The sequence below is a fragment of the Eublepharis macularius genome, chromosome 8 (genome assembly GCF_028583425.1).
Source record: "Eublepharis macularius isolate TG4126 chromosome 8, MPM_Emac_v1.0, whole genome shotgun sequence".
NCBI classification, from domain to species: domain Eukaryota; kingdom Metazoa; phylum Chordata; class Lepidosauria; order Squamata; family Eublepharidae; genus Eublepharis; species Eublepharis macularius.
Genome location: NC_072797.1, coordinates 121,067,386 through 121,211,564, shown reverse-complemented (window position 1 = coordinate 121,211,564; position 144,179 = coordinate 121,067,386). Strand labels below are relative to the sequence as shown.

Below are 144,179 nucleotides of genomic sequence, written 5' to 3'. Positions count from 1 at the left end.
TGCTTTTCATCTGTGTTTTAACACTTAAATTGGTAGGTATTCTAGAGCGCAAATATATATTTATATAGAACAATTTTATACTGCCTTTCCAGAGTCATTGAGGCGCCTTAAAAATAAAAACAATCCATAAAATCATCACAAATTACTAATATAAAAAGAAAACCCACAAAAATAGACCAGGGGTATAAAAACAGTATTAAAGTATCTCTAGAACAAATGTTAAACTGGAAGCAGATTATGAAACAGCTGAAAAGAGAAAAACCCAAATGGAAAGCTTGGTTTAAAAGAAACATTTTGGCCTGGCTCATAAACGGCACCATGTGAACCTCAAGGGGGGGCATTCTGAACATGAGGTGCCCCCACAAAAAATGGTTTGTCTCTAGTCACCACCTCCCTCACCTTGGAAGGCAGGGTGCAGAGTACAGGGCTTGAGAGATGGATCTTGAACTGGTGGACTGGTCAGTATGGGACTGGTCCCCCCAAATATATATTTTTAGCATGAATAAAACTTTACCACATGTATGTAAATAAATTCTATGTAACCATTTTTATTGCTCATGTCCTACAAGGAGCACAAAGTGGTATATATGCCCTCCCCCCCCAATGGTTCTTAACAACAGTCCTGTGAAGCAGGTTAGGCTGAGAAAAGAGCAAGAGCCCAAGGCTATCCATCAAAGATTCATGGCTGTGTAGGCGTTTGAATTGGAGTCTCTCAAGTCCTAGTTTGGCATTCTAATCCTTACACCACAATGGTTCTTCAGAGCAGGGGTGGAAAATCTAGGCACAAATTAGGTTAGCCCTTTCTTTTAGCTCTCATTGATAAGGTATGTATGGAGATGTAGACTAGTAAAAAACCTGCAGACCACAAGTTAGTGAGCATTGGGTTATAAGTACTGAATTGACTTGTGAAATCACAGAATCACAGGGTTAGAAGGTACCTCTAGGGTTATCTAGTCCAACCCCTTGCACAATGAAAGAAACTCACAACTACCCCCCCCCCCGACTGTCCCAGCGCCCCCTGCTCCAAATGCTTGTGACCCTCAGTAACTTATACTTACTGTGTTCATTTCCAGATGCAGCCCTATGGTATTGTGGAAAAAAAGCCAAGGTTATTCCCAGTAAGTTGATTTTTTTAATTCCATGTAACAACTTCATTTTTATACCTTTGTAAGGAAATAAGTTGAGAAGACTGTATAGGGACTCGGGGAGGCACCTGCTATATAGTTATATTTTCAATTTATGGTCAATATGGTCCTTTTCCAAACAGCTATGTAGATACCCTGAAAAGATAGGCACCTTGCTTCATGACAGCCATTTTCTGGTTTTGAATGAATGTTCCTTGAGTCTCAGTCCTCTTGAGCAGGGGAACTTGATTCTTATGTTAACATGATAGAAAGAGTGGACTTGGTTGTTATACAGTAGGAAGCAACATATATAGAAAAGTATCTGCAAACAGCCTGAACTCATAAGAGCTTGGAATCTAAGCAGAGTTGGCTGCCATTAGTACTCGGAGGAGAACACCAAGGAAAATTAGGGTTGCTACATGCAATGGCAAACCACCTCTGCTGATCTCTTGCCTGGAACACCCGTGGATGGGCTTGGTGTGAGTCAGTTGTGACTGAGTGGTACTTTGCCCTGACCTGGATTGGCTCAGGCTAGCCTGAGCTTGCCAGCTCTTTGAAGCTATGCAGGGTCAGCCTGGTTAGTAATTGGATAGGAGACCACCAAGGAAATCCAGGGTTGTAGTGCAGAAGCATTCAATAGCAACCCCTTGTTCATCTCTTGCCTTGAAAACCCTATGGGGCCACCATAATTTGGCTGCAACTTGATGGCACTTTCCACCACCACCGTCTTCAAAACATACTGCATAAGTGTATAGCAGTAGTTCTACAACTGGAACAGTACTTTTCCTTGTAAAAAGCATGAGTGTGTTTAATTAGTGGTTTAAATTAATTCCATTGCGATGTCAGTATGTTTTCTTTAACTTCTTAGGGCGACACAATTCTGGAAACGGGCGAGGTCATTCCCCCATTGGAAATCCCAAGCAATCATCATTAAGAGGCTCAGAGGCTTTGAAAACTCTAAACATATTTTTCTTCCTATAAAATATCTTGCATAGTTGTGGATATATCTAAGTAAATAATAAACATAAGATCGGTGTTGCTTGTTTTCTTTTTTAGACTTAACATTAGTTAACAGAATGCATGGTTTCCACAATAATGATGTGTGTTACTAAGCAACAGGTACTGATAGTGTAGTCTTGAAAGTCAATGAGTTTGAGCAGCTAATGGGCTTCACTCTAAGAAGGGGATGTGAGATATAGCAGTACTAGGACTCTTCCAATGCTGATTTTAGGTATATGCCCATTAATGTAATCCAAGACTTCTCATTTCTGATTTGGCCACCCTGTCAGAACAAATAATTTGATAGTGTAAAAAAAAACAGGTTATAAGCCTCAGCAAATTTACTTGGTATATGTGAAATATAAAGCTATCTACTCTAACAGATTGAGATATGTTATAAGCAGTTGGATTGAGTCAAAATGGAAGAGATGAAAGCAGTACATTTTTGTTTACATAGTGTATAACACATTCAATTCTTTAAAATGAGTATGACAGTAACTAAGTAAAATTAACTACATATATTTACTTGATGCTGTCTTTCCAGAATATGTGAATAGGCAAGTGTTGCTATCTAGCCTTTTCATAAGATTTTGATAGGTGTATACTTGTACTGCAGGTGAAATAAGATACTCAGTAAGAAGAATACTTCAAAACCACGTTAGATAGCTTGATTTAAATGGGAACATTAAACATGAAATTTTGGCTGGAAAGCATGGCATAAACCCCAGAAATAGATATATAGTAGTTGCTCATTTCATTGTTGCCCAGTTTCAGTCTTCTAGAAAGATTTTTTGATCTAGTTACTAATATGCAATCCCAAATCCTACATTTTGCTAGAAAGCCAAACGTTCCTGTTTTTGTGCCGGTAAATGTTATGAGCATAAATTTCCAGCAGCTTGAAAAGTTGCTCTTCAATTGAATGTATACAATATTTAAAACAGAAAAAAACGCTCAAGGCAGCTTACAAATAGTAATTTTTATAGTAAGATTACAAAATGGTATGTCATTTTTATACATGAAATCAGTGGATGATCTGTTCAAGTCAAAAGTGTTCAGTTTTGCCATTTAAACCACCAACACAGATGCACAAAGTTTGGTGGAGGTTGTTCTTGGTGATTCTTTGAGGTTGCATTGTGCCTGATTCCTCTGGCCTGTACCAGCATAATCCTCAGTGGAGTGTACAGGACTTGAAAACTATCTTCATGGAGTCTGCTGGTGTACAGTTTAAAGTGTTCCATTTCAGTTGACAGGAGCGAGAATATCGCATCTTTATACAAGATCTCTCTCCTACTTCTGAAATTTCAGCAGTTTCTTGAACAGTTGAACATAGATTTTCTTTACAGTGTGTTAGTATCCATGACGGTAAGAGTACTTTTAAAGTGTCTGAACTTCTGCAGTCTCTCCCTGCTTCAGTCTTTCTCAAATATTATGGGTCTGCATGGGGTAGTCCTCCTCCAGCTGCCACTGGGCAGCCAGTCGTGTTGCATAAATGACATATCCCCATGAAAGCAATACAGCGGTGAGAAGAATCTGTAACAGGAAGAACAGTATTAACAGCCATCTTACAAACACTTAGTAGTGTGATTTCATGCCTGGTGATATGGTTTCTCCTAAGCCAGGTGTCCCGAGGCACATTTGGAATTCTGACACTGTGGAGGGCACAGCGGGAAAATGGCTGATGCAGGAGATGGAGCCAGCCACGAAATGGCTGCTACAGCTCACCTTCAATTACACAGTGAACATCCTTGTGCTGTGGAAGCAGTTTCTGGCAAACAAATGTTTTTAAAAAATCACAGCCAATCAATACCCCAATGGCCAATCAAAAGCCATGCTTTGCAAAAGCCTCACCTGGCCCCACCCACTTTCTAAAAACACATAGGGGGCACCAGGGAAAGTGCCCATGAGTACAATTGTGCCCATGGGCGTTATGTTGAAGACCCCTGTCCTAAGCAGTCATAGAAACACAATTTTACAAAGATGCTGAAAATAGGTACATTACCCAAGAGTCACTATGAAACATCATAAAGACAGGCAGCCCAGTCCTAACTATTTGGAAGCAAGTCTCAATCTACCGTGCACCTGGAATGTTTGAAATTGCTTCTGTGTACAGTTTTGTCTCGGGGCAAGATCTACAGTAGGCTTAGGAACCAGCTGTCTTTCCCCCCTCTTCATTCTGATCCAGGTAAGGCTACTTTATACTATACTGAATCAAACCATGGATCTATCAAGGTCAGTATGGTCTACTCTGGCTGGCAGTGGCTCTCCAGGGCCTTGTGTAGAGCTCTTTCATTGTACCCCTGACCCTGACTCTTTGAAATGGAGATGCCAAGGATTAAACTTGATAACTTCATGCTAAGAATATGCACTATCACGGAGCCCCTCTCTGCTAATGAAAATCATTGCTGTTTTGGACTACTTAATAACTCTGCTTCTATACTGCTCTTTAAGGCAGATTTGTTGTTTTCCCCACAATACAGCCGGGAAGCTGTGGCTGAGAAGAGTGGCTTACCAACGCCACCTACTAAGATTATGGCAACAATGGGATTCAAATCAGCACTCTGCTGATTTGCAACCCAACTACTTAACCGTTATGCTACAGGAATCATCTAAGAGCCCCTCTAGTTCAGCAGCTTGTTTTCTACAGTAGTCAGCCAAATGTTTCAGGGACGCACAGAGTAAGAGTATGAAGGCAACAACAACCTGCTGACAATACTACCCAAAGCCGTACTACACGCTGGTTACCAAATTGATCAGAACCTGCACTGGTTAAAGGTAAATGAGCATGGGATGGTGATACAAACAGGCCTGGAGTGCAAAAATTCTGGGGAAGCAATTCTGGCTCAGATGGATGTGAAAGGGTGGTTGGGATGATTTTGGGAGAACACATTTTTGTTCGCTTATTAGCCATGATAACCAAATAAGACTTCTGAGCTCAGAGGCAGAATTGCTTGATGCCAGTGAATAGTCAGCTGGTGCCAGCCATCATCGGAGGCTCTGCTTTAGGCTTCCCTATGGCGCCTGCCTCACTGCTACTGCAGCTGGACTAGATGGACCACTGGCCTGATCCAGCAAGGCTACTCTTACGGTTTAGGGTCAAATGAGCAAAAATAGCAAAATAATATAAACTTCACCGTTTCTTAGGACAGAAAGGCAGAATGCCTGTTGAACAGCAAATGCTGGGACCAATTAACAAATGACAGCTATCACCTCTATTCTACTTGTTGCTGGGTGCTAGTGAGCTCACGCTTTGAGCCAGCCAGCCAATGATTCAGTCCCGGCGTCTTTCGACGCTCTCTGTCCCCCCTTGCAAGGGGAAAGTGCGAAAAGACGGAAGCCCCCCGCGCCGTACCAGAAAATAGATCCATTCGAGCACTCGCCTGCTCGCTTGCGCCATTCTGCCTCCCGCGGAGCCTAGTAACAAGCAGCGGCCCGCCCCTAGGAATCTTGGGAAGTGACGTCATCCGCCACACAGGAAGCGTAACTATAAGGGTCTGTAGAGGCATCGGCCATTTTTGTTTTGGGAATAAAACATCAAATCCCAACTAGACTCGTTGAGAGCAGGCTTTCGGTGGCATGCTTTGTTTAAAACAGTCAGCGCCTATCCGTATTCTCTCAGAAGTCGGTCCCACTCTACCCGAGGAGAGGGACTCCCGAAAAGATGGCAGAGTTGGCCCAAAGAGAAGTCAAAGCCGCCGTTCCCCGTCCTGCGTTACTTTGGATGGTTCTAATAAAAAGGCTCCTCTGGATCAATAAAAAGAGTGACGGTGTGCTTGTTGGTGTACCCTACTGTGTCAAGCCCAGTGAGTGCACCGGGGTTCTTCCTAGCAAATGCCCGTCAGACTGGGCTGCGGGGATAAAGCCCGATACACACAGACCCGTATCTTCTAAGAGGTATACACGTTCGCTTATACGGTACTCACAGGGAACACACTGGAGTTTACCTGGCGCACACGGTCACAGGACAGGCTTACGACTTTCAATTGTACCTCAACACACGTACACACTTGCAATAGATGCTTTTTTGTAATATTTATTTTGGTTGTTGTGGGTTTTCCGGGCTGTATTGCCGTGGTCTTGCCACTGTAGTTCCTGACGTTTCGCCAGCAGCTGTGGCTGGCATCTTCAGAGGTGTCGCACCAAAAGACAGAGATCTCTCAGTGTCACAGTGTGACACAGTGTCTTTTGGTGCTACACCTCTGAAGATGCCAGCCACAGCTGCTGGGGAAACGTCAGGAACTACAATGCCAAGACCAGGGCAATACAGCCCAGAAAACCCACAACAACCATCGTTCTCCAGCCGTGAAAGCCTTCGACAATACAATATTTATTTTGCTGTTATTCTAACAAAAAAAGAAGTTATGAAGGCAAAAATAACAGAAATGGAGCAGTTTTGAATGTATGATTTATAACATAGGAAACAAAATGCTGTTCACCATAAAAGCCTGGTACTGCCCATCACCTTTTGTGGCATTTTTCGAGGCTTTCTATTCTATATGAGATTATACATACATACGGGATTTATAGTTTCCCTTTTTCGTTGATAACTTCATGAATAAAAGTCTGCCCAGTGAGGGGCCACAAGTGGCTTGTAGCTTAAGAAAGCTTCTCCCGGGATAACCTTTTGTTCGTTTTTAGGCTGCTACAAACCTCTCAGCTACTTTTTATAAACTGGGGTATGTGTGTGTGGGGGGGGGGGTCCGTTTTGACACCCTAAGAGGCGGGGAAAGTGACGTCACTGGAGGAGATCCGGCTTTGGTCGGAAGCGACTCGATCGTGTCCACCTCCCCTCTTTTTCCCTCCTGCTAACCCGGAACGCCTCCCTTCCCTATGGGTTGCGTATCCGGCTCCGCCGGGGGTAGGGCAGCAACAGCCCCAGCCGCCGTCGGCGCCGCCGTTATTGTTCGGTCGGCCGGTCGCCGCCAATGGGTGAGCCGCGGGAGCTCCGCAGCCGAGCCGTGGGCTCCAACGGCCGCCGGCGCCAACGATCCAAACCGGTGAGCGGTTGCCGTTTGTGCCGGAGGGAGGCGGGGAGGGGAGCGGGCGTTAGAACGTTGGGTCATCCGGGCTCTTTGCCGCGGTGGCGACCGTTGTTCTGCCTCCTCGAGGCCAGCTTTTGGCGGGGAAAGCCGGCGGAGCTCCTCGCTCCGTGTGCGCATGTGTGTGACTGACGAGTCCCTCGGGCTCCGCTGCTCCAGGCCTCGGTCGGGCTCCCCTGCCCCCTTCAGGGGGGATTCGCTCGGTGAGAGGCCGCCGGCCCTTCTGCCCCAGGCTCCGAGGTGGGCAAGCGGGGCCTCGGACAGACCCTGCGGGGGACTGTGTTGTTCTCAAAAAGCCAGCGTAAAAGAGCTAGCTGGGCAAGGGGTGGGAGACAGAATGGCCCTCTGCGCCGGCTTAGAGGCAGGATTGAGAGTCGCTGGATCACACCAAGGGTCCATTATCTCTGTTAGGCATAATGGCAGAAATGGATACTGGCAGGGGTCTACAACGGGCCAGGGGACTGGAGAGACTGGAATCAAAGCCTCTCTCACCTTTGCCTGCTCAAAGCTGTTAGGATTAAGAAAGGAGGAGGAACCATGTCTCCCTGTGCTTCTCGGACGAAAGAGGAGATCAAACTGGGTTTTCCCCCCTTTAGGGGAGGAGTTTTTAGCATTTCTCCCTCCTCAGCGATTGACTAGAGGTTTTGTTTCTAAAATTTTTGTTCGATGGGAAAGCTTTGCATACATCTAGCCCTCTTGGGTTTTTTAAAAAAATAGTAACTTCTCCCATACTTGGACAGTTTTTTGAAAGTACAGAAACCCCTTGAGGGGCCCCTTTTTAATGCCATCTGTTGAATATGGGACCACCAAGTTTACTACTGGAGAGAACGGTACTTAGTGTTTTACATAGTGCTTTAGACGATCACATAGAGTATGTTGTTATCCTGTAATAACAGTCCTGTAAGGTAAGGCTTGAAAGTGACAGATTATGACTTGTGTGAGGTGACAGATTATGACTTGCTTATTTCAGTATCTTCTCAGCTGAGTTATTCAAAATATCCTTGCAAATCATAATTTTTTTCTTTCTGGGCTTCCCCAGGGTTTCGCCGGCTCTTGTTTCAAATGTTCCATTCTAGAATGTTTGATCTAACAGTATCAAATTGTGTATGGATTATCACTCTTTTACTGCCGACGTGAAGTATATTTCTGAGGTTTGGGTGGAAGGGCTTTCAGATTACGTCTTGGAATTTTTCTAACCAGTTCAAGATAAAAATTTTCTTGAAACTAATGATTAATTATCCCACTATAATGCAAAAGAGTTTATGGTAAAATCCTCATCCACTGGTTTGGAAATGTCTTTTAGACATGTATCTGATTTAACCATTAAACACACTCCTTTCCTATAAAGCTGATCTAGAAGCAGGTCAGAGATCTAAAGTCTCCCTTACACATCAGTTGTCAAGGAGATCATGAGCCTCAGCAAGAAATGATCTGAGTTTCAGAGTATAATGATTAACTACTTATATCATAATTATTATACTCTTTAAATTCTTAAACTGCTACTTCAGGGGATCACATGTCCAGTACATGAAAAGTTCATATTGTGTTAAGGGCATTGGTGTGGTGAATCTTTCATCATTTACATCGTCTGAAGCACTTCCAATAGGTGTCTATGTCTACAGAGCATTTAGCTGTAATGATTTTGCTAGATTATTGTGATTTCCCAGCATTGATGGGAAGTTTTTAATCTTGCAAGTTCTGCTTGAGGAGGAAATACATATGGCACCATTCAATGACTCCTGACATTTGCAGTTCAGACGAAGTGTGCCTGAAAATTCCCTAGTGTATAATGCATATTCACTGGATACCAAAGTACACTCATAGACTGCTGCTGAAATTCAAAGCAATCCCAGTTGCTCAGAAGTAATTCCACTGAGTTCAAGAGATCTTACTTCTAAATAGGCATGTATAAGATACATCGCTTGCATCTCAGTCCAAAGGATGTTTGGTCAAAATTTTTGTTCATGTGCTGAGTAAATACACTAAGAATTGCAGCCTTAACAATTCAGATATGCATATTTTCCTGAATGGGGTTGGATGCTGCAGGATGGAGTTTGTGACTTAGGCTACTAAGAAGTAAACATACCAGCTCTGCTCAGTTGGTTGATACTTATGAAATTCTGTTTCCAGTTCTAAGGAAAATAATAGTAACATTAATAATGATGTTCAATTTCCATACCGCTGTTTAAGACAACCTAATGCCACATGCAGAGTAGTTTAAAAGTGTGTTATGATCCTCATGACAATCACCCTGAGAGGTGGGTGGGGCTGAAATAGCTCCGAGAAGCTGTGACTGGCCCGAGGTCACCCAGCTGTCTTCAAGCAGAGGAGTGGGGAATCAAACCTGGCTCTCCAGATTAGAGTCCTGCTGCTTAACCACTGCACCAAACTGACTACACCAAATTGACTCTAAAGCTAAAATAGTACTAGTTTTGATCAGCAGCAGTTCAAATCAGGTGTACATTGACGATCACTTCTTTTTCCTTTTGCAGAATATGGCACCAGCAACAGATGACTTTGGATCAGATGGCTTTTCGCCAAAATCCAGTACAAATAAGCTGCATCAGGCAATGTCAACGGATGAATCACCAGACTCTAAATGTCCAATATGCTTGGACAAATTTGAAAATGTGGCCTATTTGAATCGTTGTTACCATAGATTCTGCTTCCGATGTGTGCAGGAGTGGTCCAAAAACAAAGCAGAATGTCCGCTCTGCAAACAGCCTTTTCACTCTATCATCCATAGTATGCGGTCTGATGATGACTTCAAGGAGTATATCGTACGACCTTCAGAGAATGGATCTTTTGGTAATCCAGATGGGAGGCGATTCCGTTACCGGACTACATTAACAAGGGAACGACGTACATCAGTTTTTCCTCGAAGAAATGCCGCATCACGAAGGACAACATCTCCTCCAGACAACGGGATATTGTTTGAAAGCTTGTCAAGTCAACCACCAAGGCACAGAAATGTGGAAATGTACCAGATGATTAGACGTCTTTCATCACTGCGACAGGCTAACTCAGAGGGTAGATCTATGCGACAGATTCAAGAGCAGGAGATTATTAACTTTCGAAGGGCATTGTATCGCTCTGGTATACGTGTTAGAAGCATTGAAGATGGAGGTCGTTACAGAGACATATCTGCTGAATTTTTTCGCAGGAATCCTGCCTGCCTTCACAGGCTAGTTCCATGGTTAAAGCGTGAGTTGACAGTCCTGTTTGGTGCTCATGGTTCCCTAGTCAACATTGTCCAACATATCATCATGAGCAATGTGACTAGGTATGATTTGGAGAGCCAGGCATTTGCTGATGACTTAAAACCTTTCTTACTGCATCGCACAGAACACTTTTTACATGAGTTCATTAGCTTCGCTAGATGCCCTTTTAACATAGATGCCTATGATCAGCATGCCAACTATGATTGTCCTGCTCCATCTTATGAAGAAGGAAGCCGCTCTGATTCCTCCATAATTACAATCTCTCCAGATGAAGCAGAATCCCAGGAACCGGAACGTAATGCCTTTACAACTGGAATCGGTCAGGCACCTTGGGATGATGAAACACCAGGCCCCTCGTATTCCAGTGCAACAGAGCAAGTTTGTCCTGCTGTGTCAGCCTCCTTGGACACTTCAGAAAGCTCCGATGATGAGCCCCCAGGCAACGCAACTGAGTCACAAATGGAGTTACCTGCTAGTGTGGAGACAAATGATGACAGTGAAGCCTCCTCTGATAACTGTGTTATTGTTGGCTATGTGAAGCCGCTAGCAGAAAGAACACCTGAACTTGTTGAGTTATCTTCAGACTCTGAGGGATCAGTTGATGATAGTAAAAGTGAAGATGTGAGCAAAGTGCTGCCTATCCAGTATCAAAGTTTCAGTGATACTGATGTCAGTGGGTATGCAACACCCTCCTCTCTTGGATCCAGGGATGGGAGATCCAGTTATAAGGGCAATATGTCCCTCTCGAGTAAGATAAAATCCAAAAGGAGAGAAACGGAGAAAGGTAAAACAAGGGAGTCTACTGCAAGGAATTGGCTACGAAGCTCTGTTGCAAAACGAGGTGGAGGTAGTGACGATGATGATGATTACAGATTACCTAAAAGAAGGAGGTCTGAATCTTATTCACAACATTCTCACAACAAAGAACACCTTGGCCTGAAAAGTAAGAAAAAGCATCACAGCATGGAAAAACGGAGAAGGAGACGGGATTACAGCCGGCACAAGCACAAGAGAGACAAGAAGAAATCACGAGATGAGAGTCTGTCTCGAAAAAGCCAGACTCTTTCTCTAAGTAGTGACAGCATTGTATCACGGGATTTAAGCCGATCCAGATCCCGGAGCAATGAGTATAGCAGGAGACGATCAAAAAGCAAAGACAGTGATTATTACCTAAGAGACAATTACCAAAGCAGGTACAAATGGGAATATACTTTTTATAGTACCAACATAGCCCGAGATGGTTATGAATACAGAAAGCGGACTGAGGCCAGAGCTCACTATTCAAGGCAATCTTCTAGCCCGGACTACAGAGTGCAGGCTTTCTCTGAACGGACAGATAGTCGAAATCCTAGAGGCCATAATGAAAGCAGATATTACTACTATGAAAGGCGCAGAACAAGAAGTCGATCTAACAGCAGATCTAGGACTCCTCCTATAGGACCAGAGAGAATGCGATCCGAAAAGCCCAGTGGAAAAAGGAAGTATAAAACGCGCCACTTAGAGAGTGCCCACAGAGGCAGTGAAGAAGCCTCTTCTACCAAGGAAGGAAATGCTCTTCAGAAACATTTGCCAAAATATAGGAGCAGTTACAAAAGAAAAGAGAGTTTTTTGGACATTCAACAGGAGCCTGAAAGTCAACCCCCCAAAAGGAGGAAAAAGTCAAGAAGCCCAAGTGTAGAAATCATTTATGAAGGGAAAGCCACTGATGCTAGGCATCATAAGAAGAAAAGGAAAAGGGGGAAGAAATCACACAAAAGCCATACGGGCTGCTCTGCATTTTCTTCTCCTGTTATTATTACAATTGACAGTGACAGTGATAAAGGGCTTGAAACCCAGGGGAATACTGAGTGTGACAGTAGCTTTTCCTGGAGCCCTTCAGTGCCACAAAATGAGAGAGACGCAGAGTCTCCTTCCTCCCTCTTTGAAAGCAGAGACTGTAACGATAGAGATGATGAAATGGAAAGTATGGGTAGGGACAATAATGTTCCCACCACTGCAGGAGATGCGCAAGATGAAATTCTAGATGGAGTTCCACAGCTCCAGGGTACACCCAATGGACATATTTCTCCTGTGTCAGATGATCAGTCATTGGACACAGAAAATCAACATAGCAATGTAGAAACTGAGTTATCCAACCAGTTGTCAGCGGTTAGAACATCTTTAATACTAAAACTGTCAAAGAAACTGATGGAAAATTCACACCGTCAGGACTCACCAAACCAGAAAGTGTAACTTTTTACTCAGTTGTTTTTAAACAAAGGGCCGGGGAATCTTACAATTAGATTTTTCCTAAATGCAAAAAACCATTGTGGTTTCTTTGCTAAAGTTTATGAAATTACTTCTGTGTGAAGTATCTCTGAACTTTGAGGTTTTGCACTTAAATCCATGAATGTCGCTAGTATCTGCCACCCTCTCCAGTTTTCAAACTATGTTAAACATTTCCTGTGTCAAAAAATACTGTATTGTTCCTCTGTAATATAGGTCCCCTGACATGTCACTGTTTTTAAAACTGTACAGTTAGAAAATAATTTTGATGGTTGCATTTTTTATTCATGTAAAGGGAAAAATTCAGGTTTCATTTTGCCATAATTTTGATTTATATAGCTTATTTTGCTCTAGGCCTATAAGGATCCATGATTGCTGTAAATATTTTGGTTCAGACTGCCCATTAAAAACATAGATTTCACAATTGTTCCAATAAAGATTTTCCTGAAATGTGCTTTAGATAAGAGTAATACTGCTTTTCCTGTACAACAGGAAACATCGTTGCACAGGTTGCTATTGAAAAAAGAAATTGTACTGATTAAGAACAACAAACGCTGAATCAGTGGATAATTCATGTTATAATTAACCCTCAGTAATGAGAGGTTAACAAATAGTAGAAATTTCTAGATGTGTGAATGGATTTATAGACTATCAGCGCTGAGAATTAGGAGGGGCAGCGTGTAATAGAACATGATAGCTGGAACTTATATGGGATCCCAAACAATTTCATTGGCGGCATGTCATGAGGTTATGCAGATGTAGTGCACCGATTCTTTGATAGTTGATTTAGCCTTTCAAACACTATTATGGGACTACCTGTACACAACACATTGTATCAGCATAAGAAAAAAAGGAGTCTTACAGCATCTGTACGCTGAATCTGCGAATTTATAAGAAGTCACAACATTTCTTTTTTGCAGCAGCAGCAGCAGACTAAAACAGATCCCCTACTGGAATTTGTATCAGTGTGATACACAAAGGAGTCCTCCTATTCAGAGTATCTCCTGTAAAATATCTCTACCCTGAATGAATCCTAACCTGCCCTTTAGCAGTTTGTACCCTTATGAGTGTGCTTATCTTTGTAACCGCTGTATCATGCTTTACTTTTTGCAAGCCAGCCTTATACGTGTTGACGTGGTTATATTGAATACAGTGGGGCTTGCTTCTTGTTACGTATACTTGGAGCTATGGATTTAATGTCATTTTATGACCCAATCAAGTGCCTTCAGTGCAGAATGAATCCGGGTTGGTAACCATTACCTATTTGGTAGTTTATTGTTGAGTGAAATCCAGATGCATTAGCAGCGCTATGATGCTTTCAAGACTAAAGCTTGAGCCGATGGTTAGAGTATGGATCAATTCAGACACTGCACAAAACCATGATTTAATTTGATTATGTTTAGTACGATTGTCTGAATACTGGGTTGTTTACTAACTATGGTTGGTTAGGGACATCAGACCAGGATCTCATGTTGGTTTATTAACAGCAGTCTTTACTCTGGTTTTTACACAATGTATGAAAGCAGGTTTCTTGGCTAACATGGAAGTTTCATGTGATAAGTTCACTTTCCAGAGCTAGAGAAAGAAGGCAATGAAGCCAGCGCTTCTAAGGCAAGCCATGGTTTGAGTGATTGCCTGTCACAAGCTAACCGCGAGTTAAAATAAACCATTGCTTGATGTGATATCTGAGCCTAAGTACTGTGTTCATATTATCCCAGCTTACTTGATTTGCATTGCTTGAGTCTTCAGTTCTCCCTGAATAGCAGGTTTTATCTTGTGCTGTATGCTAGCCTTTATGTGTGAGCGTATGTGGCTCCCACTATTTGATTTGCTTCATGCAGGAGACAAAGGATGCACAGCTACACTGAGAATCGGTTATTTGTCCAGACAGGTTGGTTTTTTTCCCTGTTGGGAAATAAAAATACTGTACATACACAAAACATTTTTAAAAAATTATTACAGATAGGAGAGAGAAATAAAGGAGTAGTCTTGAACTAACAGATTTTGGTTTTGGTCAGGTTCGATTCCTGTTTTGTTCAAACAATTCTTCTAAGGTGGGTTTTGTCTGAATTACTTCATAAAATGTTTCTTCTATGGACATTGGTGCACCCTCTTAAAATGTGTAACAGCTAGAAAAGGTACAGAAAGGGGTGACCAACTTGATCAGTGTGTTGGAACACCTGCCTTATGAGAAAATACTTAGTTTGGGGGCCTTCAGTTTAGAAAAAAATTCAGGAGTACAGGGACCTTTTTCTAATTCATAATAGTGCAACTCACAGGCACCCAGTGAAGTCCATGGGCAACAGATTCAAGCCAGACAGTGTATAATTAATGTGTGGAACTCACTGCTGCAGAATATAACAAGGCTAGCTTAGGCAGCTTTAAAAGGCCTTGGACAGTTTTTTGGAGGCCTGATCCATCAATGGCAATGGTGGTTTAATGTACCATCCATGTTGATAGTGTGGCAAGTGCTTGGGAGCACCAACAAGAGAGGCTGCTCTGGTCTCTTTGGGACTTCTGGAGGAAGCATGTGGTTGACCACTGTGGGAAACAGCTGCAGGGCTACATGGGACCAGTCCTGCAGAGTGGTCTTGCATAGACCTTGATCCAGCTATCAGTATCACTCCTATTGAATATTATTTACAATAAGGAAGGCAGTAAGTAACTCTTCTGGATAAGTACATTGCAACAATGAAACAAGACAGTCAAGACTGATAAGCATTTAATTGTTTTTAGTGAAGCAGTCCTGGCTTGAGTTTAGCTGGACTGAGGCCATGATAGGAAGAAACTTCCCCAAATGTAAAGTAGAAAACTTGCTTAACTTTCAGTGCTGAGTCACAACTTGAAGACAACTTTGAGGGTCAACCCCTATGGCTCTGTTCTGCTAAGCAGAAACACATACCCTTGGAGGAAAGTACCTCTGCTAATGGATTTGTAGGGTACACCCTATAAAAGTGCTGTATTGTTATTCTGGAATGATAAAATGTGGATAAGAGTGCGTTGTACTACGAAATTACAGTAAAGAATTCAGAGATGAGTTAGGTGTTCTTGAACGGGCAATGCCTTGTTCTAGATGACTCTGGTCAGGCCTGATTCAGATATAGGCATGCTCTTAAGAAGCTCTTGAGTGTTTAGTTAGCTTTCTTTTATCAAACCATTTACCACCTGGCAAGAGGCACACCACAGATAACGTCTTAGGTTCGTTTCTGGGTATTGCACACAAGTAATACAATTAGGGAGTCTCTGCTTCTATTTTATGCCTTTATTATTACAAAATAATTTAGTATTCTTGGTATCAACTCAAATCAGAGAAAAACCATACCATCCATTGTAACTATATAGATCATTAAAGGAGAGTTAATTACATGAGTCCGAAAAGTATCTTATCCAAACATACGAAAGGTCACAGGCAAGGAGCCTCCAAAGAAAAAGCTCACCATTAGTTTAGCTTGTCATATTTATAAGGTTTCAGAACTTTAAGAATAACTGCCTCAGAGGATCCAATTCTTATCAGTTGAGGTGAGGAAAGCCCAGTCTCACAGGATGCAGATGGCCCTGAAGAAGCAGGAACACCCCAGCTGTGACTATGGTGCTATAGACAACACCTGAAAAGGTTAAACAATCAGCTTTCATCGTCTAAGGAAATTTTAAAAAGACTGCCACACCTCTGTATGTCTCTTCTGCAAGGCAGAATTTTAATGACATTTAAAATGGCGATATGCTCTTATTTACTTGAAATCTGAAAGGGACAGACCTTTGGTGAGAGGAGTATAATTCCTTCCCACTTGCTTGGGAGGCACACACACACACACACAAAGGTTAGTGATGGGACTGTGTTTCCTAACTGAAACCAAAGTAAAATTCACCCACATGCAATCATCTCTGGACACAAAGTATAAAAGAATCTGGGATAAAAGAACAAAACAACTTGATCTTGAATTTTAAATTTCTGTGCGTGCATGCCCCGCCCCGCCCCCCCAAATTGGGCACACTCTTTTTGACTGTGAGATAGCTATAGACAGGCTTCCTTTGGACTATGTTGATGCATTATTGTTGTTACTATCTATGCAGAAGCATTCTCTGTGTGTGTGAGAGAGAGAGGGGGAAAAAGGGGGGGGCTCTATCCAGTCAGCGTTGAGTTTTCCTCAGGGCATGTTGCTGTTTCTCAAGAGGATGCTATTATTATAGTGTTGCATCAGGATATATAATTCCACCCCTCTTGGATAGCTGACAACTACAGTAAGTTTCAGTTTCCAATTTTCAAGCAGAGGCATGACGATTTCCCTGCTGAAAGGAAAATTCAAAAAGCACCCATGCTTCAGACACCGTACATAAGGAAAACTTCCTGCTTATGTTTTAGATAGAAGAGCCTTCAGTATAAATCTCACGCCTGTTTTGAGCTTGCTAGGGCTTCAGATCACAAGACCCATCTGCAGTAAGGGGGGGGGGCATGCTGGCCTGCCTTCCAGGGTCCTCTAACAAGCATAAACCACTTTAAGCATTGCATCAGTGCTAATTGATACTACAATTTCAGGATCCCCAGCCTTGCTTAGTCCGAGAGTACTTTGGGAATGATGAGGGCAGGCAGTGGGTGCCAATCACAAACTTGTGGAAATATATTAAAATGTTGGGAGGCGACAACAGGTACAACATCAAGTGTTGTGTACGTGCTAGAATGTCAAACTTAGATCTGGGAGATCTTAGACCTTCCTCTTTGGGGAAAGAGTGAGATTTTTTTAAAAACCTAGATGAATCACTGATCTTCAGAATTTCAAAATATAGAACGGATTCTAAGAATAATTTTTACTTGTTTTTTTTAACTGAAGGAAGATTTGGTCTTCTCAAGCAGTGGCCTATCAAGTGCATTGTGCTCTAAGCTGGTATTGAAATCCAGGGAAGTTTCAGAAGCGGTTTGTGATCTGCAGAGGCCTGCTTAAAGAAAGTCGTCCTGGTTCTGCATAATATTGTTGGATCTTACTCTGTATCTCTCAAAACTAGATGCTGTAAGAAAAAACCTGAAGTTTCTATTTCAGATTTCTGTAAATCCTACTCCTATTATATTGCTTATTAGGTATCTCATCCTATTGATGGCATCGACTTACACTGTGTAAGAAAGGCGGACTATAAATATAGTAAATATGTAAATGAATGTTTTTCGTAACTCTTAAAATTCCAGCTGAGCAATCAACATAGTTCTTGTGCATTACTAACCCTGCAATGTGCTGCTAAAGAGGAATGTGTGTTCTAAGGAATGCTAAAGGCGATGTTTCTTTGAGGGAGAGTGCATGCCTGTTCAATGTCTGATGTTGCCCTTAATTATCGTTATTGTTAGATATTTATACCACAAGAAGAAAAGCATAAGCACTGTGATAGCCTAACTAAGAAGAAAAGTCTGTAACCTAATAAAATAAGAATAAAGATGAAAGTTTATGGAGTAATCAATGCAATTGACACACAAATCAATTACAAAGTAATGCCACACAGGCTGTCACCAATCAATTCAAACCATGCAGAACAGCAAACATAGGCTACAAGTTATAAATCTTATTCAAAGTAGTCCATATGATTCCAATAAAGTGCTGAGTGTAAGAATACATACACGTTCAACTATATTAGAATAATGGAAGTGACCAGTGCTTGTTCATTAAAGTGACAGTGCCTCATATGAAATTGCAATAATTGAAATTATAGAATCATAAATACCGCAATAGAAAAGAGTCCAGTAGCACCTTTAAGACTAACTGACATTACTGTAGCATAGGCTTTCGAGAATCACAGGTCTCTTCGTCAGATGCAAAGTAAAGTTGGTTAGTCTTAAAGGTGCTACTGGACTCTTTTCTATTTTGCCACTACAGACTAACATGGCTAACTCCTCTAGATCTATAAATATCACACAAGTTCATAATTATGCGAACATTAAATTAATGTCTGGAGGATCCAAAGGGAATATTAATCCAGATTATACTGCTTTGCAACTGCTACGGGTGTGCTAGCATTCCATGTCCCGTTTCTGATAAACTTCTTCCTGCAGTTACAAAAAACATAAGGTACAACATAACACCAATAATCTCCCAAGTATATTGCAAACCGCTCTGTTCTGTACGGTTTGAATTGATTGGTGACAGCCTCTGTGGCCTTACTTTGTAATTGATTTGTGTGTTAATTGCATTGATAACTCCACAAACTTTCATCTTTATTCTTAGTTTATTAGGTTGCAGACTTTTCTTCTTAGTTAAGATATCAGGGTGCTTGTGATTCTCTTTTTGTGTTCTATTATCGTGATACTCTCAGGGCCAAGCTACACATGACGAATGACACTTGAACGGCAAGTGGATTGAGTGGAGGGCAAGTGAACAGGGAGAAATACACTTGCCGTTCAAGTGTCATTCGTCATGTGTAGCTTGGCCCTCAGTCTGTCACATATTTATACCCAGGTATTCTTCTCAATGGAGAAAAATGGCTTTACAATACTGTTCTCCAGGGCGTTTTTTTGGGGGGGGGAAAGGGGGGGGTGGAACTCAGTGGTGGAACTCAGGACTGTACAATGATTACACTTTTGGTCAGCTGGAACAAGGGGGGAGTTTTTAAAGTTTAAAGTGAAAATGGTCACATGGCCGGTGGCCGCGCCCCCTGATCTCCAGACAGGGGAGTTTAGATTGCCCTCTGCGCCGCTGCACGGAGAGCAATCTAAACTCCCCTCTGTTTGGAGATCAGGAGGCAGGGCCACCGGCCATGTGACCATTTTCAAGAGGTGCCGGAACTCCATTCCACCGCGTTCCTACTGAAAAAAAGCCCTGCTGTTCTGTTGTCACAACAACCTTATGAGGTAGGTTAGGCTATGAGTGAGACAGAGTGAGTGATTGGTCCCATCACCTAGCAAGTCTCCATGGCAGAGTTTGGATTTGAATCTGGGCCTCCCAGGTCCTATTATGACACTCTCACCACTGCAACATGCTTGCTGTAAGTTGAAAGGGTTTTAGGTTAAGACATCCATGAGGACTTGAAGTGCTAAAAATACTGAGATAGCAGGGCCAGTGGTCTGCTGGTCTAAGGCAGCTTTATTGGTTCACATGCTATAATTTCTGCGGGATGAGGCCCAAACATTCATAGCCAGTGGACAGAGTTCTGCATTAACTGGGCATGTAAGCCTCTAGGACATAACCAAGAAATCTCTGCAGCATGCAAGGGTTCTTTGGAAGACCCTGGGAATAGTATCTTCCCAAACAACTGTCTCTAGCTTAGCAGTCTCTAGTTATCAGAGAGAGTCCCAGTTGTTGAGAGTAAGAGTGAGTTTTTTTAGCCTCAACCAAGGTTGAAGTCACTGAAATGGTGGCAAACTTCCTTTCCCGTGTATACAAGAGGAGAAGTGTGTTTAGAATGTTTAACAATTAACAGTTTCCTTTTAAAAAAAAACACAGGGAAGATAGCATTTGCATAGCAAACATACACATTGTCCCACTTACAACAGCCTTTTAAGGTAAACCATTATTACTCCCATACAACGGAACTGAGATTCAAACTGGGGACCCAGCTGCCTCATTACACCAGCTAATAGAATGGTTTGGTATAAAGTCTACTGGGGTAAGGCACCTCTTCATCTCTCCCTCTTCTGGCCAGCTAACATACTCTATTCAACATCAAAGACGCTCTCAGTGCCAAAGGGACCAACACTGCTTCTAACAATTAACAGGCTCTGCCTGTTTTCAACACTGTTACGGTTATGCCAATAAAGGTTCTGTCTTGTGAGAGTCCCAGTTTTCTGGTACCTAATAAATCACTGTCCCAAGTTTGCCTTTTGGGACAAACTTTGGAGGTGCTTTTTAAACCATCTTGTCATTGTGTATTGCCAGTAGACGACATAATGGAATAAATAAATAAAATCAACTTCCATAACTACTTAGAGAGACTGTAGGTATTTGATAATGTACATTGGAAGTGTTTGATAATAAGCACAACTGGACCCATTATGAAAGTAAACCCTTGATATGAGGTAACCTGTGTGTGTGTGGTGGGGGCGGGAAGAGCCTTAAACAGGATAAACTAGAGGAAGGGAAACTCCGGCAGCCAATCTTTTACAAGCACACAAGACTGTCTGTATTTTTAAAAAAATTCCTGAAAGGATTATGCAGCTAAGACCTATAATTGTACTCAGCTTCGGGAAATGAAAGTGGACTTAAGATTCAGTTTCTGCTTGAAGTGATACCTGGGGGATTTCTATCCACAAAGGGTCATGGAGGTTCCCATGAAGTCCGAACATTCAGCCGGTTACATAAGAGAAGAATTTTGCTGAACTAAGTAATAGGCAGGGAAGATACAGAAAGCCGTCTGAGGTGGTGTAGTGCTTTCCCACAGTACTACGGCCTGATTTAACACACGGCTGGTATTTGTGATCCAGGGTGGTGTCGCGGTTAGACTAGTGCTGGACTAGGATCTGGGAGACTCAGGTCTGAAGCTCTCTGGGTGATCTTTGACCAGTCACAAACTCTGGGCTTAACCCATCTTTTTGTGAGGATAAAAGCGGGGGGGGGGGGGGAGGACATTGTAAGTTGCTTTACGTCCCCATTGGCGGGGGTACCAATGAAACAAATAGATAATATGGCAGATCTTCCACTAAGACAGACGACGGACCAAATTTGGATGTAGGGATTGCAGGATAAAGCTAACTTGCAATCTCCTGCAGTGTTATTCTTGTCCAAATCTGCAGGACGGGACTATTAGCCACCCCTCACCTCACACAATCCACATGTGCTTTACACTGGGTACCAGAGGGAGCCGGTCGGGTGGCTTTAGAATGCCACCTTTTGCCTTATCTTTGTGCTATGTTTCCCCCTTACTGGCAAGGCTGTGTTCATAGAATAGAAGCATTTAACATCTCCTGCAGAAGGGATCCGTTCCAAATGGATTCTGAAATGAATTTACATGGTAAAGACTGGAATGCCCAATGGGCGATCTTACTTTCAATAGTTGTAAAATTTGTTTCAGCGACCTGCTAGTTAATTTTTAGTGAGTTACCATGAAAATAGATCCAGAGGAGTGAAAATAGAGTAGATAGAAAATAGATGGGCTGGCCAAGAGTGGAGAAAAGCGCGGAGAAGAAACAGGGTTTTAAAAGAAATATTTCCATTTATATACCACCCTTCAGGACAACTTAACACACACTCAGAGTGGTTTACAAAGTGTGTTATTATTATCCTTAAGCGCCCTGTAAGGTGGGTGGGGCTGAGAGCTCTGAAAGAGCTGTGACTCACCCACTTCAAGGAGAGGAGTGGTGAATCAAACCTGGCTCTCCAGATTACAACCCTGCCGCTCTTAACCACACCAAACTGGTGTAGAAAATGGAGGAAACTACTTTTCTCCTTCAGCAGGGACTCAAAGGGCTTTCACACAGTTCCCACCTCCTCCACTTAATCCACACAACAGCCTTCCAGAGAAGTTAGCTGCGGTAGTCTGTACTTGCAAAATAGCAAAGAGTCCAGTAGCACCTTTAAGACTAACCAACTTTATTGTAGCCCAAACTTTTGAGAACCATAGCTTTTGGAAAGCTTACGCTGCAATAAAGGTTAAAGGTGCTACTTGACTCTTTCCTATTTAACAACAACTTTGTAAGGATCGGTTAGGCTGAGAGTCTGATGGCCCAACATCACCTTGCAGGCACCCCAGGCTCTAGCCCAACACCTCTGCCACTCCACCACCTAGGGTTGCCAGCCTCCAGGTAGTGGCTGGAGATCTCCTGGGATTACAGCTGGTCTCCAGGCTAAAGAGATCAATTCATCTGGAGAAAATGGCTACTCTGGGGGGGTGGACTCTATGGAATTATGGCATGCCAAGGTCCTTTCCCTCCCCAAATACCAGTTTGGTGTAGTGGTTAAGAGCACAGGACTCTAATCTGGAGAACCAGGTTTGATTTTCCACTTGAAGCCAGGTGGGTGACCTTGGGCTAGTCACAGTTCTCCAGTGCTTTCTCAGCCCCACCCACCTCACAGGGAGTTTTGTTGTGGGGATAATAATGACCCTCTTTGTAAACCGCTCTGAGTGGGCATTAAGTTGTCCTGAAGGGCGGCATATAAATCAAACGTTGTTGTTACCATCATATGCAATTTTATCCCGGTTTCACCTCCCAGATCTCCAGGAATTTCCCAACTTGGAGCTGGCAACCGTACCCGCCCCCCCCCCCCCCAGCTCTCTCTTTGCAGGCCGCTGCTTCCCGGTTTCGATGTACGCCACAGGCCGCTCTTCAACGGGCGGGATCCACGACTGCGGCAGTTTTTTTCTCCTGCCTGCGGAAACTTTCTGTTTCCATTTCTTCGCTTTCGTTTCCTCCCCGCGGCTTCGCCTCCCCGTCAGCTGACCTTCAGGCACCCGATCCATTGGAGCGCCTCCCGGGCTTTCAAAAAGGGGGTGGCCGGGAGCGGCCGGCTAGTCGGCGGGGGTCTCTCTTCGGCGCTTGTTGCCTCCGAAGCACCTGCGGGCTGCTTTGCAGCGAGAGCGTCTGCAGAGGCGGGGATCTCGTGATCAAGATGACCCAGGAGCAGAGAGAGAATCTCTTTTGCTTCCGCAGTTACATAGAGAAGTCGCTGAACCCGACCTATGTCTTGAGCTACATGAAGGAGTGGCTCTCGGATGGTGAGTGGGGGGCTCGCGTGGTTGCAGCGGGGCGGTGGGGCTGGCCTTGCGTCGCTTCTTGGCAGCCGCAGGGAGTGGTGAGTCTCGGAAGGGGAGAACGTTGGACCGGGAGAAAAGATCCGAGTTCCAATCCTTCAGTTTTTTCGAGGAGGCTTGAGCAAGCCTTGGTTGGCTTACCTTGCAGGAGTGTTTGGAGGGCAACTGCTAGTTACGCAGCTTTGCGCTCCCCGGGGGAGGGGGCAACAAACTAATGTAACGTTCGTGTCCAAGAATAACAGGGTGGGTTTAGCATTGGCTACATCTCGAGAGTTCGGGACTGAGCAGTGGGATCCATGTTGCAGCTCCGTTAATGAAATTATTGGTATGTATTGTTGAATGATCATTCCACTTTGTGCCAGAGCTCAGAATACAAGATCTGAACTGTCCTGTGCAGTAGAGAGTTTCATGGCAGAAGGGGGCTTTGAATCCAAGATTCCATTCCTTACATATGTTAACTATTGCGTCTGTAATAATGATAACTGTGAGTGTGTATATATATATACCTTGCAGCTATCTAACCTTGCAACTATCCCGTGAGGCAGAGAGTTTCATGGCAGAAGGGGCCTTTGCAGACAATTATTATCCCCACAACAATCACCTGTGAGAGAGCTGTGAGAGAGCTGTGACTAGCCCAGGGTCACCCAGCTGGCTTCAAGTGGAGGAGTGGGGAATCAAACCTGGTTCTCCAGATTAGAGTCCCATCGCTCTTAAGCACTACACCAAACCGGCTCTGAGACTAAGTGTTATTCATAATGGAATGACTGAAAAGTTGTGCACAGTCATGGTTTTAGCTTGAATTTACATTCAGAAGCATCACTTTTACAGCTGGCCTGATAGAAAATAAACTTGCTTGCATCTCCTTTTTCAATGATGGAACACTACTCACACTTTCAGCCTAACCTACTAAGCAGAGTTGTTGTGAGGAAAAACGGGACAAGTGGAGAACAATGTAAGCTGCGTTGAGTCCCCGCTGGGGAGAAAGGCAGGGTATAAATGAAGTACATAAATAAAAACATCACTTTTTACAAACAAAAGGAACAAACATGAAAGGAAGCTGAACAACAAAGCAGTAGATATACTTGGTCCTTGTGAGCCTGATTTATGACAGGATTTGCACAACCACTGAGAAAGTTGTTGGAAGTATTATGCGTCTCTTCAGTCCACCCTACAAACCATCCTGAGAGGAATTTCTCCTGCTTAGCAATACTGAAAGGCGGTCTGTACTTTGTGACAGGTGATTAAAGCCACCCCTCTCGTAACATTCTTTGTGCCTGCTATGCTCGTGAGAGGTTGGATCCAAAAAGAGGTATATACCTTCCTCTGATGCTGAGCTCATCTGATAAAGACTCCCAGAGAAGGGATCAGCTGAGATGCAGGGTAGATGGCTCAGGGTGGCAGTAAGGCAGACAGGATTATTTGCTAATCAGAACCATTGCAATTTTGGCTTCTCCCCCTTTAAAATTGCTTTTGGGAGGGGGGGAGTGTGACGGTGGTGGAGCGTGCCCTCAAGTCATAGCTGACTTATGGCAACCCTGCTGAGGTTTTCATGGCAGGAGGCTAACAGAGGTGATGTGCTATTGCCTGCCTCTGCAACGCTGGTCTTCGTTGGAGATCTCTCATCCAATTACTAACCGAGGCTGACCCTGCTTAGCTTCTGAGATCTTACGAGATCAGGCTCACCTGGGCTATTTGGATCAGGGTGGGGGGAATGTAACCCCATGCAAAACATGCTGATTCTTCAGTCCCCGATGGGTTATTTTATTGACCAATAGCACTCATCTGCAGTGAGCATCAGTTTGTTACCCCTCATCCAAACACAGGACTGCTAACCTCCAGGTAGTAAGCAACTAAACAAGAGGGACCTACTCAAAAGAAAAGCTGAAAGAGTGGATGACACAGGAGTAGGAAATAAGGCTCAATCACCAGAAATTTACAAAAACGATTTACAAAAGCAGTATACTGGAGTACAAGACTCTGAAGACCAATCAAGGAATCATGTACATCATAAACAGCACTGAGTTAATTCTGAGGTGCTGTTTGATTATGATGTACATGATTCTTTGATTGGTCTTCAGAGTCTTGTACTTATACTGCTTTTGTAAATTGCTTTTGTAAATTTCTGGTGATTGAGCCTTATTTCCTACTCGTATGTCAACCTCCAGGTAGTGGCTGGAGGTTCCTCAGAATTACAAGTGATCTGTAGGCAACAGAGATCAGTTCCCCTGGGGAAAATGACTGTGGCATTATACCCTGCTGAGGCTATTCCCCAAACCTGTCCTCCCCAACCTCAATGCTCAAAATCTCCAGGGATTTCTCAACCTGGAGCTGTTACCACGTCAGCATGAAGCTACTGGGAAAAATCTTTCCCACTAGCTTCATGTTAATGTGGTGACAGACCAAAGATGGAAAATTTTTAGAAGATTTGAGGCTATAGGGGAGAAAATGGCATCTCCCCCCCCCCCACAGGTATTTTGAGAAAAATGGAGGTACATAAAATAGTCTACATGTATTTCACTGCTTTAACAGCATAAAATGCAACACTTACCACTTATGATATAATACAGTATTCTTAAATGTATGACATTTGAAAATATAAATGGCTTAATTTTTTACAAGAACAAATTGTGAAGAGCCAAAGAGATCTTCAAACTACTGCACTCTAAAGAATTTCTCTCTCACTTTGGGGTAGAAAAAAAAAGAAAACACAAAATGGTAGAGTAAAGAAAAAGAAAATGTGTTATCTTATAGAAGCAGTTGTGTGTAGTTCTAATCGAGATAGCAACATATTTGAGTATCGTGCTTTCTGACATAGAAAACGTTGAACTTTTCAATAGTTTATCATCTTACATTATAGTATATTATCGCTTAAACAATATATATATGCCTTTATCTAGAATACACAAGAATTATTAGCTCATGCTATGTATTGTTCTTATTGTACATTGAGTGATGAAAACGTAATCCATGCAACGGTCACCTCCAGGTTAGACTACTGCAACTCACTCTACACTGGGCTGCCCTTGGGCCTGACCCGGAAGTTACAGCTGGTCCAGAACGCAGCAGCACGCGTCCTTAATGGAACGCCAATCCGAGCGCACATTCATCCTGTGCTGTGCCAGCTGCACTGGCTCCCAGTGGAGTTCCGGTTCAAGGTGTTAACCTTGGTGTTTAAAGCCCTTCACGGACTGGGACCTGTATACCTGCGGGACCGCCTCTTCCATTACGTCCCCTGCAGGGCATTGCGCTCTGCAGACAAGCAACTCCTGGTGGTCCCCAGCCCAAAGGACATCCGTCTGACTCAACCAGGGCCAGGGCTTTTTCTGCCCTGGCCTGGCGGAACGCTCTTCCACTGGAGATCTGGGCCCTGTGGGACCTGTTACAGTTCTGCAGGGCTTGTAAAATGGAGATGTTCTGCTGGGCCTTTGGCTGAGTGCCAGCAGGTGTCCCCCTTCTTCCTTCTAAGACCACCACTTTTTCTGGGGCTGCCCTTGGCCATCTACTATGCCCATATACGGACTCCCAAATATTTATTTAAATGGCCTGCACCTGGACTATTTTAATGACTTTTAAAAGGTTTTTTGGTTTTGTGATTAATTCACTGTGTTTTATGAATGTTGTGAGCCGCCCTGAGCCCATTTGTGGGGAGGGCGGGATATAAATCAAATCAAATAAATAATAAATAAATAATAAATTGCCTTAAATGACATTTCACTTAAATAGCAATAGCAATTAGGGGATTTTTTTCCCAATGCTCTCCAAAATATTTAGTTCCTCCTCTGGAAGCACTGAGAAATGTCCTTGGGAATTATTTTCTAATATTTTTCTGGTTTTTTTTTCCTGGACTGTCATTCTCTAGGATAGAGAGGAGCCGTGTGGGACCTGTATTATAAAGGAGATGCATCTCCTGGTACCATCAGTCAGATAGGACTAGACCTTATGCTATCTCGGCCATCCGGTCCAGATGTCTATCATGGCTGATGCTCTCAAAGGCCAAAGAGAGTCCAGGAGAATCAAAAAAGGAACACTTTTCCTGCCCATCTGGGTGACAAAGGCAGTTGTGGTTCCAAAACCAGGCCTGACATCAGATTGAAACGATAGATCTAGTCTATCTAAGTAAAACAAGAATTGCCCAGCTATTGCCGTGCTCCTAATGTGAATATTTGCTTTTGGACAATAGTTTTTAAGCTCCCCTGGATTCAGAGAGAACTTCTTCCAATGGGATTTCACAAGGCTTCACGCGAGCCCCTCCTTTAGCATTTGCTAATTTCGGGACTCATCTGGGCACACTCTACTAGATGGAATAAATCATGTGGTGCAAGAATTGAGCACTGACATAGTAAGCTGGACTCCTGTAAGCATCTTTCTGCCTTTTTTTGGATGTTGTGAGCTGAAATTCCTGTACGCAATTGTGATTTGACAGTTGTGATTTGATTGTTCTATTGCAGTACAAGAAAATAATGAACAGGAAAGAACTGGGATCCTTCTCCATTTATTTTGCTATGCACAGGGCTCATTTTGAGGGGGAATGCGCAGGAACGCAGTTTCGGTAGTTCTCCGAAAAGGTCACGTCAGGTGGCCCTGCCCACCTGATTTTTGGCCATTTTGGGCCCGTTTTGGCCTGGATCGGTGCTGAAACGGCCCAATTTGGGCCCAAAATGGCCAGGATCAGACCCAAAATAGCCAGGATTAGTCCTGAAACAGCCAGGATCGGGCCTCTGATGGGTGCTAGATCACTCTCCTGCTCAGCAGCAGCCCAATCCTGACCATTTTGGGCACAATTTCGGCCCTGAATGGCCAGGATCGGGTCCAAAACAGCCAGGATAGGTGATGTCAGGGGGTGGGGCATATGGATATCAGTTATGCTCATGACACTTCTGGCAAGTGTCAAGGGGCATGGCATATGCAAATGAGTTGTGCTAATGAGTTACACTAATGAGTTCCTGCAGCTCTTTTTCTACGAAATGGCCCCTGGCAATGCACCATTTGAAACTTAAATTCTTAAGCGTGTGGGATGACTTGAGCGCATGTGGTGGCGATCTCGTGACGAGGAGACAAGAACATCGTATAGGTTGTTTATGAGATCCTATGAGGTGGCAGTGAAGGCTGTGAAGAAGGAATAATATGCAGCTTCCATTGCATCAGCTAGCTCACACCCGGCTAAATTGTTTAATGTGGTCCGTTCATTGGTCGCCCCATCAGGCCGAGACCATCAACATTTGGATTTGGAGTTAAGCTGTGAGGACTTGGCGAGTTTTTTTGCTGACAAGATCTTGTCTCTCCGCCACGACTTACCAGCCACAGTTGATACAGTATGTGAACTAGAGGCCCCTTGGCCGTCCGCGGGGCAGACATTTGATCGTTTCAGCCCACTTTTCGGGGAGGAGGTGGACAGGGGTCTGCAGGTGGTGCGACCTACCACATGCCCCTTGGACCCGTGTCCATCATGGCTGGTAAAAGCTAGTGTCGACAGACTACGGGATTCCTTGGAGGCGATTGTTAACTTATCCTTAAGCTCTGGAGTTTTTCCTAGGGTGTTAAAGGAAGCTGTGGTACGGCCTCTCCTGACGAAATCATCTTTGGATTCTGCTGATCTGCTCAGCTACCGCCCAGTCTCGAATTTGCCATTTCTGGGTAAGGTGGTTGAGCGGGCGACAGAAAGACAACTGCAGAATTTCCTGAAGGAGACCTCGGCCCTAGACCTCTTCCAGTCCAGTTTCCGCCCAGGACATGGGGTGGAGACGCTGTTGGTCGCCCCCACAGATGATCTCTGCAGGCAGCTGGATCGGGGCGGATCGGCACTGCTGATTTTATTGGATCTGTCAGCAGCATTCGATACGGTTGACCATGACCTTCTGACCCACCGCCTCGCTGATGTGGGGATTCGGGGGACAGCACTGCAGTGGCTAGTCTCCTTTCTCCATGATCGGGGACAGAGGGTGGCGCTAGGGGAGAGGTTATCGTCTTGTAGGCCACTAGAATGCGGTGTGCCACAAGGAGCGATACTCTCCCCGTTATTGTTCAATATTTATATGTGCCCCCTCACCCAGCTGGTGCGGAGTTTCGGGCTTGGGTGTCACCAATATGCAGATGACACCCAACTTCATCTGTTGATGGACGGCCGACCCGGATCGGCCCTGGATGTCCTGGAGTGTGTTTTTGAAGCTGTGGCTGGATGGTTGAGACAAAGTCGGCTGAAACTGAACCCTACGAAGACGGAGATCATGTACTTGAGTCGTGGAAATGTGGATTCAGGACCCCGGCTTCCTGTGCTCGATGGGGCAGTGCTTACACTGGCTCTGAGAGTTAGGAGCCTGGGGGTGATTCTTGATTCCTCCTTGACAATGGAGGATCAGGTCTTGATGTTTGCCAGGTCCTCTTTACTATCTTCGTCAGGCCAGGCAGCTTGCCCCCTATCTGTCATCTCGCAACTTGACTACAGTGGTACAAGCAATGGTCACCTCTAGACTGGACTACTGTAATGCATTCTACGCTGGGCTTCCCTTGAGCCTGATCTGGCGGTTACAACTGGTGCAGAATGCAGCGGCGCGAGTTATTACCAGAACACCAGTATGGGAACATATAACACCGGTACTGCTCCAGCTGCATTGGCTACCAGTGGAGTACCGAATCAGGTTCAAGGTTTTAGTACTAACCTATAAAGCCCTAAGTGGACTGGGACCGTCGTACCTGCGGGACCGCCTCTCCCCATATGAGCCCCAGAGGACTCTTCGCTCAAGCGACAAACATCTGTTAAAGATCTCTGGCCCTAGGGAGGCCCGCCTAGCATCGACCAGGGCCAGGGCGTTTTCGGCCCTGGCCCCAACCTGGTGGAACGCTCTGTCTTGCGAGACCAGGGCCCGGCAGGACTTGTTATCATTTCACCGGGCCTGCAAGACGGAGCTGTTCCACCAGGCATATGGGTGATGTTGGGCGGTGCCCCTCCTCCCTAGTAGGGGGGTGAGATTCTGTGCCCTCCCGCCCAAAGTCATCTCATACCTTTATATGATCGCTGTAATCTGCTCTATAGACGGTGATAGGTGAATGTATAACGTGCTGCTATGTTTTTATTTTTGATAGCTGTATTTACATCATGCTAATATATGTTTTAAATGAATGATATGTATTATTTATATTTTTAATGGCTACTGCTAGTGAATTGTGTAGTGTGTTTTAAATTGTTGTGATCCGCCCTGAGCCCACTTGGTTGGGGAGGGTGGGCTATAAATTTAAGTTAATTAATTAATTAATTAATTAAATTAATGTTATACACTTGGAGCACAGGCTCCTTATTACCTTCAGGTTATCGGACATGGACACCTTTGTAAATTGGACAAGGTGCTGAAAACCCCTCCCCTTTTATTTTGGCCACTGATAGATTGTAAATGAATATCGTAAATATATATGGGCGGGCAAGCTAATAATAATAGATATGATCCAAAATTTCTGTCTAGCTAAATTGGAGCCATCTTCCTCCCTTCAACACAAAAAGCCTTCCATTGGTGAAACACACCTCTTTCATCATGGCAAGTCTCCATATGCCCCTGGACGGCTCCTTGCGTCAAAGAAAGGTTCCAGAGTCCGACGTGGCAGAATCCAGTCTTTAGATCCAATCTAAGGCCTGTAGGTTTTCTGGCTTATATTGAGTCACACGATTGCTCTATTAAGCCTAATGTTGTAATATCTGTGGAGTTGCTGGCAGTCAAAGGTCTTTCCCATCACCTGCCACTGGATCCTTGGAGGTACCGTGGATTGTTCCTGGGACACTGAGCATCCAAAGCAGATGTTCTGCCACTGAGCTGTGGCTTAAATTTGTGGAAATATGTAGACTAACTGGGCCTATTTTAGCACATTATGGCCATTTCCACACACGTTGAATAATGCACTTTCAATGCACTTTCACAATCCTTTGGAAGTGGATTTTTTGCTCCACACATGGGCCGTTTCCACATGCTGTTAAAGAGACGGTCTACTTACTGAAGGCTGGCATTTTTTTCACAGATTCCAGATGCCTCCGATTTCAAATCGGAAGCAGGCAGTTTGTCTTGCGTCTGATCAGCGTCCTTGACCCGGCACAGGAAAGAGTGGGAAATCCCAGTCTCAGAAAAGACGCTGATCAGACGCAAGACAAACTGCCTGCTTCTGCTTTGAAATTGGAGGCATCTGGAATCTGTGAAAAAAAATGCCAGCCTTCAGTAAGTAGACCGTCTCTTTAACAGCATGTGGAAACAGCCATGGAAAAGCAGTTCCAAATGTTCACTAAACAGTATTGAAAGTGGATTATCCAACGTGTGTGGAAGCAGCCTATGTGTTCTCTTGGGTATTCTATTTCAATATCAGAAAATACTACCTAGCGCCACAATAAGCTGAAATGCATCTCCATAAATATGTACCCTCAGCTCAATCTTTCCTTCAATAACAACTCAATCGTGATTTGAGGTGGAAAATCCGGAGCCCAATTCTTTCTCCTCCCTTTCCTCTAGAATTGTGGCAAGTCTTAATCGGCTGTGGCTCAAGAGCCTTCACAATATAAAGCTTCTGTGATTCCCAGTCTCGCTTTGCTTAGAAAATAATGTTTACTTCAATAATGATAGAAGTTTTGTCTGGTTTCAATCTAGAGGATGTGGAGAAAATTCAGAAGGAGGGAGATAAAGAAGGCCCGACAGCGGCTGCTACACTTTTTCTCCAAAGCATTCTGGACCTCAAAGAAGACGGATGGTTCCGTGGCTTTTTGGACGCTTTGCACTCAGCAGGTTTGGTTGTGCAGGAAAACTTAAATCGTGAGATGCACGTTTTAAAGTATTCCGCTCATCATGGCATGGAGGAAAAATAAAAATGCTCTGGAACATATTAAGTTGGTAGTATCCGGTCACTATAACACCATAACAGCAACGACACTGAATGTGTTAAGCTATTTTCAGAGGGTTAGTTTTGGTATACCAACTATGTGTGATGGGAGCACACACTGCTTGCAGTTCTCCTGATACATGCAGTTGCTATTTTGTGTGAAGGAGGCAATGCATGTATTTTTCATTCATGAATAGCTTAAGTATGACTTAAGTGACTCTCGTGTTGAGTTTGTGTGTACTGAAGCTGGAGGATGCACACATTGTCCTAGTAACACAAAATGATTATTGTGCATATTAGGAGGATAGTGGTTAGCACATGTTCCTGTTATCTGTGGTTGGTGCACCAAAACTAACCATCTGAAAAGGGAAACCTGCCACTTTTTAAATTAGAAGTGCTTCTGCAAGTGGGCAGACTCCCCTTTCATAAAATGTGCTTTCTTCTACTAAGGCCCTGACTTGGATAGCCCAGGTGAGTCTGATCTCATCAGATCTCAGAAGCTAAGTAGGGTCACCCCTGGTTGGGATGGGAGACCTCCAACAAAGACCAGGCAATGGCAAACCACCAACGAAGACCAAGGTTGCAGAAGCAGACAATGGCAAATCACCTCTTGTTAGTCTTGCCATGAAAACCCTGCCAGGGATTGCCATAAGTCAGCAATGACTTGAGAGCACTCTCCATCGCCACTTCTACTAGGAGTAATAGGTCTATGTGGAATACTGTTGTTTATGGTTTGCTATGTTTTGAAGGAAAGCTATCACTTTTACATTTTCTTCATGTCAGTGCTTGAGGAACATTGACATTTTTACAGATGTGTAAAGTTTGTGATGAAGGCCATAATTCTAACATGCTTTTGAACAGGCTTCTTATTCTTTTCTGTGCCTAAGCACTTGGAAACTATGAACCAAATGACATATACTTTGTTGCTAGAAAGTTTCAGTTATTGAAGGTTAAGGTAACAGATGCATTTTGTTAATACACGCAATAGTTTCCTGTGCTTTTCTCAGAGTTTCGTGCTGTGCTGTCCTGTGCCGAGTTAGCATGGCAGCCATCTTTAACATGACCGTTTTGTCAATGTTCCCCTAACTATATTTTTCTAGTCTCTCTGAGATGTTCAATAGATTACTTGAGCAAATTCAGTAGGAATGGTTTTGGGTTTTTTTGCAATTAATTTGACATGAAACCCTGTTTTTACAGTCCCTTTGTAAATTCATAGTACAATTATCACAAGAGTAAAGCTGCCACATAACCCAGGCCGTTTTCACACTGCTTACCAACCACGGAACATTGGGCCAAGCTTCCAGAACGACAGTGTCTTCCTGGTGGGATTTCGCACGTTCTTGTGCGAAACCGCACCGGAAGATGCTGTCGTTTCGGGAGCTTGCTGTGATGTTCTGTGGCCAGTAAGCAGTGTGAAAACGGCCCCAGTATCATTTTTCAGTGCTTTCACTGCAAGTGAAAAAATCCAAAAACTAGCACACCAGGGACAAAATGTCTAGCCATGCCAGTTTTCCTCCTGTTTATCTTTATACTTGAAGAGAGTCAGTTAAGCAAGTCCCCATCTCATTCTGAATTGTCACAGTCCACAGTCCGTTAGAATTCGACCACTTCATTTGCTGAGTATATAAATCTGGCCTCATAGAGCATCCCACTTTCCCCCCTCTCCACTAAGGGGTTAATGTGTAAATAGACCCTTGGAGCAAGATTTTTGCGACCTATTTAACTAGGAAGGTTAGTGATAGAACATTAAATCTGTTTACATGTCTAGATGATCTTTCTGTGTCAGACTAGTGATCTTCAGCCTTTTGAGACCTGGGAGATACTGAGCTTCAAACCTGCGGCATCGGAGTCACGTGATAAGGAGTGAAGATGGCCTCACTGGTGTTGAGGACAGGACCAAGGGCAACAGACCAAGAGAGCCCTGGGGAGGAAAGACAGGCAAGGGTCCATGGAGGAATCCTTTCCACCGTGTCTTGATATCTCTCTGCTCCTCTAAGTGTATGAAGCCAAAGCAATGGTAGTGTTACTTCCTAGCAGCAAAAGAAATAGTGGCTCTATAGGTGCTTGCAACTCAGCAGGTGGGGCTGTGGTGTACTTGAATGTCTGAGGGCCAAGCTACAAGTGACGAATGACACAGGCTGGACACTTGTCAGCTTCCCTCAAGTTTTGATGGGAAATGTAGGCGTCCTGGTCTTGCAGCTTGGCTCTCCGACTGCTGTCCAATGGACTTTTCAACTGTCACTTGTCCAACTTTCCGCCAAGCTGCTTACATTTCCCATCAAAACTTGAGGGAAGCTGACAAGTGTCCAACCTGTGTCAGGCGTCACTTGTAGTTTGGCCCTCAGGGTCAAGCCATACGGGTTGAACACCACTGTCTCAGGCCTTTATAGATCAAATGCAATCAAATAGTTTACATCAAGCATGTCGTTGCAATTGGAACCTAAAGTTAACGTGGGGGACTAAACATTTGTTTCTAAATATATACATGCTGTCTCAGATCAGGCTCTGCGAAGGGCATTGGAAAACTTTGCATAAAATTTTATGAACAGTTTTCTTGTTCATTTCCCCCCTCCCCCTGCAGGAAAAGTTGAAAATCAAGATACAAATTATGGCTGAAAATCAAGATAAGATTTTAATGGATAAATGCATGCTCTCTGTATCTAGATGCCCATTTTTTTTTTAAATCTGTGTCTCTGGCAACAGCAGGTGATAAATGTTTCTGCACAACAGGCTACTGTTAAGGGCCCAGAGCAAGCGACACTTTCTCCCCTGATCGCTTGGCATCTCCAATGAAGCCCTTATTTCCAAGCCAAATTTATTATAGTACATGTCTGTTGTGAGGGGAGGAATAGATCCAGCTTGTTGACTAACTTCTGGGGAACAGAGTGCTTCCAAACATACAGAAATTGGCTGTCCATGATATAGGCAAACTGCACTGCTGAAAGCAACGTACCCCACCCTGCTCCCAATCCTTGAGCAAAATAGAACTGATCCCTAAGAATCACGGAGTTGGAAGGGGCCATACGGACCTTCTAGTCCAACCCCCAGCCCAATGCAGGATGAGCCTAAAGCATCCCTGACAAGTTTTCATCCAGCCTGTTGAAAACTGCCGTGAACGGGAGCTCATCACCTCCCTAGACAACTGATTCCACCTTTGAACTACTCCGACCATGAAAAAGTTTTTCCTAATATCCAGCTGGTACATTTAAGCCCGTTGCTTCGGGTCCTACCCTCTGCTGCCAACTGGAACAGCTCCTTGCCCTCCTCCAAATGACAGCCTTTCAAATATTTAAAGAGAGCAATCATGTCCCCCCTCAGTCTCCTCCAAACTAAACATTCCCAAGGCCCTCAGCCTTTCCTCATAGGGCTCAGTCTCCAGACCCCTGATCATTCTTGTTGCTCTCTTCTGCACCCTCTCAATTTCGTCCACATCCTTTTTGAAATGAGGCCTCCAGAACTGCAGACAGTACTCCAGGTGCGGCCTGATCAAGGCAGTATAGAGAGGGACTATGACCTCCTGCGATTTCGATGCAATGGCCCTTTTGATACAACCCAAGACTTGAGTTTGCCTTTTTTTGCCACCACATCACACTGACTGCTCATATTTAGTTTACAGTCCACTCTTACCCCAAGACCTCATTTGCATACACTACTACCCAGAAGTGTATCCCCCATCCTGTATTTTCGCATATCTGTAGAAGTTTTTCTTACTGTAGCAAGCCCCCCTGGCCAGACCCAGCTCGTACTGAGCTTTGGCTTCTCTGGTGGCTGATCTGTAGTACCTAGTTACCCTCATATATTCCTCTTCAGAGGTCTGTCCTTCTTTCCATTTCCTGAACATTTCCCTTTTCTGCCTTAGCTTATTCTGGAGCGCTCTGTTCATCAACATTGGTTTCTTGAAACCCTTACCATGTTTCCGTCTTGCTGGAATAGTGAGGGCTTGAGCTTGCTTCACTCGCTCTTTTCCCTTCCAGCACACTCCCCCACGGAATGACTCATCAAGCCTCTGAGTTCATTGAAGTCGGCCCTATGCAAATCTAACCTACGAGTCTGGCTACGAACTTCGTTGGCTTCCCACAGCAACTGGAATTCAAGGAGGACATGGCCATTTCCCCCTAAGGTCCCCACCACCTTCACCCCATCTACCAGTTCTTCCCTGTTGGTTAATATTAAGTCTAGAATGGCCGATCCTCTTGTAGCTTCCTCCACCATTTGAAAAAGGAAGTTGTCGGCCAGGCAGGTCAGGAAGTTGCGTGATTCTTGTCGCTTTGCTGAGCTTGTCTCCCAGCACACATCGGGGAAGTTGAAGTCACCCATAATTATAAGGTTCTGATGTCTGGATACTCTACCAATCTGTTCAAAGAGGGCAGCATCCATTTCCTCGCCCTGGTCAGGCGGTCTGTAGCAGACTCCAACAACAATACCCTTATTTCCACCCATATACTTTCCACTGGGCTGTCTACCACATTCTCCAGAACTTCCTGACAATCAAGCCCTCTCCTCACATTCGATGCCCCTCCGCCTCCTCTTCTACCCTTCTGGTTTTTCTTGAACAACTCACACCCCTCCACTCGCACATTCCAGAAAACCTAGTCTGATTGGGCAGTGGTTGCTAGTGAATTATCAAGCCAACCAGATGTATTCTTGTAGCCGGGGCAGGGATGGTGATGTTTACTTTGTGAATCCAAATATTTTCTTGGTGTGCTTTATTTGTTTCTGACCTGCTACACATTTCTACTGCTTTGCTTTAATAGGCTACAGCGGCCTTTATAAGGCAATTCAGTCTTGGGATTTCCAGTTGATTGAAAACCTGGAAGAGCATAGACAGTTGCTGAAAAGGATCGAACCCTCTTTGCGAGACATTGATCCCGTCCAGCTACTTTCATACTTAAATGACTGCATCCTAGAACAGGAGATGGAAGAAATTCGACAGGTATTATTATTTAAAATGAAAATACTGGCTGTTCATCACATAAAAGTCTATGTTAAGTGTGGAGCCTCTTATTTGTACCTCTTCAAAAAGATTGCGGGGGGAGGGGATGCATCAGGTTATTTCATTTCCCCCTTACAATAAATCCCTTCAAGGTAGGTTAAGCTGAGAGAGTGTAATTTATCCCCAAGTAACATTGCTGAACAGAGATTAGAATTTAAGTTTCTCCAGTTCAAGACAAGTTCTTTAGTCACAACAGCAAAATATCTCTTATCATCAGGGCTTTTTTTGAGCCAGAACGCGGTGGAACAGAGTTCCGGCACCTCTCAAAAATAGTTACATGGCTGGTGGCCCCTGCCCCCTGACCTTGACAGAGGGGAGTTTAGATTGCCTTCTGTGCCGTGGCATGGAGGGCAATCTAAACTCCCCTCTGTCTGGAGATCGGGGTGGGGCCACCGGCCAAATGACCATTTTCATCGAGGGCGATTTTAACTTTAAAAAACTCCTCCCTTGTTCCAGCTGACCCAAAATGATGAAATTTTTTTGGTCCTGGGAGCATGTGCGCACTTTGCGCGTGCGCATGTGGTACGAGAGGCACCACCTCCCGTCAGGAGTTGCCCCCTGTGTTGGCAACCCACTGAGTTCTACCACCTCTTTTCCCAGAAAAAAAGCCCTGCCTATCATACCTACACAACACAGTGCCAGACCAGTGTATCCTCCTCAACCCTGTTCCTCTCCTACCCTCAATGAAGGCAGTGCTGTAGCTAGTGGCTGCTTCTGGGTATCACCCAGCACTTCCTCTTTGTTCTCAATAGGTCACCACTACACATGTGATGGTAGGTGGAGGTTCCTTAGAAGACCCAATGCCTGTAGTTCGTAATGGCTATAGTTTTTGATGCCTTAAAGAGCCCAGTGCCACAATTGCCTGTGAGCTGGATGGTACTTTAAAGGGCTCACTCTCCTTGGTTCCCCTCCCCCCATTGAATTGGCATTGCCATGGCTTCCCCACCGCAGAGGTGGGGCAGCAGTCACAGTCCACCTCTCATCCAACACCGTTATTGTTGAGAGTTGTGCTACATAAAGCAAGTCCCCAGTCCAGCTGGCTGAGCAGGATAGAAACAAAATATGTGTTCTTAACACGCATTGAGGTGCTCCGTAGTCCACTCCCGTAAGAAGAGAGAGAGATAGAGGCGAGTGAATACCAACAGGCTTCTCTGGAAAGGCCACACACTGCTGGAATAAACAACATCCCCAATGTTTCTTAGGGCACTCCAGTGGGAAGCCAGCAAGGGGTGAGTGTGAACAGAAACTGAGCAAAAGGAAATAGCACTTGTGGTGATGGGAATCATGCTGGGTGTTGGGAGAGGGAATGAGAACATAGGTAGCCAAGGTCAGGGCCGTATCCTCTGGGCCCAATCCCTTCCCGTGCTACCAAATGAGCGGTATAGTATATTGTCTTGAGAGTGAAGTATGAGCCAGGAGGTCTCAGGTTCAAGTGTTGCCCATGTCACAAACTAGGGGCCAAACTAGACACAACAGCATCCTCAAGGGCCCAGTACTGATTGGATCCACAGTGTGGAGATAGGATTTCCAGGTGGATCCACAGTGTGGAGATAGCAGCGGGCAAACTGCTTGGGGTTTGACCCTTCGTCTGCTGATCGCACAGCAATTGGCAGGAGGGGGCAAGCTCCGGGAGGTTGCCTGCCATGGGCAGGTACCTCAGGAGTGTGCTTTATGCGCATGATCCCAACAGGCACGGCGATGTCATTTTCAGAAGTGACATCGTTGCACTGCCCACAGGAGCGTTCCCATGCTTTGTTTGGGGCCAATTTGGGCCTCGAACAGGCCAAACCGGCCCTGTGTGGAGCACGGGAGCGCTTGTGCGGCCGGCATGGTGCCATCGCTTCCGGAAGTGACATCACCACGCTGGCTCCAGGGTGCACATGCGCAAAGCGCAGGCACAAAACAGGACTAAATGCAGTGCAGAAGGTAAGTGCCAGGGACTCCACCCTCCCAACGGGAGGTGAGGCATACCTGGCAACCCTACATGGAGATCTTGTTTTCTTCCCCCTATGCCTTTTCATGCCAGAACTGATGCGCATGGGCAGCAATTTTTGCACCTGACAAGGTGAGGGTATAGAGGGGGTGGGGGGAATAAGAGCGCTGTGCTGTAGGCCCAATCAGGATTGGACCTTGTTCATTTTAAAATGGTGGCAGTATGTTCGTGGATGCCACAAGGATGCAGCCACATCTAGTTTGGCCCTTAATGGCATTAGAGAAGCTACTTCTTCTGGGGTGTGACTCAAACGATAGCTTCCCTAACATTGTTTAGTGACCTTGACAATAACAAGAGATTGAGAAATGAATCCCGACTATTATAATAGGTTAGGTTGAGAAGTGGATCCCAGTTCCCAAAATTATGTTTACCAATATCAGCGTGCATGCTTGGTTTTTTGTAAAAATAAAAATTCAGATCAGAACCTATTTGAAGTATGGGCTCTTCCAGTTTCACCATGTTTCCCCTTTTGTGGCTTTAGACAGCAGGAGAACAATATAAAGAATTCTACAATTAATCCAAGCTAAGAAGCAGTAGAGATAACATTGCACTTTTATGTTGATTACTGGAGCATACCAGAGAATTTCAGAAGAACGGTGTGTTTTTTTATAGATTATAGCAATGCTTTCAACTGTGTGGATCATGAAAAGCTGTGGATGGTTTGAAAAGAAATGGGTGTGCCACAACATCTGATTGTGTTGATGATGCACAACTTGTACTCTGGACAAGAAGCTACTGTTAGGACAGAATATAGAGAAGAAGAATGGTTTCCGATGGGCAAAGGTGTCAGACATGGATGTATATTATCTCCCTATCTGTTTAATCTATATGCAGAAATGTATAAGGAAAATTGGTTTAGATTTAGATGAAGATGGAGTGATAATTGGTGGAAGGAACGTTAATTGGTGGAAGATGCAGATGACACCACATTACTGGCAGAAAATAGTGAAGACTTGAAACAACTACTGACGAAAGTTAAAGGAGAAAGTGCCAAAGCAGGATTACAGCTGGTCGATCGTCGAGAAAACATAAGTAATGTCTATTGAGGAATTACACAATTTTAAGGCTGACAATGAAGAAAATGAAATTGTTAAAAGATTTTCTATTCCTTGGATCAATCATCGGTCAAAAGGGAGATAGCAACCAAGAAATCAGAATGAGATTGAAACTTGGAAGGGCAGCCATAGAGGAATTACCATGCAATTCTAAACAGAGTTACTCAAGTCTAAGACCATTGGTTTCCGTTGTCTTAGACTGGAGTAACACTTCTTAGGATTGCACTTTTAGAAAAGATAGTTAAGGAAGTGTCTCTGAAGACCAAGATGCTCCATTAATACTACATAGGGATTTGAAAGTTGGGCACTTAAGAAAACTGACAGGAAGACAATTGATTCATTGGAAATGTAGTGTTGGAGGGAGAGTTTTATGGATACGACAAAGAAGCTGATTCTACATCAAATCGAGCCTAAATTGATCCTAGAAGTTAAAATGATGAAACTGAGGTTATTGTACTTTGGTCACATCAAGACTCTCTGGAAAAGATGACAATGTTAGGAAAAGTTGAAGACAGCAGGAAAAGCAGAAAACCCAACATGGGATGCATTAACTTAATAAAAGAAGCCAAGCAACGGCCTTCCATTTGCAAAACCTGAGCAAGGCTGTTAGTGATTCCGCACACGTTGGATAATGCACTTCCAATCCTCTTTATAGATCATTTGGAACGGATTTTTTTGTGTGCGGAACAAAAAAATCCACCTCAAACAATTGATAAAGTGCATTATCCAACGTGTGCGGAATCTGCCTCTGATAGGACATTTTGGAGATCATTAATTCGTAGAATTCAGAAGTAACTTGATGGCAAATAACACACACCCAATAATAATACGCAGGTTTTCCCGTGGCAGAAAAACCAGATTAAACTAAGTTTTTGTTTTGCACAGCAGAAGTCCAGCGCACACTGCTTGTTTGCTCCAATGTAAGCAAATTTGTTTGGCTACTGTAGTAAAGATTCTAAGTTTGTTATTTAAAGTATTATATGAAAATTTTCTGTTGTACACTAAAAAAAAAAAGCCTCGATTGTTAAAGTTTTGCTTGTTTTTTCCCCCTCTCTAATATTTTTTTCTTTCTGTCTTGCAGGTTAAACTCAACAGTGGCAAAGGAGCAAGTGCATTAAAATTAGCTCAGTGCCTGTATCGGTCAGATAAGGAAAACTGGCCCAAAACCTTTGGGATAGCATTGGAGGAGACGAATTGTGATCTCAAAAATCTCTGGAATTTTAGAGATGGTACTGTGCAAGCAATCATCGAGTCTTTGTTTCATTGTCGGTGCCACTGCTTTAGGAATTTAGAGGATACAAGTGGGGGACCCGCAAAGAGTTTTGAAGGGCATCTCATTTCCCCCCTTGTCACTATTTCAGTTCCCTGAAAAGCCTCTATAGCCTCTCTCTTTTTCCAACTTCCTTCCCTTCTTCCCACCTGCCAGCCAACCTACCTTTATCTGCCCCCTGTCCTTAGCTTTTCCTTCTTTCCCCTAGCACTATCTACCCAGGAAAATGATAGCAGAAAGCCCAGTTGCGTGCAGAAGGACTTGTGGCAGCTCCTCATTTCCCCCTCTATCCCCTTCTCCATCCTACTTCCTCTTTCCTTCCTTCTGGAAACTCCCATATCATCGCCTTTCTCTGCTTTTCTTCTTTCCATCCACTCACTCACTTGATATTTATTTATACCCTGCCTTTCTTCACATGGGGACCCAAAGCAGTTTACATGATTCTCCTCTCTTCCATTTTATCTTCATAACAATCTTGTGAGGTAGATTAGGCTGAGAATATGTAACTGTGCCAAGGTTACTCAGTGAGCTTCCACTACAGAGTGGTGATTTGAACCTGGGTCTCCCTAGTCTACCACTTTAACCACTGCACCACATCGGCTTTTACGAGATGGCTGCTGTTGAACAGTACCCAAGCAGCCAGTCCTGGCTGAGTCATGCGAGTCAGGGAGCAAGTTGCCCAGTGGTTGCTAATGGCCCTGGCCCTGAAGACTCCTCCTTCAAAGGCTAAAATAGCCCCAGAAAGGATCCTGACCCTACCGCAGTCTTTTCCTGACAGAAACCAAGGCTGGAACCAGCAGGCAATACTGTGAGGTGCCGCTCTTAAAGCAACACTTAAAGCTGTTGGTGCTGCTGCTTTTATTTTAGGATTTTTAACCCCATAATGTATTTTTTTTAAAAAAATATTTTGTATTTTTCTACAAATGGGGCATTTTTCTGGTTTGTAGAAAGAGTTGAGTGTTAATGGCTCCAGTCTCTGGATTTAAGTATCTACCACAGATTAAGACATGGTGGAGAATTAGATAGATTGACTGGATTAAAGTCACTCAATGAGCTTCCACAGCAGAGTGGTGATTCAAAGCTGGGTGTTCCAGATCCAAGTCTGACACTCTGACCACTGCACTATACTTTCTAATGGTCAAAACATCCTTGGAAAAGACCCTGCCCTTCTTATCCTAACAGAAACCAAGGGTGGCATACTGACTAACACGAGGTTGCCCAGAACTCATTGGGGCCCAGCTCAGAAGTAATGACCAGGCGACTTGCTACCATATGATTCATATGACTCACCTAGGCCTGGCTGCTTCCTACTGTTCAACAGCACTCCCCCCAGGCAGTGTAGTGTAGTGGTTAGAGTTTCAGAGTAGAATCTGGTAGAACCAGGTTCGAATTGTAACTCTGCTGGGGAAGCTCACTGGGCGACTTTGAACCAGCTGCACACTCTCAGCCTAACCTACCTTTCAGGGTTGTTGTGTGGCTAATAACAGAGGCAAAGAAAATAATGTAAGCTGCTTTGGGGTCCCATTGTGGAGAAAGGCTGCACGTAAAGGAAGTAAATTAAGAAATATAGATGAAGATGGGGAGGCAAATAAAAGGTACGTTTTTTAGTGAGTTTGAAGGAAAGGAGGATGCAGGGAAAGGTGAGCGTATGGAGGGGAAGAGGAAATAATGTGGGGAAGGGGATACAGGGAACAGTGAAGGGTCCACAGCAAGTCCTTGCAGATTCCTCACCATGCAGCTGGGCCTGGCTCAGCTGGCAACAAAAAACTGGATCCTAGGGGAGAGGTTGCCAGGTGGGAGGGGGAAAGGTGAAGACTACAGACTAACATGGCTAACTCCTCTAGATCTATGTTCACTAAATGAAACCAGTGACCAGCACCTGGATAAACGTGGTTTCAATCACATGTTCAGCTGTACATGCTTTGAAAAACAAAAAACTGGACCCTAGGGGAGAGGTTGCCAGGTGGGAGGGGGAAAGGTGAAGACTACAGACTAACACGGCTAACTCCTCTGGATCTATGTTCACTAAATGAAACCAGTGACCGGTACCTGGATAAACGTGGTTTCAATCACATGTTCAGCTGTACATGCTTTGAAAAACAAAAAACTGGACCCTAGGGGAGAGGTTGCCAGGTGGGAGGGGGAAAGGTGAAGACTACAGACTAACATGGCTAACTCCTCTGGATCTATGTTCACTAAATGAAACCAGTGACCAGTACCTGGATAAACGTGGTTTCAATCACATGTTCAGCTGTACATGCTTTGAAAAACAAAAAACTGGACCCTAGGGGAGAGGTTGCCAGGTGGGAGGGGGAAAGGTGAAGACTACAGACTAACATGGCTAACTCCTCTGGATCTATGTTCACTAAATGAAACCAGTGACCAGCACCTGGATAAACGTGGTTTCAATCACATGTTCAGCTGTACATGCTTTGAAAAACAAAAAACTGGACCCTAGGGGAGAGGTTGCCAGGTGGGAGGGGGAAAGGTGAAGACTACAGACTAACACAGCTAACTCCTCTGGATCTATGTTCACTGGTTCCTGAAACCAGTGACCGGTACCTGGATAAACGTGGTTTCAATTACATGTTCAGCTGTACATGCTTTGAAAGTAACACGAGAATTGCTCAATGCACATATGAGCCATCACCGGTACACTGTACATGGGTTGCACATGTGTTCTCTGTAACTTGTGGACAGAGCTAGTCGCAGTCAGATGGCAGCTAGTGGGAACTAAGTGCCAAGTGCTTCAGGGGCCTGATTTGAAATGGGTCCGCAGCACGGGTGGGGAGAGAGGGCTGCATCCTCCCCAATACCATTTCCAAACCCAAAACAGCCCCAGTTTTGAGCAAAATGGCTTGGCCCTAAAGCCCTTAAAAGATCTTGTGTCCTGGATACTCTGTGCGCATGTTTGTATATGCGAGCTGCATTATAGTCTTGGATGCAGAGGAGTTAGCTGTGTTAGTCTGTGGTAGCAAAATGCATCTGACGGGGAGAGCTGTGGTTATCGAAGGCTTATACTACATAGGAATTGGATGGTCTAGCTGTTTTACTGCTGCAAACTAACACGGCAAACTCCCTTGAAGCCTCACCCAAGCCAACTGACCCCCACTCCAAAAGGAGATGTTTACGTTTACTAGCAAAGGAATGTTTTGGTTGCACCCTCCCTCTCCCCCCCCTAACTGCATCTTCTCTCTCCTCCCCTCCTCCCCCTCCTCTTCTATATTTGACCAGTTTCTGTACCATGCATCTGACGAAGAGAACTTGATTCTCGAAAGCTTATGCTACAATAAAATTGGTTAGTCTTAAAGGTGCTACTGGACTCTTTTTGATGATAGTCTTGAAGTACCTTCCGCTAGGGAAGTCCTTTCAGCTGCGTTTATGTGGTTCCTAATGCTTCAGGACATCTTTATGGAAACACAGCTTTCTTTCATCCTGCAGGCTTTCGGTTGGCATTTTTTAAAAGATGGCAGTCATTTTTTTAAAAAAAAAAATAAAGATCAGCATTAAGGAGTTTGGCTATATGTATAAAGTTACGATATTTGTTTCTCTTTTAAAATGTTTGTAGTCCTTACCCAAGAACATGCATAATATTACACTGGTAGTTCTCTCCCCCCCCCCCATTATATAAGACCCTTAGAGCAAATTGTTGTAAAGACAAAATAATGTTTAAATGCACTGTGTTTAGGCTTGTTTGTATAGTTACGCTTGTCTTGAGCGGAACACACAACAGACACCAAAGCAGTCACACAAAGCTATTTCAAGTCTTCTGCAGATGTTGGATTCCCCGCCCGCCCGCCCCCCCCCCAGTCGTAATGTTGAGAGCGAGACGCTTCCCGGGGTGATGGGGGAGGCACGTTCTCTCTGGGACTGCTAGCATTGTTCCACATAATTTTACCTATTTTATCCTGTTTCTATGTGTGTTTCCAAAATTTATACCCCGCCTTTCTACTCTCATTGCAGCGACAAGGGTGGCTAATGACAAATGCATTATAAAAAAGTGTGTGGGGATAAACACACCTGAGGGATGTCCGCTTGGCAGAATTACTGCAACAAATATTTTTGTCCTGTCGTACTAAAAAATAATGGGATGTGTCATTCTGATCATGAGATGTTCTGTTCTGTTCAGATTGCAGGGAAGTCACGGATGTTGAAATGACGGATGACGAGGATGACAGCTGTGCTGTTAATATAAATTTGCAGTATATGGAAGATGCACAACTTGACAATTTGAGCAGAAATCCCTGCTTCCCTTTGTGTTCCCCTTCAGGTAACATCTGAAAATGATGTTAGCATTTTGAGTCTGTATTCTTACTAAATAGCAGTGTATATATGCATTAGTCACTTTCAGATGATGGACTGAGATTTAAGGAAGTTGCAGCATTCTAGCGATGGCTGTCTGGGTTTGGGGGGCATGTGAAAACTAGATGGAGGAATTGACAGTATGTAGTTGAGGGAGACTAGGAAGAGACTGCATGCTGTCCTGGCATTTGTGCAGAACACCAAGCCAAGATGCTAGTACATGGATAGGAGAGATCATCAGGAATAAGATCTGCCTGAATTGTTAGAATGTTAGGGGTTGGAGACCTGGATTCAAGGGGATGGTGGTGGGGGACTTTCCAACCGAGATTTGTGAAGTTGAGGTCTGTGGGTGTTGACTAGAGATGGGCATGAACCAGGAAGATGCCGAACCGCTCAGTTCGTGGTTTGTTGTGTTTTACGAACCATGAACTTGCCCTAGTTCACGAACCAGTTTGTTTGGTTCGTGAAAACGTCACTTCCAGGGCAGAAATCCCCTCCCCCCCCCGTTGCCCAGGAAACTGATTGATTGGTGCCAGACTGTCTGCAGTGACAAAACGAACCAAACGAACCGGCCTAAAGTTCATGGCAGTTCGTCAGAAATAGGCTCTGACAAACTGCAAGTTCGTGAACCATGAATCGGCGTTTCATGACGAGCTTTGGTTCGTATTTCAGTTTGTGCCCACCTCTAGTGTTGACACAAGTGGCAGTGATTTGTAACTCTCATTGTATGAGTAGCAGTGCGCTGCCCACATAGCAAGATTCAGTAAGGGTTGCTTGCAATTTGTGTTTGCTTCACAACCTTAAGTGTGCATGTTTTATGTCAGGGACCTTCTGATCTATGGTGGTCAAAAGCATAGTTGGATAGACTTGCAGTAACTTTCCAATATCCACTAATACCTTTCATTAGGACCAGCTACGTTGACACTAAACAGTGTGCAAGCTTTTGAGTTCTCCAGAATTCTTCCTCAGGCTGGATATTACAAAATTTTAAAAAAAAGAGGTAGAGGAGAAGAGAGATGTTTCAGACCATTAGTTTAAGTTAGCATCTTGTCTCAATATCCCCAGGCAAGTAGATATACATTGGTGCCTTTGGTATCAGGTTTCACCCTAGTTTTACTGAGGGGAGGAGGGATGGTATCTCGCCTCTGGAATTACAAAGGCAAGCAGATGTTCTTGTTCCTTCCAGACTTGTGTGGAAGAGAGAATTTCAGAAAGTGCAACTTGTCACACAGGAGCGAGAAATGGATTTCCTGCAAGCTTCCATGTTAAGGGCAGTGGAAGTGGGTCACGTCTCTCTCTCTCTCTCTTTTTAAAATAGTTTTTATTGAATTCAAATACAGAAGATAAAGATTGTAGTTTGTCATTTACAGAAAATTCTAGATTAAATACTGTACAATAAAAAGTAATAAATTATAACAATTGCTTGTGTCAGAAGGCGAATGAATTTTATGATACACACCAACATGCATAGAAACATAAAAGTAATTTACACATATGTATGTAAATTAAACTGTTTTAAGCCCGGATGGGGTCTATTAATTTCAAGATAATCAAGGAAGGGAAGCCACTTTTCTAAAAAATTGGTGGTTCTTGGGAAGTGCTCCATCTGAAGGATTTTGTCATGTAATTTCTCTGAAATGAAGAGATCCCAGATTTTCATATACCAACTATTGATTGAAGGGTTGGTGTTTGACTTCCACGTCTCTCTTTGAAATTAAAAGTAAACCTATTTCAGGAAGGGGATGTTATGTACACCTCTGTCCTCAATGAGCCATTGGATCGGGACAAATAAAAGTTTTACCTCATACAAGATTATTTTTTCTAGTGAAGAGGAAAGGAGCAATCCATACAAAACGTAACTTTTAAGTGACAAATGCTGCCAAATGGATTTTGCCTTCTTGTGTTTCTAGAACCGTGTCAGCAGTCCACTTATTTTCCAAAGAAGGCAAGAAGCTATCAAACTGAACTCGCCCAGCCCGCTCTCAGTGGCAAACATACCATCATTTGTGCCCCTACTGGTAAGAGCGCATTGGTTGTGAGTTATGATCGTGTTTGGAAGGGTGCTTTCTAAGTTTGATGTGTGGTTTTTACAATGCGGGAAAGATTTTGTTTAGAAGAGCCTAAAGAAGATTTCTTGGGAAAGACACAGGATATTTGTATTTGTTTTAGGACTGTCACTGGAAAAGTTAACATATCTGGAACTTGTATCTCTAGTGTCAGTTTCTGGTGCGGGGCTGTCCCTCAGAGAGCACGTTTTGCAAGGTCAGTGGCATCTCCAGTTAAAAAGGGTTACGTGAGGCGAATTTCTGGGGATTTCTGCCAATGATCCCGGAAAACCTCCAGCTGTCAGTCAGAGTAGTTATTATTTGGTGAGACGGAACCATGGGTAGCTCCATGCGGGTCCACTGTGAAAACTGTTTCTTTTTATAAAAAAAGCTAAGCCTCACCTGTGCTCTGTATCTTGATTTTTTTTTAAAAAAAATATATTGATCCCATCTTTTCATTTACAATGTAGCTTCAATAGAACTCTTTAAAATTAAAAAAAAACCCAAGTCAACATAACCTCATACCCTCTTGAAGAAGGCAGTGCAATGGTTTATAGCGTAGCAGGATGACACAAGTTATGGGAAAGCTTGGATAAATAAAGTAGAATCTTAGAATCGTAGGATTGGAAGGGATCTCCAGGGTCATCTAGTCCAACCCTCCACACAACTCTGGAAATTCACAACAACCTCCCCTCCCCAGTGACCCTTACTCCGTGCCCAGAAGATGGCAAAACACCGTCAGGATGCCCGGCCAAACTGGTCTGGGGAACATTGTTTCCTGACCCCAAAGTGACAATCAGTATGACCCTGGGCGTGTAAAAAGAGGCCACAAGAACTAAGCACCGATGTAACCCTTCCTGCCCTCCCCTCTCACGATCTGCCTAAGTTCACAGAATCAGCATTGCTGGTTTTTATGTAATGCCCCAAAACATATCAAAGGAGTTTGAGCATCCTCAGAGAGGGCATTCTGCAAGTGAGATTGACAGAAATAAACAGTCTTTTACTGTGTTACTATAAAAGAACTCACACTATTGTTATCCTAATATCTGATTCAAGCTGATTTTTCTTCATTGTTTGCAATGGTCATGCATAGTGCGGACATTTTAGCATAAGATTTTCATACTGTGGCAACTTTTATACAATTGGAACTCTGTGTGTGGCGTTTCTTTGCCAAAACTTCAGGGTTTTCCCATTTTGGCTCAGAAAGAACTATCTGGAGACAAAACTCGGGAGAATTTGGCTGAATCCACAAACCCGCGGAACGTCCCAGCGTTGCGCTAAATGTTCGCTAAACACCCAGAAGTGTAGTGTCTTTCTAGCGCGATTCTAGCGAATCGCGCTAGAAAGATACTACACTTCTAGGTGTTTAGCGAACATTTAGCACAACGCCGGGACGCTCCGCGGGTATGTGGATTCAGCCTTTCTTTGGTGCTGACTGTCTCAGCTCCCTCTGAGTTAAATGTGTGGAATGGAGCAATGTCACCCACCTACGCACCCACCTATTTTATCTGCTACACAAGGCCATGAGGCTGTATTTTAGGGAAAGAGATAGAGTTTCCTACTCCTTGATGAGATACTGGTTTTTTTTAAAGCTTATTAGCTGGGTGGAGGTACTGGAAAATGACACTGAAAGGTATTTCACATTTGTTTCCTGTTTCTGCCTTGGAATACTTGTGCTCTATACTGTGGGTTTTTCTGAGTGCTTCCCCTAAATTATTTCAATAGTACAGCAACCCATCAATATTATTATCCTCACATTACAGGTGGAGGATTTTAAGGCCCTTGTGGCCTTAATAGGATCGATACATCCTTTCATGCCCTGCTTGAATGTAGGTTTTTCAAAAATTTAAGGGATTTTTATATTAAGCCCTTAATTAACCAACTGTCCCTTTATACTTCAGAAACCCTGGTTGTTTTGCTTAGTGATAAGGATCCTAAATTTACCTTAGCAATTGCAAAATACGTCTCAGTCCCTTTAGCCTTTGCATCCCAAAAAGATGAGTAATAAGTATTTTCTGCTGCTCAAGATTTATGGATCAGTGAGCTTCTAAGGGAATAAAAGGAAAGGATTACGAGTGGAGGACTGAGGCTAAGACTGGCTTGTCTGAGGTCATCTAATGTGTTAGGGCTGGATTCTTCTTCAAGAATCGGACAAACCCAACACTGCTACAGAATCAGATCTTCGTTGGGTACATCAACATTTTTTCACCTTGTAGGTACAAAACGTGTGAGATAGCTTAAATGCACAGCAGGATTGGGTAGGGAACACTCTTGCTTTTACAAACAATTCCTGCTAGTCCTTTTCTTCTCTCTCCCACCTTGACAGGGTCTGGGAAGACTTTTGTGTCCCTTATGATCTGTGATCATCACCTCCGCAACAGGCCTGCTGGGCAGAAAGGGAAGGTTGTCTTCCTTGCTACCAAAGTCCCAGTGTACGAACAGCAGAAGAAAGTTTTCCAAGAGCATTTTGAAAGAAGCAGGTATAACTGAAGCCCTCTTTTGTTGGGTTGCTGGTTTGTTCCAAAGCCAGAATGTGCTTTTGATACGGATTTTAGGTCGATCTAGACAGTATTTGTGTATTATATATGCTGCAAATACTGTACATAGTTACTAAGCTCATTGGTCCATGGTTGGACACGCTTCTTAGTAAACGTGAATGACAAGAGTGATTAGCTAACCATATTAAATGCTTTAATGGTCTTGTATGTGTGAGAGGGAGAAAGAAAGAAAAGGTTGGATCCAGAGTTAGTTTCTGTTAATAGAAGGCACTTCTGTCTACAAAACAGAGCTTTTCTGTGTCTAGGTGTGGGCAGGACATCTTATCCTGTCACAGTTAATGCCTCCACTTACCATGATTACGCTGCCCTGCATTGGGCCACTCCAGGGGGTCCAACAGGCCATCCCAAAGTGGCAGGGCATGGTTCAATGACAGCTGAAAAATGGCAGCTCAGCTGGCCTATGAGAGTTGGCTGAATGGCAGAGCTGTGTCTATCATGCCCCTGCAGCCCAGCAGGAATACACAGGGGAGGCACAAAGGGTCCAACCCAGCCAAGGGGTGGAGACCCAGTCAGGGAGCTGATTGGCTGGGAGGGGTAGAGGGGTTGGGATCCCGGCTGGGAGGGAGGTGGAGGAAGCCTCCAAGGTCCGAGTGGCCCAAGCAATAGAGGGATGTCTAAGTGGTATCAGTGATTATTAAGGAATATCGCTTGAGTCTAAGAGAACTAGAGCATGTAAACAAACCAGCCAACCTCTGCACAAAAGAATAAATGGACACAAATCTGACATTAAAAATGGCAACATCCAGAAACCAGTAGGAGAACACTTCAATCTACTAGGACACTCCATCAAGGACTTAAAGGTCACCATAGTTCAACAGAAACTTAAAAAAACAAAATTCATCGGGAAGCTGCTGAATTGGAATTCATATGTAAATTTGACTCAGTCAGACTTGGATTGAATAGAGACTATGAATGCTTATCTCATTATCAGAAGTAACTGATTTGCATCTACTACCCCCTCCTCTCACCACCTATATATCTCTGGGCAGTTTCTTCTTACCCTCCATGCATCTGACGAAGAGAACTGTGGTTCTCGAAAGCTTACGCTACAATAAAGTTGATTCGTCTTAAAGGTGCTACTGGACTCTTTACTATTTTGCTACTACAGACTAACACGGCTAACTCCTCCGGATCTAAAAGCATGTAAAGACACAGCAGGTTCAGAGAAGCAGGGAGCCGTCACACCTGCTTCCTCAATATACCATAAATTCTGTTATTCTTTCCTCATGTGTGAACTTATTCCTTATGCCATTGGAGAATCAAATGGTTAAAAACAATGCAGGCAGAACTGTGTATCTTTTGCAGACGTTCCCTTCACTTGCTTCCCCCCCACCCCCAGTTGCAGAACTTTGAATTTCTTCTTGCAGAACTTTAGATCTGCTCTACGCCCAGTATGAGTGGCTAGTGTTATGACCAATGTCTGTCTGTGTTCCTTTCCAGCTATACTGTTGCAGGAATCTGTGGGGAGACAGCTACAAATACTCCTGTAGCCATGGTTATTGAGGGGAATGATATTACAGTCATGACACCCCAGATTCTTCTCAACTGTCTCAATGATGGAACGCTGCCTTCCCTTTCGCTCTTCACACTGATGATTTTTGATGAGTGCCACAACACAACCGGTAACCATCCTTACAATGTGTTGATGTCCAAGTACCTGCAACTTAAATTTGAGAACGCAGAAACGCCACTGCCACAGGTAACGTATCTTCACATCTTAAGGACTACAAACGTTCTGTGTTTTTTTTTTTTTAAAGCAGAGATTCTTAGGCTGAATTGTGTATCCCCACATCATATTTTATGGGTTTGGCTGCAGTCTGACAAAGTCACAGCATACATGCAGTTTTAATTCTATTTGTGTATGTACTGTCCTAAGCAGAGTTGCGCCGTTCTAAGCCCTTTTCAGCCAAGCGGCTTGGAATCATGTAACTTTTCTTAGGATTGCATGATAGCGGTCTTAAACACCTAAAAAACCCTAAAAATGTAGGGAGGGTCTTGGTACATCATGGATAGAGTCTAGTTGCTGCAAATTCTTTGTTTTTGGTTCTGATTTTAAGAGAATTCTAATGCATATGCTTTAAGAGAGACAGCATCCTTCCCCCCCCCCTCCACCCTACTGTTCTTTCCTTACGTTGCTTGTCCTCGGGCAGTGATTTGTCCATTTGCATTGTGTGTTCAGATTGTAGGATTGACAGCCTCTCTTGGAGTGGGCAGTGCCAAAAGTCTTGAGGAGACCATAGAACACATCTGCACAGTTTGTGCCGCGCTCAATGCCCAGGTCATATCAACCGTCAAAGAGAACACCAAAGACTTGGAGGAAATTGTCTATAAGCCACACAAAAGTAAATAGCATGTTGCATTACCGTCTTGGTGGAGGAAGGAGTGTGCTATTGTTTTGGCCGTTATCTTTTCAGCAGGTCCCCTAAGCCCATCCCTTATCTGTCTGCCCTGGATACAGAAGCAGTGTTGGCATGGGTCATCTTGGGCTACGCTCTTACGTTTGGAGTTGAGGTGTACTGCTACTCTTCGTGTAAAGCATGGATAGAGTTGCCCATCCATGTTTTTATTAGAATAAATTCCTTAGCTATCTCTTTCTTATGGTAAGTTCACAAGGGGAATCAGATTATTTCTAGCTGGCTCCACTTGCCATGGCTTAGAGCCATCCTGGACTTCTGAAGATGCATCTTCAAACTCCTCTAACAGGGCAGTCCTCCCCGCCCCCCAAGTTAGTAAAAGACAAGACATAAAAATACATCTAAAAACTAACCAACCAACAAAGCTAACTAAATATCAGAACATACCAAAAAAATTAAAAAAAGAAAGAAAAAGACAAAATAAACTAAAGAGAAAATCAAAAAGAGTCCAGTAGCACCTTTAAGACTAACCAATTTTATTGTAGCATAAGCTTTCGAGAATCAAGTTCTCTTCGTCAGATGCATGGTACAGAAACTGGTCAAATATAGAAGAGGAAGGGGGAGGAGGGGAGGAGAGAGAAGATGCAGTTAGGGGGGGAGAGGGAGGGATGCAACCAAAACATTCCTTTGCTAGTAAATGTAAACATCTCCTTTTGGTGTGGGGGTCAGTTGGCTTGGGTGAGGCTTCAAGGGAGGTTGCCGTGTTAGTTTGCAGCAGTAAAACAGCTAGACCATCCAATTCCTATGTAGTATAAACCTTCGATAACCACAGCTCTCCCCGTCAGATGCATCTGACAAAGAGAACTGTGGTCCCCGAAAGCCTATGCCAGGCGCCACTGGGCTCCCCCAGACCCCGCCTCTGTAAAGGAAATCTGTTACCTGTGATAATGTGATAACCATTCATAGTCCCTATTCAGTCCCAGCTTGACAGAGTCAAATTTGCATATGAATTCCAATTCAGCAGCCTCCCGTTGGATTTTGTTTTTGAAAGGTTTCTGTTGAACTACAGCAACCTTTAAGTCATTGATGGAATGTCCTGGTAGATTGAAGTGTTTTCCCACTGGTTTCTGGATGTTTCCATTTCTAATGTCATATTTGTGTCCATTCATTCTTTTGCATAGAGGTTGGCTGGTTTGTCCAATGTACAGAGCAGAAGACCATTGTTGGCACATGAGGGCATATATCAGATTGGAGGATGAGCAGCTGTAAGTGCCAGAGACAGTGTAGTTGATGCCATTGGGTCCTGTAATTGTATCCCCTGGGTAGATATAGGGGCAGAGCTGGCATCTGGGTCTGTTGCAGGGCCTGGTACCTGTGCTGGTGACTCTGCTGGCCGATTCATGATTGTGAGTGAGAAGTCGTTTAAGGTTGGGGGGCTGTCTGTAGGCAAGGAAAGGTCTTCCACCCAGGGCTAAACTAAAGACAGCTTCTCTTCCTCTGTGTTAAAGATAAAAGCTTTCTTTTTTAAAGTCTATAGTCCTTAATCCATAAATCCACACATCATCAAATCATTATTATCTTATTTCATGTAAAAAGTCTAAAAGGGGTTTGTATTCAGCCACAAATGAAGATGTTTTCTTTCTCTCTGATCAACGGAGTAAGTTTTGCCATCATTGCAAGTTCCAGCATCTTTAGCAACCGTTCTTCCATTTAGGCAATATTGAACTCTTCCAATTTTGTGCATATAATGGACTTGCTGCCGTAATCATGTATAAGAAAAAAGTTCCACAACTTCTTTCCATCTGAATATCAATCATTCCCAACAAGAAAGGCTCAGGTTTCAATTGTATTTTGGTCTTTAAAATCTCCTGAATTAGTTATTATATTTGTGACCAAAAAGTTTTTGCTTTCTTACATGTCCACCACATATGATAAAATGATATTGAGCACATTTCCAGCTTACGTTCACTGAACCATTATACATTCTAATAATAATAACAACAACATTGGTTTTATATACCGCCCTTCAGGACAACTTAATGCCCACTCAGAGCAGTTTACAAAGTATGCTATCATTATCCTCACAACAAAACACCCTGTGAGGTGGGTGGGGCTGGGAGAGCTCCAGAGAGCCGTGACTTGCCCAAGGTCACTCAGCTGGCTTCAAGTGGAGGAGTGGGGGAATCAAACCCGGCTCTCCAGATTAGAGTCCCGCACTCTTAACCACTACACCAAACTCAGGAGTTCATGTACCAGCTCTAATAGGGCAATCTTAAGCAGAGTGGAGCGCTACTTAAAGTGGTATTGTACATCTCCTACCCTCTTCTCAGAAGGTTGTCCCGCTGTCTCTCACTTGTAGATCCACCTGGTAATAATCTCCGTATGTGGACAGATCAAAGCTCCAGCATCTTGTTTTCTACTGTGGCCAACCAGGAAGCCCGCATGCACAACATAAGCACAGCCCCTTCCCAGATGTTGGTATTCAGGGACAGCAATAGAGCTCAACCACAAGACCACGACAAGACGTTTCTGTTTATAGGATCGTACACTCAGCTGCCATGTGACAGTCACAGCAGTAACTTGCCATCTGAAGTCTGCTTATTGTAACTTCAAGACATCTGCTGTCTAGATGTACGAAAGTAGCAAATACTTTTGATTGAATGCAAGCATTTGAGACCCCATGCTAGCATAAGAAAAGTGTCTCCCAATTTTCAAAATCTGCAGTTAAAAAAAATGAAAGGGGAGCCATGAGTGATCGCAGCTGGGCGATCCTTATTTTAGGTCCTCCCACTGTTGGGGAGAAGATGAGGTAATAGTTACTGTTCAGTGAGTTCCAAGCAATGAAATGCTGTTAATGACTGATCCTTGTTTTTTTTTATTATTATTACAGCAATTAGGCTTATTCAGAAACGTCCCCAAAGTCGCTTTGTGGACATTATTTCACACATGATGTCTCAAACGGAAGATCTGGCAAAAAACCTTTATCCTATAGGTAAGATCCTTGGAACAGGTCAGAGCAATTTTGGTGATGTCAACCTTGTGTGATGTAATACCCTTTTTCTTGAGGAAACCATTGTTTTTCAAACCCCTAATCCCAGTGTCATAACTTTTCATTTTTCATTTAAGTCTTCTTTGTGTTCTAGTTTGCTCATCCTTCCTCGACATTTTTTTCTTTTAAATAACTCCTCAGTCCCTGCTTTTGAGGTATTGTAGACAGGGCTTTTTTCTGGAAAAAGAGGTGGTGGAACTCAGTGGGTTGCCAGCACAGGGGGCAACTCTTGGCAGGAGGTTGTTCCCCTGGTAACACATGTGCGCGCACAAAGTGCGCGCACGCTCCCAAGACCAATGATGTCACTTTGGGTCAGCTGGAACAAGGGGAGAGTTTTTAAAAGTTTAAATCGCCCTTGGCGAAAATGGTCACATGGCTGGTTGCCCCGCCCCCTGATCTCCAGACAGGGGAATTTAGAGCAGCGTGGAGAACAATCTAAATTCCCCTCTGTCTGGAGATCAGGGGAGGGGCCACCAGCCATGTGACCATTTTCAAGAGGTTCCAGAATTCCATTCCACTGCGTTCCAGCTGAAAAAAAGCCCTGATTGTAGACCAAATGGAGGAATAGGGTTGAAAATGTCACTAGTTACTCTGCTTTGAATTCTAACTACAACATAAACCACTAGACCGGATACAGGAAGTCGGGGTATTGGACAAGATCTGCCTGTAGAACTGGGTCGTTTGCCCAGCAAAATGTCATTTCTATTGCTCAGCCAGACTACTGAATGTTCGCTCATTTAAATTATGAAGTGGCCAATTTCTGGCACGGAGTTAACAAGTTGGCTTTAATCACGATACGAAATCACCCTTTGTGTGCTGTGTCACTGCCTAGCTCTGCGGACTAGAAAAGAAAATGCCGTAATGCACAGAAAAGGTCTGAAAATGTATTGAGAGGCTCTTTCTCTCATTTCAGTTATATCTTTTCTCAACAGATCTTAGGACACCATGAATGGTTCTTCTCACCTCTTTTATTTTAACAACAACACAGTAAGAGAGTAAATTGACCCTGTCCCCAACCTCCATCCAGTCACTACCTCATAAGCAGGGCTCATTTTGAGGGGGAACGCGCAGGAATGCAGTTCCGGCAGTTCCCCCCAAAGGTCACATGTCAGGTGGCCCTGCCCACCTGACTCTCGGCCATTTTGGGCCTGTTTCGGCCTGGATTGGGGCTGAAACGGCCTGGATCGGGCCTCTGACAGGTGGTGGATCACTCTCCCACTCAGCAGCGGCCCGATCCTGACCATTTTGGGTCCCTTTTTGGCCATTTTCAGCCCCTTTTTGCCATTTTGGGCCCAAAACAGCCAGGATAGGTGATGCCAGGGAGTGTAGCATATACAAATCAGTTATGCTAATGACACACTTCTGGTGATGTCAAGGGGTGTGGCATATACTAATGAGTTACGTTAATAAGTTATGCTAATGAGTTCCTCCAGCTCTTTTTCTATGAAATGATCCCTGCTCATAAGCATAGAGAATGTGTCCACACACTCCCTCCTCCTGATCTGTAATAGAAGAAGCATCCGTGATCATGGGGTGAAAACATGGTTGTGGGTGCTGCTTCCTCTGGGCTTATGAGCTGCGGAACCAGGGGGCGGGGCTAGCATATGCATGTCTGGTCTCCATGCATTCCATCAGTTGTGTAGTAGAGGGCTATCCTAATCACTACACCACGCTGGCTTCCTAGTGGATCTTGCAATGGATCTCCCAAAGACACACTTCCCTGGTTAGCCGTTATTGGTTCAGTTGCTTGGATATTAGGAAGGTTGGCAAAATGGCCTCTTCCTCCTGTGGTCTAATATATTGCTCACACTTGGCTCTTTTTCAGGGTTCACAGAAGTCAGTAGTTCTGAAATGCGCTTCTGAAAGAGAAACTAAATATAAAATGTATATATAATTTTTGATTAGAAAGTGAATTTTGTCCCTAGACATCATTGTTTTGCAGGCCTCCTGTTTACCAGTTTGCATGCCTGCTTATCCCCATTAGATACTTTGTCTGACATTAAGTGCAGAAGTTTTGGCACACAGAAATATGAACAGTGGATAGTTGGTGTACAGAAGAGATGCTCGGTGTTACAGCTGCCAAATAAGGAGGAAGAAAGCAAGATTTGCAGGGCTCTGTTTATTTACACGGAGCATCTCCGGGTGAGTTACTCTTTTCTCCTCAGAAAACAACCTTATTTCCTGCAGTGAACTTCCAGGAATGGTATGTGAAAAATTCATGCTTTTCCTGTATTGGTATTAATACAGGCACTAGTGGAACTCTACTCTTCAGGCTCAAGTAAAAAAAGGCCCCTTCACCTTGTATGGAGTATCAGGCAATGTAGTTATTACCTGGGAAGCCATTTTAAGTTTTTACCTGTGGCGATTGTCTCCACACAGTATGAATGTTTCTGTGCACCAGTTCACCATGTGGATTAGTCAGTTTTCTGTGACACACTAGACCATTTTTAAGACTTAACAGAAAATTGCTCAATCCACATGGAGAAACTAAGCGTGCACATTCCTTGCCACTGAGAGCAACTGAGTCCTGCTTAGCAGCCAGTTTTTGTGCAGCAGTCCAAAGAAAGTGCCTCTAGTTTTTCCCGCCAGGCCTTTGGTAAGCACAACTGAGAAGCTGTTTTCAGCTCCATGCTGGATAAGTGTGGCTTGTTTTGCTTTTCCTCTGTATTTCCTCCATGAACAGTAGTTGGGGTCAGAATGAAGTGTGTTCTTTTTGTTTTTATTATTATTTCTTCATTCAAAAAGCTTTCCAAATTCTCTTTTATATGCAGAAATACAATGACGCTCTCATCATTAATGAAGATGCTCGTACTCAGGATGCGCTGGCTTACCTGAAAGAATTTTTTGAGAATATCAAGGCTGGAGGGTTTGATGAAATTGAAGAGAAGCTAGCTTCAAACTTTGAAGGTACTTCGTAGGAAAATGTCTTTATTCATCTTATTAACCCAGAATGGTTCCCTGAGCCTTTAGTACCTACTTGACAGAAATAACTGAAATAGGTTCCATTCTTTCAACACTGGGGAAACTAAGCTTTCCAGTAAAGATCCTCTGAGGCAAGCGGGGAACAGGGATAGGGTCTTCTCAGTGGTCGAGTCCTGTTGGTGGAATGCCCTCTCTCTGATATCTCCTTCATTGGCTTTCATGTCCCAGGCAGGTAGATTTCTGTTCATCCATGCTTTTTTTTTTTTTGGAAAAACAACTTAATAAATGAAATAAATATGTGCTGGTAATTTCAGCTCCTTCTCTCTCCCTCCCTCCCTCAGATAAATTACAAGAGATGATTGCAATTTCTCAGGATGAGTCCAATGAAAATCCCAAATTGGAAGACATTACTTTCATCTTGGAGGAAGAATACCGCCTCAAACCCCAAACTCGTTCTATTCTCTTTGTTAAGACAAGAGCACTGGTGGCAGTAAGAAGCTCTTTCCTATTTTTCAGTCATGTCCAGGGCTTTTTTTCAGCTGGAACGTGGTGGAACAGAGTTCTGGAACCTCTTGAAAATGGTCACATGGCTGGTGGCCCCGCCCCCTGATTGCCAATCTAAACTCCCCTCTGTCTGGAGATCAGGGGGCGGGGCCACCAGCCATGTGACCATTTTCACTGAAACCAACCCACTGAGTTCCACCACCTCTTCCCAGAAAAAAAGCGCTGGTCGTGTCTATAGTTTCGTGTTTTAATTTAAATTGTGAATTAATAACACTGGTTTCTGGGTCAATAATGCTTTCATAGCCGCTCTCAATAGGTAATTTAAAATGTCCGGACAATGATAAGTAGAGTTCTGGTCACTGAACTGTTCTTTGCCATCTCCCCTCCCTGGTCCATTACCTAAAAGATATTCCTGAGGGCCAAGCTAAAAGTGACGAATGACACTTGCCTGGCAAGTGAACAGACTCACATGTATTCGTCCCTGTTCACTTGTCTTTCGTCACGTGTAGCTTGGCCCTGAGATTCAAGAGAACTTACTGACATGAGTGTGAAATATATCACAGGAGGTTGTTGCAGGAAGTAGAAACTGGCAGGAATTATTTACTCCAGATACAAGAGCACAAGTACCTTTCTGCTCGAGCAAGAAGTGTGTGTGTGTGTGTGTGTGTGTGTGTGTGTTTGTAAGGTTTCATGCAGTGCAGTAACCATTATTGCTATATTTATGTTAGTTTAGTTAGATTTATATATCCAACTGCAAACAACAAATATTGCTACAGAAGAAAGGCCTGTTAAAAACACCAAAACCTAACTAAAACTATCATTAAAAACAAGTAGCACAAATCACATTGATAAACATAGAATGGTAAAGATGGCAACCAATCACTGTGACATATATTTTGGGCTTGCTGTCTACAAAGCACCAGAGTTGGTGCAAGATGAATATTTTGGGGGAGGGTATTTTGCATCTGGGTATCATCATAAGGGACACCCTCTTTCTCACAGTCCTATTACTTACTTCAGAAGGCAGGGCACTCGGACCTCTAAAGAAAACTTTCCCTCACAAAGTAAGATGCTTCTGCTTCCTAGTTTTAACCTAGAGCAAAATGGTTAAGGCATCTTACCTGCATCACTCAGCATTTAGAATGGCTGCCTGTCTGTGCAGTGGACACTATAACTCTGTGTGCTCCGAAGATGCTGGTTTATGATACAAAGCTTTCAGCAGCAAACACCTGATCAGGGTGGAAGAAGTTCTCTTGCAGCACGTCACTTAATCATAAGGCAGGTTCCTGAGGTAAAAAATCCCTTCAGATTTTTGTGGAACATCTGCTAGGATTCTATGGACGGTCTAGTAGCAGAAGCAAAGCTAGGACAGTGGGGGCTCTCCTGATTTCCTAAGGTAGGCCATTCCACAGGGTAGGGGCCACCACAGAGAAAGGGGCTGCAGTGAGGAGAGAACCAGGTGAGTTTGTTTCCTCACCTTCCTCAGTCCACCAGACTGTTTGTAAGAACCAATCCAGTGTCTGTTAAATGGCTTGTTTACTTAAAATGTTTTTAATCTACCTTTCAGTCACCTGGGGTTGGATCCAAACTAAATTTTCCTTCAGAGGGATGGAATTTCCTTGCCTCTCTTCTCCTATTGCAGCCCACTCATCTCTACAAAATGTTGTTCCTGGAGTCCATGAGGTATGAGACGGGGAGCTGTCTGCACAGGCAAGGAAGAACAACTAGAAATTGCCAATTCCGTGAGGGACCAACCCCTGATTTCCATGACAACTTACAAGCAATGAACACAATGACAGACTTATGTGTGGACTGACAGGGAGTGTGACACAAAACTCAGGGCCAATCTAGAAGTGATGAATGACACTTGAACGGCAAGTGTATTCCTCTCTGTTCACTTGCCCTCCACTCAATCCACTTGCTGTTCAAGTGTCATTCGTCACTTGTAGCTTGGCCCTCAGTTGTGCTCATCCAGGCTGGGAGAAAGACAACCCACATGTACTACAGATGCCAAAAGTTCTGGCGTGTTGGGGAAAGAGCAGGCTGAAGTTCTATTATTTTTTATTTTAAGAATTAACTATCTTTTTTTCATCATGGAACTAAAACTCTGTTGTCAAAAAATTCTGAAACTGGATGACTTTTACAGGCCTTAAAGAACTGGATAGAAGAAAGCCCTCATCTTAAACACCTAAAGCCCGACGCCCTGATGGGACGTGGGAAAAGAAATCAGAACACAGGTAGGAGGCCTTTGTTGAAGCTGTAGAGGTTGGGAAGGTTCATTATGATCTTCCGGTATTTTTTAAAGGTGCAAGATAGCATCAATGTCATACTGGGAAGAATCTGGCTATGAATTGGGTGGTTTACGCATAATCTTGAATGCACTGAGAGTCATTTTTAGGATGTATTTCTAGACCCTGTGATTATGAATGTGAAAAGTTTGGATCATATCTGCTGGAAAAGCCTGAATGCTAAAAGTGGTTAGTGTGTTTTGAAGCTGGCTACTGCTGAGTCAGACCGTTGGTCTATCTAGGAGCCAAGCTACAAGTGATGAATGACACTTGCATGGCAAGTGAACAGACTCACGGGTATTCCTCCCTGTTCGCTTGCTCTCCACTTGATCATGTAAGTGGAGCGCAAGTGGAGGGCAAGTGAAAAGGGAGGAATACACGTGAGTCTGTTCACTTGCCGTTCAAGTGTTATTCATCACTTGTAGCTTGGCCCTAAGTCAGTCCAGTTTTCTTTGACTGGCAGCGGCTCTGCGGGGTCCCAAGGGCTGGCAAAATTCTAGTTTTCATTGCGATGCTAGAGTCTCTCTCCTGTTGACCTCATTTTAGGTATGACCCTTCCAAATCAGAAAGGCGTCTTGGATTCCTTCAAAAGTGATGGGGACAGCAAGATGCTCATAGCTACATCAGTAGCTGATGAAGGAATCGATATTGCACAGTGCAACCTTGTCCTCCTGTATGAATACATAGGCAACGTCATCAAAATGATACAAGTCAGAGGTAGGTTGGCTGGCAAGGAGTTTTCATGGTGTCAGTGTAAAAGCATGACTGTAACTCCCAGAAGCTGCGCTGTTCCAACTTAGGTGGTGCTTACGCTATCGCATGTGTTGGGGGAGGTGGGTGTGCGAGTTCGGAAACCAGAGTCTGTAAAAAAGTGTACCCATTCTGACAATAGGCACATGGAACCTGGTCAGAACAATGCTGCTGATGATTTTGTTGTTTTATTATTATGGATTTCCTTATTCATTAATATTTTTGTTTACATCATAATCTTTCATTACTTACTGAATGCTATGTTGTCAAAATATTACGATCTCTTAGGCATAACACAGATCCAGAGGATTGACACAATCCCTAGGCATGACACAAAAGGCAAAAGAGGTGGCAGAGTCTAAACACAAGCTCTTCATAAATGCCCTGGTGGAGACTGTCCTAGGCAGGCCAGTGGAGGGAGCTGTATCTCTCTCTTCCATCGCTTCCGTTCCGGCGCTGGGGATCTTGATGTTCCTGGTGCTGCAGTGGCAGGCGCTCGTAAGAGTTCCTATAGGCAGCGCTCAGCTCTCTCGACTCTGTTATTTTGGAATGTCTTGTCTCTTTTGCCTCAAGTTTAAAGTCGTCGGATGCATTTTAAAAATTGTCTCAAATATGTTAATATTTTGAAACAGCATATAAGTAAGTGTGTGTGTGTGTGTGTGTGTGAGAGAGAAAATATGAACATATTTGTGTATTATGTATATGCAATTGCAAAGGGGTTCTTGACTTCATCTTATTTCTTATGTGATAATTGTCTCTCCCTCTCTCTGTGTGCAGTACTAATACAGGAGCCCGTATTACTGTTAGAATTTCTAATATGCACTATGTAAATTAGAATTTCTAATATGCACTATGGAAATTAAGCTAAATTAGCAAATACATATTATGTGTACTATTTACTTTATAAACAACTGTGAATGAACTGATACATTGGTTAATGTAACATTTACTACATGCTTGGAGACTTGTGAAGATCGGGGGGCGGGGCAGAGCTCCTTAATATCTGTCAGGGATTGGAACAGGGTGATGGCGCCCCCTTCCTTTCCTTTAACTCTCACCATGCATTCCCTTCCACAGCACATTTTAGTCTTCATTAGGTCAGTTTTTATCCCTCTCCCTGGTTAACTTAGAAGTTGTATGTTCCTGCATATGTGGGGAATCCAGGGCTAGAGCCACTGTGGTGCAGTGGCTAGCGTATTGAGACTAGGATCTGGGAAACCTGGGTGCAAATCCTTACTCTTGCCACAAAGTTACTAGGCAGTGCTGAGCCCGCCAGTCACACTCTCCCAGGTACACCGACCTCACAGGGTTTTTGTAAAAATCAAAGGGTGAATTGGGTACACTGGCCTAGGTTCCTTGGCGGAAGGGATAAAACCGTACCAGATAGATTATTGGTAGCAATCTATGCATATTTTATCGATAGGGAAACCCCATTGCAATACTTCATCATCTATGAAAGGGTCCAGCAGTTTACTATTAGATACTAGGATTTATATATAAAATGTTTTCAGGTTTACTAATATCATTGCTACTCTGTGTTGGGGACAGGGACAGAAATAGAGTTCAACAAGGATCACCTGCTATGTTTTGTCAGTGTAGTTGTAGAGTTGGGCTAGAATCTGGGAGCCCAGTTCAAATCCTGTTCTTCTTTTGTTAGTTTGCTGGCTGAGCTTGGACCAGTCTCTCTCAGCCTAACCTAACAGGATTGCTGCCATGAGGATAAAATAGAGGAAGGGAAAACGTTGTTGATACAGTATTACTATTTATTTTATTTATACCCTGCTTTTCTCTCCAGTAGAGACCCAGAGTGGCTTATCCTCATGTCAAGCCTGTGAAGGTTAGGCTATGTGTGTGACTGGCCCAAGGTCACCCAGCGTGCTTCCATGGCAGAGGGGGGAATTGAACCTGCGTCTCCCAGATCCTAGTCCAGTACCGTAACCACTCAAAAACACTGATTCTCCATTTATTGGCTGCCTTGGAGTCCTAAAGGGGAGAAAAGCAAGTTATAAATGTGTAAATAAGTAACGTTCACCATCCGTATCCTGGAATGTCGTGCTTCTATGCATTAAGCGACGTTGTGTTTCTGCTGCTCTAAAAGGGGTTTTCTCATCATTTGAGTGAAAGCCAGAAGTTTTCCTTCTCTTTTTCGATCCTTTTTGTGTGCATTACTGCCTGTAGGTCGTGGAAGGGCAAAAGACAGCAAGTGCATCCTTGTGACCAGCAAAAGCGAACGGGCCGAGACAGAGAAGAACAACATGTTGAAGGAGGAGATGATGAACAAAGCCATTAACAACCTGCAGAAGTGGGATGAAGAGACATTCACACAGAAGGTGAATCCACTTTCAGCTTCTTTTAAAAAAAATTATCCCGTTGACCCATGAAGACAAATTATGCAGCGGAGTGACCACAGGTTTGTGACTCAGAGCCAAGCTACACGTGATGCCTGGCACAGGTTGGACACTTGGGCAAAAAAAAGCCAAAAGTAAGGGGGTATCCATACCTGGAAAATAGACTCAACCCCCTATGTTAAATTATAACATTACCAATCAACCTTCATAGATCTGTATTCAAGTTTCAGCTATGCCAAGTGCCAAAATAAATAGTACATATCATATATTCAACAATCCCTAGACAATATACAATGATCTATAATTCACAAGTTCAAGGACGCATGTCCTGACAGTGCATGAATCATTTATGGAACTGCAATGGCAAACTGCCTGTATAAATGAATGTAACCTGTGCATGAAACAATTTGCTCCTGAAGAAGCACTGTGTGACCGCACAACGTGTGAAACGGAAGCGGCTGATTGTCCGTAGGGCAGGGACGTCTAGTGAGACAGACGCCGGCAGGAGGACTGGACTTCGTCTTGTACAGCACTATTTGCGCTTTATTCCTTAATGTTTACAGCTTGCTGACTACTTGCCTTACTCAGGAGTTGGCTCTAGAACATGATTATAAATGGCAATTTTTGTAAATGAAATTGATGAAATGTATGCATCCTTGAACTTGTGAATTATAGATCATTGTATATTGTTGAATATATGATATGTACTATTTATTTTGGCACTTGGCACAGTTGAAACTTGAATACAGATCTATGAAGGTTGATTGGTAATGTTATAATTTAACATAACAGGTTGGACACTTGTCAGCTTCCCTCAAGTTTTGGTGGGAAATGTAGGCGTCCTGGTCTTGCAGCTTGGCTCTCCGACTGCTGTCCAATGGACTTTTCAACTGTCAGTTGTCCAACATTCCGCCAAGCTGCCTACATCTCCCATTAAAACTTGAGGGAAGCTGACAAGTGTCCAACCTGTGTCAGGCGTCACTTGTAGCTTGGCTCTAAGAAGCAGCAGGCCCAAGTGTGTGAGTCTGCTTGCTCCTTTTTTCCCCTGCCACGTCTGCTAATTCCTGTGTTTGTACATCAGCCAGTCATTTCCTGTGTTTGAAGTTGTTCTGGGCCACAAAGAGCATAATCTAAGTGTCTTGAACAAGCTGATTTTTTTTTCTTTTTCTTTTTTTAAAGATAAAAGACTTGCAAATGAAACAGAAGCTAAAGCAAGATTCTAGGAAAAAAGAATCTCCACCAAGGCTGCTGCCAGGCAGTCGAAGACTGTTGTGTGGGAAATGCAAAAGGTTTGCCTGTGACTCAGAGAGCATCAGGGTGATTGAGGTAAATTTATAATGGAAGAATGTTAATTTATTTATTTTCCTATTTTTACCCCATCTTTTCTCCCCAATGGGCACCCAAAGGGGCTTGCATCATTCTCCTCTCCTCAGTTTAATCCTTACAATCATCCCCATAGGGTGGATTAGGCTGAGGGTATATGACTGGCACAAGGTCACCTGTGAGCTTCCATGGCAGAGTGGGGATTTGAACCTGGGCCTTCCAGATCCTAGTTTAACGCTCTAACCACTACACAACACTGGCTTCTGCTTTTAAAATTTGATAGTCACTCTGTTTATCTAGTTTTAGGGTTGGGGAGGAGGTGCATTTTTGATTTTTTCAAAGTGGAGATTTAGCCAAGGCAGTGATGCAGAAATGTACTTCATTCCACTATCTCTAGTGCAAAAGCAGGCTTTCATAGGTCTGGATCCCTTGTCAGACAGGTAAGAGGATTCTGGATGGAATAATAATAATAAAAATGCTGTCACAGGGTCAACAACAAAAATGGAAATACTGTGATTTTTCTTTTCCCGTGGAAGACTTTGATATTACAGAAACGTCTGGCTGAAATGTAGAACTGCCTGATCTACTTCTTTAATGTTACGCTCTAAATGAAAAAGTGGATCTTTCTCATTATCATGGGCATATTTTACCATTGCACTGTTTCTGTGAATTTCCGATCAGGTGCAGAAAATGCATGCACAGAGTGTGTTAACACTTGGCAATCTGGATGTAGTTCTGATAGGGAACAGTGCTCAAATTCAGTGGCTTAAATGGCTCTAACAGTCGAAACACACGAGATGAAATACCTAGATTCAACTCGTGTTCTCTTGCCTAAAGGTTTGTCGGGAAGTGTAGGCGTCCTTGCAGCTTAAAGTTTAGCATTTACAGAGCAGCAGAGAGGGATGTGTGGGGGTCCTTGCAGCTTAAAGTCTCCCGGTGCAGCCAGGTGTCGCTCTGCAGGGCCAGGCCGGGTGAGGGGAAGGGAAAATGCCGTGATGCACCTTGAGAGTGGGAGGAAAGGTGCCCCACGCCTGCACTTCCCTCCTCGCTGCTCTGTAAATGCTAAACTTTAAGCTGCAAGGACGCCTGCACTGTAAATGCTAAACTTTAAGCTGCATGGATGCCTACACTTCCCGGGAAACCTTTAGGTAAGAGAACACGAGTTGAATCTAGGTATTTTGTCTCGTGTGTTTTGAGTCTTAAGACTGCCAAGGTGGCAAACATTTTGCTAAGTTAATAAAGACCAATGCAAAGACTGATTACCATAATAAAATACTTTTGTCCTGTCTGTTGCACACGGAGCTACTTCTTACAAAATGTATCTCCAGAGGGCACATTCTGGCTTTTCCTATCAGAGATAAAAGTTTTGGTATGATAAATACCATCCATTTGAAGGAAGAGTCAACACATGGCATTTAAGTGGTAAACTAGATTTTCGCACCCCAGAAGAGAACATGGAAGCTGGGAGAAAGGAGTTTGCCTGTGCACTGACATAATTTGATGATTGGCAACAGAATGGCTTGTCTGACTCTCGAGAAGCACTACACTTAGGCCAATGAAAATTTTGTGTATTTTTAATATCTGTGCTAGCTCATCTGCCACGCCAGGCAAAGCATCACTTGATGGTAGAGTGATGCATGTGAATGTATGATCTATGCATAAATATATGAAGACTGTCTCTGAAGTCTTTGTAATTTTGGCATTAAATGCCGCTGTTTCCATTCTAGGGAGCCCACCACACTGTCTTAGATGGGAACTTTAGGAACCGCTTTCTAACACAGCCTCATAACAAGCCAAACCGCTATGGCAACTTTGAGAAACGATGCAAGCTGTACTGCAATGAATGTCACCATGACTGGGGGATTACCGTGAAATACATGAACTTAGAGGACCTGCCCGTCATCAAAGTGGAGAGTTTCTCAATAGAAGACCCTGTCTCTGAGCGGCAGTATTATTTCCGGAAGTGGAAAGACGTTGATTTTCCAATGAAAGCATTTGCCATTGAAGAAATGTCCAGTTGAAATGCAGAACTGACTGATTGGCTGTGTCTGTTTAGACTTTTGATATGAACAGTGAAATAAGTTTTTCCTTCCAATGATTGTACACCCAATAGAAGATTTAATTTAGATTGTATACAAGATTTAATTAGATTAATTAGATTGTACATTCAATACAAGATTAGCCACCCTATGACTCAGTTTCTGAGATTCAGCCCAATACGTTAGGTAACATTACTTGAAACATGGAATCTGTTGTTATTGAGAGAGAGTAGAAGAAAAACTGGTTATTTACTCGTTTCATTGGGCATCACCTTATACTGGGATGAATTAGTTTGAGAGATGTCGACTGGCCCATGTACCTCTGTAACCTACATATCTGTTCTTCTAAGTTCTGACCTGCTCCGCATTAAATGAGCAATAATGTTAAGGGGAGGAAATGGGAAAACTTGTGTACCCTGTTCCAATAGTCAGATACCATTGTAAAGCTGCTCTTGGTGTATACAGCACCGAAAAGGGATGTACAAGGCCTTAATGTAGTTTGCCTTATCACCAGGGCTTTTTTTCACCAGGGGAACAAGGGGGAATGGAGTTCCAGCACCTCTTGAAAATACTCGGCAATAGTGCTTGAAAATAATATGATTTCAAAGAATCCCATGTGTTTCTTCCTCATTTTCCTCTTGAGAGTTCCGCCACCTCTTTTCCCAGAAAAAAAACCCTGCTTATCACGATGTTATCTCACCATACATCTGCTATACCCTCCATGCCCAAGGAAATGTATTTCAAGCTGTCGCTAGCCTATTTTGTTCAGTGGTGTTCAGCATTAACTAGAGACAATGGTAATAAACTTGGTAACTGTTTTTCTCCGTTTCCATTGTAATATGCAGCGTTCATATGGTGGGATCCTACGGACTTTTCCATCAAGAAAAGGATATGCCAGGACGCAGAATGAGGGTGGGTGGGAGCAAAGAAGGGGAGCAGACAAAAATGAAGCAGAAAATCTTGAGGAATGCAAACCCTAATCTCTCAACTCAAATTTCCACACTGGCAGAGCCACGTCAAGTTGATGTGCTTCACGGAGAGGGGGGATAATTTTCCAGTTGTTTCTACATGAAACGTAATTCATAGAACTGCCGTTCCTACCAGAGATGACTACATTTAAGTGTTTAATGCCAATTTAAAGTGTGTAAGAAACACAAATAAGTATTAGTCTTTTTAAAAAGGACAAACTACTATTTTTTGGAAAATAGATTTAATTATAAATGGCCTTTGCATTCCCCCACCCCCCTGATTTTCCCTACACCAAAAGCCAGGAAGAACAAGGAGAGAGCTTTAAAGAGCGTCTATACTATTAATATAGAACAGCTAAGCACTTCTTAATCATTTCAGCAGTAATCTCAAAAAAGGGATTCTAATTGGTTTAATAGAAAGGGACATTAATAGCTGAGTTGTAGTATGAGATTGTTAATCCAGTGTCAGTCAGAAAAGAAACAGCCAGTCCGGTCACTTGAAATAAAGGGTGGAGAGGTGCCTTGTGGGGCTGTTCACTGGGTCAGCCTGTATTACCAAAATATGTCAGTCTACTTCCTCCATACAAAATAGATGGAGGTACAGTAGGCAGGGGTCAGTAATAACAATCAGCCTAGGCTGGCTTGGTGGGCAAGGCACAGAGGATCATAGCCAAACAGTATAAACATCCACTTTGAATAATACAACCCACATAGGCAATTCACATCAGGTTTTAGAGGCTATGTGCTCCATGATTACTGTGCAATTCTTTTGTCACAAAAAAAAAAGGTCGGTTGCATAATAATTGGACACGGATTCCGTTGCAGCTGGGACTAGGATGCCATTTTGCGAATCATATAGTTCAAGATGCCCCCGTTCCGGAAATAAGTGAGCTCCACGTCGGTGTCAAACCTCATGACCGCTTGGAAGGTTTTCCCTGTGTCTAGCTGTTGAAAGGAGATTGACAAAGAAGTTAAACCATTTGCAAATTTCAGTTGTCTCAACAAAAGAGGGGGTATGACATTTGTAACTTGAGCATTGTGTTATTTGAGAAATTTTAATTATTTTTTATTTTAATTCATTTATACCCTGGCTTTCTCCCCAACGGGGCCCCAAAGCAGCTTACATCATTGTCTCCTCCATTTTATCGGCACAACAAAGTCTGGGTTAGGGTGAGAGCTTGTGAACATGCGTCTCCCAGATGCTAGACACTAACCACTACCATCCTAATCCTAAAAGCTACTTCAGGTGAATTTGAAGGACTTTGTATAGTCTACCCATGTGCTGCTTAAACTGATTAAAAATGGCTTGCAAAGGGGGGGCTGCTGTTCACAAACCAGATGTTATAATCTTGGAAATTACAGCAACACTAAAAATGTGGCGCTCTGAATCGCAGCTTTTAGTTTTTGAATGTGATTAGTCCAATGGGTTTGTTTTCAGTTGGGTCTACACCTTAAGCTTGTTCGTGGCAGGGGTCCCCAACCTTTCTGAGCCTGTGGGCAGTTGGGATTCTGACAACAGAGGTGGGGGCAACCACAAAATGGCTGCCACAGGAGGTGGAGCCAACTGCACATCCTGAGGAAGTCCCAAGTGCAAGGGAAAAGAGGGGTAATTGTTTAAAAATAGTGGACAAGAGTAATGAAACAAAAATACCAACAGTGTGTTGGTAGCTGCTGCTGAAACATTATTTTAATCTGCACAACCCATCAGAAGTCACCCCACTCACTTTCTGAAAACACTTGGTGGGTACCATAGCACCCACGAGCACCATGTTGGGGACCCCTGATTCAAGGGCTCTTCAAGTTGCTTGTCACAATGAGGATAATAATGAAAATATGTGAAACAACAGCCATCCTTAATATTTATATATTGCTTGTCTTAGGTGCCTCTGCAGCCCTGGTCTTCGTTGGAGGTCTCCCATCCAAGTAGTAACCAAGGCCAATCCTGCATAGCTTCTTAGATCTGACAAGATCAGGCTCACCTGGGCTATCCAGGTCAGGCCCCAGCAAGTTACTTGTAGTTGAATTAATACTCGGAATAGTTTTGTAACGTATCTATGCAAGAATGGATTCTGCCTCTATTTAAGAGGAGAAATTCAGCTAGCAAACAAAAGTTGTTGATGGGACACACTCAGAAGCACAGCCCTTCCAAAGAATTTCCTTTCTCTCTTATCCACGGAGCTTAAACTGATTGCCTGGAATAACTAGTCGTAGGTACTATAAAGGGCAGGTTGGTGGGAACTGCCATGGAAACCTTTTATTCAGTGCTTACCACCCACACAGCAGACTAAATGAAATTCTACTAAGAAAAAGCCTCCATGTAAACAGGAGAGACGAAAGTGATAATCACTTCTTACGTGAAAGCTGCCATTTGAGTGGCAGAACTACAGGACGTTGCTCTTTCCCTGCATCTCTATGTAGAAAACTGGGTGGCCTTAAGTTTCCAGCCCAAACGGTTTATTCATTGTAAACAACAAAGGCTTTAAATTTTTGAAAATCGGTCCCCTTGGAGAATGCAATGCTGATACCAATCTATGGGGTACCTTTCTAGATTGCCTGCACAGCTATTCCAGAATATCTGCTTACTTTGATTTCGACATTCATTCTGGGCACTAGCTCTTCAGGAATGATGACTGTGTAACGTTCCCGACCCGTCAGCCCTAGACTTTCGGCATCCTGGCCTGGCAAATACTGCAGCGGAATCACTCCCATTCCTACCAGATTACTGCGATGAATACGCTCATAGCTCTCTGCAAGGACTGCTTTGATGCCCTGAGAAACAGAAGCACATTATTAACAACTGCCTAAGCGTTACACCAAATCCCCCATGCTTGCTTCAGAAAACAGTATAAGCTGCAACACTTAACAGCTCACAAGAGAAAATTAACAGCAAAGCAAAAGAGAAACGGCTTTGATACAGGTATTAGGGACTGTCATGCTTTTGCACAGTGCTTGGTTTAAATAGAGACATGTTTGGTGAAATTTCCACATCACATACAAGAAAACTGATTCTGAAGCAAGAAAGAGTGAGAGTGTGGACAGCTAAGCTGAAATAGATGGGCTTTTGCCTTTGCAAATTATTTTATAAGGTGTCCGTTGCAACTTCTATGATCTGAAAATACAGATTTTGGGTTTCACATATTAACTATTTGCTTAAGCACAACTCATGAATTTCTCTCATCATGACTTCTCTCAGAGAAGTGCTCTGAAGTGCTCTTCAGACATTCAGCCACATGTTCACTGACCGTAGAAGGAAGGTACACACTAGCCTCATGCCCTGATGTCCACTTGCTCAGTCAAATGCATTCAGCAATCCTTTACGCCTATCCATGTGACTGTATATAGGCACCTCCAAGAAATCCAGTCCTGCTTTCTGGAGTGTTCCCACTTGAACGGAGGCAACGATATACGTACACTTAGGGATTCATTGCAAGCATTCAGCTGAATGTGTAGATCTCAGGGCCGTGTCAGTGGGAAATAGCACACTTCCTTCTATGTGCATTTAGTGAATGGTTGAACAAACATCCAAAGAGGATTAATAAATGAATCATCAAACTGATAATGACAAGAGAACACCCTCCAATTTTAGCAGATCAGTGTCAGTTAATTTCTTTCTGAAGTGCTTTGCGGTTAGGAGTGCAGTTTTGCAGAAGATGCGCAAGTCAAGCCCAGAGACAGAAAACATCTCCAGTTTTCAAATATCATTACTGAGAATCCAGTTCCCATAGTTTTCCTGCTTAGAATAATTCATAAGACATGATACATTCTCTTACAAATGCATTCATTGAAGACACATTCATGCCCCTCTAAAGTCTCCCACCCATTATTCTTAAGCATTTAAAAATGATTTTTGGTTCATTTCCTTCCTTCCACATTGTGGTTGCTTTCTTGGTATTGCTCTTGACTGGGTAACATTTCGAACCAGTTCTTAAGACAACAGAACGGTTGTTGCTGATACGTAATCTTGCTCCTCTGTGGGAATTATGTGGGAGGAGTATCCAATGGGGAAACTATTCAAGAGGGGCATAAAAGCCATGCTTATGCTTGCCCCCACCCCTGGGGAGCCAAGGGCACTGGTGGGCAGAATAACCACAAACCCTTGAGTGCAGTATCTGCATTTCATATGGAACACACCCAGCACACAAACACCATGCAAAGGCTACAGCCACGCCACTTGGTTCTTCCAAATTTATATCCAAATGATGACTGTGCAACTAAAAGCATTGATAATAGGGGGGGGGCGTTTTTAAAGCTTCCAGCAGTTTTCTAAACTAGAACTGACTCCATTATAAAAATGAAAATTAACATCCAATTAATTTCAAAAAGTTGAACGCCAGACTGCGAAATTCCAGTTTGTATTCAGTTTCGTATCAGTTGCTAAACTTGCAAGGAATGTAGCTTGTCTGCAGAGAATCTTCCTTATCCTCATTTGGCAGTAAAGGTTTCAGAAACATCAGTTTCTTTATTAGTTATTCAAAGGATTCAGGATGGCTGTTTTTAAAATGTTAAATGTGCTAAGCTTTGGTTATCCCCTACTGGGACTTGTCAACTTCACTGCCCCCAAGGTCTCCCATTTGGGGAGGTTTAACTCACCAACAAAAAAGGTCCTTTTGCAGCCCAGTCCCGAGAGCTTCCTGAACCATATTCCTTACCAGCTAGCACGATGAGAGGATGGCTGGCTTGCCGGTACCTTTCTGAAGCATCAAACACATCGAGCTAGAAAACGGGATGTAATGGATTCCGGTTAGCGAGAACAATGAAGCCATGTGATGCACCAGAAGTTCTAATGCTTCTTGCAGTAGGCCACACTTCACATATACAGATGCTTCCAGCAACGGTATGACATGACATCTCAATATCACAGTGAAGACACAGGAAGCTTTGTCTGGGAATACCAGAGAAGACTCTACAACCCACCACATTCCAGTAACTTCAGTGGAAAAACCAAATTCTTGATTAGATTATCAATTGGATTCTGGGAGAGGGGAAAGAGGTTGTAAACATCAACATTATTTTTTATTTTATTTTATCTATGTTACTAATAATCCACCTTTCTCACTGAGACTCAAGGTGAATTACATATGGCTGGGACATCAAATAAACCGATAGGGTTTAGAATTGCAGAAAAATCTGGGGGGGAAAGCAAAAATTTATTTATTTTATTTATTTTATTTTATCGTATTTATATTCCGCCCTCCCCTCAAGCAGGCTCTGATACAAAGCTAAAGCAATGTTGAAACAAGCAATTTAACATGACAAGCTGAATGATTCAGAAATTACCTAGTAGGAGCATACTTAAGGCAACAGACATTCCAAACATTTCCTGAGCCAGTTATCTACAGTGGGCAACTTTTTGGAGTCCCTTTTTTTGGCCAAGAGTATTCTTGCCTCTATTATGTGCTTCCAAAACTGGAAAATATATGTGATGTCCTATTCAGACACAATGGTGACTTTGTACACTGGGAGGATCACGAGTGTGATCCTAGTATGTGTGGCTGGAGACTTCCAGATATAACATATAAAAAGGACTTACGTCAACCTATTTCTGTTTAGGCAGCTCAAAAGCAGCTTCAAAATTCTGCCTGAGGGACGACCTCTATGCTTCTGAGGTAAAACCTGAGCCTAGTGCAAGCCAAATGCAACAGGGAGAATACTCACAGTTTCTTCTGAAGGGAAATGTACGGTTTGGGGTGCCTGTTTGCTGAGAAATTTGTTCAATAAGCGTATATTTGCGAATGTTCCTCTTGCCATAACAGCATCATTGCCCCGGCGTGAACCATATGAGTTGAATTCTCTAGGGGTTAATCTGTGAAGACAAAAAGTTTTGGTTTTAAGAATTCTTAAACTGAAATGAGGGGAAGTGGAACCAGTGGTGTATAGTGCTTAGAGTGTTGAACTAGAAGCTGGGAGATCCAGGTTTGAATCCGCACTCTGTCATGAAGTTCACTGTGGGCCAACCACTCTCTTTCAGCCTGACCTCCCTCACAGAGATTTCACAGGAATAAACTGTGGTTTGGGACAGAGAGCCATGTATGCCACCCTGGGTTCCTTGAGGAACAGCATGATAAACATGCACAGAAGTCCTAAATAACCTGTGTGTCACTTCCATTTGTTTTACTTTTATAATGCTAGTTCTTTGTGGTTTCTGAACATTATCCTGAAACAAGTTATGGGGGACTGTTCTCCTCTCCCCCATTTTATCCTCCCAACAACTTTGTGAGGGAAATTAGGCTGACTAGCCTAAGGTTACCCAGTGAATTTCCATGACAAAGTCAGGATTCAAACCTAGGTCTTCCAAATCTTAATTCAACAGTCTAATCTCACACTAATGCCAAACGTGACTATTACTGAACACACATGAAATAAGATGAAGGAAAATAAAACTCAATGGATTCCACCCTCTTCCCACATCGTTATTTTTGACTTACCCTCTGCTGGTTAAGTAACGGGCAGCTGGACTGTTTCTTGCTATATTCCCAGCTGGAGATATATGATCGGTGGTCACAGAATCTCCAAGATTTAGCAGGACATAGGCGTCAACTATGGATGTAGGAGGCTGAAGCTCTAAAGTCTGAAATTAAAGCAACAGCGCCACACACAGGTAAGTATCAGGAATTTTGTAGAAGACTGGATGTACAAATGCAGCAAGAGGCAGAGGTATGAAAAGACAGTTAGTGATTCCGCACACATTGGATAATGCACTTCCAATCCTCTTTATAGATCATTTGGAATGGATTTTTTCGTGTGCGGAACAAAAAATCCACCTCAAACAATTGATAAAGTGCATTGAAAGAGCACTCCTTTCTTGTGAACATTAATGTGCAAAACTGTCTCGGTATTAGCACCAACCTTGCTTACTTTCCTCCCTCCCTGAGACTTGTATTTTTAGTGTTACAGAAGTGTACATCTAGGATTGCAAAAAATATTTCACAAAGATACTTAAAACTGAAAAGCGCTGCAAAGAGGAACTGGTTATTTATTTATGCCTGTCCCACTCCACCTTTCTTCCAAAGCAGGGACCCAAAGCAGCTTACAATGAAATTTAAAAACAGCAAGAATTGTACCAATTAAAAAAATGTTCACAGCAAAAATGTGCTCAGAGAACCTTCGGATTCTTGTAGTTCTATATAATAGTTTTTAAAAAATCAGGATGTTTGCAAGACACACAGTTTACCAGTGGAGGTTGGGAGAGAGAGCCCAGATGGAAAACAGCAAGGAGAAAATTACTTACCAGGTTTTCAAAAAAGGGAGGAGATTTAATATATGTGGATTTTGGATTCCAGGCATACAGTGTATCTGATGGGACATCTAAATCATTCCATGATTTATTCACTGTCTGAAAGAAATTGGAATTGATGATATTTTGAATCCATGTCAAAGCTACTGACAAAAACACGGACATTTTTGGTCCAGTCTTGCAGGTGGAGAACATGGAGGCTGTCTGATGTGTCTATCACAGCATGGTTGAGAGCTGGAACTCTAGGCTCACTAATCCCAAAGTGGTGCTCGACGCAAGGTAGAAAATGCTGTCTCAATTTTCAGACTGATTGGTCAAGAGAAAACCAATTCACAAAGTAAGTTCCTTAGCTCACAAACAGGAATTGTTTGTCTTCTACCCAAACAGCCTGTCCCCAAAGACACAAGTGCCTGGAGAACATGCAACAGCAGTGGGCCCATGAGTATGGATGGCAAGGAGGGTCTGGCTGAAAGCGGTTGGATCATGCATAAGAAGCTAGTATTGCATCATCTGGAGAACATCAGGCATGTCTTTGTACAAAAATACAACTAAAGCAGTACAAAGAAAACTGGGCTGGATTTACTTCATGATTTTTTTAAAAAAATGTAATCGGGCAATTCAAGTTCTGTTGGAGAAAATGGTCACATGGCTGGTGGCCCCGCCCCCTGATCTCCAGATAGAGGGGAGTTTAGATTGCCCTCTGTGCTGCTCCATGGCACGGAGGGCAATCTAAACTCCCCTCTGTCTGGAGATCAGGGGGCGGGGCCACCAGCCATGTGACCATTTTCAAGAGGTTCCAGAACTCCGTTCCACCGCGTTCCAGCTGAAAAAAAGCCATGCCTATGTGAATCATAGAAGCAAGCAGTCCCACTTCAGTTCCTGTTTTGTGTCGTCTAGTTTGCTGTTTTGCATCATTTATCCCATACTTTTTTTGTTACTTTGCCTAATCTATTCTCACATTCCCACTTTTCTTCCACTGACTGCAAAGAGCTCCAGGAGGATCTCTGCAAATTGAATGAGTGGCCAACAATGTGGCAAATGAAGTTCAAAACAGGTAAATGTAAGGTGATGCACATTGGTACACCACCACACACTTTAAGTACATGATAACAAGTGTCTGAATTTGCTGAAAATTAAAGAAAAAGAGATATTGAGGTTGTAGAGGACGGCTCAGTGAAAAGATCAACACAGCGTGTCGCAGTGATGAAAAAGGCAACTTCTATGCTGGGGATTATTAGGAAAAAGATTGAAAATAAGTCAGCTGATATTATAACATAAATAAATAATCTTCTTCTACCAATCTATGGTAAGGCCTCATTTGGAATCCTGTGTGCAGTTCTGGTCATCATATATCTCAAAAAGGCCACTGCAGAGCTGGAAAAAGTACAGAAGAGGGCGACCAAGATGATTACGTGGTTGGAGTACCTTTCCTACGAGGAAAGGCTGAAGAATCTGGGGCTTTTCAGTTTACAAAAGAGACAACTAAAAGTCACATTAAATGTTACCTTTTTCAAGAGTTCACCGTGAAACCAACTTGTGTTCCCTGCAGCCACACAGCGGCTGTGGGGAATGGCTTATTTTAAAAAAGGAGAGCCCAAATGGGCTTGGAATGCGACTGTAGGGGGATGGAGGGCTCCTGCTTTCTGCCACAGGTCTTCTTCCTGAGCAAAGAGTGGGAAATATTTCCCTGTTTCTCTGTTTCATGTAAGCAGCAGAAACAGGGAAACGTTTCCCTCGTACTGTTTTCATGCAGGAAAAGCCATTCCCTGCAGCTGCTGTGTGGCTGTGTGGCTGCAGGGAACAAGAGTTGACTCTTGTGGTGAACTCATGAAAAGGTAATGTTTAGTTTAGCACTACTAGGGAGTTAGAGGTTTATAAAACCATGCATGGGATACAGAGCATAGACAGAGAGAACTTTTTCTTCCCCTCCCCAAATCAGAAGCATCCAATGAAGGTGATGGACAGTAGATTCATGATGGGTATTTCTTTACTCAATCAGTGATTCAAATATGGAATTTTCTACCAGAGGATGTAGTGACGGCCACAGGCATAGACAGCTTTAAAAGGGGATTAGATGGATTCATGGAGGATAGGTTTATCAGGGGCTAAAGGGAACCTCTACATTCGGAAGCAGTAAACCTCTGAATACGAGCACATAGAGGCCTTGGCCTCTATGCCCTTCAGAGTAACTGGTTGGCTCCTATGTGAGACAGGATGGTGGACTAGACCACTGGTCTAGTGGTCTGATCCAGCAGGGTTCTTCTTACATTCTTAAGCAGATCTTCTTAATTATGAGGACTAGGAAGTTGTTTTAAAACAAGGAGCACTGAGACTGTCAGATGGCTGAATTCTGAAACCTGGTACACAGTCTGTATTTCTTCAATGCACCTCTGGAACACACTCAGAGCCTAAAACGTACCCCTGCTGAACTGGAACTGCTTTGCTCACAGCAAAAAGTTATAGTGGCCCCAAGTATAGCATTTGTCCAAACAACACTCACACATACCAACGTTGGCTAGCTCAGACAGGGAACTGGACATTAGTTCAATCTTACTTGATTACCCAATCTGTTCCATAAAAGCACTAATTCAACTAAGATATACACTGAACATCAACTGTCTGTGTAGTGGGAAGGGAAGAAGGGAGAGATTTGCTTGCACCCTCCACAAAAGAATTCTGCTTGAAAGGAGCAAAGCGTATACACTATTTTAGGCCTCACCTCTATTTTCTGGTAGACTTCTTTAAACATTCCTGGAATGACATACTGGCGCTCTACAGCATGGATCTCTTCTCTCAAGGGCCAAATGTCTTTTAGAAAGACCTTCTTCCCTTCTGCATTTACACCTGCAATAAAATCAAAACATTTATTTGTTGATTTATAGTCTGCCTTTATCACCGAGACCCAAGGTGGATTACACAGTGTAAACCAATACAATCAACAAATGATATAATGAGGTATGGATTGCAGAATTTGAAAACAAGCATAGATCTTTAAAACTAACCAACTTTATAGTAGCGTAAGCTTTTGAGAACCACAGTTCTCGTCATCAGATGCGAGAACACATCTGACAAAGAGAACCGTGGTTCTCGAAAGCTTATGCTACAGTAAAGTTGGTTAGTCTTAAAGGTGCTACTGGATTCTTTACTATTTTGCGATTACAGACTAACACGGATAACTCCTCTGGATCTATGAAGCATAGATCTGTATCCAGATATGAAACATGCAAAACTAAAATGTAAGAAATTTGATGTGAACATATTAGCCAATGCGGAAAGTCCCAGTAGGAGATATCTACACCAATGGATAGTACCCAGTAGTAGTCGAGAGCCCCGTCCTTTTACAAGGACAACTCTCTAATCTATTTCTTACAGCACAGGGTGTCAAGTACCTGAGTAAAAAGCCCTCTTGAGTAATTCAGTTTTGCATAGCTTGCAGAAAGCCAAGAGAGTCAGAGTCCCCCCCTTTTTTTATTCAGACAGTCCATTTCATAAAGTGGAATGTGTGTACACAGGCAGCTGCTGATTTTGCCCCTTTGAAGGGTGGTATCTGCAGAAGGCTCTGTTCAGATAAGCAAAGCTGCCATAGTGGAGCACAGGGAGAGAGGTGGTCCCACAGATATGAGGGGCCACCCTGCATAACTTGAAATACAGCCATTTTTTTTTAACTGTGATCAAAAGCCCCTTGACTGAAACTCATATGCTGGGCCTACACCCCAAAAGCTTTATGTCCTTTGTATACATCCGGGGCCACTGCTATAATGAAATGTTCAAGTGTACTGGACATTCTTTCAGTTAAGCATTTACACACAGCTTCTCTAGAAAAGAATGCTATTCAAAGCAGTTTACAGATCATAAAGATCACAAAATACTAAAGGGCTAAGCAATAAAACCAAAAGCAATGTATACTGCCAGTACAGTACAAAATCACAGCAAGTCTAAAAATCATATATTAAAGATTATTCTTGATGGAAACATAGGCATCTGGATTTCAAAAATCAGTCATTTATATCCCTCGTGGCAAAAAAAGTTTTAAAGTCTACAGATTATAAGATTCAAGAATCATGGCTGTTTTTCACTTTCCCTTTACCCATTCAAGTTTGAGGACAAATCACTGGACATTTAGATATCATTTAATTTGGAAGCTACTGGAAAAATACCAACACACTTTTCTATTGTATTGAGGATTATTCCATATGTCCCAATAATGTGTCAACAGTTGGAAGAAAAGGCAAAAGAAGTCAGATTCAATTATACCAAGATGAAGACCCCAGACAACAGACGTGTTTTCTTTGTAACTGGGTCTTTTAAAATTGGCCCATTCCATGAGAACATCAGCCAGTATCAACTTTTTTTAGAGGTCCAAGAAGAACAACCTACTTGGGACATACTAACCCAGAAGGTTCTTGACTTAGAGAGTCCTTTGCATTCACAAGTGTTCTGTGATTCTGCAGAAGGGCCAATTACATCAAGCTCAGAATTTACTTACTTTGAAAGATCAGCTTTCATTTTCTAGTCCCGAGGACTGCAAACAGGGGCAGCGGGCCTATTGAAGCCAGGTAGGTGGTGGCTGCAGGCGTGGGGTGCTGGAGGGAGCGCCGGAGGAGGCTCGGCGGGCGGGAGCACGCGCCACAAAGCACCAGCCTCCTATCCCTCCCACCCCGTGCCACCGCCGCCGTCAGCACAAGCCCCTGGCCAGGCGCAGCCACCGCGGGCAGGCATCTGCGGCGGCGCAGGCAACCGAGCGGGAGAGCTCGGAGGCCGCCCGCCACAGCAATCGGGCCGGCGGCGGCGCGTGCACTCCCGTGATAACGTCACGCGTGATGTCATCACGCAGGCCGGTGCGCGTGTGCTCATGAGCGCGTGGGGGCGGCCGGCCGGCCGCGAGCGAGGTAAACCCTTGCTCCGCCCCTGACTGCAAAGCCCTGTTCACATGTTACAATGAATGCATTTGCATCTGGTTGTTGTGGATTTTCTGGGCTGTATAGCTGTGGTCTTGGCATTGTAGTTCCTGACATTTCGCCAGCAGCTGTGACTGGCATATGCAAAAGAACCTCCTCAGGATACAGTGAAGCCTCCCTCCATTAGCATTCTACACCCTGGGAAACTCTTACAGGATGACTCAGCCCAACCCCACCTTCCTGAGTAGATATAAATGACCTGCCAACATCTTCTCCACACTGTGACACTGAGAGATCTCTGTCTTTTGGTGCTACACCTCTGAAGATGCCAGTCACAGCTGCTGGTGAAACATCAGGAACTACAATGCCAAGACCACGGCTATACAGCCCGGAAAATCCACAACAACCATTGTTCTCCAGCTGTGAAAGCCTTCGACAATGCATTTGCATCTGTTTGTAAGAAAGAGCCAACACATGTTCACTTTACAAATGAAACTGGGACCCATACCTGGATAAATGTGGGGGCTCAACCACACATTCAGCTGTACAGGCATTGAATGTAACATGAAACTTGCTCAATGCACATACCTAGGACAATAAAGTGTACACTCTGTCTATGGATTGTATGTGCATTCACTGTAACCTGAGAACAGGGTTCAAGAATATACTTGAATGGAGGGAATGACTATTGAAATCTCAGAAGCCACTGGGACACAGGTCGAATAAGGCCTCAGGTGGACCTTCTGCATCCTTGCAGAGCTTTTGCCCCTCTGCATGACTAGCAAAGCCAGAATAAATGATTTTAAACAGTAAAAGTAGCAGAATAAATTATGCAAATTTGCTACGTTTTAATAACGCATGCAAGTTGCAAAATTTAGATTGCACGGGTGCAGAGATCTCATGTGTGTATGCATGCACATTTCTGTACTCCTTAGAAGACCAAACTGATCAGCATATGCTTCTGTTCTGCCTGGCTACTGTCCAGCCATTCTTGCTTTACTTGAAGGTTTGCAATGTTCTGCTTGAGCGCAGGAAGCAACTTATTTTACACAAGCAGCAGAGATACTATCTTTGACCACATCAAAGTGTCAATACATGCCCCTCTTCTCATTTCAAACAAGATCCTCATGGACTTTTCAGCCAATTCAACAAGTGTATGAGTAACTGTAGCTGAGAGCGCACATGTGCACATACACACACTCACACACCCTTTTAAAAATTTATGTTACAGGGGCAGATCACAAAGTAGAAACAATACAATAAAATAATAAAAATGTCAACCTAAGAATTATAGCCCTGACCTGGATAGCCCAGGTGAATCTGAACTCATCAGGTCTCAGAAACTGAGCAGGGTCAGCTTTTGGTTAGTAAATGGATGGGAGACCTCCAATGAAGACCAGGGTTGCAGAGGCAGGCAACAGCAAACCACCTCTGTTAGTCTGTTGCCATGAAAACCCCGCCAGAGGCCTCCATAAGTCAGCTATGACTTGAGGGCACTCTCCACTACCACCAAGAATTATAATAATAAAACAATCCGTGGACATAAAAAAGCATAAAACAACATTTAGAAGCCTAAAATGATATTCAATACCAAATTTCCAATACCATTACAAATAACAATGGAGAGAGTGGGCATCCTTGTCTCGTTCCCTTTCTTATCTCCAATTTTTTCGTTATGTCCCGGTTAACCGATGAAACTCCTATGTTAAAAGCCTGACTGAAAAGAAACATTTTGGCCCTTGCTTTCCTTTCCTTTCAGCACCAAGTCAAAATGTTTCTCTTGACCCAAGGTATTAACTAAGGAATTCTATCTTTTTAACAGTTTATGATCTGTTTCTAGCCTGAGGACTGTTTGGCCAATATCATTTTAGACAACTCCATATTATGTGTTTTTATGCCTTGGCTGGCTTCCATTGGCTTTTTTTTTACTGACCTGGTTTGAGTTATGTTATTGACTTGGAGTGTTTTATTGTTTATGGTTTTATTGAAATGATTTCATTTTTATTGCCCAGTTGGGTTGGTTTTGTTTTATTGTTGTGAAACAGCATACACATTTTCTAAATAAGTAAATACTGTTTACACCTGTTTTAACTCAGAAAGTGAGGCAGGATCTTCACTTTGTCCATTTCCTCCTCAGCCCTATAAAGCAGAATATCATAGCCGACCATTTTAAATAAGGCGCATCTGAAAGGAGGGACTGTCAAGTGACCACACAGGCCCTCAGACAAAGATTCCCCTTTCCCACCACATAAAAGCTCCACAGGCCCCAGAATTTTATCCTCCAAGCCCTCTTCTCATCAGCCCTGCCTGGGGCAAAAAGGTGGTAAATTGGTCATCTACCAAATCTATTGCTGGTGTAAACCCTGAACTAAATCTAGTATTCGACCCACTGGCCCACATCTGTCCTAAGGCTGGATGAAGGTTCCCTAAAAACTATTTAAAGTGGCACCCAGGACTGTAAATACTGTGCTTGCTTTGCATAATTTATTCTCATTTTGTTAGTCACAGGGAGGAACAGGAAGCTGTGCAGAGTCCAAAAGCCCTATCTACTGGAAATTGTGCTCAACCTGAGAAACCTCTGGCTTCATAGACTTCAGCTAGCTCTGCTGATAATTCCCATGTCCACAGCCATGAGGACTAGAAACCAGATGCTCTCTAACAAAATGAAAGCTGAGTGGATATGGTGATCTCAGTGCCAAAGACCACATTCTGCAAGTTTTCTGTGCTCCCACAGAATCGTGGTAGGCCAACTTCTTTGCTGGCATTTTTGAGTCTCCATTTGGTGCGTCAGGAGAACAGATACTCGCAAGATGTTACAAGAATGATACACAAGCACAGGCAGTAGCTCCGTGTCTCTTGTAACTGCTAAACCCACATTCAGGAGCTTATTCTTCAAAATCTGGAAAGCAAGGCCACACATCTGTATATATAGGCTTAGTACCAAGAGAGAAATCTGTGACTGGGCTGTACCATTTCAGTCAGCAAATGGAGGCTCACATGAATGAATGCTTATCCTCTCCTCCCAAAACACATCCTCTCCACAGAAAGCTATCATGCTACACTCGAAGCCCATCTCCCCAATGTTCATTTTTCAACAGAGAAGTGTGTGTGGGGTGTGTGCAAGGAGGAGAATTCAATGATGTGACTAATCCCCCCCCCCCCAAGAATGGTAAAGCCCAGATACGGGGTTGCAAATTGCAATGAGGAGAATTCAGTGTTGTGACTAGAGATGGGCACGATCTGAATTACGATTTCAACCCCCCCCCCCCAGATTTTGGCGTTTTCGCCATCGTGACTCAGCTAATCGGTTCTGTCCATGGCAACCGATCCAGCGGTCGGGAGTTTGCTTGTTTGGGACTTGATTGGATGGGTCAGTTTCTGTTCGGAATTGCAGACACTCTGGCGCTAGTAATTTATTCCCGGGGCAACGGAGTCAGAGAAATGAGCTGTGTTTGCCCTCCTTCTGTCACCCTCAAAACACGAATGGAAGCCCAGCTTTCCTTGATTAGCAGGCTTCCTTCCAACCACAAAGCCGCAACCCAGGGGAGGGAGGGGGAAGGGGGTGGGCACAAAGGAAAGGCAAAAGGCAGCGCAGGAGGCTGGGAGGCCACCTGCGCCGTCCACCTTTCCCCATGACAAGAGGCGCGTGGGCAAGCCGGCCGCCCCTTGTCTTGCGGGGCAGGTGAACAGCACGGGCAGCCTCCGAGCCACTCGCGCTGCCTCCAGCTCCGCAGTGCACCAGGACAGCCGGCTTGCTGTGTGGGCGTGGGCGACTCAGGAGCCTGACTACGGTTGCCCTGGGCACTGGCCTCCCCGATTCCTGATTGCGGACCGGAAACAAGAGTTGATCGTTTAGAATTGGTGGCCTGCGTTCGGCAGCAGCCCAGATCCACGAACAGCTGAATCTGAATTTTTTTTTGGATTGGGCCCATGTCTAGTTGTGACTAACCTCTCCACCAAGAATGGTAAAGCCCATATATATAACTGTACTACTTCACTGGGAACTAGGCCACCCACGTGATTTCAAATTACTTTTTAAAACAATTGCTTCAAAGAAGAAAATGATTTCATAAGTGATGCCTTACCTAGAGGTTCCTTCTCAAAGTCGATTCTTATAGTCCCTGCAATTGCATAGGCTATTACCAAAGGTGGCGAGGCCAGGTAATTGGCACGAGTGTTTGGATGGACGCGGCCTTCAAAGTTCCTATTTCCAGACAGCACGCCCACAGCTACAAGGTCTCCCTGTGCAAGACAGAATCATAGTCAAATGGCTTTGTTTTCTAAATTAACATGCCTACAAAACTTGGACACAGAGAGAAAAACGTCCCCGCAATTCACGCCAAGTTTACTTTCTTTTTGGAGATGAGCTAAAATGGAGGTATTTTTTTTTCCCCTACAAGACAACTGTAGGCTAACTGGAAGTGGTACTTAATGAACAAAAGTTCAGATCTCAGTTTGGTATAGTAGATGCTTAGAAGATGAGTTTGCCTTCTAGAGGCCTGTGTAACTAATATCCCACTGCGTAGATTGCATCTCCATAGCTTGACAGTCCCAGGCATGCAACACATAGAAGAGAATGATCAAACTCCACTGGTAGGCTGCATTCGATTGGAAGTTAAAGTTGCCAACAGCCCTGGAGAAAAATATCTTGTGCCTTTAATGCTGACATGGGCAGTTGAAGCTTTTCATTGTGGGGATAATAATAACATACTGTGGCTGATTCCACACACGTTAGATAATGCACTTTCAATGCACTTTATCAATCGTTTGAGGTGGATTTTTTGTTCCACACATAAAAAAATCCATTCCAAATGATCTATAAAGAGGATTGGAAGTGCATTATCCAACGTATGCGGAATCACTCTTTGTAAACTGCTCTGAGTGGGTGTTATATACTGAAGGGCGGTATATAAATCAAATGTTGTTGTTATTCTTATTATTCATGGCATGGGGGGAAATAACATCCCATTAGACTTCTGTTAAAGGAACAGGCCATTTTTCTCCAAGACCATTGACAACTCTTTTGGGAGCTCACAAGTTATACAAGACTGCTGTAATTCAAAGGGAAAAAATGTACTGAGACTACAGAACGGTGATATCTGAAACCTACTCCTGCTTCATATAATTTCCGATTGCCGAAAACAGCATTGTTATAATAACAACAGCAACAATATTTGATTTATATACCGCCCTTCGGGACAACTTAACGCGCACTCAGAGCAGTTTACAAAGTGTGTTATCATTATCCCCACAACAAAACACCATGTGAGGTGGGTGGGGCTGAGAGAGCTCCTAGAAGCTGTGACTGACTCAAGGTCACCCAGCTGGCTTCAAGTGGAAGAGTGGGGAATCAAACCCGGCTCTCCAGATTAGAGTCCTGCGCTCTTAACCACTACGCCAAACTGTTGCCAGAAAACAGACCCCTGAAGAACAATATATTACAATACTGAATCCTGAATTGGTTCAAGGGATCCATTTCTAAAGCCAAAGTAATCCGTGAAAAATTTCCCAAGGTATTCTGCAGTGCTACAATCATTTCAGTATAACAAAAACAGATCGCAGTACAGGCACATTCATAGAGATCTTCCACCTCGTAGTGTTCCTTGGTTTTTTTCCCCAGTTAGATAATATGATTCATTAATAATATTCTGGGTCTTTTGGCTCAAATCCCGCACCTCATCTTGCCTCATAATTCTGGGCTCTTTGAAACCCTTTTTGGTATCTACTGACCTGATCCGGTCCCCTTAACAAAGGTGTTCACCTGTTTTTCCTCACACTTGTCATTTGCTGACTCTTTCTAGCCTAATTTGTTATTATTATTACGTTGGTACTTTAATATAAAGATGAGTGACATTTCCCTACATAAAAGAACAGCAGAACATACGGAAGCTGACTTAGCAGTTAAATTGTACCTGAGTAATGGCTTCAACAACAGATTCGGGTAGAGGTCCACTGTTGCCAATGCAGGTCATACATCCGTAACCCACAATATCAAACCTGCAGAGATCATGAAATGAGTGATCCAGTATTCTACTTTAAAAAACAAATCACACATTTGCAAAGACCAGCATCTTCTAAAAGGAGGATAAAGTAGTTGTGCTGGTACATAGAGCCGGCATGTTCTCTCCTGTACAAGAATGCCACTATTGAGGTAAGAACTTTGTATTTTGCAGGCCACTATGAAAGGAAGATGGGGCAGAAGACAGTTTGAAACTCCGTGCTGAACGTTTCTGTTGACAAAAAGGGAATAATCATCCATGCATATGTCAGGCCTACCTCATGTCAGTAAAACTGTTTCCAAACTAGACATCTTCAGATTCTAAGTGGGTCTTCATGACTGAACGTGCAGAGAGTTATTTTTTTTAATAAAGAGAGGAACTGTCAACCCATAAGCCAGGGAAAGGAGTTCGAGGCTGCTTCCACACACGTTGAATAATCCACTTTCAATACGCTTTAGTGCACATTTGTAACTGATTTTCCATGTGTGGAACAAAAAATCCACTTCTAAAGGATAACTAAAGTGCATTGAAAGTGCATTATTTAATGTCTGTGGAAACGGCCCTAGTCTAACATTCTTCCTGACTTGATACATTAGTATATAGAAAGATTTTTTTTTAAAAAAAATAGGCACATATTCAGTAATGCAACCCCTCAACAGTAACCTCGAACATTACCTCAGCTACCAATTGTGTGAAGTAACAAAACAGCATTTATGTGTATGCTACAAAATACATGGATAAATAAACCCCTGTAGTAAGTAAGTCAAGTCCATCCTCCTTCCTTCATTTTTATTATTAAGAAAGCAAAACAAAGGCAAGATTGGGCAGGGGCTGTGGCTCAGTGGAAGAACCTCTGCTTTGCATACAGGATGTCCCAAGTTCAATCCTCGGCCTCTCCGGTTATAAAAGGACCAGGCAGTAGGCGATGCGAAAGGCCTCTGCCTGAGACCCTGGGGAGCAGCTGCCAGTCTGAGAAGGCAATACGGACCTTGACGGACCGATGGCCTGACTCAGAACAAGGCAGCTTCCTGTGTGTTCATCTATTCTGATTCACACAGAGGCCTCCCTTTTGAACAATGCTCAGCCATAAAAATCCTATCTGTATGCCAACTGTATTTTTTAGCTGCCTTGTTTTCAGCTTTGGTTTTGTTATTTTCTTGTCATGTTTTTTGTAATTAACGTATTTATAGACCACCACATTTATAGTCTAAAAGGAACCCCACCCCAGAGAAAGCAAACCTCTGAATGCCAGTCCGAAGGGGCAACATCGAGCGCCTTGGCGTCAATGGATCTACAGGGATCTACAGGGATCGTTGGATCTACAGGGCAGCTGGTTGGCCACTGGGTGGAACAAGATTCTGGACTAGATGGGCCACTGGTCTGATCCAGCAGGAAACTGGTAGACCCCAAGGGAAGCCCCAACATGCAGACAGCATAAACTAATAATTGCTATTAGCAGTAAGCAAGAATTACAAAATGCCCCTCATTAAATACATGTAAAAACACAGGCTTTCCCCAAATTGAAGAACCATCTCCTGTCCTGAAGCATAATCATACAAGTCTTCCAGGTAAGAGAAAAATAATCTTATACCCTAGTTGAGCAAGGTAAGGCATCACTCCACTTTCTTGTAGATAGTACGTGACAACCCCACTTCCGGGAGAAAGGCTTGTTTTAATGTATGGTTTCACTGTTAGGCCGGCTTCCACAGCTTTCTTTGCAAGCAATCCTGCAAAGAGAGAGAGGGAGAGAGAGAGAGAGAGAGAGAGAGAGAGAGTATCACAGCATTATATAGCAATAAACATATGAAGCTGTCTTACACGAAAGATTATGGCTGATTCCGCACACGTTGGATAATGCACTTTCAATGCACATTATCAATCGTTTGAGGTGGATTTTTCGTTCCGCACACAAAAAAATCTGTTCCAAATGATCTATAAAGAGGATTGGAAGTGCATTATCCAACGTGTGCGGAATCAATCGAAGTTGTTCTAAAATGTGCTGATTTTTTTTAAATTATTTTTTTATTGGCTTTTCAATACAAATCACAGGTATCGAAAAGAAGCATAGCAAGCTATGGGGTGGCTGGGTAAATAAAGGGAGTAGGGATGAGGTAATAAGGGGAAGGAAGGGGGATTTCTTCATAATGATCTGCTCACGATAGCATCTAATATATCTTTCAGTATTCTTATTACATCCATTATACTGTTTATAATAATGCATATAGTTCCTTTTATATTTTATACAATAAGAAGATTCATCATTGTTTTTCATATTTGTTGTCATTCCAGCAGTAGGGTAGTTTCTACCATCCAGCAATCTCCTCCGTCTCTTACAGTCTTTATTACCTTCATCTGGGAACAGCTTCAGTAACCAACACATCCATCTTAAAAAATATTGGTGTCTATATACTAACAGAAACTAATATATATATATATGATCTAATGTTATCTAACCGCTATATAAAACCTTGGAAAATTGTCTGGAGCTTTAAACAATTACTCCTTCTATTACCAACTTACTTTGTTTTTTTTTCTAACCTTCACTTGAAATAGTCTTACACATTTTACATCCGTTATTTAAACATATATTAACTTCCCCAGAACCTTTAAAAAAAGTGCTCATTTACATAAAATCTGCTGATTTGAACCCATTCACTGTATATTCCAAGGCATTTGTCTTCAAAGCAGGGAATCTAGACTTCCGTCATCTCATTTAGCTACTTTCCCCCAACTGGGATCATTGGTCTGAAACCAAGATCATATCTAACCTGATTTGCAGAGGTTCTCCAGTGTCTCAGACACAGATCTTATTCTAGATTCCTTTTTAACTTCTAGAGGTTGAATTGTGAGCTTTCTGTGCACAAAGGTAGCACTCTACCCCTTAGTGGTGTCCCTTAAAAAATCCTTCTGGCAACAATGGGGTAAGAACCAACAACCCCCCTCACTGGCAAGCGACAAACCTGACTCACTAAGCTCTAGACAGTTAACACATTTTGGAATAATGATACAACATCTGGAATAGCACAGATTCTAAGAGTTCTGAGTCCGTGTCATGGTGAAAAGAGGATTCTTATTTTATCATTCTATTCTCTGCGCCCCAGTTAGCAAAGACCTGATATTCTGGACAACAAAACTGGAAATATTATAGTCTGTAGGGCTTTTGGATGTATATTTCACTGACCTGGCTGCACGGATCCTTGCTTCTCTACTCGAGATTGGATTACTGAAATGCACTTTACCTGGGGTTGCCGTTGAAGACAGTTTTGCAGTATCAATTTGTGTATAATGCAGCAGCCTGCCTTTTAACAGGAATGGACCGCTGTGCATCTCTGACAGTGATCTTGAAACAGATTTAATTTTTCTTCCAGGTTCAATGTTTTCAATCTTTAAAGTGTTTTGCAACCTGGGACCCAAAGTACAGCCTTTCCTGATATGAACCTGAGTGACATCTTAGAGGGAAACTACATGAGATGCCCAGGTGTCTGTCAGGTTCTGCAAGGTTCCCTGGGTAGTGTAGTCTTACAAAGAACAGCCACTTAATGTGATTCTCTGCTGGAGGAAGAATGATGGGAGGGATTCTCTCTCTTTCAAAAAGCCTCAGCTTGGGTTTTCCTCTGGGAGCTTGGATGCAGGGGGGGCAATGAGACGTAACAGGAACCAGAAAATCCAGGGCAGCTTTTTCTAAGAGAGAGAATCCACAATGTGATTCTTTGCTGGGGAGAAGAGCGGTGTGTGTGTGTGGGGGGGGGGTATTCTCTCTCTCTTGCAAAAAGCCGCCCAGGATTTCTGCCTCCTGTTACATTCCATTGTCCTCTTCTTGCCTCCGAGCTCCTGGAGGAAAACCCAAGCCGAACCTTTTTGAAAAAGAGAGAAAAGAATCCATCCCATCACTCTTCCATCAGTGGAGAATTGTATTGAGCAGCTGTTCTTTGTAAGACTACACTACCCAGGGAACCTTGCGGGACCCGACACATGAAGAACACGTGTCTGGCGTCTTGTGTAGTTTGACTCTTAGCCCAGCAGCTAGTTGTGCCAGTGCTTAGAGAGGCCTGTACACTGGCCATATCTTTGTTTAGGTGCTACTTCACCATGCTGAAACAGCCTTCCAGAAGATATGTACAGATCTCCTTCCTTGGTCTCTGCCCAGAGGACACATCTCCGTTCCAGAAGGTATTTTGAACAGATATGGATATGGATATTTTGCTGAGCTCGTGTTATAATTAGGCTATTTTTGTTCCATTGATTTTTTGATTTAATAAATGTCTGTTGCCTTTTAAATGATTTTTGGAGTTCCCTGAATTTATGGCAGATAGAGGATACATTTTTCAAATAAGTAAAAAGAGAGCATTTCCATAAAATCTCATCTATATCTAACTGCATCAATGGCCATGACTAGGCAGGTATAACACAAGTAAACAGAGAGGACATATTTACTTTTCAGATTTCAGTTGCTTTTAGTGTTCCTTTGGGAACTGTAGGAATTATAACTTGGTGAGAGTGGTTAGGGACCTCTAAAAAAGAGCTCTGAGCACCCTAATCATGCTACAGTTTCTAGGGGGAACCTCAATAAGTTAACCAGTTATAAAAACTGGTGTAAGCTCTTACAACATAGATACTCCCAGAGAAGGGTCTAAGATCAGACATGTGCTCAATGAATGAGACGTGGTACAGAGCCAAGATTAAAATGTGTCAGCTCAGTCAGTCTGTACACCTCCTCCAAAAAGGAGCTGCGTTGCCAGTAGAGAATCTTTGGGCTGCCAACCTCTGCAAATGATGTTGCAATGAAACAACATTTAGTGCTCTCAGAGAGACTGAGTACTTTATGGCCTCCTCTGAACACACACTGGAAGTGTGTCATAAAGCAGGCATGGAGCACAGGGAAAACAGTGCAAAGGTTGCTCTCTAAAACAGTTTCAGGCTGATGGGGGTAGAGTTCAGTCCAGGAAATTCTGTTCAGTGAATTGGCTGAGACAGTTCACAAGCTTTTTTAGGATTTCAGTCATTGGCTTGAGGGGTTTTAATGAGCTTTTGTGCTGTTCAAGTGCTCAGGATAAATAAACAGCTTCCAAAATTAGCGACAAGAGGATCAGCTTCCCATGCAGGCTCACATTACCTATCGCTCAGAACTTTGGAACTAACGCAAGCAGGGCGTTTTTTTCAGCTGGAACGTGGTGGAATGGAGTTCCGGAACCTCTTGAAAATGGTCACATGGCTGGTGGCCCCGCCCCCTGATCTCCAGACAGAGGGGAGTTTAGAATGCCCTCCGTGGAGATCAGGGGGCGGGGCCACCAGCCATGCGACCATTTTCTCCGAGGGCAACCCACTGAGTTCCACCACCTTTTTCCCCAGAAAAAAGGCCCTGAATGCAAGGCTGAGATTAGCTTCAGTACAAATGGGATCCTAACTGTGGAGCCAGCAGAATACATCACTTGAAGCACCTGTGAGATCAGAAGCAGGTCCTTCTGGAGTTATCACATAGAACGTCAGTTTCATTGTGGAGGCCATCAGAACTGGGGCAGGAAGCAGCTGGACGCTTCTCCTTCGGGCCTGAATCCAGCTTAGCTGAAAATCCCCCTTCCCTGAGAGCATTTTGTGTTCAACATCAGCTGTCATTAAGCTCTGGATGTTAATCTCACGAGTTGGTTTGGGAACCATTTTTGGTCCAAAAGCCAGCATGAAATAAACAAACAAATACAACAGATTTTCTCAGAATTGGTGGGATTGTTGTATTTCAGTAAGATACAGGCTGAACTTCCCTGTGCTAAGGCTCCAAGGACCCCCTCTGGCAAAGACTGTTGTATGAAGTATTAGCAGAAAGGAGTCACTGAGTTCAACCCGTAATATTTTATTCTATATTCTATTTGGTAGCCTATGATCCTTCTTATTTGGGTGGGAGATGGGTGTGTACCAGGAACAGAGTGCCACAGCAGTCGTAAGTGGGTTGGGAGGACACTCTTGCAGATCCAGAGAAATTATCTTCAGCACACTAAGTACATTGCCCTGCTTGGGGCAAAGTGTGGTTGTTATCTCCAGTTTCATTTGTTTTCTCCAATCCCCCTGTGGCAGAAAAGAAAGGGGAAGAAGAAAGAGAGGAAACAGATGCGCAGCCACAGTGTTCCACAGAGCTATTTGATCAGCAGAAGAATGGCAGAGGGCTGTGGATACTGTACATGCCATAGTTCTCTGCACAGGACATGCAGCTGTGCTGCCCGTGTGCTTGGAGGCAGCTTTTATTCCTCACAGGCAATTAAGCTATTGCCCAATTGCAATAGTGTCTTTGGTTTTGTCCTGCTCTGGAGCCCTAAAAGCAAAACAGAGTCTTCAGACAACCCGCTGTGCACATTTTCTCCACAGGAAATGCTGTGTCTTTCTTCCCAAATACTGACTCAAAACTGGAATTAAGGTGATGCCAGATGGTTCACAACACGTACCTGCACCGAGCATAACAGATGGGTTACTAGTGTTGGTACAGCTGGTAATGGCAGCGATCACGACTGATCCATGAGCAAGTTCATACTCCTTTTCATTATAGATAAATTTCACTTGATCGTTGTGATGCTCGGGGGCAACTTGGAAGCCTTTAAAGCCTTGCTGGAGGAAAAAGCAAACACAGGAAAATTGAGAATTTCAGCAATTAACATTTAAAAAGAGGAAGGTAGGGAAATAGTGCTGTTTCTTCTCCTGAAAACTTTCACTGAGCACAATGGCCAAATTAACTCTCCTCGGAACAGAACTGCTCTGCCCCAGCAGAAAACCTGCGTATAGTCTTTGTACTCCATATTACATATATTTAACACATATGCTCGCTATGCAAAAGGAGATTTATTTCTTTAGTATTCTGCGTGCTAATTCAACCCCCCCCCCTTCAGTCAATAACTTCACACAGATTTAAGACACCAAAACAGTGATCTATAAAGAAGAATGAGTTTTATTGATTATTTAAAACTCAGACACATATTACCTCTTTTAGCATCATATGTGTAAAGACCAGTTACATCAGAGAATCCTGTATACCCTTACATTAATTGTTTACAGAATAATTGCTAATTGATCAAAAGGGTTAATACAAACACCTCGTCAGAATGATGCAAAATGACGCATTTCCCAGAAGACATGACATCAGACAAGCTTGAGTGACAAATTATACAGACGTCTGAAAAGCTGGAGCCATATTTCTGTAATACTTTTGGGAAGAAGCTCACTCAATGTTAAATCTTAATCCAAACAACCAAAACAAGAAAATGTTCAGTGATCCTTCTTGACTACCCGAGACCTAGCTGACCTGCAGGATATCTCAGGAAGAACTGTAACACTAGAGCAAGGCTACCTTAATATTTGTGTGCTTTTAGCTGGGATGTATGCTCACAACAAGATTTTTAGAAAAAAAGTTTTCTAAAAAATCCCTTAACACTATGCATCTGTATAGGAACATACCTGGTTAGTTTTAAATGAGCTCCATGGTCAGCTGCTTTACCTTCAAGCAAAATTCTAAGTATTACTTACATGAATATTGTATGTTCTAACAATCCACCCCAATTTTTAAAAAATCCTAGGTATATCACAGCTCCAAAAAGAAACCAACATTAAAGGCAGGAAGGGAGAAAGTAGCTCATGACAGAGGTCATATAAAAAAGCAGATTCTGAAGATTTGGAATGGCCTGGGGTAGAAGGTCTTTTATAAACGGTCTGTTATCCTAAGCAGAGTTATACCTTTCTAAGTGCACTGAAGTCAGTGGGTTTAAAAGGGTGCAGTTCTGGTTAGGATGGTTCAGGGACACTAATCTACAAGTAAGAACAACAGCTCCATATGGATGACACATGGTAATGGCAGCCAGAGAGTGGCCAATATCTATAATCTGCTCATATTTATTTTGAAAAACAACACAATTTAAAAGCAGAGTATAATTTCATATAATACACAAAGCATAAACAGAGAAACTATGGGGGGGAGGGGAATTCAGTGACAGAGGTTCTTCAAGTGAAAATGTTTGAGCACTATGAGACAGCATGATCTAGTGGTTAATGTTTTGGACTAGCATCTGGACAACGCAGGTTGGAATCCCCCTTCTGCCACGTATGCTCACTGGGCGATCTTGGGTCAGTCATGCCCTCTTAGCCTTACCCTAACTCACAGGGCTCTTGTTGCGAGGATAAAAGTGATGGAGAAAAGAAGTTATTTTATTTATTTCTTGCTGAGATGCAAGGTGGATTGCAAAATGTAAAAACCATGCGATAAAAACAGAAAACATACCAGGGAAAACGTGGGGTATAAATACCTAAATTTATTAATTAATTAGATATTAGCTTGAGACTGTATGAAGTAATGTAAGATTTTGCAAGAAAATTAAACCTGGCTGCAGGTTCAGCAGAGCTCTTACCTTGGCTCCTAAGCAGGTCTCAAAATCCTTCTTCATTTCAGAGACCTCAACTTTGTCCTGGGGTCTCTTTGGGCCGCTGCAGCAAGGCACGACGGATTGCAAATTCAACTCTACAACCTGTTTAAGAAAATGAGAGAATCTTCTGAGATGTAAGCAAGACACCATGCTCTGAACTAGTCAAAACTCTAATTCAGCAAAGTGACTTAAAGAACATGCCTAGCCACTGTCATTTCAGAACAGAAGAGCAGCCCTTTTGGATTTTTAGCACCTTCCGTCTGATTGGGCATGCTGTGTGATGCTTCCAAGGAGCCCATAAACAAAATTCAGTGTCCCAAAGTGAGCTCTGCAGCAACTGGTATTCTTCAGATGATTACAGCCTCTGAACACAGATGTTCCATTTAGCCACAATGGCTCACAGCCAGCAATAGACCTACCCGTCTTGGATTTGTCTAATCTCCCTTTCAAGATCCAGGCACATGCAGCCAAACTAACATTATCCATACAAGTAACATGCTATTATGGGCGGGGTGTGTGAATTCGAGAAACCTTATGGGAAAGAGAGACATACTGCAAAAATATGTCAAGGAAGGCAAGATGCACCCCTTCTCCTGGGTAACTCCTGGGGCTCACAGTACTTAAGGTGGAGGGTGAATTTTGCCCTCATCGCAACCATGAGTTGGATGTTGGCTAAAATTTCCAGGCACAGAAACGTGACTTCATTGCCTTTCCCGCCTACTCCAGCCTGAAACGTCCTTGAAAATGTTGATCCTGCAGGACAGGGGCACCCAGGAGCTACATGGGGGAGAGGGAAGTTGGAGGGCTGCACTGGCACAAAAAAAAAAAAATCAACCCCACTTTGTGCATGCAGATGCTGCCTGGTTTCTGTTTCCAAAGAATAAAGTTGCCATGCTCTGCGTCAAGAAAGTCTGTGTCTGCAGCTGAGATGGGGGCCTGCAGCTATGACAAATCTGCCAAGGATGTGCTTAGCACTTGGCTGATAGCAAGTGACTGGAAGGTCCCTGCTTTTCCCTCTTATTCCATTTAAGACTCCTTTGGAGATTATCCCCAAAGACTCAAGAAGCAACTAGGAACTAATAGAGACACCACGATACTCTCAGGCACCGTGTTGGGGAGTGGCTGACTAGAACATCTACGATGTCTCCACCTGCATAAAACTTCGGAACTTTTTTTTAAAAAAAAGCATTGCTGTTCCACTTCAAAATCAAACCAAACCAAAAGCACTTTAAGGACTCTTTAATCAAGGCCTTGTCCTCTGTGGATAAAGCCTTTGCCGCAGATGGGCTCTGGAATTGGGATAAAGCATGTACTCAGCACTTAACAAATGAAAGTACTTAACAAATTATAGACTCTTAGAAGATGGAGATTTCCAGTTCACTGGAATGACAAACAGACATAATATTGCTAATGGTCTATCAAGTAGTTGTAAAATTTTGACTTCTTAATCCCAGATACTGGATGCCAAAAGAGGATAAACTGTTGAATTTATGCCCTAACCATAAACTTTGCGGAATCCTTGGACTGGCCACTGTTGGTAACAGAATTTTGAACTCAGAAGAACCTTTGGTCCGATCCAGTAAGTTACTTTCTACATTCTTACCAGGCAATATATATTAGGCTAGATTTTAAAATTCATCGGACCTGAATCTTTAAGATTTCGCTTTTACTTTGCAACTGTGTGCAGGGAATGTATCTTAAACAAACAAGCAAGATGGTGCAGACTGTTTTTCTACTATCACTACGTAGCAAACACCAGAACGAAAATTACTTTTAATACAATGTTTCAGTCTTCTCTCTCATTTGAAATAAAATGGTACAAAGGTAGTTTGTGAAGAGAGCTAACAAGAATCGAACCTACTTGAGTAAAATCTGGGTCCTGTGACGAATTACTAAAATCTCTGAACATTCCTGCAGTCTGAAGGTATTTTCTTATATATTTAATCTTTTCTTCATCACGCCCTGTGGAAAACAGTAATAACCACTGTTAAATTAAACTTTAGAAGACAGAAATAAACTACTCAAATCAATGATGAGGCTAATCAATTCAAACATTTTGGCTAACAAAAGAAGCCATCCTGGATATATGTCTTCCTTCTGCAGAGTTTCATTCATTCATTCATTCATTCATTCATTCATTCATTCATTCATTCATTCATTCATTAAACCTGGGTGGGGCCAGAGGTGCAATCCCCTGGGCATGAGTTGAAGGGCAGGAACCAAAGGATTCTTGGCCCCTGACTTTTAGCCCGAAGCCTGCAATAATCAGCTTGGTGGACCCAGAACAGATTTGGGGTTTTTTGTTTGTTCATTTGTCCTTGTAATTGGGAAGCTTTTCCTTTTTAAAAACTGTTTTCAGTCCCTTCGGGGAGAAAAGCAGCCTAAAAAGACTTGGACAAATAAATAAACATTAAAAAAATATTTTTATGTTATAAAAACTGCAGATGGTAGGCATTATCCTAGAAAAGTAATTTTCCTATTCACTCTTGAACTGAAAGAACTGTCTCTTCTTAGCTGCCTATGTATCAGCTAACACCACATTAAAAAAAATCATCCTGGCCGATCTATTGATATTCATATGCAAATTTGTACAATCAGTTAACTGATCAGTGGATTAAAAGTACACACAACTGCAATATTTTAGTTATTTGCCAAGACACACAAAGTGATATACATATTGTTAATGACTTTAGCATGCCTGTGCTGGAGTTGAATCAGTTAGATATGTACAAGCTCATATTCCTTGTTTCCAAAAATCCAGGGCTGTTTCCACACTACTCACCTTCATGTGGAACGTCGCGAAAAAAAATGGAAGATAGCGTCTTCTCACATGAGTTTTGCGCAACATTGTGCAAAACTTGTGTGAGAAGATGCTGTCTTCCGCGTTTTTTCGCGACATCCCGCAGCGTTCCAGATGAAGGTGAGTAGTGTGGAAACGGCCCAGATTTATTATATTTACCCCTTGCCACTTTTCCAAAATGGAACTTAACAGCATAAAATGGATTCCTAGGACATTTATCCTGGCAATAACCAAGCCATGACTATAACATGGCTGCCATTTCAGATGTGACCCCTTGCACTTACCGGTCTGAACCAAGTACTGGATGCTAACTTTGTCAACAGGGAAAAAGGCTGCAGTTGCTCCATACTCTGGGCACATGTTGGCAATGGTGGCTCGATCAGCAATGGACAGGTGAGTTACCCCAGGCCCAAAGAACTCAACAAATTTACCCACAACCCCAACCTGGCGTAGATGCTGCAACAGATTATTAAAAAAAAACCACATTCAGTATCAATTGGCATAATCATATCCCACACAATATAAAAGTGTCCAAAACCAAATGCGCTTCAGTGGTTTAATTAAGGTATGGTTGGTAGGGTTGCCACGTTCTCCGGGATCCAACCCAGGCGATGGTGGGGGGGGGGGGTTTGTGGAAGGCATGTGTGGGGGAAACTTACTGTGCATGTGCACACTCCAGAGCTTTAGTTGTTGCACCAGGAATGACATCATTCCCAGCATGACAATGAAGGCTCTGGAGCATGTGGGAGCATGCTCAAGAGCTCCCAGCCCTTTCCCTGCACCTCCCCCCTCCCCCCATTGCCCAGGTAAGAGATGTTGGGGGCAGAGGCTGGGAACGGGGCACCTCCCGCCCCTACCAGGGGCCTGGGAAGTCTAATGGTTAATGTGATCATCCAAACACAGAATGCTCCATTAACGATAGCTTGTTAGGGACTGTCAATACAGGATCCAAAACCATGACCTGAAATTGGTTTGTTAACTACAGTTAAGGCTTAATTATGGTTTCTTGTAATCTGTGGACTCAGACACCATGGCTTAATCCTTTCTTGTTTTGTAACGCCATCCTTGTTTACAATTTGGCTACAGAGATGTCTGGCCAGGGCGAAGACAAAGGGTTGGATTCAGGCTAAACTGGCAATTTCCACTGAGTCCCCCTTCCTGTTGCAGACCCCCTTCACATCATTCCTTGGAGGGGGGTCATCTGTCCCACGGAAGCAGCATTTTGTGGAGCTCAGAGGTCTGTAGCGGGAGAGGGGAGGCAGGAAAGTTCCATTCTGCTACTGAAAAATTGAGTCTGGATCCATGACTCAAATTTGGATTTTCATCTGAATCCTGATTTCACAGACTAACCATAGTTAAAATAAACCATAGTTTAGTGTCATGATTGAATTCAGCCAGCCAGCCAGCCCCCCCACCCTCTGACACACACACGCTCAAGGTTGGATTCAAATTTTTAAAAGCCACAAGACATTCAGGAACACGTGTTTGTCCTTACGCAAATTATGGTATCAATACTTGTCAAAAAACAGTATATTTTAACGTCTCCCCAAATGGGGTACACCCATGTTGAACATTTCTAAACATTTTGAATAACGATCTCATGCATAAATATGAAATATTTTTCAAGACTTCAGTTTTCTTCCCAGAATAAAATAAGCACCCAGCATGGCAGCTTTTGCATAAACAGAATATTCAAACATTTAAAGTCATTTTGCAGGGACACTTTGCTCTCATCCTGCATGCCATTTAACCTGAAGACATATTTCTCAACTGTCTTTCTTTGGGAAAGAAATCATTCTAGTCATGCATTTTGTCCTGAAGATTTTTCCCCCCTGCATTGCACATCAGAGCACAGAGACTCAAAAGAGAATGGTTTGCCTAAGGCCACCTAACAAGCTTGGGAATGATGGGAAATTTGAACACAGGACTTTCTGGCTTACCACTCACACATTCAGCCACTGCCTGATGGCAACAAAATCTGTAGGTACTGTAGACCCACCTACCATAGGCTGATCTCGGGAAAGCAGGGAAGATCACATCCCTAGAAAATGGGCAACAGCAGCAGTTTGGTGTAGTGGTTAAGAGCGGCAGAATCTGGAAAACTAGGTTTGATTCCCCACTGCTCCACTTGAAGCCAGCTGGGTGACCTTGGGTCAGTCACAGCTCTCTCAGCCACACCCACCTCACAGGGTGATTGTTGTGGGGATAATAATAACACACTTTGTAAACCACTCTGAGTGGGTGTTAAGTTGTCCTGAAGGGTTGTATATACATCGAATGTTGTTGTTGTTGTTATTGCTGTTACTGAATGGTGGCCACAGTGTTGGATTATGTTATTACCTTGGTCACAGTGAGCACGATGTCTGTGGATGTGACGAGCGGTTGAGGACTTCCTGTCAGTTTGTAGCCAATCACTTCTGGAAGCACCATGCTGATTGGTTGGCCCAGCATCACTGCTTCTGCTTCAATACCACCGACGCCTAAAGAGCAACAAGATGTGTGTTAACAAGACTCTCTTCTTTCCATACAACCAGACAAGAGCAACAAAAAACCCAAATGAGGCTGGCAAACAATACCGCAGATCAAAGCAGTTTAATGTTGGCCCTGCAGATATTTTTGGCAGCTACGGCTTTCTATCGGTGCTTGCCTACAGCTGGGAATTTTGTACATTTACGACACTTCTTAAGTTGCAACAATCATTGTTGTAACCGAGTGGGCTGTTTAAGTCAAAGGTCAACTTTGGATGACTTGCAGTTCCCTGCTTGTCTGCTTCTGAAATCAAAGGCTGAATTCACCCAAAGTGCATTTGCTGTCCAGGACAGAAACACAAAGCACTGCTCCTCCTAACAGACCAGGCAACCATATTATACCTTTAGGGAAAGGACATTTGACACTGGAAGAGACAGGGAGTCAAGCTACAAGTGACGCCTGACACAGGTTGGACACTTGTCAGCTTCCCTCAAGTTTTGATGGGAAATGTAGGCATCCTCGTCTTGCAGCTGTAATGGAGAGCAAAGCAGGCTCTCAGACACTTGGTTGGCTAGATCTACTGAGTCTGACTTTTCTCTCTGGGTTCTCTTCAAATGCAAGATTAGGTAGGCATTAGGTTGGATTTTAATGGGAATTTAATCTTCAAGAGATTGAATCTGTTTGGTGGGACACAATTAAGAAAAAAAGGACTATCAATGCAATCCTAAACAGTTATATCCTTCTAAGTCCATAATGTCCTAGGAGGGTATAACTCTGTTTACCATAAAGGAATAAATGTTGCTAGTTCGTATACATCTATCTCTTTCTTACCAAACCTTATCCTTTGCTGGTTTATTTATTTCAATTATTCCCCATCTTTGTCCCCAACAGAGACCCCATGCAACTGACATGGTTTTCCTCATTTTATCCTGTGAAGCAGGTTAGCCTGAGAGTGTGTGACTGGCCCACAGTCATCCAATGAGCTTCCATGGCAGAGCAGAAATTTGAATTGGGATCTCCCAGATCCTAGTCTGATACTTTTAACCACTAGACTAGAGACCAGTTTTGTGTAGTGGTTAAGAGTGGCAGGACTCTAATCTGGAGAATCGGTTTTGATTCCTCACTCCTCCACTTGAAGCCAGCTGGGTGACCTTGGGCCAGTCAGAGCTTCTAGAAGCTCTCTCAGCCCTACCCACCTCACACAGTGATGGTCGTGACCTTCCACAGCTTCACAGCCTTGGTGTGACAACCTGAACAACTTGAAGTCTGCAGTCTCTCTGCTCCATAGAGTTGGCTCCTGGGCTATTTCTAGCTTCAATGTTATTAGAAGAGTGCTTTTGCACCGCTGAAAAGGAACTCCTTGTGAATGAATTAACTTGTGTTGAATCATTCTTTCCATTTGAAACAGATTGTATATGAATTTTGTGTAGATATTGTATTATGAGTGGTTTGTAACATTTTGTAAATATTTTGATACACTTTTGCCCTTTATAAAATTGTTAAATTTTTTTACAAAAAACTTTTTTGTTGATTGTAGGGCTTTTTGCCTATTATCCATAGTGGCAACAAGTCGCAATCAACTTATGGCAACCCAAGCAAGGGGTTTTCAATGCAAATGAGAAGCAAAAGTGGTTTCCCACTGCCTTCCTCTGCAGAGCAACCTCAGATTTCCCGGTGGTCTCCCATCTAAGTTCTGACCTGGGTCGACCCTGCCTAGCTTCCGAGATCTTCCTTCTCATTTACCCATATAGCCCTCTAGAATCCAGTTCACAGTAGCCCTCAAGGCAGATGTACTTACCCCAGCCAAGCACTCCCAAGCCATTAATCATGGTGGTATGGGAATCAGTGCCCACTACACTGTCCGGATAGTAATATTCATTCTGATCAAAGACCACTCTGGCCAAGTACTCTAAATTCACTTGATGAACAATCCCAGAGCCTGGGGGGATAATCCTCATGTTCTGGAAGGCTTGAGACCCCCACTGAAATACAAATGGAAAAAGTGAGATGTGCAAATATGGATGCCCAGAGAGAAAATAGTCGGTGCTGTCCTTGTTCATAAAAATCATCTCCTATCAGAGAGTCACGGGCTATGAAAAGTCACATTAACACATTAAACCACCTCTGACCGAGTTAGACAAGATCATTACGGTTTACTGGCAGTGGCTCTCCGCAGTCTCAGTCATTCACACCACTAACTGAACCTGGGATTTTCTGCATTCAACACCCATGCTCTTCCACTAAGCGACAGCCCTTCCCCCTGAATCAAGAAGCTAAGGTTCTGTCTCGGCTCTGCTCCCAAGGTTAGGCCTGTTCAAGACCCTTCCCAAAAGCCGGAACGTTTGGAACCAAATGCTGACAGCCCTTGAGGCAGCGTAGCCATTCCAACTTCGCATGCAAAAAGCAGAGGATTTTTTCCTATACCTTTAGGAACTCAAATCTTTCTTTGTTCCTTTCAAACTCCAGATCTTGATTCTTCTGTAAACTGTCTGGTCTGCAAAAAAACAAAACAAAACATGTATGGATATCACAGCGGTAACATCTTCCACAGGATGAAGGAGGGCCAATGTGTGTGGGCAAAAACACACAAAGCTTGGTTTGTACCAAGCTCAGCTGTTTCGTGAACTTTAATTAGAGCTAGAAACAAGCAGCAGAGAGAGCTTAAGTAGCTTTCGCAGTAATTCTTACTGTCTGGTTCAAGAGCTAATTCCACACTGAATGCAGGTATATTGGCAGAGTCTAGCCTGAACGTCAAAGGAATGGAAAGTTTTCGAAACCACCAATTATAAGGAATAAGCATTCTGCTGGGGATTGGGTGGGGAAAAATAATGCTACTGCTGAGCAATAAAGATCTGTTCAGTGCTTTGAAAAACATTCCATGCACTCCTTTTATATGCAAGAGGTGAAAGATACAAGCAGTAAACCCTGGGATTGCCATTATAACCCAGCATATATCTCAGTGGTAGAGCATCTGCTTTGTATGCAGAAAGCCCCCGGTTCAATCCCTGGCATCTCCTATGAAAAGGATCAGGTAGAATGATCAGGTTTACAGTCCTGAAAAACACCAGACTAACAATTTTTTTAAAATTATTATTATTATTCGATTTATAAACTGCCCATCCTCAGGGGCTCTGGGCGGTGAACAACAGTTAAAATCAATAAAAACCAGAAAACAATAATTCTAAAATCAACATACAATAAACAATAATAAAATAAATTAACCAAATACATTAAGGTGCAATGGTGGGGAGAACCCCTCACCCCAAAGGGGGGAGGCTGACATGGCACCGCCCCCTTCAACCACCAAACGCCTGGCAGAACAGCTGTCTCTTACAGGCCCGGCGGAATGATAATATGTCCCGCTGGGCCTGGGTCTCCATTGACAGAGCGTTCCACCAGGCTGGGGCCAGGACTGAAAAGTCCCTGGCCCTGGTTGAAGTGAGGCGGGCTTCCTTAGGGCTGGGGACCACCAGTAAACATCCTGGGAACATACATCTTACAATAGCTCTGCAGATAAGATTAGCATATCAACCACCAATCCATATGCAAAAGAACCTCCTCAGGATACAGGATACAGTGAAGCTTCTCCCCTTTAGCATTCCACACCCTGGGAAACTCTTACAGGATGACTCAGCCCAAACCCACCTTCCTGAGTAGATATAAATTACCTGCTAACATTGTCTCCACACATTGACACTGAGAGATCTCTGTCTTTTGGTGCTACACCTCTGAAGATGCCAGTCACAGCTGCTGGTGAACATCAGGAACTACAATGCCAAGACCACAGCCATACCGCCTGGAAAATCTACAGCAACTAACGTTCTCCAGCCGTGAAAGCCTTCGACAATATATCGATCAGGTAGAATGTGATGTGAAAGACCTTTAACTTGAGATCCTAGAGAGCGCGCAGTCACAGCAGACAATACTACGAGCCCAAAGGTCTGACTTAATATAAGCCAGCTTCATGATACAAATGAAATGGCTTGTTGGCAAATTTATTTTCAGACACTCGTCTTTGACAACAATTGTCGGATTTTTGTCCAGTGTGGCACCCAATGATAAGAAACATTTTGGGGCAAGTAAGTACACACACCAGGGACAAGATCTAAGATGATTAGGTTTACATAGTGGAATTGTTGGCTTCTTTCCATCTTTGACTAGCAGACCGCTCATCCCAGTGTCATGTCACAAAACTCTGCCCTCCGAAGAAACAGCGAACATGTTAGCTGTTTGAGAGCGTAATTTTGAATATCTGCATGGGAAGCTACTGCATTTTTGGGGGTGGTGAAGTCGGTTATTGAGAGCTGAATTAAAAGAGGTATCACAACTGGCTCCCCTTCCCATCTTTGAGTTCACTGTTGACACATTTCAGCTTCACTACAGTATCCTTAGATTAAGGCCTAGATCATGGGCAAGCCAAGAGAATTTAATTCATGAGTCCAAAGAGTAGGTTTCGGTCATGCTTCAAGCAACTTACCCCCTATTAAAGTCAACCTGGATGGAATGATCAATGACTAAATCAGCAGGACAGATAGGGTTGATTTTTTCTGGATCTCCTCCTAGTACCTTCACGGCATCACGCATAGCAGCAAAATCAACCACTGCAGGGACACCTCTGTAATAGAGGAATTCAACAAAATGAGGAAGGGGCATGCGGTTTGCAATTCAGATCTTACATCAAAACACAAAAGAGAACTGGTTACACTAGACCAAAATACACTGATATCCGGGATGCTAGACGGACACCATCGTGAGGTTCCATTCTATAAAGGCAAATGCAGGATAGACAGTAAAATACAGATTGTGAGGGTGTAGCCTGTAATTTGAACAGCTTGAAGGTACACAAGCTCTGTGCTGAAGGAAAAATAAACACAGAGGCTTGGAAGTGGGATCAGCATGTACAATCCTGATACTCCACACATTTATTATCTGTGAAATCCTAAACAGAGTTGATTTCAATGAGCTTAGACTGGAGTAACTTTGCTTAGAATTTCACTGTATGTCTAGTTGCTGTTATGGTTTCTGAAATTCACTTTTTAGGATATGGCTACTGATTCCTCTTATTCTCTTTTAAATACGGGCTTTTGTTTCAATTCTCTGTGATTTTTCTTTGGAGAGAAATTACTGCACGCTTTCGTAACTTCAGCCGTTGTAGATCCTTTCTGTTACACTACACAGGGTGGTGCTTTAGCAGGAGGATAGGAAGATTTGGGAAGACATTGCCTGCCTCTGAGCATCTACAGAGCGAAATTCTGAAATTCTGCAGAACTTCCTTTCCTATCCTCTCTTCAGATTTCTCTTTGATTAAGACAGAACTGATTAGAAATAGACTCCAAATTCCTAAGAAGAGGAAAATAAATCAAGTATTGGATTACAGGGAGAGGAATTAAGAGAACTTAACAATGCTACTAGTTTTGCACTGTATTCATGGGATGTGTTCTCAATAATTTAGGTTTAACACTGTTATATAAAGAAACTAGTTTTAGCATTTCATTCACTTAAAAAGGAATTGAAACTGTTGGATCCAGGTTTGCAATATTTTAAAGCTTCGTTAATAACACAGGATTGCCAACTCTGGCCTGATATATTCCTGGACGTTTGGTCTGTGAGTTCTGCGGTGGGGAGACCTGGAGAGCGATTTCACCCAGGATCTATGGTAAACCATAGAGTCCGCCTTCTGAAGCTGCCATTTTCTCCAGTGGCAAAATAGTAGACTCCAGTAGCACCTTTAACACTAACCAGCTTTATTATAGCATAAGCTTTTGAGAACCATCTGACGAAGAGAACTGTGGTTCTCAAAAGCTTATGCTACAATAAAGTTGGTTAGTCTTAAAGGTGCTACTGGACTCTACTATTTTGCGACTACAGACTAACATGGCTAACTCCTCTGGATCTTTCTCCATTGGAACTCTACAGTCTGGAAATCAGTTGTACTTCCAAGAGAAGTCCAGGCCCCTCATGGAGGTTGGTGATCTTATTAATACAATCAGTCCAATAGCACTGTATTGAATAATTTGGGGGGAATACTAATGTTAAGGAACCACTTTATTACTGTAAAAAGGAATGAAAAGAAAATATTTGAAGTGGCCTGCCATTCTAAAAATGAGGTTCACCTTAGTTTATTAAATAGAAAGTTATTTCCCATTTTATTCAAGGTTCCCCTATAGCAGTCCTGAGAATATGCAGATATATTTATGATTTTCTGTTCCTCCTTTTAGCAAAAAAAAAATCACACCTAAGGCAATGTACAGATCTAATTATATATAAATAATCACCCCCAATTAAAGCAATAACACCCATCAATTAAGAAAAGGCAATAAAGTTGGATTCGTTTTCGTTTTCTCAGCCATGTCGGATGCTCCTCTTCGCGGGCTCGAGAGGAAGCGCCCGAGCACCCTGTCCGGGCGGCTGATCTGCGAAGATTAGCCCCCAAAACTCCCAGTGAGGGAGGCTGGGTTCGGGACGCTGCGGGAAGAGCCCCCCGGAATCAATGCGGGGGGTTAATTGCCCGTTTGTCCCTACGGAGGCCGGCGGACGTGCGCGGCGCCTCGAGTGCTGCCGGGCCATGGAAAACGGCAAAGAGCAGAACTAGGCGAGAGCCTACAAGTAAGCGAATTCCTTCTGTTATTACAAGCATACGTGAAGGAGAGGTGGGATCTGAAGCTAAGAAGGCTCATTCTTCCCCTTTGCTGAGTTTCAAAATTCGGTTGGCGCCCCCCCCCCCTAAAATGGCAACAAAAAAACAAAGTCCTGCCCTTGGCAAGTCAGTTTTGGCTGCCTTAAAGGGAGAATCGCTGGAGGAAGTAGTATGGAGGGCGGTTGGTGAAGCTATAAAACCCTTTGTTGACAAGCTGAATGAAACAGATCAAAGGGTGGGCTTAATTGAGAGCGAAGTGAAAACCATCAAGGAAGCAGCGGGGGGGGCAGAGAAGTCTGCTCGGGAAAGTGCATCACTCGTGAAGGCTATGAATAAAGAGCTTAAACTGGTGGAGAATCAGTTGATCGGGCTACAAGTGGAACGAACACAGACAATTTTGCGCCTCCAGAATGTGAAAGAGGAGGAAAACGAGGATTTACGGGGTCTTGTCTCGGAACTACTGGCGACACCCGCGAGGGCAACTAAAGAAGAAGTAAAAGCGCCATTTTGGAACCCCGTCGGGCTACTTCAAAATATGCAATGAAGCGTCAGTTGCCGCGCAAGATCATCATCGATTTTTCATCTAAGAGGATCCGGGACACTATCCTATATAATTCATACAATGCGGATTTGGACTTTTTGGGTAATAAAGTTAAGATATTGAAAGACGTCCCATTTCTAGTTCGGAAAAGACGTTTTAAGTATAAAAAGTTCGCAGCTCTTCTGAGAGAACGTGGAATAAAGTACAAATGGTTATTCCCGGAAGGAATCTGGTTCAGTCACAAAGATCAAGCCTTTAAGATATTATCAGAAGATCAACTAAGGGATTTTGAGGACAGAAATTCAGAATTCCAGTGCACCAAGCAAGACGAAAAGGAGAAGTCTGAGGGGGAGGGGGAGGAAACGAGCACTGCGGCTGCAGCTGCTCAGAGAGAACTGCGTCCGGGACCCAGGAGGGGAAGAAAAATTTAATTTGAAATTAAACTGTAATTTGCATTTAGTAAGGTCAACCACTCCATCAATATAACATAAAGCTTTAACTTTTGAATAATGGCAGTATGAAGGGAAAACATTTTGTGTAGTATAGCTGTTGCATGTTGTAGTTGTTGTGGTTTTTTTTCCTTTTTCCCCTTGATCCCTTTCTTCCCTTTGTATTGTTAGTTAATGTAGTTAATAAAAAAAAGAAAAAAAAAGAAAAGGCAATAAAGTTGTAAAAGCAGCAGTTGGCTTCAACACAGACATTATTAAAAATATGGATGAACAGGAAGAAGAACCTGCTGCCTTAAGGATCATTAAATCCATATCAGGTCAATTTTACTGGGAAAGAGGTCAGCCTGCTTTTCAGAAGGCAGAGGACACAAGGAGAAGGGCTTCTAGTGCAGATCATAATTGACAAGGAGGACCTACTGTTCAGTGACAGAGCGTCTGCTTGGCAAGCAGAAGTCCCAGGTTCAGCATCTCTAGTTAAAAGGATTGGGAGTCTGTGATATGAAAGACGCTGGAGAAATGCTGCTGGTCTGAGCAGACAATACTGACTTTGATGGACCAATCGTCTCCCTGAAATGGTGCCAGGGGGAGGGGTGGAGCTTTGTGATCAGCAAGAGAGGCAAATGGGGGATCTGCAGAGGGGGAAGGCAGGAATGTTCTGTTTCCCTTCGATTCATGGAAAATTTAGTATGGATCCAACCCAATCATTCCAACATGCGTTCTTCTGGGGGTCTAGCAAGATTTGGACAAAACTTGCAGGGGAAGCTGTGTGCGGCTATAAAGCACCTTTTCTATGATTGGTGAAAGCAAACCACACCCACCTGGATTAGTTTCAGAAAGATTTGCTTAATTTACAAAAGTTAAGCTATCATTTTCCTTAAGACCACACAACACGATAAAGCTAGGCTTGGAAAAGAAACCCCAAATCCTGGTAGTCTCTACGTTAGATTTTCGTATTTACTTTAGCAACATGACCAGTCTTTGTTCTGTCACAGCTTGTAAGGATCCGATTTTTGGCGCATAGCATTTCAAACTGCTACTTTGAGAAAAGAGGGCAATGTTTAAAGGCCAGCGTCTATGAGATCTAGTGGTAATTTTTTCTTAGACTGTACCACTTCACGTCACAGAGATCTGGGGGTTGTATACATGCATATCCATGCATTTGTGTATAAAGGACAGCACTGCATGTTTGAATGTTCTTCCACAAAAAAAGCACTGCATGTTTGAATACACATCCACAAAAAAAGTCTCCTTGTACACAGAAAACCAGTATGTAGTATGTTAAGAAGGCAACAAGGCTAAATCTTCCTCCCTGTCCTGGGCGTCTTCTATATGTAGCAATATTTAAGCATGCAACTCGGGCCCCATCTAAAGCTTGAAGTGGCACACTCCAAGAAGAAAAGATTATCATTTGAGTGTAGTGACTGGATAAACCGACCCAATTCTAGAGTTTTGTATTTGGGGGCAGCAACCTGGGTGAGCAATGCTTTCATGTTCTAGCATGATTCAGCACTGGAAAAATACCACCCCCCAATACCCAAACAGGAGGACACCGAAGATGGGTGGGAGTTGGTTTGTAGCACAATGAATGGCCACAGATCCATTTGGGGCAGGACAAGGAGTGTGGAGAACACTGACTATGCTTGAGATGTACGCATCCAACCTATACTGGACGCTTGTTCATCTCTCTGCAGAGAAAGAACAAGAATGTTCCCGTGGTGATGGAGAAGAACTGAGAACACAAAGCACAAATCAACTGACCTTCCTCTATCACTCACCAGTGCATTTGTTACATCTAAAATTGCTCAGGATTTGTTTTCTTGGAACTTTGTTGCCTATGTATTCTTAACCGACTTTGGGAGAGAGAGATGGGATAGAACTCTTCTAAACAAGCAAAGATCAGCCTTTGTTTCTTAACTTATTCCCTGACATACAAGAGGGGTGTCAAACACAAGGCCCCCTCAGGCCCACTGGAGTCTCCAATGGGACACACTTCCAATGGGACACACTTCACCCAACTGTTCTGTTGCCAGGCTCAGGAAACCAATGGCCTTAGTAGGCCGAGATTCTTTGGGAGAAAATGATAGCTTTCTGGCTGTGTAGTGAGTTTGGGCCCTAAAATAACTGGAGTTTGGAACTCTGAATTGACAGGAACCCAGGCATGCTGCAGTGAACTCCTCACTCTTTTCTACTCAGAAGAACAGCAATGAATTGATCAACCCATTGGCTGAGTTTGGGTAATTTTACTTCAGCTGAACAGGACAGAACAGTCTTCAGGATATGCCAGGCCTGCAATTATGAGATTCTTTCTTGGTCAGCCTCAAGTACGTATTTTCACCAATGGAAATTGGTTTGTTTTACAACGACCAAGGCTAAGTACAGGGAAAACTACAATGCCCTTATCTACAAGGAATGTGAGGTAGTTTGTGATAATTACAGAAGACTAAAGTATGATGAAAACAACTTGAATTTCTCGTGTTGGCAGGAACAGCATCAGAAGCCCACACAAGACTGTCAGTTTTGACATTACGACCTTATCCATTAGGCCATCCTTGAAGCATTTGTGTGCACTCTCCTTGAGTTGCAACTTCTCTCCAAAATCCAGTCTCAAGAGCCAGGGGATCCTCTAGCATATTGCTGCTAGAGAAGCAATTTCTTGCAGCTGCAAAAAAGACCTTCTTCCAACTCAGTCGATTCTAGAAAATGGCCCCTTACCTTGATGCAGCCATTCTGGCCACCTGGATCCACCCCAAAGAAACATCAAGACTGGACTACTGCAATGCACCTTATATAGGTCTACCCCTCAAAGTCAACTTAGAGCCAAGCTACCAGAGATGAATTACATGAGGAGGAGCACGTGAAGGGAGTTGCAGTGTTAGCTGGGAAGCTGAGTTTTAAAAGAGATCAGAAGGCTTTGTTAATTTCCCCTCTCTACAGAGCCAGCAAAGATCACTCCTCAGAGGATTTGTTAATTTCCTCTTTGCCTCCTAAAGGCTCTGTCAGTTTCACCTCCACTTCTAAGAAGCAAAGAGGAAATAAACCTTCTGAGCAGCAACCTGAAGAGAGGGGAAATTGACAGAGCTTTCCCATCTCTTTTAAAACTCAACTTCCCGGCTAACATTGCGACCCCTCTTCACGCACTCCTCCTTGTGTAATTCATCTCTTGTAGCTTGGCTCTCAGAGACTCCAGTTGGTGCAGAATATTGCAGCTCCATTATTATCAGGAGCTAGGCAGATCATACACATTATTCCCATTCTGCAGTCCACCCACTGATTACCCATCAGTTACCAAGTTCCATTCAAGGTTTTGGCCTTGGTCCCTCACATCAGCAGAACTGTCTCTCCCCCATGCTCCACCATCGCAGCTTCATTCATCTGAACAACATATTTTGCAGGTACCACACTGTATACGGGCAAAATCACAACTGCCCCATATATGTGCATTCTCTGTGGCGGCCCCCACTTTATAGAATGGACTGTTTGAAGGGGACAGAAAAGCTCCAGCTCTCCTGGCTTTCTGCAAGCAATGTAAAACTGACTTATTCAGGAGGGCCTTTTAAAATCGGTAATAGGGCTGGGGGCAAGGAAGTGGCTAAGAGAGATGGTTTGGAAAAGGGACGGAAACTGTAGGCTCTACTACTGTGTATTTTCTGTTGCTGTAAGTTTGATCTTCCTGGGTAAATGATTGTCATTTAATATGCCATGCCAAATTGCTTATGTTTTCTTTCAGCATGGTTTTCACCTCTGTACTCAGATTTATGTTTGTTTTCCAAATTTCTGCTGTCCGTACCCTTTTGTATCGTTTACTGAATGTCCCTCCCAGCCATTGGTCGTATTGACCCACCCCATGAAATCCGCCTTGAGTCTCGGTGAGAAAGGCGAACTATAAATAACATACATTTTTAAAAATGATAAAAATGGAGGAGCTGCTAAATAAATAAATGATACAAAAAAGAGGAACTGCTGTCAGAAAAAAAGAAGTTAATAATAATGTCCAGTTCTAGTCTACATGCATGAGTCTCTTAAAATATTTGGCATTTATTTGAACCAGTAAATGTTTTGAGGAGGGGCCATCTAATTTGTGTGGAGTCTGGGAAGAGGAATTACCAAAAGGTCTGAAAAAATGGCAGCTGGGTTTAGATTCTCTGGGCCTAAATTGTATGAACTTTAAAATAAACACTTTGGTTTTCTTTAAGGAGGAGGGGCTACTCTAAGCAATACTGCAGAAACTACTTATTATAAAAAGACACAGCCAGAGGGCTTCAGTTTATGCTGGACCTTAACACATCTAGTAATGACTAGTTTATGATGACTATGAGAACAACAGAATAATATTTTTACATTTCTTTTTAAATATGCATTCTAATTAACGTGCATTACAGATATAAGAAATGTTGACCAGCCCCAAAGCTGTAAAGAGTCACTTGTGGAAAAGGGTTTCCAGTCTAAAATACTACTAAATGTGCTGCAGTTAAAAACTTTCTCTGCCATTTTCCAGGTCTAAAGGTCAAAGAACAGCAAACTTGGGATACAAATGACGTACAATGAGTTACTTTTTCACCTAAAGGTCTGTTTATCTAACCCATCATAGTTTGTCACAAACTTCACTTTGGAGACTCTATGCAAAGCAACTAATTTCTTGGATTCAAATTTGCATGTTGTCAAATACAACCTGCTTTTAACACAAGCCCCCAGAATCTTATTGCTAACTCTGCTATTTACTTCAATATGTTGAAGCAAGCAAGTCGACAGTACCACATAATCCTTCTCTCTCAGGTACTCGCAAGTAAAACTCTTTAAAAATGTTGCACAAGCACCAACCTAAATAAACAGGTTTTGGAATGGGTTCGTTTCAAAGCCATCAATAAGAGAAATTCAGAATACCAATTTATCTCAGGATAAATTTGTTTTCTGATAAAAAGCACCTTCGTTTTTATTTTATTATTTTCTCAAGGGAAATTGAGTTTTATTATTTTTAGGGGAGTGTCTGCTAACTTGGCACAGATGGAATTTGTAACCAAATAGTACCTTGCAACTGAACTTTGGACTTTTTGAAAGTCTATTAATAAGGGCAGACCTACACATTACAAAAAACACAGGTCTGACACCACAAGTGACAACTCTGTATCAGGTTCTTTTCTCTAAAACTTCGGCTTCACATTTACCCATCACCAGCTGATAAGTAATGAGCAATGGAGGCAAGGAAACGAAAAAATGGGATGACATCAAGATACAAGATGGGTTTTTATCACACATTACAGAGATAGAAAGCAGCAGAGAGAAGAGCATAACAGATGCAGTTTTTCTTGGTAGCTCTGTGTTTTGTGTACTGCCTTTAAGATGCAAAAAAGAAAAATAAGACTTGCAAGATACAGTTTTAAAAGTTCATTCACATTGGTTGTTGTGGATTTCTGAGATCTCTGTCTTTTGGTGCTACACCTCTGAAGATGTCAGTCACAGCTGCTGGCGAAATGTCAGGAACTACAATGCCAAGACCATGGCTATACAGCCCGGAAAATCCACAACAACCATTCTTCTCCGGCCGTGAAAGCCTTCATTCATATGCTTTGTATTCTTAAAAGTGCTGTTATACTTAAAGGGTTAGATTTGGAATTCAGCAAATGCTAGTCTAGAGACAACTATGGAAAATATTATGATTGTCTTTGGCTCAGATTAATACATATTGTTGAGCCCAGCGGCGCAGAGCGGTAAACTGCAGTACTGCAGCCCAAGCTCTGCTCACGTAGTTTGATCCTGGCGGAAGCTGGGTTCAGTTAGCTGGCTCAAGGTTGACTCAGCCTTCCATCCTTCTGAGGTTGGTAAAATAAGTATCTAGCTTCTTGGGGGTAAAGTGTAGATGACTGGAGAAGCCAATGGCAAACCACCCCGTAAAAAGCCTGCCATGAAAACGTTGTGATGCGACGTCCCCCCATGGGTCAGTAATGACTCGGTGCTTGCACAGGGGATTACCTTTACTTTTACTTAATACATATTGTTATGATTTGTGAATACATGATTTTTTCAGGCAAGACTAAACAATGACTATTTAAATGACTATCCAAGGTGCACAATTTTTTTTTAAAAAAAAACAAGTAACTGATACGCTTGGAACCCAAGGAAAATTCATGATCAACAGGTTGCCAATCAGCAACACAATCCGGCAATTGATTACTATCCAGACTGAAAGCAGCAGTCTTCCGTTTTGGGGGATGTGCAACCCGATCTTTGCTCAATTCTCTTCACCCCTTTCTCCTCTTCTTTAAAAGAAAATAGTGGTGGTGCTTATTACAGGATGCATCTTCGCCTGGTTTTAACCATTTGAGCACCACAGCACACTAGCTGAAAGCACTGATCTAAGGCCACACTGAAAAAGTACTGTTTCCCATAGCTGCTTCCCTTAAACGATTGCTCTTATTCTCCGGTCACATAGCTCCCACTGAAAAATATTCAGCCAATTCGCTTCGGCACACACTACGGCAGGGGTCCTCAGCGTAATGTCCCGCACACCATGACATCCTCCAGCACCTTTCCTAGCACCTCCCAAGTGTTTTTAGTAACCGAGTGAAGCCAGGTGGGTGGGGCTTTTGCCTAGCGGGGCTTCTGATTGGCCATTGGAGGTCTACCAAGTGGGTAAATTTTTTTAAAGTTGCTTCGGCAACAACTGCCCCACAGCACAAGGATCTTCACTACGTTACTGTACGTGTTTTAAACGTTTTTAATTGAAATGTCTATTTAAAAAAGCATCCTGTTAAACATAGCTTCTGTTTGAAATGCTGAAGAGTTACCAGTACAGTTACCCCTTACATGTAGCGGTTGGACCCACCTCCTGCAGCAACCATTTTGTAACTAGCTCTGCCTCCGGAAGCAGCCATTTTGTGGTTGTGCTAACCCTGTGTTAGAATTCTAAAGGTGCCCACAGGGTTGAAAAGGGGTGAATTCTATGTGCATGTTGAGAGCCAGTTTGGTGTAGCAGTTAAGAGCGGCGGGACTCTAATCTGGAGAACCGGGTTTGATTCCCCACTCCTCCGCTTGAAGCCAGCTGAGTGACCTTGGGTCATTCACAGCATCTCAGAGCTCTCTCAGCCCCACCCACCTCACAGGGGGATTGTTGTAAGGATAATAACACACTTTGTAAACAGCTCTAAGAGGGTGTTAAGTTGTCCTGAAGGGCAGTATATAAATCAAATGTTATTATTATTATTATGTTATTAATACCAATCTGAACAATATGTTAGCAGCTACAAGAGCCCCTTGGTGTATGTTGCTGCAGCATTAACCTTGGATAGGCTTCCAGTTGCCATACGAACCATCTTTTGCAATTCATCCTCGTCTGACAAAACCTCTCTAAGCACAGAAGTTCTTTTATGTGTTCTTCTCTTCAGAAAACAATTGTGGTTTGCTAATGAAAAATTCCTACATTTTTTTTTAAAAAAATGGTCTATCGCTCACGTGAAGTCTTGCAGGATAACTCGTGCGGGCTTAAACGGCACCTCGATGGCTTTGTGCTGCATCGTCTTCCAACTGAGAATGTTTTCAACATCAACCTTTTTCACGAGGAACTCATCACAGTTGCGGACCGCTGCCTCCAGCAAGACTCTGATCGAAAATGGCAAACGTTCTAGAGAAAGAGAATTAAAAAAAGAAGTCAGAAAACAAAGTATTTGCTTTTACGTTGCCGTACAGGAGCTGGCTTTTGAGACATTTGCAGTGGCATCTGGAAAGCATGTCTGTTCCTAGCGTTGGGAGGCCAAAACGTGTGCAAAATATGAGCTAGGGAAGAAAAAAAAAACACATCAGTTTCCTGAGAAGGAAACCTGCATTTTTTCAGCAGCTCAAAATGGAACATGAGAGCTACATGGGAATAGAATGACAAACCATGGTTTCTCACTATGAGAAAATGGAACATGAGAGCTACATGGGAATAGAATGACAAACCATGGTTTCTCACTATGAGAAAATGGAACATGAGAGCTACATGGGAATAGAATGACAAACCATGGTTTCTCACTATGAGAATTAGACTGGCAAGTCCTTGAGCTTCCCTTGGAGCTCTTGGCTCAGAAACAGAGGACTTCCATATTTGCAACAAACCCATGGGCTGGATCTCTCAGAAGATTATTTCCATGTGTGCAGCAGTCCTTGTGCAAGTGGAAGTACTAGCATGAGACCTTCCTGAAGGTTTGCACTAAGTGAAAGCAATTGTATCCATACTCTCTTTTCTGCATGCACAAGACAGAGCACAAGGCATTCCTTTTGCATCAATTTGAAAAACAAGCTTAAATGGAATTATGTAATTCATCTGTCATACACTCCGTTGCTCTTCCATTAAAATTATACTGAAGTGCTGTATGTTGTTGCAGCTCTTGCGTTATTGCTTGCACAAGTGGAACTGCAAAAATACATTTTCGTTTCCACTCATTCATCTCTGGATTCAACCCTCTTGTTTCCTTTTACATCTGAACCACAAATTATATTTTGTTCTCAAGTCTGTGGTTTGGAATCCTGGTTGTACCCAAACCAGATTTTAGAAACCATGACAGACAGTGGTTTTGTGCAAATGCAGACATCTTCCATTTCTGAGTCACATGTAAGGGGCGGGGGGAGAAGACAGCTCGCAAGCCCACAGATTTCCAGTATGCCTTCTCAAAATGACATGGTTTGTTGTCATTCCTTTCTCTCTCTCTCTGTATATACATCTATTATAATTTAAGTGCACCATATACATAGTTCCATCATACATTAAATTATATCTGTACCAAGTTAAAAATAAAAAGGAAGGACATTATTCAACAAAATAAAGATAAAGTACAACATAATGACAAAGATGAGTACTTCAATTTTTGCCATTTATCTTCTAATATAATCAAGCGACACTATTCAATAAAATGCTGCCTCAATCAAATCAGTCATACAGTCTTCTCTTGATTTCTTAATTTCCCCTCGATATTAATAAAAGGATATTTTCCTCTTATGTTTATTACAAAGACCTTTGAAGTATCCCAGCACTTTTAGCAGGGTCTCCAAAGTGATTTCCAGATTTTTGCCATCATTTGATCCTCAAAAGTCTTTCTAGGAGGACACGGGACCGCCACATATGAATAAAACAGGTTTATTAACCACAGTTAATCTTCACTTTGTTTCTGCATGATGTACAAATGTTTCCTAGCCTTGCCCTTGCAACAACGCTTGCTGGGATACCAGCACGTTTCTGCAGAGGAGGAGGGGACAAAGCAAAGGCAATGAATCCTGTCTTTGTCAAGGTAAACCAAGGCGTGAATGATCATCTGCAAGCCAAATCATAGGTTCCTTCCACACATCACTGGATATTGTGCTATCATCGTGCTAGAAGCAATCACTCACAACTAGGTTTTTTCCTGTGTGGACAAGACAGCCCAAAGAGGTGAACAACTGTGATAGTGCAGTTGTTATGGCTCATGGAGAGCCACGTTCGCCACTACTCCCAACAAAAAGAGCCACATTTTCTTCCACCGCTAATATGAGGCTTCAACCTTAGGGAGGCTTGCAGCTTACCTGTTCCTCTGGCAACAACTGTTTGAAGGTGGGAACCAATGACCAACCACAAGCCCCACCAGGCAAGGGCCTTGCTCACCTTCTCGAACATGGGCAGGTGCCACATTGGGGAACAGTGCTCAGAAGAGCCACAGGTGGCATGTCAAAGAGCCTCATGTGGCTCCTGAGCCACTGAGTATTGCTGCTGTAATGCATACTTAGTATGTTATCCAACAATGTACAGATGCATTCTTTATTCCATAAAACTAACTACAGTTAAAATAAGGCATGGTTTTGCATTACGTCTGAACTAAGCCATGGTTCTGAAACAGATTTACATTGAATAAAGCTTTTGAATATAGCTAACATACCATATCTCGGGTCCCCCAAATGGTTCAAATTGAAGAATCTCTTTGCAGGCTGGCTGGGATCCAGCGGCTCCACAATCCGGGAGAAAGGGTTACTCATGGTGGAAAATCTCGATGTCACTGTCAATACAAGACGAAGCCATCTCACTGAACTAGTCTTTATTTTTTTTAAAAGCCGTTTTTCATTTGAAAAGCCCGTTACCATTTTAACTGTATTTGCAATGTGGTTTTCAAAGTCGTTTCGATGTCGAGCTGCACCCCAGCTATCCGGGGCGCTGGGGAAAGAGACACAATCCGAGCCCTGAGATCTAAGAAACATTAAGAGAAATGCGGCAAGCTTGTAGAAAAGAGATAACTAACCAATCAATGGAAGGCAGGCTGCCCTTTGCAAAAAGGAAACTCGTGAGAAACAGACCACACTCCTCTAGGTTCAGATCCAAACCTGCCACCCATTTTCATGAGCCGATTTAAAGCAGAGGGAGCATTACCACTTTTACCAACATTAGAGTGGCCTCTATTTACAGTGCCCATAAAACCCCATTTCACTGCACTCAGTTTGCCACCACCACTCATCTAATATAACAGCTGCTGTATCTCTATGTCAGGCGGGTTGTTATCCAAACATGAGTATTATACAAGCACTTGAACCCTAAAGGGTAAAAGAGATCAAGATGGGTAGTCATGTTTGTCTGTAGCAGTAGAAAAGAGCAAGAGTCTAGTCCTATACGACTAACAACATTTGCGGTAGGGTATGAGCTTTCATGAGTCACAATGGTATCTGAAGAAGTGAGCTGTGGCTCACAAAAGCTCATACCCTACCACAAATTTTGTTAGTCTTATAGGTGCTCCTGGGTTCTTGCTTTTTTCTACTTCTAAAGGGTAGGATATCCATCAAGAAGGGAGGCTTTTGCTTTGGCCAAACTCCCTCCTTGATCGCTGAACTCTAAGGTGCAAAACTCAAGCAGGTTAGCCTAGAATAGTTGGCTAGAATAAGGCTACTCCAGTGGGCAGGAGGCTTTAAGCACGCAGATATTCATCTAAGGTCCGGTACGGATTTCAGATATCAAATCCCCGATGTTTTATTACCAGCTTCCCTGAGAATGAGACTCTGCAAGCAAAATGAAGTGCTGTTGAGTCAAGAGCCTGCTGAAGATTGGTGGCACTCTCAAAATTTTGCTTCTGCACACACAAAAATTTAGCAGGCATCCTTCGTGGTTCAGTCCCAATGGCTTCCATGCAAATAAACTGGTTAAAAACATTCCATGAAAACTGCCCTGCAAATGAGGCTGTGATATTCCACGACCTTTATCCTACTCATTTATCCAAGGAAAGGCACCTTGTTTCTCTACATATCCTAACAGATTAAGGCCATAACCCTGTGCAAATGACACATCCAAGTGAGTGAAGGGGAGCAATGTATGATCAGCTGGACCCACTACCTGACATCTGCTCGCACATTTGAAGCTACGAAAAAAAGTTTAACTGCATTTATACCCCACTTTTCTTCCCAATGGGAACCCAAAACAGCGTACAACATTCTTCTCTCCTCCCTGTTATCTTCACAACAACCCTATGAGGTAGGTTAAGATGAGAGAAAGGAGCCCTGTGGTGCAGAGTGGTAAGCTGCAGTACTGCAGCCCAAGCTCTGCTCACGACCTGAGTTCGGTCCCAGCAGAACCCAGGTTCAGGTAGCCGGCTCAAGCCTTCCATCCTTTCGAGGTCGGTAAAATGAGTACCCAGTTTCCTGGGGGTAAAGTGTAGATGACTGGGGAAGGCAATGGCAAATGACCCTGTAAAAAGTCTGCCAGGAAAACGTCGTGATGCGACATCCCCCATGGGTCAGTAATAACTCGGTGTTTGCACAGGGGACCAGCTTTACCTTTAAGCTGAGAGAGTGACTGGCCCAGGGTCACCCAGTGAGCTTTCATGGCAGAATGGGGTTTTGAACCGGGTATTGTAGATCCTAGTCCAACACCCTAACCACTACTCCATGCTGGCATAGATACAAATATAGAGGGGATTACGTACATTCACTCCACTATATATATTCAAATCATTGTGAGATGATGAAAACTGAGAGCGTGCACAGACAGTGCGTGAGATCCTACCCACCCCCATCCACACTTTGAAATAACATTTGGAAAGAGCTCCAGCAATCGGGAGTCCCTGCTTTCCTGGGCTCCTAAACATCAGAAGGAGATGCACAGATCTAGTGGATCAGGAAGAAACATGTTTTTAGGGTTTTTTTAGATCTTGGCAATCTTTCCTTTCCCATCAATCTGCAGATTAAACCCTACCACCTCCCCATCATTCTTGGTCTAGCACGAGCCTGTTCAGATTGATGGTTTGATCTGCCTCTACTACTTTTCCCTGTTACATTTACATTCAGGCCTCCTTCTTGTTCTTCTGTTCTCTAAATTTACCCCAATCGTATTTCATACTAGCCCACTGCAGTAAAGACTGGATTGTACTTGCTAGTAGCCCCAATATCAGAATATACGGCGCTATTTACAGTGCCTGTAACTCAAAAACTATACACTCACGGAGGTGTCATTTGTGCAAACCAACACTTCCACGCAGGGGCCACTGCAAACGTCATGACTCCTACGACTTCTTTTTGAGCTATGGCTTAAGCAAATTGCAGCAGCTATGAATAGTACCCCGCACGCTCACGGTTGCAACAAATGGCACCTCCCTGGAGCATGGCTCAGCCACAAGCTGAACAATAGCCTTGCTTTTCCAAGCCATGAGCATGGAAGCTGTTGGCAAGTGAGTGTTGCACTTAAGACTGTATCTAACCCTGCCTTCTTTACCTCTGCATCAGACCTTGGCAGACAGAAAGGTTAAAGTAAACAATACAACAGGCTATAACTGACAGATTCCTAACATTGACTAATTTCCCCTCATATACTGCTTCAAAGGAAATTGCCAGCCTCAATTATACAGCTATACCATGAAGCCCATCCTGTTTGGCAACATTTCACCGGGCCACTGTCCTCTTCATATCCATCGAGTTAAAACGAGCATGTTGGCTGTTACCCAAATATTAGGATACACACAGGCAACACTGCCATATGGTTTAAACCCATCCATTCACCAGAATCCCTCCCCCTGCCAAGGATGCTTTCTCCCTTAAGTCATCACGGCTTCCAGATGATGCTGATGTGGCAGAGTGGTTAGAGTGTCGGGCTAGGATCTGGGTGATCTGGGTTCAAATCTCCACCCCGCCATGGAAATCTGCTGGATGTCCTTGGGCAGCCACACACTCTCACCCAGAACACCTTCCTGGAGTTGTTGGGAGGATAAATGGAGGAGAGGAGAATGATGTTTGCTGCTTTGGATCTCCACCGGGGAGAAAGGTTGGGTATAAATAAAATAATCTATACGAAGAGCTTGGGAGGAAATAAAATGATGTGTATAAATCCTGCCCTCCAGAATTGTCAATGTACTTTTAGTCCTCTTTTGATCGACAAAGGCAGGGGAGAGTGCACAACCTCCTAGGTGGTGACTATGTGGGGAGGGGTAGCTGGCATGAGCTTGCTGGCCCTCTGGTGCCAAAGGCGGCACCACACAGAAGACCCAGCACACTCATGCCCGCTCTCTGTCCACATGCAGTCAGGCAATGTACAGATGATTTGTCTGTACAGGGCTAACTCTATGTTTCAGTAACAAAAGCCCTGATTTGCATGTATCCTATATGTTTTGCTGAAAGATGTAGACATGTCGTCAGGATCCTTAAATATGCAGGAATATGTCAGAAGATGACTTTATGTCTGCATCTATAGCCCTGTGCGGATAATCTTAATCAATGCACAGACCAGAGCATAGGACTATTATCCTCACTCCTGACCCCCATGCATGAATTGGATTTTCCACGCAACATATGTGCCTATGGTATATGAGCTCTATGCAGAACAAGGTGTGCCATACTATATTACACAGCACAGATGAAAACGAGATTTGGTCAACAGAGCGTAAACGATCTCTTTAGCATGGGTCCAGTGGATGATGAATCAGGAAAGCAGGGTGGAAATGTACATAAACCTGTAAGGGAAAACAATGAGTTTTTATAGTGAGCCAAGCACTCCAAACCCCTAATGAATCTAAATTTAATGGTATCAGATCTGCTTACGAATCCCAACTCTGCAGGTTCTCACTGCAGCCTCCCCGTGAATCTTTTAGGCTGGAGCATTGCACCTTCTCAGTGTTTTGTTGAATGTCCAGGCAGACTGAAAATCTTCCTAACTCCTAATCATGGAGTTTCTATTTTTAAATATCACTTCTGTGCCTGTTTATTAGGACTCTGAAGACATAAATGGAGATAGTTTTATTCCACAACATGTCCGTGTTAAGGCACCAAAGACGAAGCCATCTGGGACAAAGGTCTTTGCCTGCAATATTGTTTCATAAGCCCTACATGTTACGATGGCTGCAATCCAGCTTTATAAAGATCATTTGGCATTTTGCCCTCAGCTTCAAAGAGCTGCAAGTTCTACCAATCACACACCTTAGCGCCCTACATTAGAAAGGCGTTCCATACATTTCAATGCAGTTCGTATCTTAGCAGAGTGGGGTGACACTCCCATTATTGCCAAAAATCGAATGAATAATCAACGGCACCATTATCCAGATGACACAAACTTGTTTCTAAACAAACAGACTATTTACCCTGCAGATACTCTGGCACATAAAACTGTTGTTTAACAGTAAATGGATGCCATTCTTTGAGTCAGGCTTTATAATAAGATTCTACAGCAGCTAGAGAAAATGCAGCTTGAAGAATATACATGATCTGTTGAAGAAATGTAAAGAAAAGTCCTGGCTATCTGGGCAAATGAATAAACTCTTTTTGCTGATTAAAAAAAACAAAAACACGCAGCTATTAGCCGGGGGGTGGATTAGGATGTCAAAATAGCAAGATGAGGTAAGCAGTGCCTGTCAGTACAGTTAGGGCAGCTCGACTTGGACATGGGCCCCAGCAATGACGACAAGAAATGTAGGCTGGTCTGCAAAGTGTCTTCACAGCCCAGATCCAAACCAAGCAGTCTCTTGATACTAGCCACCAGTGGCTGACCAAGGCACTGGCTTTGTTAACTTTCCTGGTAAGTTCAAAGGCTGGTCATCTCTTTGCATCGCCTCCCCTTAAATTCTGGACTTTTAGATTCAGGATATGAACTCTGTGGACTGGAAGCAGAAGTCAGATATTTTAGCTGAAGCAGACTAGTGGATTGGAATGAACCCTTTGTGGATCCACAGCAGTCAAATGGGGGGGGGGGAATGTTTATCCCGACTCCTTAGCAGGTATTTGATGGTTTGTCTGCAATAGAGGCCTGGCTGTTGTTAGAGAGGAGACTGGGGAAGGGGCTGCTGCTGTTATCTGGTTCCCCTTCCTCTTTGTGGACCGTGCTGCCAAGGGAGTAGGATTGTCTTCCTCCTTGCAGGCCCCTGTTGAAGTCCTGGTAGCAATGCTGTGCAGATCCAGAGAGAGGCTCGAGCCTCCTGTGAGATGTATGCCTCATGGGAGGGGGAGCTAGCACCTGCCATGTCCCCTTCCATCCTTCTCCTCCCCAGTCCCGCCCCCCTACATGGTGGCGCACCTCAAAGTTCACTGAAGAGAGGCTCTTTTTTAGCCAGCCAACTGGCCAGTGGGTGTATTGGGGCTGCTGGACACGTCCGCATTTGCTGCTGCGCCCACCTGGCAGGCAACTGGGTCACAAGGGACTCCCCGGGTCTGGCAGGGGTGCCATGGTTTGTGGGGGTTCTGCAGGTGGTGACCAGTCTGCCAGGGAGCCAAAGAGCTATGGCTGACATGGTGGCACCGAGTCCAGCAGCGGCCTGGGAGCTGGGCCCTCTGATCCAAACATCAGGCCTGTTCTATGCCACTATCCAAGGCTTTTTTTCAGCAGGAACGTGGTGGAACGGAGTTCCGGAACCTCCTGAAAACGGTCACGTCTGGTGGCTCCGCCCCCTGATCTCCAGACAGAGGGGAGTTGAGATTGCCCTCCGTGCTGCAGCGCTGAGGGCAATCTAAACTCCCCTTTGTCTGGAGATCAGGGGGCGGGGCCACCAGACATGCGACCATTTTCTCCGAGGGCAACCCACTGAGTTCCACCACCTCTTTTCCCAGAAAAAAAGCCCTGCCGCTATCCATTACCACCTTTAAGACTACACACACCTTTAAGACTATACCACAGTTCTCTTCATCAGATGCATCTGACAAAGAGAACTGTGCTTCTCAAAAGCTTATGCTACAGTAAAGTTGGTTAGTCTTAAGGTGCTACTGGACTCTTTTCTATTTTGCTACTACAGACTAACACGGCTAACTCCTCTGGATCTACTATCCATTATATTTTTTGGCTGCTCTAGCTTCTGGGAGCATAGGGTGGTAAATATGGTTCTCCTCTTCTTCATTTTGTCCTCACCAACCCAAGTTAGGTGTAGCGGCAGGCCTCTTATTTGGCTCACAGCCAGGCAGCAGAACTGATGATGAAGGGCGTAGGCCCAGGTCCAAGCCAAGTGAACCTTGCAGTGCTGGCAGCACCACACGGACTACTAGAGGCCCTCCTGGGCAGCACCCCACCGGAAACTTTCTTGGTAAGTTAAAAACCCCAACTTCTACAGAAATGCACAAGCAAGAGCAAGCCATTTTCCCTCGTTTGCCAAATATAGGGCAAGGAACAAGGCCAAGGTCTGACTTTGTTAACTGGGACTTGTGTTACTGAACATCCAATCAACGTTTGCAACTTAACAGCAAAGACTGCAGTGCATTGCCCAGCAGTTTTCATAAATAGAGGGAACTCTCCAAGTTTCATCCCTCTGTCCTGCGATGAATGAGAAGCTCATTTAGTCATTCCTTCTAAAACGCTACTGTACATTGCACTAATATGTTACGATACAGTCAGTACATTCTTAATAACTTTTTTTGGTAGCAAAATTTAAAAAGTGCATGCCAGGCATACCTCACAGGTCTCACAGGACCCTTAACTGTGTACTCCTATTTGATCATTCTCTTGAGAGCACATTCGATAGCAGAAAATAAATATTTCCAGTTTCACTGGAAGCAGTTTTGGTTAGATTACTTATAAAAGCCTTTGTGAGCCTACAGCTGAAGTAAATATGGGGTTGATATAATCTACGAAGCACACTGCTGTGCTCTTATGTCAGCACAATCAGACCCATTATCCTTAATTGGTATACTTATTTGGTGCAATTGCTTAGAAATAGGCTCCCATTATCACAATGCAAACATTTAAAAGTGAGATCTTAAGAAAACAAGATTTACACCTTCATCACAAACACTCAGTTCAGTTGTTCTTCTCCTTCTCTTCTTCTCCCCCCCCCCCCCACATGGAATGATTGATCTGTGTTTTGAGTTCCCATGTTTGTCTGAATGGTCTCTCTCTCCAGTCATTTATTTTTACCTTCAACAATGGAAACAAGGGAAGGAGTCAAAGATTCATTCGTAGCCTTGCCATTGATAAAATCATGAGGAGGGAGGAACAACCTGTCAATAAGACCTTCAAGTAAGTCTCACTGAAATAAAACCACTTTTGAGAATATGTTGTAATATGGGATATTAGTATGCTACGCCACTGAATGTTTAGATTGCACTATGTTTATATTCCTTCAACAATCTCAAGGCCTCTAGGCAAAACTCTGGCAATATCTCCTCTTTAACCCCTTATATAATTCTGCATGATAACTTAGTCTCTAATGTGTTAGTCTCTAATGTGTTGCTGGACTTCTGTTTTATTTTGCTGCTAGGGACTAACAAGAATTATTTCAGCATAATCTCTTCGTGCATCTGATGAAGCAAGCCCTAACTCACAGAAGTTGTGATAAATTCTATTAGACTCTGAAGAAGAGATGGGCACGAACTGGAAAAAAACGAACCATGTGGTCCATGGTTCGTCAAATTTCACGAACCACAAACCACGAACTTTCATGAATCTGCCCCCGGTTTGTGAACCAGTTCATTTAGTTCGTGAAAACATCACATCCAGGTCAGAAAATCATCACTTCCGGGTCAGAAGAAGGTCACTTCCGGGCCAGCAGAAGGTCTGCAGGAAGTCCATCCAGTGCCTAGGAAACTGATTGATCGGCACCAGGCTGTCTGCAGTAATGAACCAAAAAACAAAACAAACCAACCAGCCTAAAGTTCATGGTAGTTCGTCAGAAATGGGATCTGATGAACCGCTGGTACGCGAACCACGAACCGGCCTGGTTTGTCATGAATTTTGGTTCATGCCCATCTCTACTCTGAAGCATTGTTGGACTTATAGTTTATATAACTCTGATTGCTGCTGAAAGAAGTTGCAAGCAGATATCATTAACACTCACTATTTGCAGGGAAAACATTCATAGAGAGATTAGAAAATCTGACAGCAATTAAATCATTTAATCCTGATCACGGCAAGCCTGAACACTGCCCTAAATCCAGTCTTAGTACAAAAAAAGTAATAAAGGTTTCTGTTTTGAAAATTAAATGTATTGTGAAAATTCAGAGTAAGAAACACTGTAATCCATAAATGAGTGAATGTTAAATCTTATTGCAAATGCCCAGACATATCAGATCTGAACACTGGATTTATAAGATCATCCAAGGAGTAAAACATACTATAGTGGCCAAACAATTTTAAATCAAAGACCCAGTGGAGAATATTAAAATAAAAATACCGTTCACAATAAGGCACCATAGTGGCCAAAACAAATGTCATTCAACGTTAGGGAATTCAGTTCGCAAAAGTACAAAATGTGAACTATTCAGAAAATGCAGTTTACAATAATTACAGAAGCAAGATGGGATGGGAGGGGGCATCCAGACATGATGGGGAGAGGTCCAAATGTGCCACCAAATCCTGATAGAGCAGGGGGGGTATGTTAAAGCCCAGGATGGATGGATGGACAGGAAGCCCCTGTTGTCATCTTCTCACCTGAATCAGTTTTTTAAACAAAATTATTTCACCAAGTTTCATACCCTTTATATATATCAAGAAACATACAAACTACTACTAGTATCAAATATCAACGTTCCCCCCATAGTCATCTCTGCTCATAAGATTTGTAGCTTTTTACAACAATTCCATAAATCTGCAAACCTTAGCGGACCAGAGATGAATGTGAGTAAATAACAAAAAAACCCAGCACATATTCTATGCAATGCCTATGCAATGCCTGTGCAACTCCAGTGTAAACACCTGTCTGCAGACACAGACCATGAGATGGTATGGACAACTATTCTCTCCTCTGTGCCATTCTGCCATGCATATCTGGGCTGCGCCACTGGGTTAAAAGTCTTACAAGTTTTCATACTGGCAAGCCCACAAGGAAGACGTTGTGCATTTATTGTCATTTGGGGAAAGAACATCAAGGAACAGATGAAGATAGCTAGGGGTGAATGTTTATAAAGAGTGGAAGAGTTATATCGTTATGTCAAGACAGTAATCATACCTCTTACTTATTTATTTTATTTATGTTAAACATTTGTAAGCTGCCTTTCCACCCAAAACAGGCACCCAAGGCGGCAAATATTAAAACACTAACAATTTAAAACAACATTTTAAAACAGAACTTTAAAAATTGATAAATACAGCCACAGAAACACAACACAAAGAACATGGAGAAGGACCAATAACAGTCAGTGTTCCATACCAACTGAAACATCTGGACAGTCTACAACAGCAGTCCCACATAATGTGCATTGCAGTAGTCTAATTTAGATGTCACCAGGTCATGTACTACACTGGCAAGATCTTTCCTGTCCAGGAAGGGCTGCAGCTGGTGAAAGGTACCTCTAACAACTGCTGCCACCTGTTATGTAACAGGAGGCCCGGGTCCAAGAGCACCCCCAAGCTACAAACTTGCTTCTTTAGGGGAAGTGCAATCCCACCTAGAACAGAAGACAACCCATTTCCTGGGTAAGAACTTCCCACTATCAGAGGCACTTCTGTCTTATCAGGATTAAGTTTTATTTTATTCCTATGTGGAAATACCCCAGGAGTAGATGCTTTGAAGATTGCTACTCAACTGTTACTAATGAGGGTCTCTAGGTTAGCTTTGCCACAGGTGACTTTAGAAAAACAAACTGCAGGTGCACATGCTCAAATGAAGATATATGCCAATGGTTAAACTTTTCAGGCGTAATAATGAAGTGCACCTCCAATTTTAATTCAAATACAAATGTTTTCCCTGTGATGTTTCCTGATTGGAAAGATAGGAGCCCAGAACAGGGATTTGGGCAGAGATGCAATAAGCATCCTCTTGCATGGACAGGAAATTCTGCCACATCCCTGCATTGCACATGGTCTCTCCCGTCAGGGTAAAATAACCTGTCCTCAGAGGAGGCATATCTGAAGGTGGCAAGACTACAGAAGTGCAGAGACACAGCAGGCAGCCTCCAATATGGACAGGCACTTTGGATCACGGAGTCTTAAAGAGAGTATTATTTGGGAATTATGGGGATAAATGTTAGCTAACGTGCCTTCGACAAAACAGCTTCAATTTGAGCAGGTCCCTGGTTATCTTTTATTATACATCTCTTCTAAGGGTGGTAGAGATTAACTATGTTGCAACAATGAAGCTATTGCGACATCCTGATTCTGTATCATCCAGGATTTTATCAGTTAGGTTGCAAAAGCTTCCCAGGGCACTCCACAAACCCTGAACGTGCTTACTACAGGCAGTGCCTTGATTTTGACCTTCAGTTGCAGCCATTAATGATTCGACTGGCTATTAAGCCATCTGTCTCCCTCGTGCAATGGCTCAGCTTTCATTTCTCCCTTCACCAAGCTTTCCCCATTCCTTTTTTCCATGCCCAAGATCACCATCCCAAGTTTCTTTTTTTAATCTCTAAACTTTCCCAAGTGGAATAAAAAGCAGGTTGCGTCTGGTGATTTACGTAGCTGCCTCCCATTAAAACTATCAGCAATTATGACAATAGAAGTGAGTCCTGCCTTCTCTGACTGGCAGTTGCTCTCCATGGTCTCAGGCAAAAGTCCTCCACCTATTACCAGGTCCTTTTAACCAGAGATTTCAGGGACTGAACCTGGAACCATCTGCATGCTCTACCACAGATCCACAGCCTCATCTCTTCATCAAAAAGTCCAACACAGCTTACCAAACTTTGAAAAGAGGAGCTCTCTCTTTCATACCCAGCCACCGTTGGATACAGCCTCCAACCAGCAAACAGATTTCTGCGACCTGAACATTTCTCTAGAAGCCACGATTCATTTTTGCAGATAGGCACTCCATAATTATAGTTCTTCTAAACTCACTGCCCCATGCAATCTGGCAGATTAAAGAGATGTATCGCGCCAGCTAGCCAGACAAACAAGACAACAGCCCATTAGGAAACTAATAGCTGCCAGGAAAACAAAGCAAGGAAAACCTACCCTTTGAGGTGGTGTCAGTTTAGCTACAACTCCTAAGGTGTTCCAAAATGCATGACTTTTGTTCTCAAATAAGTGGAGCACAGGTCTTATAAAACACCATGACAGGGTAGACGGAACCTCTCTTCTAGAAGGCCACTAACTGGCCTAGCCCACACACCAAGATCAAGCTGGGGTGTGCTTCATTTCTACGCATAAGGCACTAACATTGTCTACCGTGCCTTCCTTCTAGCCCATGCAATGCACAGTTGCTCCCTCCATGAGAAGAACCTAAGAACAGCCCCGTGGCATCAGACTAAACGATCCATCTGCGGGTTCATCTACACATCTGGGAGGCACAAAACTCCCATCACATGAGGAATTTCTTTGTAGTAAGCAGACGGAGCAGCCAACATCCTGTTTCCAACAGTGGCCAGATGCCACAGAGAATCCCAGCAGGTCCCACTGGCAGGTCCCATTGGCAACAGACCCCACCCCAGCTGCTCACCTCAGTCCTGCCCAGCAGAGCGAGTGACCCTAGATCCATACTACAAAGAAGAAATCAAGTGTGCTTTCCATATGTTTAAAAAAAACAGCTTACTCTTTTTAAGAGCTGCAAAGCAGGAGAAAAGGGTAATTCAGTTCCGTTAGGTTAAGTCCAGGTGCTTTTTCTCCTCCTTCCTACCCTATCACTTTGTGAACCTTGTGCAACTGTGAAAATTTCACATGTGCTTGTTTTATAGGATGGTTGCACAGGTCTGGGTGCTGCCGGATGCGGCAGCCTCCAAACCCGTTATCACCAGAAAACAGACGCTCTCCCCTCAGAGGTGCACACAAGCTGGTGGGTGCAATTGATCCTACAGTTTCCAGTGCTAAAGAATTCAGGCCTTTGATCGATCCCATTGCACTTCAACCCCTATGCCACCAATTCACGGGAAACAGAGAACTGTTACAGCATGCATGTACTCCTACACTGTTGCAGACAGATTTAAAAGAAAAAAACTCAATTTGGAAGCTTGGATTGGTTGGACTGCTGATCTCTTCGATAGCTCCTCAACAGGCACTGGGAACGGAGCTCATATGATGGGCCCTCCCACAGAGAAGCCTGCCTTCAGCTCACCCGCCTTCCCCACATAAGCTCCATGGTAAGCAGAAAAGGGATCTAGGCACAAATGCATGGCAAGACGAAACCTGGAGCCCTTTGTTTTCATACATGCACAGGCCCACCCAAGCGGACCCCCAGAACTGCCTCTTGCAGCTTGGGAAAAAAAATTCTAAGGAAAACTAACACTGAATGTCGTCGCTTCTGCTGGCAAACAGGGTAAGAAGGGGAGGGGGAAAAGGGGGAAGGAAGAAAACTGATGTGGCCACCCCTCCACCCGCCAATCCCAAATCAAGTTGCAAGCTTTATGTTGGCGACTTTTCATGAAGGAGGGGATCGCCAGCAAACTTGTAATGCTAGCTAGAGGTCAAAGTCCTACAGCGCTCAATAGGCATTACTGAGAGTAAGAGTGCAACGCTAAGCAAATTTACTCTCTTCCAAGCCCATTGACTTCAATGGACTTAGAAGGGGGTCGCTCTGCGTAGGATAGAAATAGAAATCAATGGGACGTTCCTCTGATCTGCCAGTACACTTATGTTAATAGCCCCCCAAAATCACAAAGGTAAAAATGGGGAAGGGGGAAGTTCCTGCCTCAAAGCCCCCTTTTATTCCAGTGCGATCAAAGGCGTTGCTCATCAGTAAAGACTTTGAAGGTACTAATAAAGAGAAATAATTCTGCCAAGGGTTTAAGAGAGGGAGAAGGTTTCTGGCAGATTTGCAGCATTCCCCTCTTCCAAAGAGCCCAGGGTATGATATCTGGTTCTCCCTTCCCTATTTTGTTCCCACCGCAACCCTGCAAGGTAGGTCTGGCTGAAAGCGACTGACAGGTCCAAGGTCCTCCGACAAGGCTCATGGCAGCGCAGGGATCCCACAGGCTGATCCGCTTTCCCACCGCACCACTGAAGAAAGGACCTTGAGGAAGATTATCACTGCAATCCTGAGTGGAGTTACTCCAGGCTAAGCCCGCTGAACTCAATGGGCTTAGAATGGAGTAGGCGCTACTTGGGATTGCGCTGTGTGCGCGCGCCAGGCACGGGGAAATGTCCCGAGGAGGAAAGCGCGCCGGGCCGAGCGCGCCCAGGGCAAGGCTGCAGCAGCCTGAAGCGGCCCTGGCTGCTCCGGAGGAAGCGCTGGAGGCGAGGCGGGGCTGCGAAGGCCGCCCCGGCGTGCCGGGAGCCGAGGACGCAGGGCCGGGGTCGAGCCCCTTCCCCGGGCCCGCAGCAGCCCCCGAGCCCGCTGGCACCTACCTGGCCCGAGGCTGGGCGGCTGAGGGCTGGCTGAGGGCTGCCGGGGGGCGCGTGTGCCGCGGCGGCAGGGAGCGCAGGGGAGGCCTAGCAGCTGCCGCTGCCTCCGCCCCAGTCTCCTCCCCGGGTCGAGGCGGAGGAGGGCGGCCAGGCGAGGCGGCGGCGGGCCTCCTTCAGGCGGGAGGCGGAGCCCGCCCAGCGCTCCCTCAGCCGGCGCAGCGGGGAGAAGGAGTGGGTGGAATCGGGTTGCCAACCTCCAGGGGGTGTGAAACAACAGGGCAATACCCGGTCTAGACCGACCACAAACAGAGTGGGAAACCACCCGGGTATTAAGAAAATATATCCGTTTTTATATTTATGAATTTATAACCATCTACCCATGGAGTACTTGCCTTGTTCTTGGAAGTGTTGGGACGGGGCATGGAGTCCCCTGCGTGGATTGGACTGTGAAAAAAGAAAACCTCAGATAAATATAAGAATGCACTTTATGCACGTTGTATAAATTTCAACATATATATAGCACTGTGATTATTCTCTGGTTATAAATTCATAAATATAAAAACGGATATATTTTCTTAGTACCCAGGTGGTTTTCCACTCTGTTGTCAACCTCCAGGGGGTAGCTGGCGATCTCCCGGAATTGCACCTGCTCTCCAGGCCATAGAGTTCAGGTCACCTGGAGAAAATGGCTGCTTCGGAGAGTGGAATGTATGGCATTATACTCTACTGAAGTCCCTCTTCTCCCCTAATGCCTCTCTCCCCAGGATCCACCTGCCAAATCACCAGGAATTTCCCAACCCTAGGTTGGAAGTCGGAGCCAGACGATTTTAAACGGATCCTCATGAATTCATAAGATTTTTAAGTTGAAACAAAACAAAAGCGCCCTCACAGGATGGATCATGGCCTAGTCTGCAGACAGCGCCGAAACAATCAGGCTGCCACCGATCAGTGACACTGCCACAGCCCAAAAACGTCCTTTAAAAGCATGGATCTTCATGGAGCCTCTCGATTTTTAAATGGGATCACCTAAAACTTATCATACAGCCCCTTATCGTGTCCGTTGCAGCAGACTGCACCCAGAAAATCACTGCTTCCTGACACCGCAGCGACGCAAAAATGTGCTTCAAAAGCAGGGATCCTCCTCACCTAAAACATGCCATACAGTCGGATATCATGTCAATTACCAAAGACTGTACCACTTCATGAATCCGCCACTTCATGGCACCGGTACAGTGCAACAATGTGTTTTCAAAGCACAGAGCCTGAGGGATCCTCTGGATTTACACACTGGGTCACCCAAAATTCACCATACAATCCCATGTCATGCCCATAGCCATAGTTTGCAACAAAAAAACATGGTTCCAAGGCATGGATCCTCATTGATCCTGTGGATTTTTAAATAGGACCACCCAAAATTTGCTGTACAATCCCATACTATGTTCATAGCCATGGACTGAACGACAAAAATCTCCCAACCACTGCTGGGTGGCGCTGCCACAGTGCAAAAACGACTCTGAGGCACAGATCCTCATGAATTCATATGATTTTTTTTAAATTTTAATAATTTTAATAACATTAACAGCTATCATCAAACTAAACACTCAAATTAAAACCAAAGATGGATACAAGTTTGTCAGTATCAATACAAGAAACCATTAATACTTATTTTAAATATGCAACAAACAGAACAATCTTAACAGTAGAGATATTAATAGTAATATAACAATCTGCACAAAAGGTCACCAGAAACCCCACATTTCCGTATCAATAACTTCTCGGTAAGGTAGCTTTGTCAAAAGTAGATCATTTTTAGAAAGAAATTCGAGGAAAGGCTCCCACTTAACATAAAAATTCGAAGTACCAGTGGAGTTTTTCTGTAGGTATATCTTTTCTGTTATTTTTTCCATTATTAGAAAATCCCATATCTTGTTGAACCAGGTGTTAATTGTAGGAACTGATTGTGACTTCCAAAATGAAGCAAGTGAGGATTTAGCTGCATGAAATAGTATAGTTATTAAATCCCTTCTAACAGAAGGGATATTTAGATTGTCCCAATTATCCAAAAAAAGAATTTCTGGTTTTAGAGGAATCTTATATGAAGTTATAAGTTCCACTTTATATAAATTTTTTTTCCAAAATTCTTTTACATACTTGCAGTTCCACCAACAATGTACATAATTACCTAGTTCCCCACATTGTTTCCAACATAGGGGGGAACTTTTTGAATAGGTTTTTGACAACTTATAGGGTGTGAGGTACCAGTAATTAATAATTTTGTATGATTGTAAATAAAGATTGATCACATGTGTATTAAATGAATTAGAGACCCAAATTCGTTCCCAATCAGTATTTGAAATAGTGATTTCCCAATCTTTTTGCCATCTGGAATATAGATTAGTATTGGGTGTGCTTGATAAGTGTATTAGTAAATTGTAAATTTTGGAAGTTAAACCTTTTCTTATGAATTCTTGAGTGGCAATAAAATGTTCAAACTCCGTTTTTGGTTTATTCATTATTTCTTTCAGCTTGATATCTTTTGAAAAATAGACTAATTGGAAGTAGGAGAACGAAGGAATTTTCTGTCCTATTTTTTCTTCTAATTTATGCTTTTCTAACAAGCCAGTTTTCGTAGCAATATCAATTAAACGAGGGTTACTGATGATTTTTTTCTTTGAAACAAAATAAAAACACCGTCTTATTGTAGATCATAGCTGATTCCACACACATTGGGTAATACACTCCCAATCCTCTTTATAGATCATTTGGAATGGATTTTTTCGTGTGCGGAACAAAAAATCCACCTCAACTGATTGATAAAGTGCATTGAAAGTGCATTATCCAACGTATGCGGAATCAGCCCATGTCTTACTCTATTGGCAGCACCAAAACAATCAGGCACATCCCACGTCATGGTGCCCCCACGCTGCAAAAATGTGCTTCAAAAGCACAGATACTCATGTAGGACAGAGGCGAGATACCCCGTTTAGCTACCAGTGGGCTAACACACCTACGGCAGTGAAAACACACACTTTATATGGCACCTTAGCACACAAGTGCAGTCAGGCTGCCAACCGAACCTGAAAAGATGTAAATGCCCATATGTTGACATGGTATGCCACACACTTGATGGGAGTATCAGATCTCTGAGGGTTAGCCATAAGGAAGTGGTTCCATCAAAGCTTCAAAAGGAGTGTTGCAGCATGTGAAAGACTGCCACCAGAGTTACTGGAATAAACTTTGTGGACTCAACCCCCCTTCAGGATTTAGTCAGCAAAAACTTAGGTTAGAATAAACATATTAAGTCTTTAATGTGTCACAAGTACCGATGGGCACGAAAAGCAATACGAACAAAAAAAAAAGCCACGAACAGCCCAATCTGCTGTTCGCGAACAAGCTGTTCATGAGGCCCCATTCTAAATGAACAGGTGGTCATTGCAAGCCTCATTCATTGCTGTTCGTTGCCGTTCATCAAGCCAGACAATCTGGCACCTCCAATCAATTCTCTTGGCGACTTAGGCAGGGATTGTCTGAACTCTGTCTGAACTCCTGCTGCTGAAAACCCAATTTAAGCCCAATTTAGCTTGATAGGCAGGTCTTCCTTTCAAGTGTGGAGCTCCAAATTTGTTACAAGGGAGCAAAAACCAGGGGGGAGGGGGGCTCCCAGATCTGGTTTAGTTTGCAGACAGTGGAGAGGGAGAGACAGTTGCTGTTGGCATTTTGATAGAGTGCATTGGAGCTTGAATTTTCTTTTGTGTGTGGTGGGATAGGGATGTACCCCTTCAAGTTCCAGGGCTGCTGCCAGGCTCTGGGCCAAGCTATTATTTATTACTGGTACCTTTCCTGCTGCCTGCTCAGGTCAGGTTTCTGGGAGTGGTGCGGTAGGGATCTTGACTTGGATGATGGCTGGAGGAGAGCCTGCTGGCCCCCATGAACAGCCAACCACGAACATGTTCATGAACAGGGCCATGTTCGTGGTTGTTCGTGAGTCCCTGTTCATGGATGGCAATGAACAATAAACATCATGTTCCCAATGCTATAAGTGAGTCAGTGGTGAAGGGGATAGAGTGCTGATTCTACTCTGCGTGGTGACCTTGGACCGCTCAGCCCAACCTACATTACAGCTTGTTGAGAAGTAAAATGGAAGTGAGGATCAAGGTGGCTTGAACTGTTTGGAGAAAGAAGCGGGTGTGATTGCAAAAATAGGGATGTTACACACAGAGAAAAGGAGACTGCCGTTGCTGAGGCATGAAGTGAAGCATATGACAGTACTCTACCTCTGTCCAAGGTTCTGCTTCCCTCTAGTGTTGACATTGTGAATCTCCCTTTATATTTGTAATTAACAACAACAACATCCGATTTATATACCACCCTTCAGGACAACTTAATGCCCACTCAGAGTGGTTTACAAAGTATGTTATTATTATCCCCACAATAATCTCCCTGTGAGAGAGCTCCAGAAAGCTGTAACTGATCCAAGGTCACCCAGCTGGCTTTGAGTGGAGGAGTGGGTAATCAAACCCGGTTCTCCAGATTAGAGTCCCGTGCTCTTAACCGCTACACCAAATTGGCCCTCAGTAAATATTACGAAGTATATGTCTTCACTGCTGTCTCTTTCCTTCCAAGGGAACCAACTTGAGTAATCATTAACCCCTAGAACTGTTCATTTCTTGAAGAAATGGGACAGGTGTGGCAATAAAACAAAATCTTTCATATCTTAAGGGCTGAGAAGATATATTAAGCAGGAGACAGAGGTTTTGATCATCACATGGCAGAAGGGAAGCCCTCAAAAGCACTATGTCTTGTAGTGTTTTAATAGCAGTGCTTCCATTCTGGTTCAAACTAGACTTCAATTTTCTGAACTGGTTTAGATTGGTTCAAAGAAGTTTACATTGGTTTAACTGGTTCAAACTGCTTTAGTTTTGAGGACTAACCTATCTGTATGCAAAGGAAGTGGGAATACACATTTTTTTCTCCTTCAGGCTTTGCTCCATTTCAAATTGTACGTTTCCTTTATCTTTTGCAGTTCTGGTCAGTTTCTGGAAACTCCAGAATCTGGGACTTCAGTTGTTTCTCCCAGACTCCTGCAAGTGGGATTTTTTTTAATGTAATGGTGAATATTATTATTGGGGGAGGTTTTGATATTGCTGTTATGTTTATTTTACACCTCCATTTTATTCCCGTTATATTTCTTCTGGTTCATTTAAATGTAAGTTCTTAAAAATGGTTTGATCTTAAGTAGAGCTACACCCTTCTAGGTTCATTAACTTCAATGGATTTAGACTGGTGTAATTCTTGCAGTGTAAAAAACCCAAGACTGAAGTGGCAGCAATGATAAATAGACAGAGGCAGGTGCTGCTCTCTTGTGGTTAAATATCTGTAGTGCAGTTAAGACTGGCTTTCTTCTGGGTGCTGTTAACTGCAGGGAAATGTGACAGCCTTTCAGATGAGTTGTGAAGGTGGACTCTTGATGCAAGAGAGCTGGCTTTTGCTGCTAGAGAAAAATCCTGACCAGTACTTTAAATAAGTATATGTAAGGGCAACGGAACATTTGTGCTGTCTTGAGCTGCTGGGCTCAATAGGTTAAAAAGAACCTCAACAAGAAGATGATGTCTATAAATAGCAAGTGCTGCTGCAGAAAAGAGAGACTCGTTCTCCTCCCACTATTTTCAAAAGTCTGGATTAGAGCAGAGAAGCACGCCTAAACCACAGTCCACAAAGGGCTGAAAGACAGAGGCAGCACTGTCTCTCATCAAGGGTGAAAGCACAGGCGCTAGCCCATAGGCGCCAGTGGGAAGTGGAATCCAATGTCATTAGTAACCTCCGATTGCTGAGTGGAGGGTTCTTAGCAATGGTAACACATTCTGGAAGCACAGTGGGACCATGCGCATACATGCTGTGTGGTGGCTCCCGTTTTATGGAATGGCCTGTTTGGGGACGTCAGGAAAGCTCCCTCCCTCCCGGCTTCCTGCAAACTATGCAAAACTGAATTATTCAGGAGGGCTTTTTTATGTGGGTAGTAGAGGTGTGCTGTGAGGTAATGGCTCAGAGAGATGCTTTGGAATGAGGGAATGTGGGTTATATTAATTGGTATGTCTGTTGAGGCAGGTAGATTTTTTCTGGGTAGCCTCTATGCCTTTTAATACGTTTGGTCAAATTTCTTATGTTTGTTGTCAGCATCGTTTCAGCTCTGTATTGAATTTAGGTTTGTTTTTGAAATTTCTGCTATTCCATACTTTATTGTCTTGCTTTATGAAATGTCACAACCATTGATCATGTTGTCCCATATACTGTGTAATCCACCTTGAATCTCGTCTAGAAGTGTCAGCAGGAGTCATCCACTCAGTAGGCAGACGTGGTGGTGGTGGAGAGTGCCCTCAAGTCAGAGTTGACTTATAGTGACCCCTGGTGGGGTTTTCATGGCAAGAGACTCACAGAAGTGGTTTGCCGTTGCCTGCCTCTGCAACCCTGGTCTTCGTTGGAGGTCTCCCATCCAATTACTAACCAAGGCCAACCCTGCTTAGCTTCTGAGATCTGATGAGATTGGGCTCACCTGGACTATCCAGGTCAGGGTATACCCACCCTAATTCAGGAATAAAAGGAATTCAGAGGATAGTTCTTTAGTACCTTGGACAGTTCTAAGAGACAAGACAGTCCAAAATGGTCTCAAACTGGACTGTCTTATAACTTCCTGAGCTGGCTGCTTGTCTTAGCTCCTGTCATCCAACAGGTGCTGAGAGCTTAAAGGGACATTCTCCTTTTCTGGAACTTTAAAATGTGTTGTTACTCAGTTAATTCCAGGGGTCATTTCGTAGAAAAAGAGATGCAGGAACTGATTAGCATAACTCATTAGCATATGCCACACCCCTTGCCATCACAAGAAGTGTGTCATTAGCATAACTCATTAGCATATGCCACACCCCTGACCTCACCTATCCTGGCTGTTTTGGACCCAATCCTGGCCATTTAGGGCCAAAATTGGGCCCAAAATGGGAAAAAGAGGCTGAAAAGGGTATCAAAATGGTCAGAATTGGGCCACTGCTGAGTGGGAGAGTGATCCACCACCCATCAGAGGCCCAATCCTGGCTGTTTTAGGCCCAATCCTGGCCATTTGGGCCCAATCCAGGCCAAAACGGGCCCAAAATGGCCAAAAATCAGGTGGGTGGAGCCACCTGAGATGTGACCTCTTTGGAAAACTACTGGAAGTGTGTTCCTGAACGTTCCCCCTCAAAATGAGCCCTGGTTAATTCTATCTAGGTTGTTCATTGTCATCAATGAGTGAGTGGAGACACCGATCTTGTCTCGGTGGCAAGAAAGGTACTTTCAGGTGCAGGGAGAATTCTTGCTATGGGAGTTCCAGCTTAGGGAACTCAACCTCAAGGAGTCTGCTGCTAAGTTCTAGGTCAGTGTCAGGATAACTGCCTATTACTTTTTGGCACCTCTCGTACTGAGCTAGCTCACTGACAGAGGAGTTGTGGTATATTTGACACAATTTGTTTATTTATAAATGGATCCCATTGTTTTGGCATTTCACTCAATGAGTACAAAGTGTTCAGTATCATTGCAGGAAGTAATTAGTGATTTAAAAAAGAAAAAAATCCTGAGGAAATCCAAATTCAGCATCCCCCCTATTAATCAGCACAGTAGCAAAATACTCTATGATTCTATGATTCTATCCTGCACTGGGCAGGGGGTTGGACTAGATGGTCTGTATGGCCCCTTCCAACTCTATGATTCTATGATTATGGAGTGGGAAAAACAGTTGCAGAAGCAAGTTCCACGTTGGAGAAGGGTTAAGTACTCCCTGCCTGTACTCTCCACTTTTTAGGGAGTATGTCTGACCCTTGCGACTCAGTTAAGAGCCTAGGGGTTGTGCTGGATCCAGTGCTATTACTAGAAAAACAAGCGAAGGCAGCTGCAAAAAATGCTTTCTACAATGTCTACCTATCCTGGAAAATGGCTTCTTACCTCGACATGGCCAACCTGGCCATCTGGATCCATGCTATAGTAACATCAAGACTCGCCTATTATAATGCGCTATACATAGGTCTCCCATCTAAATTAACTAGGATGGATGTAAAATGCTGTGGCTCGACTGTTATCAGGAGCGAGCAGAAGCATGAACATCACTCCCATCCTGCAGTCACTCCATTGGCTACCTATTAGTTATTATGCTCAGTTCAAGGTACTGGTTACCATTTACAAAGCTCTTCATGGCCTGGCTTACTTATGGGACCACCTCCCTCCCTATGTTCCTCCATGGCAGCTTCATTCATTCGAACAGGGTCTCCTGCAGGTGTCACCTTGCAAGTGGGTGAAATCAACAGCAGCCCGTACACAGACTTTTTCTGCAGTGGCCCCTACCCTGTAGAATAGCCTTCCTGGGGTGGTCAGGAGAGCCCCTACTCTCCTGGCTTTCTGAAAATGATACAAAACCAAATGATTCAAATTAGGCTTTTTACTCAGATGGGAGGGCTTTATTGTAGGGAGGGGGTCTCAGATGCTTTGCTAATGAATTAGGAACCATAGACTAGGTTGTACTGGATTCTTGCTAATGCTATGTCTTTGTAAATTTGTATCTTTTAACTCTATGGCATCGTGCCATGTCTGCATACCATTTATCCATGCCATTCATATGTTCTCTGCTCCCTGTATTGAATTGTTCATACTGTGCTCTCTTATTATGCTCATGTACTATGACCATTATATTCATGCCATCTCAAGCTTGCCTAAAACCGAAAGTACTAATGTTGAGATGGTTATCTCTGAAGCCTGCTTACTGACCTTGTACAAAAATGTAACTCTTTGCAAGAGACAGAGGGAGGTGAATTCCTTGTAATCTGGCTTTCTCTGGCCAGACAAAGCTGTGGTGTTTCTCATGAAAATTCAGACTTTTGCGCCTTTTTGCTAACTGCCCCAAGGGAGGGGGGAATCCTGCTCCTTATATCAAAGTGCTTTTGTGTGTATTCTCATTCTTGCCAGTTTTCCTATTCTTCTTTGGAGGTACCTGTGAACTTATTGGATCTCTATAATAAAACCTTTTTCAACCAAGACCCTGGAGTACTTGCTGTGAAGGGTTTGGGGATCTATCTGTCATGGACAGCCATCCCTAGAATGGACACATTGTTTATGGAATTGTTCTCGATAGTGACACTACTAATCTCACACTGTATAATCCGCCTTGAGTCTCAGTGAAAAAGGAGGACTATAAATAACATAAATAAAATAAATAAATAGGGGTGGAAAGAAGGTCACTCAGGAGAGATCAGTTGCTTTGCAATCAATTAAAAAGTAGCACTCCACCCTTTCTTCTGTGCTGCTGTAAAATCACTTTGTTATCCTTCCTTTCGAAGCCACTGCAGCAGCTTCTTTCCTCTTTTTCTTTCATGCAAGAGAGAACAAGGGCACACATCTACATGCACACACCTTTGCTCTGGGCGGGGAAATGACAGCTCCTGCACTCTTTCCCACCTACCTCCCCTCCTCTTCAGTCACACAGGTGCCCTTGCTCTGGATAGGAAAGGTACATACTATTGACTCTTCAGGGTAACTTACACATCAGAAAGATGCTTTAGTAAAGGGATAGAGCCTGTAGGCTATACCGTTGTGTACTGTCTCTTGCTGTATGTTTGTTCCTACTATGTAACGTCTGCATCATTTAGCATGTCATGTTTAAATATGAGCCAGTTTGGTGTAGTGGTTAAGAGCGCGGGACTCTAATCTGGAGAGCCGGGTTTGATTCCCCACTCCTCCGCTTGAAGCCAGCTGGGTGACCTTGGGTCAGTCACAGCTCTCTCAGAGCTCTCTCAGCCCCACCCACCTCACATGGTGTTTTGTTGTGGGGATAATGATGGCATACTTTGTAAACTGCTCTGAGCGGGCATTAAGTTGTCCTGAAGGGCGGTATATAAATTGAATGTTGTCGTTGTTATTATATGCTTGGTTTTTAGTACTGTTTTCAGATTTCTGCCTGTTTTCCGATTTATGATCTCCAAGCCCTATACTACTACTATAATAGTAGGACGGAGTCCTCCATCCTTCCTTGATATCCACCTGTTTAGAAGAAGAGAGAAAAATGAACCTTGTTAATTTCAGTCATACAACAACTACCAGCCCCAATGGGTTGTCTTCTGTGCCCACCATAGACCGCATGATTGGAACATCACTCCATATTTACAAGGGAACCTTCAGGACTTGATGTTAAGAACAAACATGATCTTTAAGTTTGTAACAAAAGAAGTTTTCCCTCCTGTTGGACTACCTTACAGGGACGTGGTCAATACTTACCGTTTGTATTTGTAATACTTGTACTGTAATGACTGTATAAATTGTAATCATTGTATTAATGAATTGTTTGGCACTGATCACTTTAAAATGGTAGCTAATTCCTTACACTAATTGTATTCTGTTTCCATGATTATTTGAAGTACCATCTAAATATTAGTGGCAGGTGCTGTTGGTTGAGCAATTGATTGAGTGCACCTTGCCAGACGCCTTGTATTATTACAGTAATTGTTTTAATAAAGTTTTTATTGGAATTAGAATCATATAATTTCACATTACAATCAGTTCCCATTTCCCAATTTCTAACCCCCTCCCTTTCCCCCCTTTTTTGTAGACTTCCAACAGTTTTCCAACCCTTTGTCCCTTTTCCCTTACTCATTTTAAATTCATCTATCTAACAAACATATACTTTCCCTTTAATCTAAGCAATAATTCTTTAGCTATTTTTTAATACTCTGTACCCTATCTTTAAGTCCCTTCTTCCATATTAGACAAACAATTTGTCCCTTTTTTATATAATTTCATAATTTCCTGGTTTCAAATATTTCTATAAACCATATACCATATAAACCATATAATCCATGCATTCATATAAGTCAACCAATTTAACTTATATTCCGTATATTACTTTATTTTTTTACCTATCTTGTCTTCATTCTACTTTAGTTATATTTAATTATATTATTTATTTCCTCTTTCTTTAATTATACATCTATATAACTATCCTCAAAAGTTATCAATCAATTTGATCCATATATTTCTTCAGGTAGGCTTATTCAGTTTAACATGTTACACCTTTATACCAGAAACAATATTAATTAGTCGGTCCTTATAGTTAATTATTTTCTATCCATTTTCTATATATTTTTCTATATATAACAATCTAACAAAATAGCTGCTTAGACATTTTCATTTCTCTCTCTACCCTCCGGTAAAGTCACCCCCCTCTACATTTTGTCATATTTCAGTAGTTCTCAAACTGCCACAGTTCTCTTCCCACCTCCCATTTCTTCAACACATATTGCTTCAGCTTCTCCCAGTCTGTGTTGAACTGTCCTGGGTCCAGATTTCTCAGTTTTCTTGTCATTTTGTCCATTTCGGCCATATACAGCAATTTGTAAGTCCAGTCCTCAATAGTTGGCACTTCTTGTACTTTCCATTTTTGCGCATACAAAAGTCTGGCCGCTGCTGTCATGTAAAATAACAATGTTCTATATTGGGCTGGAATGTTCTCCATTCCCAAGTTCAGTAGCAGGAGTTCTGGGTTCTTATTAATTTGAAATTGTAGAATCTCACTTATTACTTTTATTATTTCTCCCCAGTACTGCCTAGCTACCTCACACGTCCACCACATATGATACAGAGAGCCCTCATGTTTTTTACATTTCCAGCATTTGTTAGAAGTGTTCAGATTCCCTAGCACAATCTTCTTTGGTGTCATGTACCAACGATAGATCATTTTGTAAATGTTCTCTTTGATATTAGTACACGTTGTAGTCTTCATTGTATTTTTCCACAAGTGTTCCCATGCCTCCATTGTTATTTCTTTGTTAAAATTTATGGCCCACTTCACCATTTGTACTTTAACTATTTCATCTTCAGTATACCATTTCAACAGTACTTGGTATACCTTGGAAATTTCCTTCTTATCCTCTTTTAAAAGTGTCTGCTCTAGTTCCGAATTCTCTGTTCTTATGCCTCCCTTTGCACTATCCGAATTGTAGAGATCTCTGATCTGCCTATACTGGAACCAATCATAGTTGGGTGATAACTCGTCCTGTGTCTTTATTTTAAGTTTGGAAGATTCTATTCGGGTTATCTCCTTATAAGTTAAACACTGTTGCTCAGTATCGACAGCTCTCGGATCTATTACTTCATATGGAACTACCCACATGGGGGTTCCTTCTTGTAGAAAGTCTCTATACTTCTTCCAAGTTGCATATAGGCTCTTCCGTATATAATGGTGTAGGGACATAGAG

The 144,179-nt window shown here is 43.3% G+C and overlaps 4 protein-coding genes and 1 long non-coding RNA gene across 5 annotated transcripts in view; 3 read left to right on the top strand and 2 right to left on the bottom strand.

Annotated features, from left to right (window-relative positions):
* The window catches only part of NDUFB6 (NADH:ubiquinone oxidoreductase subunit B6), a 6,150-nt gene extending 3,991 nt beyond the window's left edge, over positions 1-2,159 (top strand). Inside the window, exons 3-4 of the mRNA XM_054987018.1 lie at positions 1,074-1,118; positions 1,993-2,159. Of these exons, the coding sequence (XP_054842993.1) occupies positions 1,074-1,118; positions 1,993-2,058 (111 nt within the window). The 3' untranslated portion in view covers positions 2,059-2,159. The remainder of the gene's footprint in view (positions 1-1,073; positions 1,119-1,992) is intronic.
* Positions 2,160-3,082: 923 nt separating this feature from the next.
* Positions 3,083-5,551, bottom strand: LOC129335017 (uncharacterized). Its single transcript, XR_008597556.1, has 2 exons — positions 5,473-5,551; positions 3,083-3,653 (listed from the first exon to the last, which is right to left on the bottom strand). It is a non-coding gene; the product is annotated as an uncharacterized LOC129335017 (long non-coding RNA).
* A 1,392-nt stretch (positions 5,552-6,943) lies between these two features.
* On the top strand, positions 6,944-13,066 carry TOPORS (TOP1 binding arginine/serine rich protein, E3 ubiquitin ligase). Its single transcript, XM_054987663.1, has 2 exons — positions 6,944-7,117; positions 9,652-13,066. The coding sequence occupies exons 1-2, from the start codon at positions 7,046-7,048 to the stop codon at positions 12,610-12,612; spliced, it is 3,033 nt and encodes a 1,010-aa protein (XP_054843638.1). The 5' UTR covers positions 6,944-7,045; the 3' UTR covers positions 12,613-13,066.
* A 9,980-nt stretch (positions 13,067-23,046) lies between these two features.
* RIGI (RNA sensor RIG-I) lies at positions 23,047-68,762 on the top strand. The gene is made up of 18 exons (XM_054987098.1): positions 23,047-23,268; positions 31,923-32,057; positions 36,906-37,084; positions 41,274-41,421; positions 45,592-45,732; positions 47,675-47,782; positions 50,136-50,289; positions 51,808-52,066; positions 52,547-52,709; positions 55,612-55,713; positions 57,755-57,912; positions 58,542-58,677; positions 59,034-59,182; positions 61,343-61,433; positions 62,031-62,201; positions 64,413-64,564; positions 65,762-65,908; positions 67,633-68,762. The coding sequence occupies exons 1-18, from the start codon at positions 23,163-23,165 to the stop codon at positions 67,924-67,926; spliced, it is 2,793 nt and encodes a 930-aa protein (XP_054843073.1). The 5' UTR covers positions 23,047-23,162; the 3' UTR covers positions 67,927-68,762.
* On the bottom strand, positions 68,004-132,045 carry ACO1 (aconitase 1). The gene is made up of 21 exons (XM_054987099.1): positions 131,923-132,045; positions 118,211-118,327; positions 115,779-115,947; positions 105,183-105,320; positions 103,130-103,199; positions 102,504-102,687; positions 100,577-100,716; positions 98,521-98,692; positions 97,298-97,398; positions 95,422-95,538; positions 93,475-93,634; positions 88,635-88,770; positions 86,957-87,041; positions 85,130-85,286; positions 78,866-78,990; positions 76,141-76,245; positions 75,338-75,480; positions 74,568-74,715; positions 73,503-73,625; positions 71,496-71,681; positions 68,004-69,857 (listed from the first exon to the last, which is right to left on the bottom strand). Exons 2-21 carry the CDS (start codon positions 118,305-118,307, stop codon positions 69,744-69,746), a joined length of 2,670 nt encoding a protein of 889 aa, XP_054843074.1. The 5' UTR covers positions 118,308-118,327; positions 131,923-132,045; the 3' UTR covers positions 68,004-69,743.
* Between the last annotated feature and the right edge of the window lie 12,134 nt (positions 132,046-144,179).

Excerpts from the sequence above, each read along its gene's own strand:
- TOPORS (XM_054987663.1), top strand. The coding sequence starts at position 7,046 with ATGGGTGAGCCGCGGGAGCTCCGCAGCCGAGCCGTGGGCTCCAACGGC. Across the intron at positions 7,118-9,651 it reads GGCGCCAACGATCCAAACCG|AATATGGCACCAGCAACAGA; the intron begins GTGAGCGGTTGC and ends TTCCTTTTGCAG.
- RIGI (XM_054987098.1), top strand. The coding sequence starts at position 23,163 with ATGACCCAGGAGCAGAGAGAGAATCTCTTTTGCTTCCGCAGTTACATA. Across the intron at positions 59,183-61,342 it reads AGACAAGAGCACTGGTGGCA|GCCTTAAAGAACTGGATAGA; the intron begins GTAAGAAGCTCT and ends TGACTTTTACAG. Across the intron at positions 64,565-65,761 it reads AAGAGACATTCACACAGAAG|ATAAAAGACTTGCAAATGAA; the intron begins GTGAATCCACTT and ends CTTTTTTTAAAG.
- ACO1 (XM_054987099.1), bottom strand. The coding sequence starts at position 118,307 with ATGAGTAACCCTTTCTCCCGGATTGTGGAGCCGCTGGATCCCAGCCAG. Across the intron at positions 98,693-100,576 it reads TCGTGCTCACTGTGACCAAG|CATCTACGCCAGGTTGGGGT; the intron begins GTAATAACATAA and ends AATCTGTTGCAG. Across the intron at positions 85,287-86,956 it reads TTGTTGAAGCCATTACTCAG|GGAGACCTTGTAGCTGTGGG; the intron begins GTACAATTTAAC and ends TGTCTTGCACAG.